At 42.0% G+C, this 120,421-nt stretch overlaps 2 protein-coding genes across 2 annotated transcripts; one reads left to right on the top strand and one right to left on the bottom strand.

Annotated features, from left to right (window-relative positions):
• Positions 1 to 3,224: 3,224 nt before the first annotated feature.
• LOC124134048 (dual serine/threonine and tyrosine protein kinase-like) lies at positions 3,225 to 50,658 on the top strand. Its single transcript, XM_046498671.2, has 13 exons — positions 3,225 to 3,519; positions 5,907 to 6,424; positions 21,510 to 22,191; positions 23,001 to 23,153; positions 32,998 to 33,083; positions 37,076 to 37,159; positions 38,956 to 39,053; positions 40,250 to 40,458; positions 40,880 to 41,036; positions 41,470 to 41,625; positions 42,691 to 42,781; positions 44,934 to 45,183; positions 45,885 to 50,658. The coding sequence occupies exons 1-13, from the start codon at positions 3,390 to 3,392 to the stop codon at positions 46,109 to 46,111; spliced, it is 2,841 nt and encodes a 946-aa protein (XP_046354627.2). The 5' UTR covers positions 3,225 to 3,389; the 3' UTR covers positions 46,112 to 50,658.
• A 6,507-nt stretch (positions 50,659 to 57,165) lies between these two features.
• On the bottom strand, positions 57,166 to 89,461 carry LOC124136929. The gene is made up of 18 exons (XM_048396733.1): positions 89,439 to 89,461; positions 88,360 to 88,364; positions 87,772 to 87,941; positions 87,160 to 87,263; positions 85,960 to 86,126; positions 84,681 to 84,918; positions 79,700 to 79,893; positions 78,766 to 79,005; positions 76,512 to 77,885; positions 73,228 to 76,229; positions 72,350 to 72,536; positions 71,114 to 71,446; positions 69,638 to 69,829; positions 68,418 to 68,523; positions 67,699 to 67,748; positions 66,764 to 66,843; positions 62,903 to 62,956; positions 57,166 to 57,895 (listed from the first exon to the last, which is right to left on the bottom strand). The coding sequence occupies exons 1-18, from the start codon at positions 89,459 to 89,461 to the stop codon at positions 57,848 to 57,850; spliced, it is 6,567 nt and encodes a 2,188-aa protein (XP_048252690.1). The 3' UTR covers positions 57,166 to 57,847.
• Between the last annotated feature and the right edge of the window lie 30,960 nt (positions 89,462 to 120,421).

Genomic DNA, 120,421 nt, shown 5'->3' with positions numbered 1-120,421 from the left:
ATGTCATGGCAGCTTCTGGCGATCAGGAAGGTGAGCTCTTGGTTTCTAAACATAGCACCTCTTTTCTGTTAAGTCATGTGAATAAAATTGATTGTGTGCGCTTTTCTCTAATGCCCATATATAAAGGTCATAACAATAAAACAAACGTTTCATCTTCCATACAATTATTACAGTTAAAACATGTTCTCATACGGTATATTTCCACACCGCCCGTTTCTATTCTAAGGGTGCTACTCCGCATTTCAATTTGGTGAGAGCGCTTCTGTGGGGTCGTGTAAGTGAGCTGTATAAAATGTCGATACCTTCGTTTGTTTGTCGTTTAACGCCGAACTCAGCAATATTCCAGCTGTATGGCGGCGGTCTGTAAATACTCGAGTCTGGACCAGTCAATTCAGTGATTGACATCATGGACATCGATCCACGCAACTGGGATACGGCTGACATGCATCAACCGAGTCAGCGAGCCTGACCACCCGATCCCGTTCGTCGCCTCGTACGACAAACAGTCGCCTTTTACGGCAAGCATGGGTTGCTGAAGACCTATTCTACCCCGGATCTTCACTGGTCCGATACGTTCATAGTTTGTTTCTTCACGCCCCTCGCTGTGATGCTGTCTTGTCGAGATCTTAACTCTATTCATTGATGCATTTCTCTACTATTGCCTTCTGGATACAGTTAATGAACAGTGTTTCTCAAGGCAAAGTACAGTTAGCGTGTGTTTTAGACTAAGCTGCCTTAAATTATGCCGGTTTCCTGCAATCCAATTTTTCTTCCTCTAACCAGAGACCATATAATAGACAGGACAGGCTGCGCAGTACAAGCCGTAGCACTGATGGTTTCGCGCATAGGCTAGAGGGCCATATAATAATATGGTCTCTGCACTCTAACGAGTTGGAGTTGGGCGATGCTCATTAATTAAGTAGGTCAGACTATAGACAGTGATACTGGTCACACTTCACTGACCTGTCTGATGATTGGCACGCTCAGCCATTGGGGCGCCAGACTATTGAGAGTGAACTAATAGTGATGGCTGAGATTTAACGAGCGCATCGGCTGGAACCGATTTCGTAGAACCGTGAATGAGGTGATACCAACATCTTACTTTGTAGCTATATAGCCCAAAGATTTCTCGTGAAAGGGTTTGGTGGAGTAAGAAATACTACATACTACACTGCATATAATTGAGTTAAATCTGATTTATATTTTGAACCACATTTTAATTTTTTGGATAATAAATACCATTTTCGAACTTTAAATCATCGACTTCCAATTGAAAAAGGCAGATGGCACAAAAGTCCATTAACAAATAGACTACATCCATTATGTGATACAAGAGATGTCTGGGATGAGTTTTATTCTCTATTAATCTGTCCATTTTTTAGATGCTCATGTGATGTCAGACAAGACAGCATCACAGCGAGGGGCGTGAAGAAACAAACTATGAACGTATCGGACCAGTGAAGATCCGGGGTAGAATAGGTCTTCAGCAACCAATACTTGCCGTAAAAGGCGACTATGCTTGTCGTAAAAGGCGACTAACGAGATCGATTGGTTAGGCTCGCTGACTTGGTTGATACATGTCATCGATCCCAATTGCGTGGATCGATGCGCATGATGTCAATCACTGGATTGTCTGACCCAGGCTCGATTATTTTACAGACCGCCGTCATATAGCTGGAATATTGCCGAGTTCGGCGTTAAACAACAAGCAAACAAACAAATCATAAAGTGGGGTGGGGGTGGAGGGGCTTGGGCTTTAGCACGCTATCACGCTGACAAAGTTCACTCTGGTTTCATCTTCAGGCGGATGGTTTAGTTCCGACTGATTGCAAAGAAAGTCACCGACAGTCGTACATTTCCCATTGCACGTCTTGACGACACATCTCCAATGTGTGCAGGTTTGCCTCTCGCGGTTTCTGTTGTAAATATATCCATCTAATATCAACTGCTCACTTCCACTCCGAGAGGTGAGGTACTCTACTTTCCTTAAACCAGCCATATCGACACTGATAATGATACGTACCCCAAGATATTTTTTATTTGTTTGATGAGTATAATCTTAACTCAACTCCTTCAACTGATCATACAGTAAGACAATTAAGCTACTCCATAGTTTACATAGGAAATCTCATGCCTATTGAACCTGTGCTGAGAGTAAGGTAATTTAGGTTAACTAAACGAAATTATAACATATATACTCCCTAAACTGTGAGTCCCCTATCCCTACCCAGTACTTTAATCTAATTATGACCGATCCATTACACCTGTAGGTATGTTCCCTCTTTGCCCAAATAAACATGTCTAACAATGGGACGTCTAACTAATGGGATTTAACCCAAATACCCTACCTAATAAACACTGACGATACCACCGCCCACGTTATATAACCAACCCATCCAGGGCATGTCCCACCTGAGATGGTTATATCCCATTAGTGTGTTAGGCATGGCTAAATAGCAAAGATAGCACAGTGTTCAACAGAAATGTGACGCAATAACCGTATCAGAACATGGTTGTTACATGCGTCAAGATTTGTTGTCATGAGCCCTGTATCACAAAGCGATCATAGCGCCAAGATGATCGTAACTCCCATACTTTAACATAGACTTACGACAGTCGTAGCACTACGATCGCTTTGTTAAACAGGGCCCAGCTTGTTTTTTTTTAATCTCTATTGTTAAAAATCAACCCTGTCTTCAATTTATATTCAAACATAGAAGTAAAGACAACGGGTGAGGTTTCTTTGGAAGAAGAAGAATTTATTTAGATGCTATTCCAATACAATTATAGTTATAGTGAATTGGGTGGACTAAGCTGCTATTATCGTTGATAAAAGTCAGAGAAATAACAATGTAAATATTGTTAGGTTCAGAGAAGTTTGTTAGATAAAGAGAATATATAATAACATTCAACTAACTTTTTCTTTATCTGTTTTCAATTTAAGTGGTTTGGCTTTAGAATTACATCAAATGTACTATTTCCAGTTTCAAAATGTAACAGAGATTCATGGTAAAAGATCACGTAATACCCAACTCACATTCATCATATAAATCAGGGACTATACGAAATACAGGAGTGGTGTAGAATCAACAAACGTGAGGCGTACAAAACCGTAGTAACTGAAGGCCGAATGTCGATCTTTTATTTTAAATAATGCGCGCGTATAGTTTTCCAAACAAGGGAAGTAACTCCAAACAAAGTGCTCGCTTCAAACACTTCTTCCGCAAACACAGGTCACGAGTGTTGCCACAAATAACCTGAGAGACACTTCCGACAGGGATTCAGACATTCAGTTTGTGCTGTCAATCGCTCTTGCACAAATACAGCCATGTAGTATTGTGGCCTTGTTCCAGTGGGCATTACCGGGTAATGTCAAATAAAACCAAGATATGAAAATGGCTGCCACTCTGCCGAATGAGCTCCACAAATTTTGTGGGCACGCTCAGCGACTTCGTCAGATTTTGGATGAAACAAAACGATGCTTCGAGGACATCAACCACAGTGGACAGTTCAACGGAAGTGAGTTATGACTACTGTAACACACTGTCATTTAATGACTTATTGACCGATTTTAGAGATTTTATCTGATATTGTCTGTAATAGTCTTTTAGATTATTAGATCTGATATTGTCTGTAATAGGCCTTACTTACTTCGTGACAACAGTTCCAAGTTGCACATTTTAGGCTTTAGTTTGTCGACATATTTTATATCAAAAACATTCTGTTAAAAAGGACATATCTTTGAAATCTATTGCCTGTACATTGCAGTATCTTTGTATGGAATACCTCATTTCGACATGTTTGAGGTTTCTAAGTGATTTTTTCGAATTTAGTATTTTCAACACAAGCTACTGTATATCGTTGACTTTCATTCACTGAAATGTTTTGAACGCTGCTTAGTTGTTGATGACTCCGATTCATTTAGTTTTACTGATAAACTTTTGGTGTAGGGACATTACTGTGAAACAATACATGTCTTATGGGTGATGAATATATGTAGGTCTACATTTGGGGTAGAATAGGTCTTCAGCAACCCATGCTTGCCGTAAAAGACGCTTGTCCTAAGAGGTGACTAACTGGATCGGGTGGTCAGGCTTGCTGACTTGGTTGATGCATGTTATCGTATACCAGTTGCATGGATCGATGCTCATGATGTCGATCACTCTATTTTCAAGTTCAGACTTGATGATTTACAGACTGCCTTCATATAGCTGGAATATTGCTGAGTGTGGCATTAAACAACAAACAAACAAACAAATACAAAAATGCTCTGCCACTGAGCATAGAGAGGGCATTGACTGTGATTCTATGGGACTAGAGCCTGTGATGTTTTGCCTGGTGGCAAACATAATATTGTAAGCAGTTAATTACATTAATACTGATAGGTCACAGCTGGTTCATAAGGCTTGTTATCATGATAATGTAGGGACATTGTAACGATTATTGAAACTTCGATTAAATCATCATTCATTATCATGGTTGTGTCCAAAATAGAATGCCATCAATAACATGAAGGGTTTGTAAGTGATGGATTGAAGGGGTAGGTATCCTGTTGCAAAATATGAATAAGAATTGGATTGATTCATTTTGATAGAACTTTATGCCTTTGACATTTTTTGCTGACATGTTTCAAGTTGAAAAAGAAAGTCAGTTATGGGAATAAATAATGGTATCACTTCTGTGATTTTTTGTGGTAGCCAAATGCTTTGATAATTTTGTGTGATTTAGGATAACCAAGTGAACAATGAACAAGCACTTTGGCAGGGTTAATCTTTTTGAAGCCTGCAATGTTAGCTGCCAGGGAAAAGCTCTTATGAGTACTCAAGTAGTTTTTCTATCTGTCTAGTTAACTTGGCTGAATCACTCACGCTTTATATGCCTATAGCTACCACTTTTTAAGTGAAACTGCTTTGATTTAATGTATTTGAATTTGGATTTATGCAACATGTGTTAATAAATGTGTTCAGTGCGATCATATAAAACTAAGCATTAATGCCTTTCACCTTTTTGGTCCTATTGTCAGTGATGTACAAGTTAACTCCACGTAGCCATAACATTAGTTATAACTAGATTAACATGAATTAGGAAAGTTTTAAGCCTGATTTGGGAATTTTAGTTGACATTTGCTGCAGACATGGGACTGAAAATATCAGCCTTTGAACGGGTCTAGATAAATCTCTACATGGCTGCCACCTCTTTGTATTTGGAAGACAGTATGTTAAATAATTGAAACTAATAGAATTCTGCCTAATATGAAGGAAGTGGAAGTTTGAGTTGTAACTTACCCGAAAACAACATGTTATCATTTCCTCATAGAATCTTGTATTGTTTCATGTTGACATTTCCGACATTGCTGCTAAGATACAATTACTTGATTTGCAAATGTTTCCCCATGTATCATATTGGTGGTTAAAATGAAAGTAATTATAAATTTAAAGTGAGTGAGTGAGGTGTTACGCCGCTTTTAGCAATATTCCAGCTATATCACGGCGGGGGACACCAGAAATGGGCTTCACACATTGTACCCATGTAGGGAATCGAACCCAGGTCTTCCGCGTGACGAATGAACGCTTTAACCACTAGGCTACCCGACCGACCCGATAAATTTTAAAAAGTATTGTGTTTGATAATTCGTCACTTAAAAAGTAAGTTTTACAAATTTTTTAGTTTAAATATCAAGGCCAAATGTTACCTCTTTTCCAACATATTGGTTGAAGTAACTTAAGACAACTGTGAGATACCTATAATGACATATTTCAATATTGTATCTATTAGGCAGCCAAAAGTCAACTCTATCTTCATCGTAAGAAAGATTGATCTCAACATTTAAATGTTATTTTGGAATTGCGAAATCATTATATGTTTATGTTTATGTAAATGTTTATTTTTGTCTCCATGTGTTTCAGCTCAGATCGTGACAGCCGAGCTTCTGAAGGAGGAAGAGTCGGAGGTGCTGTCGGTCATCGAGAAGCCGCAGACCATCATTGTGTTGGGCCAGACACCCTACGCCAAGTCACGCATTGTCAACGAGCTCTTCAACAAAGCTATATTCCCATCACTAGATGAAAGAGACAATGATTCAAAGTTTCGAATGGTTCGGTTTCGCCGTGGAGACACTCTTTCAGTCAGTCTCTCTCTGCCTGATGATTACGACTTGGTGGATAACTTAGAGGCTTACAATGGACCATGGAACACAATTCCAAAAAATGACCTTGAACTCTTGGATAATGGCGGCACCGATGTCGCCAACGGAACGGCAGTGTTGGAAGTGACTATTAACCACCCGTTGTTGAGGTTTGGTTCTCAGTTGGTTGTGGCGCCATCTAAATATGGGGATTCTGTGGAGGCAGTCCTACAGAAGTGCGTGGAGGATGCCACACCTCTTCTTGTGTACGGATTCGTCACAGAGCACCTGTTTGATAAGGTGAGATGTTTTGATTGCAGGTGTTTATTGAGCATGGTAATCATAATGGCACGATTATAATCCACACTATTCTGTATATATTAGTGACTGGTCATTTATGACATTTATTATAGGAGGTGGGAAGGTGTGGGGAAAAAAAGACACAGCGAAAGAGGGGGAGGTCGCCAAAATTTACGAATTGCTTATTTATTTTGGGGGGGGGGGGGGGGGGGGGGGGGGGGGGGCATTGAAAAATGTTACATGTATTGATGTATTGGGGGGGAAGGGTGGGGTTGCCAAAATATATTATAGTCCTAAGGCCAAGGTCACCGATCCCACCTCCCCTGTAATATGTGACCAGTCTATTACTTAAAACAAGTCGAAGGATACCCACAATTGGAAGGTTGTGTGTTGCAATACTCACCAGCCATGACAGATTCTTATGTGAAGAAATTGGGTATTCTGTAACTTCTTTTCAGTTGTATGCATTGGGATGATTTTTATTATGAATCCAGAGAACACGCTAAGGGAGAGTATTGTACACAAAGATAAGATGTATTTTCAGAAATTGAAAAGGGGAAGTTTCAATCTCAGTGAAATGGAAGAGTGCAAACTTTCTGAGTTACAGTTATCTAGTTCATGTTGAAACAACATTAGACCGCCTCTGTGGTCTAGTGGTAGAGCGTCCACCCGGAGAGCGGAAGGTCCTGTGTTCGATCCCCGACCGCGTCATACCAAAAGACGTTAAAAGATGGTACTTGTTGTTACCCTGTCTGGCGCTTGGCATTAGGGTCTAAAACAAGGACTGGTCGGCTCGGAGTCAGTATTCTGTGTCTGAGTGGGGTATACATGTTGAACTGCGGCATGGTATCTCAGGGAGCTAGCACTATAAATCGGCATCAGTCCGGTCTAGTACAAGCAGCCACACAAACACACGTACATGCACGTCGCTATATAAGTGCAATAATCTTGGACGCGACGTTAAACCCCATTTCACCTCACCTGAAACAACATTCGTAAGTTTGAAGATCAACAGTATTATTTTTGTGGCACACTTAAATACTAAGGAGCACCTTTAAACCATGTAAAATCTTATGAGTGCCCTAGTTCATACTTAGGAACACATATATTTCTATCTGTATTAATGCAGGTGTTCAGACTGCAAGTTTTGCCCCTAGCCCTCGACCTGAGTGAAATATGTGTCTGTCTACAGGTGGAGTAGGGTTTAACTTTGCTTTCAAGATTATTGCACTTATTTAGTGAGTGCATGCACATGTATGTGTGTTGCTATGTGGCAAGTGTGTGGTTTTATGTGGGCAAACTTGTACCGGTCCAGACTAATGCTGGTTTTATAGTGCTATCCCAAGATACCATGCAGCAGTTCAACGTGGATACCCACTTACCCACAGTATATCCAGACCGACCAGTCCTTGTTTTTACCCTTTTTTCTGAGTGTCTACCTTTTTAACATTTTTTAGTGTCATTCCAAAGTGAACCCTGTATACATCACATTGAATCAGAAATGATTGTGTATTATGAATTAAACTTGACACATTTGCAAGTTACTGTGTCTAGTCCTCAATTAACAGTTGCAGAAGTTACATGTACGCGAGGCCTACCTACCATCTCTTGTTGAGCTTATTCCATGTCTATTTATTCAAAACCTGTGAGTGGACATATATATCTGAAGATAATGTTTCCTGTCTGAGATAAAGAAACTCTCATAACATACTATAGATTTATGTTCTTGAAAGAATACAGTGGAGAAATTAGATTTGAAAAAAAATGGATAATTTTTCCTGAAATTCAATTTTTTTTCTCACCAAATCAACCATTTAATTCATATTCCTTGTGTATAATTATTTCCATGTCATTCGGTTAAAGAATGTCAACTTTTTTAGCTATTGGACTTATCATGCTGATATTGTTTCATATTTTGGATAAATGATACTCGTAGAGACAATTTTGTGTGAGTTGCAGAAATGTGTGGTCCATTGACATGCAGTTACACATACAAATGACCCTTGCTTAGGACATTGACTTGTACCCGTAATGGATGCCCTATCTCACTTACATGTTCTGTCCCCCACTGATTAGTTCAAGCAGGCCATTCGACACTACACTGGGTGGCCAGCTGGCAACATTCCCAGACATAACACAACCCCCACAAGGGCTAGTCAGTCAAAGATTAAAAAATAGACTGCTTTAGTCAAGTAATCTCAGGTCACTCGGTCATATTAATACAGACAGTATCATAAAAAAGCATGATTTTATTGTTTCTCTACATGATTTGCTGCAGTGCTCCCATTTTCCGGTAATTACCAGTTTTTTACCGGTTGGACCAGTAATCCATGTGACTGCCAGTCCCTGTGGATCGGCAGATAAGTACCTTATTAATCTTTGTTGTTGAGTCGACATTGGCGATATTCATATAAGTATATTTTTTGAACGAAGTCAATTTGACTGTCACCATCAGGGTTTCCCCTTGTCTATTTTTAGTGCAAGGGATTAACATTTTGCTTTGCTTCGAGGTTAGATATATTTGTGGGGACTTAGTCTTGAAATATTAAAAAAGAAGAAGAAAAAATGTGACTCACCTTTGTGACGTGTAGATCTAACTCAGTTACTTCAGAGATGACGTCATTGCATTGAACATGATGTTGAATGAATTAAAACAAGGTAATTTTCATGCGTTTTTTTATTTGTAGAAAGTTGGGAAAATTAGGGGGACTGGTAATTTTTAGAGTTGCCAGTCCTCCAGGTCTGGTAGTTTCAAAAGCCAGCGGGAACACTGTGTCAAAAAACGTTTCTCCACACCTGTGATTGGATTGCATAGTTTGTGCTCCACTACAATAGTGATGGGGTGAGTGGACACCAAGTCAAAAGAAAGTTTCAATCTCTGTTTATTTGTTCCAATGATAATACCACCAACTTCCTGTAGTTGATTAAGTAAGCAGTCGTAAACCTCTTCTTTGACCCATGTTTTAAACGTCTAAGACCTGCATCTCTTCAAACTTATCTCCCACATCAGTGTTCCCTATGGCTTCGAAACTGCCAGTCCCAGTGGGGCATCTCTAAATATCGGCAGTAGTAACAACAACCCCCCCCCCCCCCCACACACACACACACACACACTTTCATGGATAACAAATCCAATGACGTCATCTCTAAAAGTTTGGTTTGGTTTGTTTGTTGCTTAATGCTGCACACAGCTATACTCCAGCTATATGACGGCAGTCTTTAAATAATCGAGTCGGGACCAGACAATCCAGTGATTGACATCATGAGCATCGATCCATGCAATTGGGACACAATGACGTGTCAACCAAGTCAGTGAGCCTGACCACCCGATCCTGTTAGTCACCTCTTACGACAAGCATAGTCACCTTTTTTAGGCAGGAATGGGTTGCTGAAGACCTATTCTACCCCGGATCTTCACGGGTCCATCTCTAAAGTAACTTAGTTAGATCTACATGTCATTCATACAAAGTTCAGTCACAATTTTCTCTCTTTTTTTTGTAGTATTTCACTTTGGTTTGCTATAAATAGATCTGTAACCTCGAAGCAAAGTAAAATGTTATTTCCTTGCACTGAAAAATGACAAAAGGAACCATGCTGATGTAAGGACAAGCTAACATTGTTAGAAAAATGTACTTTTTTAATTGTCGCTGCCATTTTGTTCTACAACAAAGATGTGTAAAGGGGATGTGAAAGGTACTAGTACTTTATTTGCCGGACAGTTTAAATTAATCCAATCCAAGCCTAACTTTACCAGTAAAAAATTATTAATTTTTGGTAAATGAGAACGCTGATTTTGCAATGCTTTGTGTTGTAACCTAAACTGACATCTATCTCTGAAATGAACATATTTTACCGATAAAAACAGTTGTTATATTATAGTTATAAAAATATAATAAAAAGGAGCCCAGAGACTCTCTTCATTTTCAGACTGCATTTGTCTAGACTTGTCAAATATTATAGATGTTGCATGGGCTGTATTGAATATATTTCTTTCGGAGTCTGTATGACAGACTATTGGTGACCCTGAAGGCAGCAGTTACTGATGTAAATCTGTTGCTAATAGGTAGAAGATGGGGAACATGTACAGAGGATATTATCGACTAATTTGACCAATATCTGCATGTTGTAATATTTCCAATACAAATGGCTGATAATGGAGCAGCAGATGTTAACCGCATATGGTTCCTAGTTGGCTTAGTGATGATTTATAAGGATGCTCCGAAAGATACCTGATTTTTTACAACCTCTAAGATACATTTAATATAGATGAATTGAGTCGGGAAAGCTGACCGATATCTGTCCCTGATAAATTTTGCAATATGGTCACAGCATATCTCAATATTGCAATGCCACTTTTACTGGAAGTGGTCATGCGTTAAAGGATCATACACGATTAGGATTGTATGTATGATCTTGTAATTAGGTACCGGTCAGTATGGTCAATTGAAAAAGTTGCCTCTGGTAACCCATATATGTTAAATCCTGGAAGGAATTTAAGGTTTGCTGCAAAATTGCTGATGTTGCATTAATTTGATTAATTATTCAAGTGTTATGACCTTTCAATAATTCTCTCCGATGTTACCAATGTTAACTGTCTGTACGAGACATGAAACATTATCTGAAGATAATTATGGCTGTGACTTATAACGTCATTCAGAAGAAGGTTATCACATATATCAACCAGCCCACATAATCACAATGTCCAAGGGTCTGACAGCCCTGATAACAGTTGTTAACACTGCAGCCCAAGGTGTTGATATGATGACACATCTGTAAGCCAGGCATAATGACAATATGACATTGTAACTTGTTGTCACTAGGGCTGGAACCGGGTACTCTGTCCTGGTAGATCCTGAGTAGGACCTAGGAACCCACAGGACCACCCGGACACGTGCTTAGTCACGTGATATTTTCTTTTATGACAATAAAATTAAACCTCGTGGTTACAATTTGACATTGTAAAAGAACTAACTCAATTTCAAAATTGATAGAAAACAGGCTATCTGATTAAGTTGAAGGTTACTTGTGCTGTATCACATGACTTCCAATGACTCGGAAATAGCGTGCAGGTTTTTGCTTTGAGGCGGGGTACAAGGGATTTATTCTCCCTCTCAGAAATCCATGTGCAGGCTTGCTTGCTCGTGGAGAGGTATAAGAGATTTATTCCCTGCTGAGAAATTTATTACCCTTCAAGGCGGGTTACATTGTCTTTTATCGAGATCACATGGACCAATCAGATCTCATTATTCTGACACGGAGGTATGATGATACAAGTTGTCAATGTTTGCATTGCTCTCTGATTTTTCACGCATTCCTTTTGACTTTTATATGTCTGTACTGGTGAAGATAAACTTCAGTGATTGCATGGCCAGATTTTTTAAATGTATGAAAACAGTTTTGCCACAGCTCTCAATCGGACATTTTGTACCCATCTCTTGAGACGTAAAGCCGGTAACTGGGTAGTAAATATGGACCTTCCCTAGTTGTCACAGTATTACAGGCATAAAGCACTTGATGATAAGCCTCTATTAGAATGATAAACATCAGCTAAACGTCAAGGGGAGGGATTATGAGGTTGATGGGCCATTTGTTTGTTCAAGATGTGTTTCTGGGAGTAAGTACTATGACATACACCACAAGATAAGCGAAGGGGTTTGGAGCAAACCTCACAGAAGTTCAAGTTGGTGTTGTCTCTGGGGTATTTATAGGGTTTGGTTGGGCAGGGTTATAAAGATAGCATTGGCGTTATGGGAACTATTGCATTATATAAGATAGCTACGTGATAAATAACAGAAGACAGAAGCATGGTTTATTCGAGATAAAGCATTGTTCTGTCATGATGTCGTATCTGGAGATTCAAATATGCGCTCGCAACTTGGTGACGTCATGTGATGGATGACGTTATTTTTGAGAGGGAAGTGTCTCTAAAAGTTGGTCACCATAGATGTTGATGGGCTATAAAGATAAATGCAGTGGCCGAATGATCGCATCCAAAAGTGGGAGAGATAATAACAATCTGTATTAGGAGAAAAGGTGCAGATAATCAACGTGAGAATTGTGAGAATGTGCAGGAAATACCAAACTTAACCCACCTGTTCATAAAATGGACTTGTCCGACATTTCTGAGGTCAGATTCTATTCAGGGAGTCATCATTATTAAAATTTGGGTAAATATTTATAAAACTTGTACGTTTTATCAACACCCTTAAACATAATGTTGATATGTCATATAAGTAATAAACGACTCATGGTCACAACCCATGGTTTATTCTCTCCTCGTCGTTTATTTCCTAAATACAGTGAGCTGTATTGTGGCCTAAATTACCATGTTTTATAACTGTCAACTGTAAGGAAAATGTTTAATAGTTGAGTCAGCAAGATTTGTTGGTAGACTTGGACACATTTGTGTCTAATGTCAGGGTCTTGAAGGTAGAATAAATGATGTTTGTGTTCCAATTTCAGTTTATTTCAAAATAGGGTAGTTTCTGTTAGTATGCTCATCTTGTTTGGGGATCTTCAACAATGTTACCATATTCGCCATATTATGCACCCCTAACCATCTCTGCACCATGTACACATATCTGTAAGTGATCTTTTCAGGCGCGGCGTACATTTGAATGCCAGTCTGTAGTTTCTTGTGTATATTATAGGTTCATGTCTTTCCATAACCACAGCAATGTAGACATGGTAGAAGGGGTGTAAAGTTGCCTTGTTACTAAATATTAAAAATGTCTTAGTTCATCGCGGCTTGATCAACTTTGGCCCTACCACTGATCTCTGACAACAAATTGAACTTGTGCATGGTTTTAATAAGTATTGTTGTCAATTTTCTCTGAGAACCCAGGTCGACTATTACAGCAAATGTGGTATCAGTGTTTCATATGGACTCTTGTGTTCTCACAAATGTATATCTCAAGCGAACCTTTTTCCGAGGAAGCCTGATTTTATAAGACTGTGTAGGACAAGGGAAGGCTTACAGACAGGTGCACAGAGCATGAAGTAGAACCTTATATAAATGCAATTACTGTTGTTGTCAACACACTTTACCATGAAAAGAATACCTGTTTGGCTGCTGGAGAAATGAAGGTTTGCGTGAATGTAGGACACTCAATTTAATATGGCATAGAAAACTTGATGCCAGCCTTTGTCCTTGCCAAACTGCCCAATAGTCAAGGTACCATGAGGACTACTAGAAATATGACCTTTTAAGGGGTTTTGCTATATTATATCATTATAAGGACTCATAAGTGGACTAAAACTGTCAGTTTCTACTGCTACAAGGACGAAACACACATGCACAGACGCACGCAGGCACGCACGCACACACACACGCACTCACACACAGAGAAAACTTGTGGGTTATATTTTTGGAGATAATAATTTTGTGTCATGTTTTCAACTGATATACTTTTTGGCTAACAAATTCACTTCCCAAACTTTTTCCATTCTTTTTATTTATTTAAGGAGCAGGTTTTACCTTGACTAACAACACAAGGGGCCAAAGCGACCCCCAATAATTTATTTCAAGGGTCCTTGTAGGAGTTCTTGTAAAGTAATGAAATTGTGTTGTGCACTGTACCGTACTGTACTCTCAGATTTGATATTTACTTTAGTTACAGGACCTTATATCTATTGTCAAGTAAGTGAGTACAATGAATATCATTCTGCTATCCCTCGTGATGCAATATATTTTTGTCTGCATCATTCTATACGTTTATGAATACTGGATGCACAGTTCTGCATCATGTATTTTGCATTATATAGGAACATTGAGAAGTTGTTTTCAAATGAAGGGACATTATCATGCAGGCATATACTTTGAAGGCAGATTGTCTGCTCCACATGCTCTCGTTATGCTCACATATATAGTTCTTAGCATGCTCTGTTTCTTTTTTCGTTTGTTTTGGTTATAGAGAATCTCACCCGAGTGTCTTTTCATATCAAATATATCAACACTAGTTGATAAAAATGGAAAAACTGTGAGGCTTGCTATGGAGTTTTCCTCTTTTTATCAACTCGTGTTGATATATTTGATATGAAAAGACACTCGGGTGAGATTCAAATATATCAACACAAGTTGATAAAAGTGGAAATACTCCGAGTCTTGCTGACTAGTTTTTCCACTTTTATCAACTCGTGTTGATATATTTGATATCCAAAGACACTTGGGTGAGATTTTATTTATCATCCAACATCATTCTTCCAACTTTTTCAATTTGTAGACAGTAATGAGTCATGTCTTAAGTGTAAAAAGTACTGCTAACAGCTTGAGGAGCAGAGCCATTAGTGATGTCATTTGATTGTGACGTCATGGTAAGTGATGACCACACAATGGTCTGGTAAGCATTCTGATGCTTTTTCATTGCAGCTATATCGACTATATCGCCTGATCTCACCCAAGCGATATCTCTTGTGGGAGCCAGTTTTGGATGATAGTATTGGTTAGCACTCCACTGAGTAATCTTCCAGCTGTCAAGTGTCGGTAAACAAATGGCAAATTACCGTATATCGCTGTGTATAAGGCGAGTTTTTCGTACCCAAAATAAGGGGGCTAAGAAGGGGGGTCGTCTTATACACGGAGTCGAAGATCTCACCTTTGTTTCCACTGGCGATGTCAACCGGCGTCCAATAGCCAGCCAAGCATTTGACAATAAAACTTCGCATTTCGTCCTAAATAACTGTTCCAATAACTATTTCCATACATAAACATGATTTGTATCTCTTTTCCTTGAATAAAGTTTAATAATTTCTGCAAATAAAGTTGAAATGACCCTCGCCTCGATGCAGATTGTCAAACCACCTGACACGGTAAAACAATCAACATCCGCGAGTAGAGAGCCGGAAGTACTGGTAAGCATTTGCATATTGCACATGTGACCTAACATGTGATAACCGGTGAAGCTTAAATCAATTCCCGCTGTTTTAACAGTTGTATTAACAAGTGTTGGAGACGGTGTGTACAAGTGATTGTGGAATAAACACGCTGAATGTGAAGCAAACATAAGCCTAGTTAGTAACAACATAGTTAATTGGCGATTAAATTACTCACCATTGTCTCTTATATGTTATTACTTCATAAATGAATTTTATTTTACGGGCACCAATTTGGTGTCGTACCGTGTAAACACAAAATGGCGACGTGTGCTGGAGTTACACACGCGACCTATCGTTGTAGAAAAAAAACAACACAAGATAAACATATTTTTATTGCATATATAAGGTTTGTGTGCGCACTTGTGATGTGTGCGAAATACGCATCAGTCGGAAAGCGCACGTTAAATCTCCAAAGTAACTAACTAACTTGTGATGTCCGTGTGCGAAATACGCTACAGTCGGAAAGCGCACGTTAAATCTTCTATATCAGTCAGACTTGTGATGTGTTTCATTCCCGGTCGCCTTATACACGGAGTATAGGATTTTGGGTTGATTTTTAAGGCGTGTACAGGGGGGTCGTCTTATACGTGGGGTCGCCTTATACACAGCGATATACGGTATCGAATCTGGACAAGACAATACAGCTGACTGACATGAGCAAAGATCAACACATTTGATTCAATTGGGATGTGATGATTTGTAATAGACCAAGTCACTGAGCCTGACCACCTGATTAATTTAGTCACCTCGTATATATATATATATATATTCTATATTCTAACCCGGAGTCCCTACTTTTTGGCAGGTTCTTAACATGCTTAATATGTCAAGGAGACATTCTTGTCAGCAAATTTTCAGTTAGATATATTTCAATGTAACCATGTAAAGACACAGTGTCTGTACCAGCATTTTCATGTTCTGTTTATTGCTCTTATTCGCCTAATGTTATTCATTTACATGTTCTATGTGAGGTGAGAAAGTAGATCATTAGCTTGTCAGGGTCAAAAGTCAAAACCTGATTGCCACTGTCAGATTGAGTCATTTGTGTTATATAAAGATGATGACAGACCTTGACATTTCAACATATGGGGTGGTGGTGGGGGGGGGGGGGGGGGGGAGGTGGCTGGTTAAGGCTTGCCATTTCAACATGGGGGAGAGATGTTGAGGCTTGACATTTCAACATGGGGGACTTGTTGAAGCTTAATTGACATTTCAACATGGGGGAGAGATGTTGAGGCTTGACATTTCAACATGGGGGACTTGTTGAAGCTTAATTGACATTTCAACATGGGGGAGAGATGTTGAGGCTTGACATTTCAACATAAGGGGACTTGTTGAGGCTTGACATTTCAACATGGGGGACTTGTTGAGGCTTGACATTTCAACATGGGGGACTTGTTGAGGCTTGACATTTCAACATGGGGGAGAGATGTTGAGGCTTGACATTTCAACATAAGGGGACTTGTTGAAGCTTAATTGACATTTCAACATGGGGGACTTGTTGAGGCTTGACATTTCAACATGGGGGACTTGTTGAAGCTTAATTGACATTTCAACATGGGGAGATTGTTGAGGCTTGACATACATTTCAACATAGGGGGCCTGGTTGAGGCTTGACATTTCAACATGGGGGGATTGTTGAGGCTTGACATTTCAACATGGGGAGATTGTTGAGGCTTGACATTTCAACATGGGGGAGAGATGTTGAGGCTTGACATTTCAACATAAGGGGACTTGTTGAGGCTTGACATTTCAACATGGGGAGATTGTTGATGCTTGACATTTCAACATGGGGAGAATTGTTGAGGCTTGACACTTCAACATAGGGGACTTGTTGAGGCTTGACACTTCAACATTGGGGACTTGTTGAGGCTTGACATTTCAACATGGGGAGAATTGTTGAGGCTTGACACTTCAACATAGGGGACTTGTTGAGGCTTGACACTTCAACATGGGGAGAGGTGTGGAGGCTTGACACATGTGCTATGCTTATTGCTATGCTTATTTCGCATCACAATCTCTAACACACTGCCTCTTCAAGTATTGTTTGCACCTAAGTATCAATGATATCATAGGTATCGGTGAATCATTACAGCCATACTGAAAGTACACTGAAGGTGAACATGGTCGAGATCACCATTTTTGTGTATTTTAGAGAATAATTATCTCTTTGTGACATGATCCCCTAATAAATAACAAAAATCATGACATCGTTTGACTACAGATTTGAACAGGACATATTACCTGAAATGTTTAAATTGGCAAGTGTTTTATACAGTTTCCATGTGTTCAGTTAATGTATTGTTGATGGAATTTAACCACTGAAATATACTGACAGTAGCGAGTGCCTTCGCCTTGATGAACTGTACCTAGCTAAGTGTCATTCATTTCCCATTAGAGCGGAGACATACAGAACTTCTTTAGGGAAACTCCTAAATGTCTAAAAATATTGTCAAAGAGGGACGATATCATCATACCATTCAGGCTATGATTGATGCTAGTCTTTAGAGCCAGACAGATCATTTTAAGTCGGGTCACCGAAATGAAGCGTTCATTCGAAGTTACAACAGAGAATGCTCTAGGTCCACTTACCAAAAGAAATAACTAAGTTACACACTGCCGTGTAGACGAATCCTAGTCCTTCCAGTTCTAGCTTTACTGGGCGCAACTTCTATTTCAAATGAATGACATTGCCGTTGGTGGCATTTTATGACTTTTGTAAAAACATGGGATGTAACTCCCATGTGATGTTTTGGACAGATGATGTCATAACAAACCAACTCAGTGCGTTAGTTTAGTTTGCTTAAAATGATTAAAGTTTGGTGTTTAAATGGAATGTTTGTTATTATTACTGTATCTGTCAATATAAGGATTTATTTTGGATTTGTTGACGTTCTGATCAACTGATGAAGACTCTGCCACACATGAGCCAATTTACTATGAAGCACTTCTCCCATCATAGAATTTGCTGACATGAGGCACTGACTTCAGCAGCTGATGTGGGGCACGGGTGGCCCAGTCGTCTAAGGCGCAGCTGTGCAGAGTTGCATCCCTTGGGCGCGCCAGAAACCTATGATTGTGGGTCTCAATCCCGGTTCGCCCCGATTATGTTTCTAGGTTTGTCAGCACCATACCCGTGCTCGTGGGTTTCACCGAAGTGGTAAATGTCTCAGACATGCATCACTTTGGGCTTTCCTCCCACATTAAGCTGACAAGCCATGATATAACTGGAAAACTGTTAAAAGCGGTGTTAAACCCAACTCACTCACTCATCAGCTGATGAACGTCAACTTCAATCCTTAAATGAACAGCTACATGTACTTCCTATGCTTAGTTGGTAATTGTTCCAACTGACTGACTCATGACATGGAGGGCTTTGAGTCACCATGACCTACCAATGTTTGAGTCACCATGACCCACCAATGTTCGACATGCCAGAAGAAGGGTTAACAGAGTAAGACTGTTGTATGTTGACTCCTTTAGAGGAGGATCTCGTGTTGTAGTATAACAATCAATCTTACATAGTTTTCAAACACGTCAGAGGAAGTAACGCGAAACGGGACAGAATTATTATCATTGACTATCACATGAGTCATGTTACCTGATGATGCTTGACAGTACAGACATGCATCACATATTGATGCAATGGCAGTTTGCATAATGAAGGATTGTTCTCAATAGACGTTACTAGCTGGTTATATGTGGAAGTTGTTTGAACATGATTTCCATCACGTGTGAGCCTCGTAAAATAAAATAAGTTTAGTTTATATTATAGTGTCTTTTAAAATACAGGGTTCCATGGCATTCTGAGAATCAAGTTTTGTCAACTAGTTTAGACTTGCATGGGCTATTTTGGATATTATGTATTCCAGGTTTTGTGGGAGAGTGTATTTGAACCCTGCAGGGGTCGGGTGGGGGGATGGGTGTTTATTTATTGAAAATAACCAATAAGAAGATGTTACTCTTGGTCGTGTACAGACTACTTAATTTCACTGAATTAATGTTAGACATGTGCATCAACAGGGATAATTCTAGGGTCAGGCCTCGTGCTTTTATAAATTATAGCCCCTAAATTTGAAAAAAAGCCCACATTTTCAAATATGTTGGGGCATTTTAACATTGTTCTGTATGGGCGTACTTCTGGAATATTTAAAATTTTCACATAAAGGTCCCATGTCAGAAAATTCCTGGAGTGTACCCAGTATCAATGTTTCAAAACATAAGGCTGAGAAGTGGTATCGTAGTTTTTAGATTTTTATGTACAGATTACTTTCTAGTTTATTCCAGTATGTCATGATGAAGGAATGCTGGCAACTGTCAATAGGGAGATAGATGTTGAGATTGTTGTCATGGTGATGCTGATAGTCGCTGAATAAGGCCTGATGTCACATCCAGAGAATGTATATCTGGGGTCTGTTTGTGCAGATTATAACATTCAAGCGACATTAAAGGTGGAACTAGTGCATATCAATGTTTGATGTTATGGACCAGAGTTCTCATTGTGTGGTGTGATATTGTCCCTGATATTCCAATTGATGTGATTGTTTTGATTGCTTTGAGTTGGAATCTATTTATTGGATTGTACAAACCAGATCTTTGATCATTTCAGCTATGTCATTATGATCATGTATATTATTACAAAATATACAAAAATATTAATATTCACAGATATATGAAGACATATATAATGTCTCTGTGTGAATAAAAACTTCATTTCATGAGAACCTACTCATGTTATTGTAGTACTGTTTATACATGGTTATTAATGTATGGAACATTATCCATGGACTCGTCTGCCAAGGGGAGATCTTACATTGAGTGGACTATAATACCAGGTTTCAGAATTCTCAATCTCATTAAAATCAGATCTTAGTTCTCACTACCGCTAAATAAAGATCTGAGAACACCCCATTACGGGTCACGTCAGACCGACCTTGCGTGAACGTGAACTGACCAATGGAATGACTGATAAGAAGTCGACATGAGCCAATCAAAAGGAACTAATTCAAATTGGCGACCTCTCTTCGAAACATATTTTGACAAAATCTTGATTTAAAATTTGAAACCTGAACAAAAGAACATTCTGGAATGGCTAATAGATGGTCTAGATTGTATTCATTCAGTCGTTAAACCCATAACTATCTTTTGGAATACCCTGTGTTAAAGTTTTCGAGGTTGCACCCTTAGAAATCACATTCCGACTGTCACTTTCATGATCTGGTAAGCGACGCTCTGATTGGTCGGATGAAAGGTCATTCTGACGTGACCCCTAATGGGATGTCCTCAGATCTTTGTTTAGCGGTAGTGAGAACTCAGATCTGATTTTAATGAGACTGCAAAATTTCATTTCAATGCCAGTGGCATAGTTAAAATCATAATGGCTAAAGTAAAATACAGTGGAATCTGTCCAAATCAGACTCTGTCAAATTTGGATTTCATCGAAAACCGGACTTTTCTTTTAGTCTACTCAGTTCCTCAATAAATTATCATTACTCAAACTGACTTACAACTCCCTATTTCCGACTTTTTACACTTCGGACTAACATTATGGTCCCAACAGCAAATTTACTATTGAAAAGAAGCTGTCTAAATCAGACCAGACCGGACTGAATGTTCTCTCACTTTGAAGTAAGAGTGCACATGTAAAGAAAATACAAGCATGAGTGAGTGAGTTGGGTTTAAAGCTGCTTTTAACAGTATTCCAGTTATATCACGGCGTGTCAGCTTAATGTGGGCGGAAAGCCCAAAGTGATGCAGGTCTCAGACATTTACCACTTCGGTGAAACCCATGAGCATGGGTATGGTGCTGACAAACCTAGAAACATAATGGGGGCGAACCGGGGTTTGAACCGACAATCATAGGTTTCTGGCGTGCCCAAGGGACGCAACTCTGCACAGCGAATCGCGGCGCCTTAGACGACTGGGCAACACATGCCCCCCAAAAATACAAGAGGTATGAAGAGGTATACCTCGGGACACATGTAACCCTGTGGTTTTACACTTTTCTTTGCAGATTTGTGGCCCCATGATACCCGAACCCAATATTGTTAGGGCCAAATCATTGTTTATGTGTACATTTTGAAATGATAGGTTTTGTATGTAAACTTTTTCAGATGAACAGCATAGTCTATCTGCATATGCTTTTTGTCTCTTTCTGGTTATCAAGTTATGTATGATTATTTAAATGTTGAAATCTTTTCTGCTCTTTCAGGACATAAATGAGCTGAGTGAACTCGGTAAGGTCACAAATTTTCGTCCTGTGTTCTTTGTACGAGTTCCTCCCCCTGGGTTAAGGACAGTTGATACGGACCCACCAGATGGTGCCCCAGGATCACCGACCCATCAAATAAAACTGTCTTCCTCATGTGACCTTCCAACAAGTCCTACAGCATGGTCTGGAAACAAAGACTTGTTATCCCAGGGTTTCAAACATGTGTCGTTTGTGTCGTCAAATTTGGCATACCAGCAACTATGTAAGCTTGGCTACCTTAGTGATATAGTTGCAGGAAAGACGCCAGTTAGAAAATCCTTAACACGAGACTACTATGAAGGTGAAAGTGAATACATAGAACGATTTCAAGAGATTCACCAAAAGTTTGCACTATTTACAAGAAGGACGCTACAGAGCTATCTGATCAATGCATCTTCCGTGTTGAACCAGTCTCACACCAGGTGCCTCAACATGTTTATCATGTCTGCGTTTGACATGGCCCGCGACATGCTCATCACGCCCAAGAAGCTGGACTTTGCCAAGGAGAAGGAAGAGGAGCTGTACAAGTCCCTCCTCAAAATGGCTGTGTCAAAACTGGATGAGATCAAATCTCTGATATCGGAAACTATTTCAAACATGAAAGACCAGCTTGTTCAAGAAGCTGGGGAATATGACTTTCTAGGTGAGATTGATTGGTTTGATGACAGTGCAAGAAGGGGTTGGTTGGTTAGATGACAGTGCAAGAAGGGATTGATTGGTTAGATGACAGTGCAAGAAGGGGTTGGTTGGTTAGGTGACAGTGCACGAAGGGATTGATTGGTAAGATGACAGTGCAAGAAGGGTTTTGTTGGTTAGATGACAGTGCAGGAGGGGATTGGTTGGTTAGATGACTGCAAGAGGGGATTGATTGGTTAGATGACAGTGCACGAAGGGATTGCTTGTTAAGATGATAGTGCAAGAAGGGGTTTGTTGGTTAGATGACAGTGCAGGAGGGGATTGGTTGGTTAGATGTATGCAAGAGGGGATTGATTGGTCAGATGAAAATGCAAGAGAGGATTGGTTGGTTAGATGACAGTGCAAGAGGGGATTGATTGGTTAGATGACAGTGCAAGAGGGGATTGATTGGTTAGATGACACTGCAAGAGGGGATTGATTGGTTAGATGACAGTACAAGAGGGGGTTGGTTGGTTAGATGACAGTACAAGAGGGGGTTGGTTGGTTAGATGACAGTGCAAGAGGGGACTGGTTGGTTAGATGACAATGCAAGAGGCGTTTGTTTGGTTTGAGTGGGAACCAGTTGGCTGATGTCACTGCAAGAAAATTGATTGGTTGGCTTGTATAAGTGCTTTTGCTTTTTGAAACTGGCTTCTTATTTCAAATTAAATATTGGATTCTCCCTCTGCGTATATCAGATATAGATACACATGCACTTAAAATCTGTTTATTTTGAACTATCAAGAATCATGTGTAAACAAAAATTGTGTTTTGCAGGCGTTGACATCGATGACGATGGTCAGATTCAGACCAGCAAGAGCCTGAAGGTGTGTACAGGTCAGATCCAGGAACTGGTCCTCAGTCGACTGAATCATGCAGTGGCCGGCAAACTCATCAGCTCCATCGACATCCTCCGGGACTCCTACACAGGTGTGTGTTGAGATTTTGTTCTTATCGTACAATAAACTTCCCAGAGTATCTGTTTGGGACGTTGTGACACTTGATTGGGACATGGTGACATCTGATTGGTAGATTGTGACAGTTGTTTGGAACATTGCAACAGTTCATTGGGACATTGGGACAGTTGGTTAGGATATTGTGAGACTTGATAGGGACATTGGTACACCTGTTTGGGACATTGAGACACTGATTGGGACATAGTGACAATTGATTGGAACGTGTGGACAGTTGATTGGGACATAGTGACAATTGTTTGGAACATTGGGACAGTTGAATGGGACATAGTGACAGTTGATTGGGACAAAGTGACAGTTGACTGGGACATTGAAACAGTTGATTGGGACAAAGTGACAGTTGATTGGAACATTGGGAAAGTTGATTGGGACATTGAAACAGTTGATTGGGACATTGAAACAGTTGATTGGGACATTGAAACAGTTGATTGGAACATTGGGACAGTTGATTGGGACATAGTGACAATTGTTTGGAACATTGGGACAGTTGAATGGGACATAGTGACAGTTGATTGGAACATTGGGAAAGTTGATTGGGACATTGAAACAGTTGAATGGGACATAGTGACAGTTGATTGGAACATTGGGAAAGTTGATTGGGACATTGAAACAGTTGATTGGGACATAGTGAGTGACAGTTGATTGGGACATTAGGACAATTGATTAAGACATAGTGACAGTTGATTGGGACATTAGGACTGTTGGTTAGGACATTGGGATAAGTTGATTGGAAAATTGTGACACCTGATTGTTTGCATGCTCTGACACCTGATTTTGGCATTCTTCTAGTTGACTGAGACAGCAAACACCCGTGAAGATCCGGGGGAGAATAGGTCTTCAGCAATCCATGCTTGCCGTAAAAGGCGACCATGCTTGTCGTAAAAGGCGACTAACAGGATTGGGCGGTCAGGTATGCTGACTTGGTTGATGCATGTCATCGATTCCAGTTGCGTGGATCGATGCTCATGAGATTAATCACTGGATTGTCTGGTCCAGACTCGATTATTTACTGTCCGCCGTCATATAGCTGGAATATTGCTGAGTGCGGCTTTAAACAAGAAACCAACGAACCAACTGAGACAGCATATGTGGAGGAAGTTCTAACTCAGTGCTGGTTTCATATATATAGCACACATATTTAATCATATGAAACTGTTCCTGACACAGTTGAAATTGATGGGATATTCCAACAAGGATGCCCAGAATGGAAGGGGGCGTGACATGACACAGAATTTGTGAAATAGTTTATGTATAAGCTTTACAGCCTTATCTTTGAATGAGAGTAAGTCAAGGATAAGAATTAGCACTTGCCCACTCGCCCGAGCCATTTTCACTAACGTTAAGGGCATCCTAATGGCTGGTTACATTTTTAAGATTTTGGGGATGTTTCCATATGTTATTGCTATTCAGGCTAGTTGACTTTCTGGGTTAATTTCTATCCCTGGTTACACATGTATGTGTGGGAGTAATGGCTAAGCCTCGATCACTGCGGGGTGCCTGGCCTTGATTGTGTGAGTGCTCCACTTGAATGATCAGCAGTAAGCCGTAGGCCGCGTGACCAAAGTAGAAGTGACAGGTGTGAGTGAACTTGATATGTCAGTTTGACTGTACATTGAACCCTGACCTTGACCTCCAACTCAACCCACCCCAACTAGCCATACCTGGTTCTCCCCTTAGCACACACCAACCCTCACTACACATGACCTCTTACATAAGCCGCTGGATACTATCGATCGGTTGCCATACATTTGATACAGGATACTTACAAAATTGATGTCAGTACGTCATTTGTTCACTGTATTATTATATGACATGGAGGATGCAACAGATAAACTCTTAATTCAGAGATGTTTACAAAAAAGATTTGGTCAAATGCTTTGCATTATTTGGGTCAGTCTATGGACCAGTGAAGACCTGGGGTAGAATAGGTCTTCGGCAACCCATGCTTGCCATAAAAGGCGACTATGCTTGTCGTAAATCAGACAATCCAGTGATTGATATCATGAGCATCGATCCACGCAATTGGATCGATGACATGCATCAACCAAGTCAGCGAGCCTGACCACCCAATCCCGTTAGTCGCCTTTTATGACAAGCATAGTCGCCTTTTACGGCAAGCATGGGTTGCTGAAGACCTATTCTACCCCGGATCTTCACGGGTCTCATACAAAGAAGAAAGAAAGAGTCAGTCTATGTCTGGTTTTACCAAGACTCATCTTTGTGGTTGAGCATGCCTGTATATTATGGAATATTCATTAGTCATTCTTACATCTACAACATGTTGCATCTGTATTACTAGTTTTGGGGGAATCGGGATCCTTGTCAAATTGTAGTACATATGCATGATGGCTATTGTTTTCACATAAATGTACTGGTAAGCGAATATTAAGGTTGTAAACCAGATAAATGTTGTGCTGTCTTACGAAAACTATTTCACATTATTGTCAAAAAATAGAAGAAAAGAAATCCCATCAGTATAAATTCGTAGAAATCACATGAACCTGATAAAATGTTACATTCAATCTGGGCAGTTGCACTTGGGGAAATTTCTGCCATGGAAACACCAGAGTAAGCCCTGCTTACCCCTGTTAGTCCTGCACCATGGCTGTTGAATATATGTATTTTATGAAATCAAAACCAATCTAGATTTGAATAAAAGCAAGTCTAACAAGTTCCTCAGCATCAGAAAGAAAGATTTGTTTCCAATTTTAGAGGAGAGAAATGTATTGTGTAACTTAATATTTCATAGACCCTGTGTTAGTTTAATTACAGTACATGTGTTTAGCCTTGCTGGTTAGGTAACAGGGTCATTTGTAGGTGACAGGGGGTCGCTGTACCACCAACTCAGCTCAGTAGGATTGAAGATTTACACACCATGACAACATGCCTTGAGAGTTCAGACAGTTGCTGGCCTACATTTTTCAACAAGGATATTTCACCAGAACGGTGACGTTACTGTACTGGTCCTCCCTGTTGAGAACTTTTGAATTATTATTTCCACTGACATGACAACATAACAGTCGCTGGCCTCCATATTGCACCAGCATGGTGTCTTTACTGCACTGGTCCTTCCTGTTGGGGTCTAGCCCTGCTATCCAATTGTTCAATGAGAGGGCAGTAAAACCCTCAGACCCCCTTCAACTCCTTCACAGTGCGATGATCATTGTCATTGGAACAATAAAATCAATTGCTAATTCGACCATGAATTTTAAATTTACTTGATTCTGATTGGTCAATCAGAGGCTATTAAATGACAATCAACCCCTTCTGATTGAAACAGCAGGTTTGACGGCCGCATCACCGCGGAAGCTAATATTTATAGAATAGTACTATTTTAAGTCATTGTCGGTAGGCATATTTAAATTATTGTATCTACAATTACAGGTTACAAAATGCACAGATGCGGTTACTACAATAATCAAAGGATGTGTGGCAATACATTTTGTGCAAAAAACACGATAGCAATCTACAAAGGGAATGTATTTACGTTTTGGAGACAACAGAGAGCTTGGAATTTTGGCACTTTTCTATATACGACTGTGACGTCATATCTTTTGTGTCACTATGAGCGATATGACGTCATAATGGTAACGTGCAATGTAGAGCGAAAGCCTTGCAAAGCTTGCTTCGTTTTCTTTAGGGATGCCCACCTCATGCTAGTTCACCAAGTTGTCGTGCTTATATGCTTTCAATGCCTGTCATATGTTCGAGTGAAGTATTATGGTGTAAACAAACAGTTTGAGAAAATACTGCGCTATATTTAGTTATAATTCTGATCGATAACCAACTCAAAACACTGGACTCAACCCATGCTGCTTCACTCAGTATATTTGCTAACACCAAAGAGTTCGCATTTTATTTAGTCATGGTAGAATGGAGATAAACATATTGTGTTTTCAATGTAGAGCTAGGTTACCTGTAGATCTAACCGTGCTTTCAATTCCAAATTCAATTTAGGGCGGTTAAATCTACAGGTAACCTAGCTCTACATTGAAAACACAATATGTTTATCTCCTAATTAATATATATTTCCTTTTAATAGTTTATTACATAAGTATGGGGAATGCAGTGTATTACATTGTATATATACTCACTGCCAAAAGAAACATGGTTCACATTTCTTTTGGCGTTGAGTATATATCTATCCTCAATGCTCGACAGTATCATTACATATTAATTACATTTAGCCCAATGATGACAGATGAAGATCACTAACTGTGGTATCAGATCAAGATAACTTTTCACGGTATCAAGTTCTCCATATGGATTGTACATATTGACTGCTAGGAGCTACATTACACTTGTCATGTTTATAATTATAGCATCGAATTGAAGCCATATTGCAACTTCCACATGACTAAAATGCAATCAGAACTTCAGACCAGTGGGACAGCCTCATGTTTAAATAAAAGCGACAAAACCCTTTCTATATTCATAAGAAGTCTCTGCCAAAAGTAGAGTCGTTTTGTATGATTCTGACGATACCATGAGCATTTGTTTAGGAACCAATATCACATAGTAATGATACCAGGTGTTTGTGAAAAGGTGAGCGTATCCCCTGCCCCATCGGTGGCACCCATCACAAACACATGCAAAGACAAGTCAAATATTTACCCGCAAATAGAGAACTGCATCAGATATCATATTTGTCACTGATATGTGCCTTATGTGTACCATAAAACGACAATTTGCTCAACACAGCAAAGTCCTGTGTTCAATCCCCACATGGGTGTACTATATATAAAAACAAAACGCTAGCTGTTGCCTAGTCTACATATTACTTCCCCTCTATTGTCACTCTTAAGTCAAAGGCATTATGATGCCACAAATACACCTGTTGTGCGTCGCCTATGACTACAATTTATGTTAAAGTTTTTATAACTCTGAAGAGCCGATGAACAGCGAAATATCTTGTGTGCATAAAGGAGTTTTGACAAGCATGAATATCTGGACTCTGTTTTTGTATATCTAATGCTCATACATCTGAAGATGTCACTTGTTGTTGGTGCCCCTACACTATGACATGGTGCAGGAATATTGCTAAAGCTACATAAAACTCATTCACTTGCTCATTCCACGTTCCTATGCCAGGATCTACCGGTCATGGTTCAAAACCTGGCAAAACGAAATGGAGCGAGTAAGTTTCACATTGTTTACTTTGTCATCCCTTTACCCACGATTGTGGATTTCACTAAACATGACCCAGGTTACTGTTACTTGACCTCCCACATGAAGTAGATGTCATGATGGCTAGATACTGTGCACTGGGTTACACTCAACTCACACTCACTGAGGTCTAATAGGTCTTCAGCAACCCAAGCTTGCTGCAAAAGGCGACTATGCTTTTTGTAAGCATTTTCCCGAGGCAAGAGAGTAAACTGACTATACAAGTCTAGTTTCCACCCTTGCCGAACTAAGCTGGTATTATGGAGTTACATTTTGGCTGGACTAACAAGTCTATGCATAGTCCAATCAAAATCGCGCACCGAAATCGAAATCCGGTTTGTAAACTGTCGTGCAGATTTCGGTCGATTGCAGGATTTGCAAAGCATGTACACCGCCAACTCGTTGTCAGCAGATATTTTCCAAATCTTTTCATGTTTTTAATCAAGGTGCTCACATGATTTGATGCATTTCGCGATGTAAGACCAGTTTTTATCACGATATAGAACTTGATTATCAATCAAATCGTCCTGACTTGGCGCCACCATTTTGTGTAAAGCAAATGCAAGTGATACGAGAGGTGGAATCTGATTGGTCCATAGGAGAGGTTTAGAAGGGACATAACTGGTAATAGCCACTGGTGGCGCTACGATTGAGCCCAGGAATTCCAGCCTAGTTCGGGAAGGGTGGAAACTGGACTTTTTAAATCGGTTAACTCTCTTGCCTCGGGAAGATGGTTGTAAGAGGTGACTAACAGTATTGGGTGGTCAGGCTCACTGACTTGGTTGATGCATGTCATCGTATGCCAATTGCGTGGATCGATGCTCATGGTTTCAATCACTGGATTATCTGGGCCAGATTCAATTTCATTGTATTTACAGACCGTATATACTGTATTCGACGTAATAAGCTCCCAGGGCGCTCTCAAAATTTGAAATAGGGGCTCTTATTAGAATATTATTTTGGTGAAAAAAACAGAGTTAAAGGATAAATTTCGTGGTTTTACTGACAGCCTGAAATGTTTATATACGACAGATATATTTTTCCAGAATTTAATTGCCCATAATTAAGGGTGCATATAACACACGAGTGCGTATTATACGCTAATAAATAAGTCTTGTGTACATTGATGAATTGGAAGGGGTGCTAATTGGGATTGTTCACTAGCTAATATATTAGCATATATCACCGTGGGCGCTTATTAGAGCGGTGCGCTTATTACGTCAAATACGGTAGCTGGAATATTGCTGAGTGCAGCGTTAAACAAGAAACAAATATTTTGTTACTACCCCATGTCATGCTGTAATGAGTTTGCATTTCTTCAGTTGGATGTTTGTTCTCTGCTCAACACTCTGTTCCGGTAGGGACTGGCTGTGTCCGTCTCCAAAAATAGCATACCGTATTCAACGTATTATTATCATATAATTTTGGTGGAAAAAAAAACAGAGTTGAAAGATTGTAAATTTCGTGCTTTATGCTGACAGCCTGAAATGATACAAAAGATGCGTATTATACACGACAGATATATTTTCCAGAATTTAATTGCCCATAATTAAGGGTGCATATAACACACGAGTGCGTATATTACATGAATAAATAAGTCTTGTGTACATTGATCGGAAGGGATGCTAATTGGGATTGTTCACTAGCCAATATATTAGCAAATATCGCCGTGGGCGCTTATTATGTCGAATACGGTATTCAATTTGCATAAAACTGAATTATTTATCCTCTGCACATCCAAAAAGGATTCAAACATAATTTCTGACCATAATACATTAGGTAACAGTACAGTATCAGTGGAAAGTCCATGCGCATACATTTAGCATGGCTGAAGTGTATGCAGAACGAATCCCAAGTTCCAAATACACTTTTGAGATCCTTAGGGTATTACTGCTGTGTCTGCATACTAGAAACTAGTAATTTGACCTATTTCAAGATAATTTGTTGTAGCCCCAGCTGTCCTGAGGATAATACTCAGAATCTGGATGTGTATGTATCCTTCATTGAATCAATAAAGCTTTGGCATTGATATGAGTGGCACTGACACCTTGAGTCTCCAGTTACATGTTGCTGGAAGATTAAAGAATTAAGTAGCAATCCTATACCAGTCAATTTATCTAAAGTCCTAATTACCTGAGTCAGTTAAACCTCCAATATCTGTAATATCAAAGTAAATATTTGCCTGTAAACAGCCATACCAGTGATTCTGACCCCCCAAAATATATACTGGTCACTGACTTGGACCCAAGTAATGTAACAAGTCAATGGCAAAAGTCAGTACCGTATTGGATGTAATAAGCGCCCCACTCTAATAAGCACCCACGGCGATATTTGCTAAACAATTGGCCCGTGAACAATCCCAAATAGCACCCCTTTCGATTGATCAATGTATCACAATGATCACAATTGATCAGTGTAATACGTGTGTTGTATGCACCCTTAATTATGGGACATTAAACATTTCAGGCCGTCAACATAAACCACGAAATTTACAATCTTTCAACTCAGTTGTTTTTCACCGAAATAATATTCTAATAAGAGCCCCCTATTTCTAATTTTGAGAGCGCCCAGGGCGCTTATTATGTCGAATACGGTAAGTCAAATCAACAAAAATGGTGGATGAACCATAACAACTAGTCAAAGCAATAGCATTTGTGATCGAATGAAAATGTTTGATCTGGGCATGAGGGATAAGAAATGCACTTGATTAAGTCACTGTAGCTCCTGACAGTGTTTCCCTATGATACAGAAAGTATGATGCAAAGACACGCATTGCTCAGAATTTCAATTACAATTTTTAATGTCTGCGCATTGTTTTATTATATCGATACTGTAAGTAGGACTAATCCTTACGATTTAAGTTTTAATTACGAAGTTATGATAGTGTGACACCTTCTGGCATACGTGTGGCATTTCTATTGGTCAAAAGGCTGACTACTAGAACAAACTATCTGTCAAATTGTAATTTTATCGGTCAGTGGTCGGTGACCAATGTCCATCTGAAACTCTGCATACCAAACTGTGTGCTCTTGTATGTAACCCATGTATCTGTACTCTTGCTGGGAATAAAAACCATGTGGAAAAACATAGCGGATAGTTGCTGGGAAATGATTGTTAACTTCTAGGGAAAGATGATCCGGCATCGTGTGTGTGGAACCTAGAACTGGGATGTTTGACGGCAGTCAGTGCAACACCACTCTGTTTTTGTACTAAGTCAAGTCTTGTGGTGTGTGTATCTGTCTAGCATTGACTGTGTACCTAACTAACAGAGACAATGTCTTAGTGTCTCGCGCAGAACTAACTGCAACGTTTAGACCTAGACCAGATGAACATTTAGAAATAAAGTTATCGTATTAAAAACCTTTGTAAATTGCTGGGGCAATAGAAAATACAAACATGTTTGATGGTGGTTAAAATTGAAACAAGCGAGAATCGGTTATTCGATGGTGATGTATTCGATGGTGATGTATTCGATATGGGTACCACAGTTGTGTTTTAGACCTCAAATTTTCTGTTTTTGAGGTTTTCAGTCTTGAAAAGTTTTCATGACATTTGAAATTTTGAGTCAGTTCCATTTGAAGTGTATTCTTTTTTTTTGCCCTGGAGTTGATCTACTAAATAAGAAGCCAAATCCTTCTAGACAGGAATTTGTTTTTATCCCCCGCCCAACAAAGTTGGCGTGGGATATAGAAACGGGCTCCGTCCGTCTGTCCGTCCGTCACGTTTCGTTTCCGTAGCATAACTCAGAAACCGTTCAATATTTTTTCATGAAACTTTGCATGTCTGTCAGGTACATGCTGAACTGGTGCCTTTTGCTATTTAGAAATTTTAGAAATTTTTATTTTTTACGTTTCCATGGCAACGAGATGGACTTGGGTTCTGTGAGGGTAGGGTCGTTTCCGGAGCATAACTCAGAAACCTTTCAATATTTTTTCATGAAACTTTGCATGTCTGTCAGATACATGCTGAACTGGTGCCGTTTGCTATTTAGAAATTTTAGAAATTTACATTTTTTACGTTTCCATGGCAACAAGATGGACTTAGGTTCCAAACTCTTCTTTTTTTACAATTTCCATGACAATTTCCGATTGGTTAAAAAAGGTTAGGGTTTGTTTAGATTTAATTATGTCATAAATTCTGCAACAGGGGCGGGGGATATAGCCACGTCAGTGGCAAACTCTTGTTTTAATATGTTCTCAAGGCTCTGGGAAACAGACTAGACCTAGACAGACAAGGGGCTTTACATCATGGATCATAGTCCCACCCAGATGCTATTTTTGAATGAATGAGGCAGTTGATAAGAGAGGCAAATAAACCTATGTTTCTAACCAGAGTCTAAGCACCATCTTTTCACATGGTCAACTATTGTCTTCATGTCATTTCCTTGTGGTCAACTTCTCCTTGTTTTGTGTAAAGTGTAGATTGAATATGGTGACTACGGCTATAGTGAGATTCACATCAATGTTTGACCTGGCTGTCTGGGTATGACCTTGATGAGGTGGATTATTATGCATGCTGTCAACCAGTTGCTCATACTGCTCTTATCCAATGTGATTATTTACAGTTTTTGTGCCACAACCATAATTTCTGACTGCATAGTAAGACACTCATGATCCATGGACTCACATTTGCAGGGACACTGACCCGGTGTTTAGAGAGCTTGGAGTCCTTGGACAGGGAAAATCCTGAGGGAGCCAAAACAACAGATGCTCTCAAACAGGTACTTGTTCTTCCTTCTTTTATGTTATAGGGGTGTGTATTGATGCTCAAAACATTATCTGGATGACTGCAATCAATGTAAAGATCATGATGATTAGGATATATTACCAATGACAAATGTCTCTACAAGATACCTAAATACAGCAGCACCAGGGATTCAGCTAGGATTCAAAACTAAGTGCCCTTGGCAGGCAAATTGGGAAAAGTACTGTGATATTTTCAAAATTTTTGATTTTTTGAATATTCTTTTTTCATAAAATCTGAGGAATTGGGAAACTTGTAATTACCTTTGGAAATTTGTACTGTCATTGGGGCCGAATTGGGGCTGAATTTTAGCCTCTGAGCAGGTCTAGATAAATCTCTGAACGCATGCAGCTGTGTCCACCAGATATACTGTCAGTATTGTAAGTAGCTATGTCCACCAGATATACTGTCAGTATTGTAAGTAGCTATGTGCACCAGATACACTGTCAGTATTGTAAGTAGCTATGTCCACCAGATACACTGTCAGTATTGTAAGTAGCTATGTCCACCAGATATACTGTCAGTATTGTAAGTAGCTATGTGCACCAGATACACTGTCAGTATTGTAAGTAGCTATGTCCACCAGATATACTGTCAGTACTGTAAGTAGCCAGGTCCACCAGATATACTGTCAGTACTGTAAGTAGCTATGTCCACCAGATACACTGTCAGTATTGTAAGTAGCTATGTCCACCAGATACACTGTCAGTATTGTAAGTAGCTATGTCCACCAGATACACTGTCAGTATTGTAAGTAGCTATGTCCACCAGATATACTGTCAGTATTGTAAGTAGCTATGTCCACCAGATATACTGTCAGTATTGTAAGTAGCTATGTCCACCAGATATACTGTCAGTATTGTAAGTAGCTATGTCCACCAGATACACTGTCAGTATTGTAAGTAGCTATGTCCATCAGATATACTGTCAGTACTGTAAGTAGCCAGGTCCACCAGATATACTGTCAGTACTGTAAGTAGCTATGTCCACCAGATACACTGTCAGTATTGTAAGTAGCTATGTCCACCAGATACACTGTCAGTATTGTAAGTAGCTATGTCCACCAGATACACTGTCAGTATTGTAAGTAGCTATGTCCACCAGATATACTGTCAGTATTGTAAGTAGCTATGTCCACCAGATACACTGTCAGTATTGTAAGTAGCTATGTCCACCAGATATACTGTCAGTACTGTAAGTAGCCAGGTCAACCAGATATACTGTCAGTACTGTAAGTAGCTATGTCCACCAGATACACTGTCAGTATTGTAAGTAGCTATGTCCACCAGATACACTGTCAGTATTGTAAGTAGCTATGTCCACCAGATACACTGTCAGTATTGTAAGTAGCTATGTCCACCAGATACACTGTCAGTATTGTAAGTAGCTATGTCCACCAGATACACTGTCAGTATTGTAAGTAGCTATGTCCACCAGATATACTGTCAGTATTGTAAGTAGCTATGTCCACCAGATACACTGTCAGTATTGTAAGTAGCTATGTCCACCAGATATACTGTCAGTACTGTAAGTAGCCAGGTCAACCAGATATACTGTCAGTACTGTAAGTAGCTATGTCCACCAGATACACTGTCAGTATTGTAAGTAGATATGACCACCAGATATACTGTCAGTATTGTAAGTAGATATGACCACCAGATACACTGTCAGTATTGTAAGTAGCTATGTCCACCAGATACACTGTCAGTATTGTAAGTAGCTATGTCCACCAGATACACTGTCAGTATTGTAAGTAGCTATGTCCACCAGATATACTGTCAGTATTGTAAGTAACTATGTCCACCAGATATACTGTCAGTATTGTAAGTAGCTATGTCCACCAGATATACTGTCAGTATTGTAAGTAGCTATGTCCACCAGATATACTGTCAGTATTGTAAGCAGCTATGTCCACAGATATACTGTCAGTATTGTAAGTAGATATGACCACCAGATATACTGTCAGTATTGTAAGTAGATATGACCACCAGATATACTGTCAGTATTGTAAGTAGATATGACCACCAGATATACTGTCAGTATTGTAAGTAGATATGACCACCAGATATACTGTCAGTATTGTAAGTAGCTATGTCCACCAGATATACTGTCAGTATTGTAAGTAGCTATGTCCACCAGATACACTGTCAGTATTGTAAGTAGATATGACCACCAGATATACTGTCAGTATTGTAAGTAGATATGACCACCAGATATACTGTCAGTATTGTAAGTAGATATGACCACCAGATATACTGTCAGTATTGTAAGTAGATATGACCACCAGATATACTGTCAGTATTGTAAGTAGATATGACCACCAGATATACTGTCAGTATTGTAAGTAGATATGACCACCAGATATACTGTCAGTATTGCAAGAAGGGCTATGTCCAACAGATATACTGTCAGTACTGTAAGGACTGTGCTCCACCAGAAACACTGTTGCCTCACACAACAGGGCAGATTTAAGGAACTTGAATTTACTTGCACCAGATGCATGTTGATAGAAAACCTAGTTGCACTAGACAAAACCAGGGTGCACCCTGGTCCCATGAATTTATCAAAGTTAAAACACAAATGCATAAATTAGTCTAAATAAATAAAATCTCAGATCTCTGGTGCCTTTGTCACAATTTTACATGAATTAATGATGCATCATACAAAACATTACAAGAACATGTGCACATAAGTTTGAATGATGTCAAGCACAAGCTTGACAAATTACACATACAGGTACCATAAGCATTAGTGATGGTACATAAACCTTAGAGGTACTAAGTGTGTTTGCTGGAGTGTGGGAAAGGAAGGGTTAGTCAGACACATTTCTTTTTTTACAATCATGTAGACATAAATATTAGTTTGCACTGGTTCAACCATGTAGATTATAATGACAGGTTGCATGTTAATTCAGTATTTATGGCTGCTGCATATTACACATGAAATCGATATATTGTCGACCGCCTCCGTGGTCTAGTGGTAGAAAGTCTGCCTGGAGAGCGGAAGGTCCGGGGTTCGAACCCTGGCTGTGTCATACCAAAAGACGTAAAGAAGGTACTAGTTGTTACCCTGTCTGGCACTCGGCATTAAGGGGCTGAAACAAGGACAGGTCAGCTCAGAGTCAGTATACTGTGTCTGAGTGGGGTGTTCATGTTCAAGGGGTGGTGTATTGCTAAAAGCGGCGTAAAATCATACTCACTCACTATTCATGTTCAACTGCGGCATGGTATTTCAGTGGGCTAGCACTATCAATCGGCAACAGTCCGGACTAGTACAAGCAGCCACACACACACACATGTGCATGCACATCGCTATATAAGTGCAATAACCTTGGACGCGACGTTAAACCCCATTTCACACCGCTTGTATTGTCTGAAGTCAGTGCAAGTCCCCAGTGGTACAAAGGCTACCGGAGTTCAAACCTGCCACCACTTCTGTTGAATCTGAGTTGAATTCTAGATTTACCCTGTTTATGAGCTTTAACTTATTGGCATAATACCTGAAGCTGCATTGTGCCTGGGCAAGAGAAAGCAACCCCACCCCTAGTACCTTTGGACCCCAACTCATTAACTGGCTTTGAATTGATGGATTATGTCAAGATGGATTATAACCAGATGGATTATGTCAAGATGGATTATAACCAGATTGATTATGTCAAGATGGATTATGTCAAGATGGATTATAACCAGGTGGATTATGTCAAGATAGATTATGTCAAGATGGATTATAACCAGATTGATTATGTCAAGATGGATTATAACCAGGTGGATTATGTCAAGATAGATTATGTCAAGAAGGATTATGTCAAGATGGAGTATGCCAAGAAGGATTATGCCAAGATGGATTATGTCAAGATGGATTATGCCAAGATGGATTATGCCAAGATGGATTATAACCAGATGGATTATGTAAAGGTGGATTATAACCAGATGGATTATGTAAAGGTGGATTATGTTGTTCTGTTGTCAGATTCTGAATGCAGCGTATCAGGTGGAGATTACCGTGAGGTCCAGTTCATCCCTCATCAAGGTGTTGCTGGAGAGGATGAAGCAGGTAGGGGAAAGAGTTTGTCTACATCATGTCCTGCGTCCCTGGGGATTCAGGATAAGAATATGTCCCCAGCAGCCTGTGCTTGTAGTGATCGGAGGTCAGGCTCGGTGACTTTCCCCTTCGTGTCATCGTACCGTGAGCACTGGCTCGAGTGAATGTGATCATGATAATAGAAAATCATGTGGGAGGCATAGTTTCTTGACCTTAAACATTTTAGAAACAATATCTTGGGAATGTTTTCTGCTAGGTTGGTCCCTGTGTTAAGTCGTCAATTTAACAATGACCAGTTAGGTACCAATAGAGGTGCGCGGTATTACCGGTATAATACGATATGAAATTTTAATGAATTTGCATCACAGTACATTTGGAAAATAGGGGGCACGGGTGGCCCAGTCGTCTAAGGTGCCGCAATTCGCTGTGCAGAGTTGCGTCCCTAGGGCACGCCAGAAACCTTTGATTGTGGTTTTGAATCCCGTTTCGCCCCGATTATGTTTCTAGGTTTGTTAAGCACCATACCCGTGCTTGTGGGTTTCACCAAAGTGGTAAACGTCTGAGACCTGCATCACTTTAGGCTTTCCTCCCACATTAAGCTGACACGCCGTGATATAACTGGAATACTGTTAAAAGCGGCGTTAAACACAACTCAACTCAACTCATTTGGAAAATACTGATGTATTGCATTTTTCCAAATCATGCATACCTTCATCTTGCTTGAAAAAAATTCTTACGATACCAATCGACTCGAAATTGTGAAATTACAAAATTAGCACATGTTTCCTGTGTTCGAAAAAAGCAGAACTATTTGCGACTAGTTTTCTGTATATAATGTGTCTATTACACATCTGCTGTGACATTAGCAACATCCAACAAAATGCAAATTTGTCAAAAATATGCAGGAGAAGTTTTTATATTCAGGTTCCTAACTAATTACAGATGAAAGAACACATGCAATATGTTGTGGTATGCATTGCAATACAGGAAGCGTTGTTGCAGTAAATTGCAATACGAAAGTCAGAACAATACCCATCATGAGGTACAAACCATTTTATATTCTATTTGGGGCCTAGGTTGTTTTTAAAAAATACTGTACAGAATTAATATTGCTACAGGTTTTACAACAATAATATCAATGTTTGCTGGACGTTTTGTTTTTACTGGAAAAGAATGAGGACAGGATCTTTTCGCGAACACCTGGTGTCATTGATTTTAAGGGATCCATTCGTATAGTTTTCACATCAATTTTGCCTTTTATGCTCAATGGAAAATGTTTCGGCTGATAATCAAGAAAATTTATTACCGTATTCGACGTAATAAGCGCCCCGCTCTAATAAGCGCCCATGGCGACATTTGCTAATATATTGGCCAGTGAACAATCCCAATTAACACCATCAATGTACACAAGACTTACTTATTTGCGTATAATACGCACTCGTGTGCTATATGCACCCTTAATTATGGCCACTTAAATTCTGGAAAAATATATCTGTCGTATATAAACATTTCAGGCTGTCAGCATAAACCACAAAATTTATCTTTCAATTCCGTTTTTTTATCCACCAAAATAATTTTCTGATAAGAGCCCCCTATTTCTAATTTTTGAGAGCGCCCTGGGCGGTTATTACGTTGAAAACGGTATTGTATCAGGCAAGAGTACAAACTGAAAAAAGGGGATCAGTCTTCAGTGAAAAGGAATTGCCATACTATACATGGTTCGTACACTAAACCAGTCTTTTATATCTGAGAGTTGCAATAGGATGTTCAAAACATGTTGGTGATTGTACTGTTTTGCTTGTCCACAGATGGTTCAGTCAATGCCGTGGAAGACACCGCCCAAGATAGATGTGGATTGGAAGGAGAAGGTAGCCGCAGACATGCTTGGGAGTCTCAGTGAGGCCAGGTGAGAGTTGATTGTGACAGGTGTGGGTTGATTGTGTGATAGGTGTGGGTTGATTGTGTGATAGGTGTCAGTTGAGGGTTGATTGTGACAGGTGAGGGTTGATTGTGTGACAGGTGTGGGTTGATTGTGACAGGTGAGGATTGATTGTGTCACAGGTATGGGTTGATTGTGTGATAGGTGTCAGGTGAGGGTTGATTGTGTGATAGGTGTGGGTTGATTGTGTGATAGGTGAGAGTTGAATGTGTGATAGGTGTGGGTTGATTGTGTGACAGGTGTGGGTTGATTGTGTGATAGGTGTCAGGTGAGGGTTGATTGTGTGACAGGTGAGGGTTGATTGTGTGATAGGTGAGAGTTGAATGTGTGATAGGTGTGGGTTGATTGTGACAGGTGAGGGTTGATTGTGTGACAGGTGTGGGTTGATTGTGTGACAGGTGTGGGTTGATTGTGTGATAGGTGTCAGGTGAGGGTTGATTGTGTGACAGGTGAGGGTTGATTGTGTGATAGGTGAGAGTTGAATGTGTGATAGGTGTGGGTTGATTGTGACAGGTGAGGGTTGATTGTGTGACAGGTGTGGGTTGATTGTGTGACAGGTGTGGGTTGATTGTGTGATAGGTGTCAGGTGAGGGTTGATTGTGTGATAGGTGTGGGTTGATTGTGTGATAGGTGAGAGTTGAATGTGTGATAGGTGAGGGTTGATTGTGTGACAGGTGTGGGTTGATTGTGTGATAGGTGAGGGTTGATTGTGTGACAGGTAAGGGTTGATTGTGTGACAGGTGAGGGTTGATTGTGTGACAGGTGACAGATGAGTGTGATAGGTGTGAGTTGATTGTGTTACAGGTGAGGGTTGATTGTGTGACAGGTGAGAGTTGATTGTGTGATAGGCAAGGGTTGATTGTGTAACAGGTGACGGTTGATTGTGTGACTGTGAGAGTTGATTGTGTGACTGTGAGAGTTGATTTTGTGTTAGGTGAGAGTTGGTTGTGTGACAGGTGAGGGTTCATTGTGTGACACGTGGAGTGTTTAATCTCAGTGAGGCACAGGACTGGTTTAGTGGGCACCATTTATGGGTACAATAAGTGAAATTGACTGTTTGCCTCTATTTCCTGGACATGCTGGAGCATTGTCTTAAGTGCAGAGTTTACCCTCCTGTTCTCTCTCATTCTATATGTTTCTCAAGATGATTAAATGTATTTCAGGTTAGCCAAGAGTATTTCCTCCCAGATTAAGGACCGCTTGAACAAATCGCATGAGGCGTTTCTGTCAGCTTTGAAACAACTGGAGACGAAGCACACCGGCCGTCTGGACAAGATAGAGGAGCAGAGGTTGAAGCTGAGGAAGGTTCACGCTCCCAAGGTGGCCAAACTTGCACTGGAGAGCACCTCACTCAAGGATGTTGTGCTCTATGGTGAGTCAGGGATGTTGTGTTGTGTGAAGGATGTTGTGCTGTATGGTGAGTCAGGGATGTTGTGTTGTATGGTGAGTCAAGGATGTTCTGCTGTATGGTGAGTCAGGGATGTTGTGTTGTATGGTGAGTCAGGGGTGGTGTGCTTTAGGGTGAGTCAAGGATGTTGTGCTGTATGGTGAGACAGGGGTGTTGTGTTGTATGGTGAGTAAGGGATGTTGTGTTGAATGGTTAATCAGGGATGTACTATATGGTGGGTCAAGGATGTTGATGTAAGATGGTGAGCTGCTTCTGGTAGAAACTGATAATTAGGATAAAATAATTAGGATACATCTTTATTTGTCAGTTATTGTCATGTTTCCATAATTCCTGTAAGGCTTTTCAGTCAACACGTGAAAGTCATCCTTGTGTTCTTTACGTGCAGGTATGCCTCAGATGGGACGAGAGGTTGGGCGTGGCCAATATGGCGTCGTGTACGCGTGTGACTCGTGGTCAGGACACTCCCCTTGTGCCATCAAGTCAGTTGTCCCCCCTGATGACAAGCACTGGAATGATCTTGCCTTGGAATTCTTCTACACAAAGTAAGAACGTCTGTATAAACATAGGTAATACTAAAATAAATGAGTGAGTTGTACGCCAATTTTTTCATTATTCCAGTTGTATCACAGAGTGTCAACTTCATGTGGGAGGAAAGCCTGAAGTGATGCAGGTCTCGGACGTTCACCACTTCAGTGAGCACGGGTATGGTGCTGACAGACCTAGAAACATAATCAGGATGAACCAGAATTTTAACCCACGTTCATAGCTTTCTGGTGTGTCCAAGTGATTTGCAGTGCCTTAGACAACTGGGCTACCAAGGTACCCAAAATCAAATAATGAATATCAGTTGTCATCGCATATGTGATCACTCACTGTCATACATGAACCCTCCATTTGGACTGTTTTTATGCAAACATGAAGCTTTTGTAGTCAGTTACTGCACAGATAATGTCAAAAGTCTGGTTTTGTTTTCAGAAATATTCCAGAACATGACCGGATTGTGTCCCTGCATGGCTCCGTGATTGACTACATGTATGGTGGAGGAATGTCGCCTGCTGTGCTGCTTGTCATGGACAGACTCCAGCGGGATCTCTACACCGCCATCAAGCAAGGCCTGGACTGGATCAGCAGGTGTGTGAAGTGTGTAATAGGGTCAATCTCATTAAAATCAGATCTTTGTACTCGCTACCGCTAAACAAAGATCTGAGGACCTCCCATTACGGGTCACGTCAGAACGACCTTTCATCCGACCAATCAGAGCGTCGCTTACCAGATCATGAAAGTGACAGCCGGAATCTGTTTTCTAATCATGCAAACACGAAATATTTAACACGGGGTATTCCGAACGACAGTTACAGGTTTTATGATTATATCCATAAAATCTAGGCCATCTATAAGCCATTCCAGAGTGTTCTTCTTATCAGTTTTAATTTTTTAAATCGAGAATACGTCAAAATATGTTTCGAGGCATAGTCGCCAGTTTAAAACTAGTGTTGTTAAGCTCGAGAAAGCTGCCTTCTTATTGGCTAATGTAGATTTCTTGTCAGTCATTTCTTTGTCGGTCAAAATTGCGAAAGGTCATTCTGACGTGACCCGTAATGGGATGTCCTCACATCTTTGTTTAGCGGTAGCGAGAAATAAGATCTGATTTTAATGAGATTGGTAATAGGGGTCATTGAGATCTCTACACCGCCATCAAGCAGGGGTTGGACTGGGTCAGCAGGTGTGTGTAGTGTGTAACAGGGGTCATTGAGATCTCTACACCGCCATCAAGCAGGGGTTGGACTGGATCAGCAGGTGTGTGTAGTGTGTAATAGGGGCCACTGAGATCTCTACACCGCCATCAAACAGGGGTTGGACTGGATCAGCAGGTGTGTGTAGTGTGTAATAGGGGTCATTGAGATCTCTACACCGCCATCAAACAGGGGTTGGACTGGATCAGCAGGTGTGTGTAGTGTGTAATAGGGGTCATTGAGATCTCTACACCGCCATCAAGCAGGGGTTGGCCTTGATCAGCAGGTGTGTGTAGTGTGTAAGACTAGTAATGGAATGTCCTCAGATCTTTGTTTAGCGATAGCAAGAACTAAGATCTGATTTTTGTGAGATTGGTGTTGTGTGAGATACATGTGTATTGTGGAACTGTGTGGAAGATATTGGGTTACTCTGTTAAAGTCACAGGATGTTTTTTTCCCCCAGATTACAGATAGCCATTGATGTCGTGGAGGGAATCCGCTTCCTTCATAACCAGGGCCTGGTTCATAGGGATATCAAACTCAAGAATGTGCTCGTGAGTATACAGGAAGCTTTAGCTTGGTCCTTGTGCCTCATGTATACATGACTACTATATCCATATCTTTATGTGACTGCACCCTGGTGAAATTCGGGGTCAGAATACATTGTGCTTGTCGTAAGAGCTGACTACAATGGGGATTGGATGGTCAGACTCTGATTGTCCAGGTGCCTGGACTGATGATTGGATGGTCAGACTCTGATTGTCCAGGTGGCTGGACTGTTGATTGGATGGTCAGACTCTGATTGTCCAGGTGGCTGGACTGTTGATTGGATGGTCAGACTCTGATTGTCCAGGTGCCTGGACTGATGATTGGATGGTCAGACTCTGATTGTCCAGGTTGCTGGACTGATGATTGGATGGTCAGACTCTGATTGTCCAGGTGGCTGGACTGTTGATTGGATGGTCAGACTCTGATTGTCCAGGTGGCTGGACTGTTGATTGGATGGTCAGACTCTGATTGTCCAGGTGGCTGGACTGATGATTGGATGGTCAGACTCTGATTGTCCAGGTGCCTGGACTGTTGATTGGATGGCCGGACTCTGATTGTCCAGGTGGCTGGACTGTTGTTTGGATGGCCAGACTCTGATTGTCCAGGTGCCTGGACTGTTGATTGGATGGCCGGACTCTGATTGTCCAGGTGGCTGGACTGTTGATTGAATGGGAATAAGGTGGGAATATTACAAACTGCAGCATTAGATAACCTTCAGTTACACTCTCACTCGTGTCAAGTGTATACATCAAATGTTTGATCAAAAGTATGATGTAGAAGAGTATGTGTAGTCCTGTGAACTTGCCACAAATTCCCGTGCAGCATTGCATCCCTTCAGATCACCTTAATTTGTGTTTAAATCCCATATAATTACTGGTTATGATCATTGTCAGCTTGTTTCATAAGGCAAAGTAGATAAGTATGGTTAACAACTGCGTTATCATACTGTAACAGTAACGTTTTGGTTAAATCCTTACACCGTTGTCAAGCAAGGATCTACTCTGAAACGTTGCTATTACAGTATAATAAAGAAGTTGTTATCTATAAAATGTTTGTCTACTTTGTCATCCATCAACTTCTAAGGACCGCCTCCGTGGTCTTGTGGTAGAGCGTCCGCCCGGAGAGCGGAAGGTCCAGGGTTCGATCCCGGGCCGCGTCATACAAAAAGACGTTAAAAGATTGTACTTGTTGTTACCCTGTCTGGCGCTCGGCATTAAGGGGCTAAAACAAGGACTGGTCGGCTGGGAGTCAGTATACTGTGTCTGAGTGAGGTATTCATGTTAAACTGCGGCATGGTATCTCAGTGAGCTAGCACTATAAATCGGCATCAGTCCGGACTAGTACAAGCAGCCACACACACACATACACGTGCATGCACGTCGCTATATAAGTGCAATAATCTTGGACATGACGTTAAACCCAATTTCACCTCACCTCAACTTCTAAGAAATGCCTATCAAACAATTAATGTTTCACAGGGTTTTACATGGGTACAATGTGTGAAGCCCATTTCTAGTGTTCCCCGCCGTGATATTGCTGGAATATTGCTAAAAGTGGCGTAAAACCATACTCACTCAATCAATCACTTTTGGTTTTCCTTCAACATTAAGATGATTAAGCTGGCACACTGTGATATTAATTTAATGCTGTTCAAAGTGGTTTTCAAATGAAAGACCAGAACTTCTGCTTAGATATAAGACTGAAGGCATATTTATTGTTGTACATTTCTGACTACTTGGAATAATTGTTAATTTATTTTGATACTATTTTACCATGCTTGTTAAACTTTTGTTCATTTTATTATGTCTACCAGTATTCTAGCATAGTATCTGTGTCAGCCATTGACATCGTAAACTGTCATTCCACAGTTACAGTACATTAGTATAGGTAGTCAATACACCACTGACCAACTTGAATTTATACACTTATCATACCCGTGAAGATCCGGGGTTCAAATTGATCTTCAGCAACCCTGCTTTGTCACAAGACGCAACTAACAGGATTTGGGGGTCAGACTCATTGACCCGTGTCCCATTTGCGTAGATTGATGCTATGATGGTAATCACTGGATTGTCTGGTGCAGACTCGATTATTTACTTCTGAGTGCGACATTAAACAACAAACATACAAACAAATCATTGACCTTTACCTCCCCAGCTTGACCGTGACAACCGGGGGAAGATCACGGATCTTGGGTTCTGTAAACCAGAAGCCATGATGAGCGGCAGTATTGTCGGCACACCTATACACATGGCGCCGGAACTATTCACTGGCCGCTATGACAACAGCGTAGATGTGTATGCCTTCGGTATCCTGTTCTGGTACATCTGTGCAGGTCACGTGAGACTACCCTCAGCCTTTGAGCAATGTGCAAATAAAGACCATCTCTGGCAGTCCGTCAAGAAAGGTATGCAAGTTATAAGGGCAATGTCAAAGCACTTAGTGCATACAGCGCCATATAAATGGATTATTATTATTATCATCATCATCATCATCATCATCATTATTATTATTATAAGTTATAATTACATGTGAGTCACTGATAATCATAAAGAAATTCTGTGAAGAAATTTTCTGATGTAAAATACAACTGGTAGGTATGGGATCCCTGTTAAACTGCTGCATGGTATCTCAACATGCACAATGGACTATTACTATAAAACTGGCATTGGTCTTGACGAGTACAAGCAGCCACACACACGTGCATACATGTCACTCTATTTTGCTGGAATACTGCTAAAAGCAATGTAAAACCATGTATGTATAATAATCTTCAGTGAGACTATAAACCCCATTTCACCTTACCTCTTCCTGGTTTCCCTTCCTTGATGCTCTGGGGCTGTTGGGTAGCCTAGTGGTTTAAGCGTTCGCTCGTCATGCCGAAGACCAGGGTTCGATTCCCGACATGGGTACAATGTGTGAAGCCCATTTATGGTGTCCCCGCCGTGATATTGCTGGAATATTGCTAAAAGCGGCGTAAAACCATACTCAATCACAATCCTTGATGCTCTGAATATTAAAAACCTTCATGCTCATTTGCTTTGATTTGCAAGGTTATCTCCCTTAGATTAAGATGCCTTTGATCATGTGATGTGATCTGTATTATAGGCCTGCGTCCCGAGAAGCTGGCAACGTTTGATGAGGAGTGTGCCAACCTGATGCAGCATTGCTGGGAGAGGGACTCCTCCAAGAGGCCGTACCTGGGAGACGTCGAGACGCAGCTACTCAGTATTTTTGAGAGATTCTACAAAAAGAAGTCCCCTGTGAACACTAAACAGGACAAAGCACACAAGTCTTCACGGAACATTGCACGGCATACACGGGAGAACAAATAACTGGTTCAATACTCATACTAGACTCAAGCTTTGACAGAGCTGCTTTGTTTTCGTCAGATCTCCACAAGTTTCTGTGATTCCAGATTCTAGATGGACGTTAGCCTTATATATTCAGACAAGCTACTGATAAATGCTCCTCTACACTTGCACTCCATATGCATCCTGCACAGTCTGTTGATGTAACCCGTGCATACATAAGTCAATCTTTGAGGCCATTGGCCATGTTTGCAGGATGAAATATTTGTGTTACTATTCCAAATGCCGACTGCTCAGTCAATGTAGGGGCTTGTTTGCCAGCACTGTGATAGTTGACTAGTAGTCTCCCTTCAAGAATCCTTGCAAATAATGTGAGTGTGTCATTGACGTTATGTAGACACACACCTTCAGTTGCATGTGAGGCCTTGTGTGGACGTCCACCTCCTGGTGTCACCACCTCATGTGTCATGACCTTATGTGGACGTCCACCTCATGTGTCGTGACCTCTTGTGGACACCGCCTCATGTGTCGTGACCTGTGTGGACACCACCTAATGTGTCATAACCTTGTATGGACAGCCACTTCTTTGTGTCTTGACCATGTTGATATTTAGCCTAGTCTGTACATATTCCCATTTGTCATCACGCTAATTGTTTCCTTGTTATAGAAAGCATTGTTACGCTGTCTTGCTAAGTGCTGTTAGCTTGTTTTTGTTTGAGTTTGTTACCATGATTACATATCATCCTGATCTAAGTGACTTAGTCTGTGGCCATAGCCATAGAAAGTTTTGGTTAATTAATCATTTCCTTAATATCTGCTTATTTGGATCCAGTGAAATGTGTTCATGTTTACTGATTATCATACAGTGTTCTATTGATTGCATAATTCCTTATTGTAAGATTCTTATATTGCACATGATGTGGTCACTGTACATTGAACATATACTCTAGTCTGCGGCTTGTGTGTAATATTTTTGAAATATATAACCATTCATTTCATTAACCGTTGAGAAAACCACGCCCTCATCCATATATAGTTTATCATCTGATATAATCATCCTTGTAGACGCACAGTCTAATCGCATGATGTACGTGATCCTCAAGTGCAGAATAACGCTCCAAAGCTTGCAGGATTCAGCACCGTATCTGTGCACATGGGTTTCACCATACTCGTAGACATGTTTGACCTGGGTCATTTGTGGGTTTTCCAGGGGATCTGTCGTCTAAGGTGCCACAATTTGCTGTGCAGAGTTGTGTCCCTTTCACATCAAGTACCCACAAAAGTCACAAAATGAGTGTGTGTAGGGTGTGGGTTGGGGATTGGGTGTGAGGGGGACAGGTGGCCAGTCAGGCATTGCAAATCACGAGAAACCTTTGATTGTGGGTTTGAATCCTGGTTTCTTTTGTTTAGGTTTCTAGGTTTCTCAGCACCATATCTGTGAGTTTCATGAAAGTTGTAAAGATCTTAAGACCCGCATCACCTTGGGCTTTCTGCCGTGAAATAACTGATATAGTGCGACATTAAACCAAACTCACTCACTCATGTTAGAATGGCTCGGACGAGCTGGTAGCATGACCTCATTCCCCGACACTGTGGATTGTTGGTAGTATTACTGCACGTACACCTGGTACTTAACTTGCTTCCAAGCTGCCTTGCCAGTCTCAATATTTCTGACTGCGGCGTAAGCAGCGTTCACTCACTTACTCACTCCATACTTGATTCAAGGTCAGAGAAGGACCCAATGTTAGAGTAGGACCCAAGGTTGGAGTGGGACCCATTCTAGTTCTACGAGCAGACTGAAATGAAGTTTTGGTTGTGACAGTGTGACACCTGGCTACTGTTCCACAAAGTGTTGCTAGCGCTACGCCTGTCATAAGTCTATGATAAACTATAGGAGTTATGATCTTAGCGCTAAGATCGCTTTTTTAGAACATGGCACTGGTTGATAAAGCGTCATTACCCAGATGGGATGGATTGTATTCTGATTCCACAAGCACAGTCTGCTTACCCAGACACAGGGTTTTACATTTAGCCGTGGTATAATACGAAACATTGACTGGAGTAAAATAACATTCATTCATTCATTCATTCATTCATTCATTCATTCATTCATTCATTCATTCATTCATTCATTCATCATGCTCATCTGGTCATTAGGTTTATGAAGCTTATAGATCTCATTCAGTAGTGAACATGTTAGTCAGCTTGGCACATTATGATCCTTGAGCAATACACACCTGTGTCACAAATACTATTCCCCCTTATTTAACCATTGGATAGCAAACCATATGACATCGGTGTAGCAATAGTGTAGGTAATGTATTTGAGTCCTGATGAAAGGAAGGTTGATGGAGCAAGTAATCCGATATCATGAAGTATTCAGTCCAGGGTGTGGTCGTAACGTTACTGCCCAGCTGAAATGAAGAACTAATTTAGAGGCTCTGACATTCCGCTTATGTTGTATTTAAATTCTTATGAAGGCAACTAATGGCCTAAATGTCCTACAATATTTAATGCAAGGAACAGTATTACAAGATATTCTGTCTATCTTAATGGAAACATTGAAAGCTTGTGTACATGAAATAGTTTAACAGTGATGTTTGGACATTGTTAATGATTTCAACCTTTCTCCATTGGGACTTAAATGTCTTGACAATGATACTTTGTTCTCAGCTGTAGTTTATCTATTTGGTAAATGACATATATTTGGGTATACACATATTTAAGTTGTGTTTAAGTGAGGTATGTGTTTATTGTCCTGTTTACTGTACTTAAAGTTGTATTTTTACAAAGCTGTAGAATGTGGGCTCATTTGAGACCAATAGAGTTTTAAATACAATAGTTGAATCTGTACACTGTTGTTATGTAACAATATTGTCTCGGATGACAGCTTGAACAAATATTGATTGATTTAGACTACAAGTATATTTGATTTTTACACAGTCTGTCCTTTGGGACAGTGCAACCCAAATCCAGATGAGCTTAAACTTGACTTGATTCCTAGACATCCATCAATTTTCAGCGGTAGAAACTAACAGTTTTAGTTCACTAGTCCTTATAATGATAACATGAAGCAAAACCCTTAAAAATGGAAAATTTCTACTAGTCCTTGTGATACCTTAACTATTGGTCAGTTTGGCAAGGACTACAGGACTAGTGCCAATTTCTAACACTGATTCTCTTCCATATGTGTATCGCTTCTATATGCCCTTCAAAGACTGGATTCCAAGGGTTTATATCTATGTCGTGCTATGAAAGTATCCTGTGTATATACAAGATGTAAAGATAATAGTGTATTACATGATGCACAAATGTGCATCCAGTGTTAGAAATGTATAGAATGGCGCAGAAAAAATTATATTGCATCCCGAGGGAAACACGATATTTATTGTACCTATATCTTGACGAGAAATATAAAGGTCCCAGCTGTAATTAAAGTAGATATCAAATCTTTCAGTGAAGAACACTTCACCATTTTCTTACTATGCTTGTCGTAAGAGGCGACTTAGGGGATCAGGTGGTCAGCCTCACTGACTTGGTTGATGCATGTCATCGTATCCCAATTGTGTAAATCGATGCTCATGATGTCAATCACTGGATTGTTTGCTCCAGACTCGATTATTTACAGACCGCCGTCATATACTAGTAGCTGGAATATTGCTGAGTGCAGCGTTAAACAACAAACAAACTTAACAGGACCCTCCTATGTTCTGTGAGGACCCTTTAAGATAATTATTGGTTTGTGAGTTGTTGACCAAATTCGTAGTCACAAATGTACAGAGAAGCAATACAAGCTGGCTCTGTGTTCATGAGGGCATCCTTGACCCTTGCAATAGAGAGGCACGTGACACAACACTGTGCTACCTGTCTTCAGTACAGGTACATGCACTAAGCGACCCCAATCCTACGACTATTATAAGTCCAATTGTTTAACATAGACTTACATTAGTTGTAGTGCTACAATCAATGTTTAACATATAGGCCCAGATCTAGACTTGTAGCTCTGCATGAGATGGAGACACAACAGCTATGTATTTTGGATAATCTTTAGCAGTTCAACTGATTAATGTTACTACTATGTGAACCACTTGTTATATTCAACTAGAACTGTGACAATACAACATTTATTGTTGGGCGCTGTCAGATCTTGTCCTTGAAGAAAGGCCTATTCTAAATAAATGGAGTCAAATCCATTTATAACATTGTCGTATGAAGGTAACTGGATGTGAAATGACCCTGGAATGTGAAACAACCTTAGGGATACAAAACTACCACCTTACAAAATGATGCTTGTAATGGGTATGGAACTATAGGGATACGAAATGACCTGTGACCTTCATCCTGATGTTGTCACCATCTCCAGATCCATACCTGGCTTGGAAACATTGGACACCTATGCTAAATTGCTATGTCAGCAAATTGCTGTATTGTCGCTTGCATGAGGGAGCAACCATTTGATATTCTGGAGCGGGAGGGGGTGCATGGGTGGCCCATTCGTCTAAGGCACCGTGATTCGCAGTGCAGAGTTGCATCCTTTGGGAACGCCAGAAACCTATGATTGTGGGTTTGAATCCCGGTTTGCCCCGATTATGTTTCTAGGTTTGTCAGCACCATACCTGTGCTCGTGGGTTTCACCAAAGTGGTAAATGTCTGAGATCTGCATCCTTCGGGCTTTCCTCCCACATTAAGCTGACACGCCGCGATATAACTGGAATACTATTTAAAGCGGCGTTAAACCCAACTCACTCACTCACTCACTGGCATGGGAGGCAGGGATGGGATTCTGTATTGAGACCAGATGCAAAAGCTGCAGCTGCAAAACCTGATATTTTTAAAAATTAAAACTATGAGCCAAAATATTGTTTTTTCTAAAAGACACATTGCAAAAATATTAGTTTTGTGGCAGACAATTTCTTTCTTTTTTCAAGAATATGCTGCATAATTAATAATATTTTTCGATAAATTCCCAGGACCCTCCTATCCCCCACCCCCCAGCCCCGAAAATCAAATGGTCTGCCCCCAAAATCATTGGGCTGTCTAATACTTTCTCATTGAGAAAGATGACTTTCCAGGCTCTTTTCCCCAGAAGTTCACTGAGGGTAGATGTTCATACTATTTGTGAGGTTGTATTTATTCTGTCAGTGATAGAGATTCAGGCATTAAGGTTCGTTTCTTTCTGTGATATGATTGCTAAGACAATACTGTCACTATCGCTTAATGTTCAGTAAGTTGTGTCTTCTATCTTTACCAAAGAGGTCAAGTATATCACCATTTAAGGTCAAGGTCCTTTCACACAGATACCGTAGTGCTATGACTACCATGGTCTTATTGTAAGAGTTGGATATATCAAGGCCATGATGTGTGACCTGGTTGATAGAGCACCATTGTAACGGTAATTTTATTTAACACAACTTACTGAATGCGTGCACTGTTCAAGATATGTAAGAAAATACATAATAGTTAGAATAATTATCTTTTCTTGTCAAGTAACATTTTATCTCTTGTGATCTGATACAATTGACCTTTTGTCTGCATCTCAGATGAAAGTATCAGCTTTGTCAGGTCTTTGAGAATAACACGTTATTTGATAAGATTACCAGGAACATAGATTTTGTATTTATGCAATATGCAGACACAGTTGAAGATGAAGAAATATGTTTTGTTATCAATAACAATAATTATGGGGGATGTTCATAAGCTGGATATGCCGACAAATTTCGAGGTTGATCAAAATTAATAATGTGATGATGTGATCAAATACAACAGTCTTGAATGGCTTAATGTAATTTTGATCAATTCTTAAACAGTGTTGAGATGCGTGATGGGTTGAACTCTTTGTGGTTTAACATATGCAGTCCGTGGACACAATGAGGTGCTTTCAGGGCATGCAGGGTATATTTAAATACCGTCAAATACAAAGTTTGTATATTCATTCTCATTAAAATCAGATCTTAGTTCTCGCTACTGCTTAGCAAAGACCTGACGACATCCCCTTACGGATCATGTCAGACCAACCTTTTGTGAACTCTGACAAGAAATCGTCATTAGCCAATCAGAAGGCAGCTTTCTCGTGCTCTAGTTTCAAACTGGCAACTACACTTCAAAACTCTCACTTCTGGAATGGTTTAGGTAGTATGGATTAAGTCATAAAGCCCAACATTCGGAATACCCAGTGTTAATTGTTTGAGGTTGCATGATCAGAAAAAAAAATTTCGACTGTCTCTTTCATGATCTGGTAAGCTACGCTCTAATTGGTCGGATGGAAGGTCATTCTGACTTGATCCGTTGTGGGACGTCCTCAGATTTTAGTTTGGCAGTAGCGAGAACTAAGATCTGATTTTATTGAGATTGTATGTATATTATGTTGTCAAATAAAACATGTTTGGACGCCATGTGTGTGTATGTGTGTTTTCTTCACCGTAAGATTGGTAAGCAACTTTCTAAGAAAAGATGCTTAGAAGGCTGGGAGGTCAAGCCTTGATCAGATTCTATTGAAGATGTCATGTACAAGAATGACTGATCCAACATCAATTTGGACCCCCTGGGATCTGGGTCAGAGAATAGTTCCTCAGCGTTCCTCATTTTGACACGGATATACACGAATCATTCATCCAAGGACACACATCTGTTTGAACACTTCATCCAATGGTGTACACGAAACACATGAACACTTCATCCAATGGCGTACACCACACACATGTGAACACTACATCCAATGGTGTACACCACACACATGAACACTTCATCCAATGGTGTACACCACACATGAACACTTCATCCAATGGCGTACACCACACACATGTGAACACTACATCCAATGGTGTACACGAAACACATGAACACTTCATCCAATGGTGTACACCACACACATGTGAACACTACATCCAATGGTGTACACCACACACATGAACACTTCATCCAATGGTGTACACCACACATGTGAACACTTCATCCAATGGTGTACACCACACACATGAACACTTCATCCAATGGTGTACACGAAACACATGAACACTTCATCCAATGGCGTACACCACACACATGTGAACACTACATCCAATGGTGTACACCACACACATGAACACTTCATCCAATGGCGTACACCACACACATGTGAACACTACATCCAATGGTGTACACCACACACATGAACACTTCATCCAATGGTGTACACCACACACATGTGAACACTTCATCCAATGGCGTACACCACACACATGTGAACACTACATCCAATGGTGTACACCACACACATGAACACTTCATCCAATGGTGTACACCACACACATGTGAACACTTCATCCAATGGCGTACACCACACACATGTGAACACTACATCCAATGGTGTACACCACACACATGAACACTTCATCCAATGGCGTACACCACACACATGTGAACACTACATCCAATGGTGTACACCACACACATGAACACTTCATCCAATGGCGTACACCACACACATGTGAACACTACATCCAATGGTGTACACCACACACATGAACACTTCATCCAATGGTGTACACCACACACATGAACACTTCATCCAATGGTGTACACGAAACACATGAACACTTCATCCAATGGTGTACACCACACACGTGAACACTTCATCCAATGGTGTACACCACACACATGAACACTTCATCCAATGGCGTACACCACACACATGAACACTTCATCCAATGGCGTACACCACACACATGAACACTTCATCCAATGGCGTACACCACACACATGAACACTTCATCCAATGGCGTACACCACACACATGAACACTTCATCCAATGGTGTACACCACACACATGAACACCTCAACCAATGGCGTACACCACACACATGAACACTTCATCCAATGGTGTACACCACACACATGAACACTTCATCCAATGGCGTACACCACACACATGAACACTTCATCCAATGGCGTACACCACACACATGAACACTTCATCCAATGGCGTACACCACACACATGAACACTTCATCCAATGGCATACACCACACACATGAACACTTCATCCAATGGCGTACACCACACACATGAACACTTCATCCAATGGCGTACACCACACACATGAACACTTCATCCAATGGCGTACACCACACACATGAACACTTCATCCAATGGCGTACACCACACACATGAACACCTCAACCAATGGCGTACACCACACACATGAACACTTCATCCAATGGCGTACACCACACACATGAACACCTCAACCAATGGCGTACACCACACACATGAACACTTCATCCAATGGCGTACACCACACACATGAACACTTCATCCAATGGCGTACACCACACACATGAACACTTCATCCAATGGCGTACACCACACACATGAACACTTCATCCAATGGCGTACACCACACACATGAACACTTCATCCAATGGCGTACACCACACACATGAACACTTCATCCAATGGCGTACACCAGACACATGAACACCTCAACCAATGGCGTACACCACACACATGAACACTTCATCCAATGGCGTACACCAGACACATGAACACTTCATCCAATGGCGTACACCACACACATGAACACCTCAACCAATGGCGTACACCACACACATGAACACTTCATCCAATGGCGTACACCACACACATGAACACCTCAACCAATGGCGTACACCACACATGAACACTTCAACCAATGGCCTACCTCACTTTGTACACCCCAAACACGAACACATACGATCCACCAAACACATTACGCTACTTTGGACAACACACACTACACTCGCAAAAATCCATCCTGTAGGATATACGATGGTGAATTAACCAGGATTCTGAACGTATCTTTATTTCAAAAACTTCACACAGATCGAATAATGTGTATAATTGTAGTAACGAAACACATAAACAAGAAACAGACTTTACTTTCACCAAGGCATATAAATGATGTCAAAAACATGCTCTTTATGATTACGAAACTGTGAACGTGGACAACTTCAGCCAGTGCGGTAACTTTATCACATCACGCTGACTTACAAAATAACACAGGTGTCCGTGATGGATTAACAGCATACAAGTGAGTGAGTTTCTTTTCACGCCCCTCTGAACAGAATTCATTTATATCACGGCGTGTCAGCTTGATGTGGGAGGAAAGCCCGAAGTGATGCAGGCCTCAGACGTTTACCACTTTGGAGAATCCCACGTGCATGGGTATGGTGCTGACACACCTGGAAACAATCGAGGCTAACCGGGATTCGAACCCATGATCATCGGTTTCTGGCGGGCCTGGGGGACGCAACGCAGCGAATTGCGACGCCTTAGCTAGACGACCAGGTCCCCTTGCTTTCGTTCTATGGAGAGGGAAAGAGCAGACCAGATGAGTTGGTACAATGACCCGTTTTGAGCGATTTTGCACTGTTGAAACCAATATACACCAGCACAACATAGTATGTTGAACAAAGAACCTTGTACAAATGCGAAGTTTTTGGAAAATATTCAAGAAATCCCTTTGTATAGAATGTAAAACACAACAGTTGCGATAAAGCAATAACCGTGATCTCAAAATCAAAACAGGTTATAAATACCTAAGCAATAAACATCGTGACAAAACCGATAATATCAAAGGTATTGATAAACTCTAACCTGTGAATCAAAACTATTTATAAAAGACGTTCTTGCACTTTAAGTGACTGCAATAAAACCTTTCAAACGTACAAACTAAACATCTGATTTAAATAACCATGTATCAAATATCAATATCTATAAAATACTTTATTACAATAACTAGAAACTGGTAACAGCAGACTGCCAACAAAGTATATGATATATATTTTATAACATAAACAACAGGCAAAGCCATTAAAAAACAAATCGCAAGATGGACGTCACATTATTGATAATATACACCCACTGCCACTCATTCATAACAACAATTGTTTTACGAACAACATCGCCAATAACGTTGAACTAAAGCAGGTTGCTTGTATTTGTCAGTAGCAAAAACAAAACATACACAACTCCAACCAATTATTGTGCAAATGAATATTTATGAAAAAGCACACGTTATTAGGAATATACAAATCCCTTCTTAGCACTATTTGAAAATATGTTTTGAACGTGCAGCTTATTAATTTCCTTGACATGTATCATATGTTTATCCACGTTTGTTTGTTGTTTTACGCCATAGACAACATTATTTCAGCTCCACCAAGACGGCCTTTAAATTATCGAGTTTGGGCCCGACAAACCTGTGGGAGATCCACGACATGCAATCAAGTACGTCATCGTGTCTGACCACCAGGGCCCACTTGCACAAAGCGATCTTAGCGCTAAGATGATCGTAACTCCCATACTTTAACATAGGCTTACAATAGTCTTAGCGCTAAGATCGCTTTGTGCAAGTGGACCCTGATCCCTTTGGTCGCCTCAGATAAACAATAGCGTGCTAGGGGCCAATTCCCTATGGGGGTGGAGGTTTTTGTTTGTTTGTTTGTTTGTTGTTTAATGTAACACTCGGCAATATTCCAGCTATATGATCGAGTAAATAATCGAGTCTGGACCAGACAATCCAGTGACTGACATCATGAGCATCGATTGACACAATTAAGATACGATGCATCAACCAAGACAGCGAGCCTCACTACCCGATCCCGTTAGTCGCCTCTTATAACAATCATATGGGGTGGAGGTATGTGAGTGACTGGGTTAGAAAATTTTCCCAGAACATCATTGGCTTAACATATTGTACCCGTATGACAAATCAAACCGGGAGTTCCCGTGTGACGAGCGGACGCATTAACTACTAGGCTACCCAACCGCCCCTGAAGGTGTATCAGGTAGGTGAAAGTATCCATACCCAAATGGCCGTGAATAAAGATGAAATAACAAACTAATACAGTATTCGACGTAATAAGCGCCCAGGGCGCTCTCGAAATTAGAAATAGGGGGCTCTTATTGGAATATTATTTTGGTGAAAAAAGTTCGTAAATTTCATGGTTTATGCTGACAGCCTGAAATGTTTATATACGACATAAATTTTTTTCCAGGATTTAATTGCCCACAATTAAGGGTGCATATAACACACGAATGCGTATTATATACGAATAAATAAGTCTTGTGTGCATTGATCAATCGGAAGGGGTACTAAGTGAGATTGCTCACTGGCCAATATATTAGCAAATATCGCCGTGTGCGCTTATTACGACAAATACGGTATCTTCAGTAGATGAACGAATATTACAGTATATTTGTTATGTTAAATAGGGTAAAGTAGACTTTAATATAACTCGTGTGAATATTCGAGAAGTGAATGTGAACAGGAAACGTGGTTGAGACCGTCGGATACCTTCGAGATATTGCATTACCACATTGGTTTATTTGTGGCTTATGCAATCGGAGATACGTTCGAGTTCGTGTTTGTTCCTTGGTGAGACTGTTATTATGATATTGAACGTGCAGTGTACACAATGAGGTAGAACGACACATTAAACGTCACAAGTAACACATCCTTTCGTATTAAAACACCACACGTGAATCTAAACACGATTTGACAAATGCAAGGATTCGATGCAGTCCAATGTCACGAGAAAGTGCAACAGTTCCTAGAGGTTACAGTCATAGTCTTCATGTCCTGTTCGGTACGTTCATTTTGGCAAGGCGCGTTTTGCACGAACACAATGTGTTCAAGAAGTGAAGCATACGTCGTAAGGACGAGCGATGCCTGTCGCCCTAAAGAATCCAGTGTAAAAAAAGTGTCCACCTCATCATCATCATTATCATCATCATCATCATCATCGCTCCCCGCGTCTGTTCCCCTTGAGACCAGTGTAAGCAGGACCCTGCAGATTGAAAACAAAGGTTAGACATATGTTTATCATGTAATGGATAGTGCAATTGATGTAACAAACACAATGCGGTAAACTTGGTGTTAAGATTCGATTAATATGCAAATGAGGTCAACTATTTTTTTATTCTACTCCATATATCGATGCGTTGTATATTTGCTAAAAAATATTACCTACGTTCCCACAAAGTTCAGAGAGAGGTTTTCCCTTCGTGCGAGCGCTTATGCAAACATCCGTGTAAGCGAGCATACATCCGGACCGGACCGCGCACACGGGCATGCATGTCGCTGTATTAGTGCAATAATCATGAACGCGTCATTAAACTCCATTACTCCTCGCCGCACTGCTAAAGTGACTTCAATGCATCTTCCCGAGGCAAGGGCGTTAACTGACATATAAAATGTCCAGTTTTCACCCTTGCCGAACTAGGCTGCTTTTCCCGAGTTACATTTTGGCTGGACTAACGAGTCTATGCATAGTCCAATCAAAATCGCATAACAAACTAGACATCCGGTTCGTAGACAATATGGATTTCAGTCGACTGCATGATTTGCACAGCATGTGTACCGCCAAATGGGCGTCAACAGATATTTTCCAAAGTGATTCCATGATTTTTATCAAGGTGCTCAAGTGACTTGATGCACTTCGCAAGGTAAGACCCGTTGTATTACAATATAGATCTTGATTATCGATAATATCGTCTTCACTGGGCGTCGCCATTTTGTTTGAAGCAATTGCAAGTTCCATGAGAGGTGGAATCTGATTGGTCAATAGGAGGGACGTAGAAGGGATATAACTCGTAACAGCCACTCGTGGTGGCGCTACGGTCGAGCCTGGGAATTCATGCCTAGTTCGGCAAAGGTGAAAACCGGACTTTAATAGTCAGTTGACGCTCTTGCCTCGGGAAGATGCTTGAATGAAAAAATGTCTTAAACTTCAATTATCTAAAAAATGACATTATGTGATAAAGATATATTATCCAGGAGTGTTTGTTTCCGCACGACAAATGTCATATCTAGGGAATTAAAAATACAATATGTATTCCTAATATATGATTTTTACTACGCGAATAGTTTTGGGAACAACATTACTCAGCTAATAATCTCAGCGTCTTAACGACAATATTGTTATGGTTTTAACACTACAATTATCCTTAATCTACGTTATAAACACCGAAGTCAAGATTATCATTTCAAATTGAAAACAATATTATTCAAAATCCTGATGCTGATATTGGTAAAAATACTTTCTTAAACGAAATCGTTTGTTTCCTATGTGTTACGTACACATTTCCGTATTATGTTTATCGTTTGTTTTCAAACTTGAAACAAGAAGAGGTCCATATATTTTATACTTCAGTGTGAAAGACTGAATTTTCTGAATTTGATAAAAGTTATAGTTTCATTGCAGTGAACATACCACTTGCTATTTCACTGCAGTGAACATAACACTATTGTCACCTCCCCGCAAATTGTCTCCCTTTATCGAAAGCATTGACTTCCTTTTACGTAAGTTCCACATTGACAAGGCAAAATAATGACAGATGGTCATTGATGGAGTTGATGGGGTTTATTGTGATTTGACAACCTCTGATTGACCAATCACAGTCGAGTAATTTCAAAATTCATGGTAGAAAGTACATTTACACTCAAGACATGTTATTTAAGAAATAAACGACGAGTGGCGGTTGTCTATCGTACAATAAACAAACTGCAAGCGATTTCGTGGCATTTGATTGGCTAACCAAGCAATTTGCTTTGCTTTCATGTTTAAATAAACCGAAAAAGGTTAGGCCACACCCAGTAACAAACTACTGTTTCCTGATTGGCTGATAATAGAATGGGCGGGGCCTGCGTTGCATTTTTGCGCTGAACCACGAGATCAAGCTGTTGTCTACAGTTTGTTTGTGTTAATCATTAAATAAGCAGTCTGTGAAGTTATTATTGCTGACGTATTTATTCATAAGAATTGACATTAAAATGTATTTGTGTTTATGGAGTGCTATGCGGATTTACACAGTTTGCACACCGGTTTTACGTTTATACCTCCATAAACACAAATGCATATTACCTTGTTTCACTGTCTTCATATAGAGGCAAATTAACAAAATACATTCACAGAGAATGAAAAGCAAGATAATGAAACAGATGGAGTGAATGATTGACGTGGTTGACAAACATGACGTACCACTACCTACATAAACACAAAAGAGATATGTAGAGTGAGTGAGTGAGTTGGGTTTGACGCCGCTTTTAACAGTATTCAAGTTATATCACGGCGTGTCAGCTTAATGTGGGAGGAAAGCCTGAAGTGATGCAGGTCTCTGACGTTTACCACTTCGGTGAAACCCACGAGCACGGGTATGGTGCTGATAAACCTAGGAACATAATCGGGGCGAACCGGGATTCGAACCCACAATCATAGGTTTCTGGCGTGCCCAAGGAAGGCAACTCTGCACAGCGAATGTCGGCGCTTTTGACGACTGGGTCACCCTTGCCCCCGTGATAGACAGAAGGGCCTGCCTGACATGAGGTCAACCAGGTGAAACAGTTCTGTACACTGGTCAACCAGAGCAAGGTTTGCATAATTTAGCAAAGAAACCAACATTTTTAAGATTCAGTTGATTATTTTTGGATTTCTTCACAATATATATTACATTCCATAGATAATATAAAATACGAATCTGATCTCAAAATTGTACCTCTATTTTCTCAAAACGCCGTGATTGGAACAAAATATAATACGTCAACGCCTGAGAATAACCTGTCTCAATTATCTGCCGAAACAGATTTTATTGGGCGTGAAAGGCAAATAGCCGTGAATCACTAAAAATCAGCAAATGACACCAGGTGTTTGTGAAGCATCAACGTCAGATTAACAACCAAAAATAGAAACTCACCTCACCTCGCTTTTTTATTAAAAAATGGCTGAGATGCTGCCGATGTGACGTTTTAAATTTTAACGCACTAATCTTTTTTCTCATGTTTCTGATTTTTTTCCCGTGTTTCTGGTACCTGGATCCAACCTGACCGTCTAATCACATCTACACCGCATCTGATTATGTTATTTTACAAATAAGGGAAGGTTGGAACAAATATACGTATTATTAAAAGCGGTTATTAGAGGAAATACGACACCATGCATTAGTGAGACTCGAAGCATTTGGTGTTGGCGTGTCTTCACATGAAAATGATGTCACAAATGACAAAAGTGTCTAAACCCACCACCTTAGAAGTACAACATATGTTATCCCAAAACCAATTAAACCATTTGAAAAAGAAATTACGGAACTTACTCTGGTTATGCCTTGAAATAAAAAAACAAACTTTTAAACGAGTAGTCGTTTTACAAGATATGGGTCGTGTCATCTGAGTACCTGATTGCCTCTCGGCTTTGCATCCCTCGAGTATCAGTAACGGTGACCTTTTCTCTGAATTAGAATAAACCATTGAACCATTAGCTGCCATCATATATACCGTTATCCAATGCAGGCTCAATTCATCAAATATTCTTGACTGAAGTTCACGATCTACCGAAGAATACACGAAAAGTTAGGAGATGTGATGGATAATGAAATCTCATTAAAATCAGGTCTTAGTTCTCTCCACCGCTACACAAAGATTTGAGGTCACGCCAGAACGACCTTTCGCAAACCTTGAAGGATCAATGAAATGACTAGCAAGAAGTTAACATCAGCCAATCAGAAAGCAGCTTTACGGCACTAGCTTCAAACTGGCGACTTACACTCCAGACTACGCTTTGAAAAGTATTTGAAAACAGAACAAACGAAAATTCTGCAATGTCTAATAGATGGCGGAGATTGTATGGCAGTACTTCCTATGGGCTATGGAACATCTCTCCCGTTTCAAAGTTTATCCAGACACCATATGGTATTTGGTTTATCCTACTGAAGCGAGCGAAAGATGATGAAGTTAGGGAAGCACATATACAGTCAGTAACATTCGTTCGGAATTGCGATGTTGCATGAAAAGAAAACACATTCCGACTTTCATTTTCCTGATCTAGTAAAAGAAAACATATTCCGACTGTCATTTTCCTGATCTAGTAAGCGATGCTCTGATTGGTCGGAGGAAAGGTCGCTCTGACGTGACCCGTCATGGGATTTCCTCAGATTTTTGATCGGCGGTAGTGAGAACGAAGATCGGGTTTTTATAAGATTGTGAATAGTGATGGAATGATGAGGACAGAATGATGTAGACGTTTATAAAAAAAGGCGTTCTATCAAAACTCAGGGGGGTGATGACAGAATACAGAATGTGTTTTGACAAGAAGTTTACAATAGTGCTAAAAGGAACTGAATTTGAATTATATGAATATTATACCACATTATCCATCAAGTCCTAAGGAATAAGTAAATTCTTTATATTTTGGTGTAGTTCTCAAACGAGTGTCCTTTGGACAGAACCAAACGCCATGCGTGACTACATGTAGATGTTCTTGATCTGGGCCCACTTGCACAAAGCGATCTTAGCGCTAAGATGATCGTAACCCCCATACTTTAACATAGGCTTACAATAGTCTTAGCGCTAAGATAGCTTTGTGCAAGTGGGCCCAGTTTTTCTGTTGTACTAATGCAAGCAACCGTTTCAACTCTTCCAAATCGACATTTTGATAATGACCTTTAGGGCTTCCTCTACTAAATGACAATGGACAAGCTTTGTTCAGTCATAACAGTGTAGCCGAGTAGAACGACATAAGAAGTTTCATGCCTCATATCAATATACTTGAGAATAATTTTGGGATTATTTGACAATATGAATAAAATATGTGTTAATTTAAATAATTATTTACATATACTTAATGTCCATAGGTTATGAACTGAACAAATACCGAAGTCCATTCTGTGACATATTGACAGCTGACATATATGATTTATACTGTCATTTATTAAAACAGGTTGTGACCTTACATATTATTTCATATTGGACAGAGACAACAGTTTGTAATAGCACATGGGCTTTTGAGACGGCCCCTGCTTACCATGCTGGAGATACTCTCCTGCGCATGTCCATCCTGCCCTTCGTCCACGGACTGCTGAGAAGATGAAATATGCAAGTATAAGAAAGAGTATAGACAGTGCATAACAGTCAGTTACTGCTAGGACCAGCAACTCCCGTCTCTGATGGATGTCACCGTCAGTTGCATAAACACATCTTGCTTCCAATGGGTGAACTAACTGTACATTCAACACTACCAGAGGATCTGACCAATGCCATCTGTGTCAAGCCGTCCATCTTTCTCCCGACGTGGATGTTAACATTGCTGTGGTTACTGACGTGTGTGTGTATCAGGGATGACAGTCATCTGTACCACGATTATGGAAACAATGTTAAACTTGTACGTTGATCTTAAGTTAAACTGATTACAAGTATTAACAAAACTGGATATTTCTTTAAAATACAAGGTGTTTCCATTTTGTGTTTTACTGTCTTACAGACTGTGTAATGCCGACAGATATAAAGCGTACTGACGAATAATAATTTGCTGCATAGATGTTGTTTATTTATATGGTTATAACGAACTAAGTTTAGTGTTAGTGTGTTAGTGTGTGTGTCAGTGTATGTGTGTGTTAGTGTGTGTGTAGATATTTGAAAATCTTTGCAATTTTTTTTAATCAAGGTGCGCAAGTGATTTGATGTACTTCGTGGGGTAAGACCCATTTCATTAAATAAAGATCTTGATTATCGATCAGATCGTCTTGCCTGAGCACCGCCATTTTGTTTGAAGCAAATGCAAGTGATATGAGAGATCTTATTGGTCAACAGGAGGGGCATAGAAGGGACATAACTCGTAATAGCCACTAGTGGCGCTACGATCGAGCCTAGTTAAGCAAGGGTGGAAACTGGACTTTTATAGTCAGTCAACGCCCTTGCCTTGGGAAGATGGATTATGTATGCTTTTTGTAAATATGTGTGATATAATATTACCATGTGATCATGTCTGACATGTATCTGAGTACACACATTATGTGTGATTATATGTGTAACATGTGTGACGCAGGTTTAACATGTGTGATTTATACGTCTCCCATCTACAATGTTTAACAAATAACGTCATTTTATAGTGTTAGGCTCATTCTATTTAAAACTGTAAATCTGTTCGGATGTAAACTAATTTCCAACAGATTCAAAAGGTACACCTCTACCGAGATACCATGTACATACAGTACACTGAAGGAGGTCCAATTCCGTCTTCATGCTCAATATATAACCTGTCTCCCTTTTTTAACATTTTCTAAATACTTTAGGGCCTCAGTGACCATTTCTAACATGTTCCATATCTCGGAAGTTGAACACTCACTAGAGAAGTTATGCCCCCATGGTGTCGCATGCCTCCAGAGCGAACATCAACGTGCTGTGTCGAAGAAACAGTTAGTTTAGAGCATAATTCAATATTACTCGTATAGCACAGATGAAGGTGAACTTATTTTCAGTAATTCTTACCGAGCATTAATTCACCCTGCGCTACACCGCACGTGCGCAGCCTACCCGTGGAACCAGGCTGATATACAAGATCTAATTCTTATAGGAAATGTGTTACACACTTTCATTTGGTACGTGTATACACTAACGTACACAAGACAATAGATCCCTAAAGTGAGAGCTTTTACGAATATATGAATGATAAAACAACATGTTATAGTTTTTTAAACAGCAAAATCGGCTTGAATAGAAGTATCACCAGAGTAATCAGAAAGTTGCATTGTATAATAGCAACACATTGACATCCGAGGACAAATAACTGACACGCTCGCCGATACGTGAGAGATTGGACAGTATTGTCATAGGACTGAGGCTGACACAGCTGACATACATGTTTAATTGACCTGACACAAAGGACATAAATGTGTCATTGACCTGTCGCCGAGGCCATAAACGTTTTATTGACCTGACACAGCAGGCATGAATGTTTCATTGACCTGACACAGTGAACATAAATGTGTCATTGACCTGATACAGTGGGCATGAATGTTTCATTGACCTGACACAGTGAACATAAATGTGTCATTGACCTGATACAGTGGGCATGAATGTTTCATTGACCTGACACAGTGAACATAAATGTGTCATTGACCTGATACAGTGGGCATGAATATTTCATTGACCTGACACAGTGAACGTAAATGTGTCATTGACCTGATACAGTGGGCATGAATATTTCATTGACCTGACACAGTGAACATAAATGTGTCATTGACCTGATACAGGCGGCATCATGTTTAACTGACCTGACACAGCAGACACATGTTTCACTGACCTGACACAGCGGACAAGAATGTTTTATTGGCCTGTCACAGAGAACGTTAAATTTATATTGACCTGTCACGGAGGACGTTAAATTTATATTGACCTTAGACAGAGGACATTACATTTTATGGACCCGACACTGCGGACATTCAAATTGTTATTGACCTGATATCTGATCAATTAGCATGATTAGAGGACAAAACTATTTTACTTAAACTACGTAAGACAGAATATCAACCACTGCAAACAAACTGAGACGGATGATGGTGCTATGATGTGATTCACATAAAACATAAAAGTTTAAATCATAATAAATGTTAACAGACATGTTGAAGAAAATCATACTCTTTAATCTTACATAGTCAAATGCTAATTGCAAATGATCAGTGGTGAAGGAAGATCTGGTTTAAAGAAGAAATTGACTTGAATATAAACTGAGGTTCGATTTTATGATATAGATTTACAGACATGTACCATATTTAAATCATCAATTCAGCCTTTACTCCTTAACATTTATATTTGGTTGTACTTTGTTTTGTTTGTTTGTATGTTTCTTGTTTTACGATGCACTCAGCAATATTCCAGCTATATGACAGCGGTCTGTAAATAATCTTGTCTGGACCAGACAATCCAGTCATTGACAACATGAGCATCGATCCACGCAATTGGGATATGATGAAATGCATCAACCAGTTCAGCGAGCCTGCCCACCCGATCCCATTAGTCGCCTCTTACGACAAGCATAGTTGACTTTTACGGCAAGCATGGGCGCTGAAGACCTATTCTATCCCGGATCTTCATGGGTTTGTGCGTTAACATTGTCGATGTGTTCTCAAGTATTTTTGTCGGGGTCACTTGCAATAAATATACACATATTACCGACAAAGCCGTATTATGCCTCAATTTATATATCTGAAGCATCCGTGCAGTCTTTACCCCTTACCATTTATATTTGGTTGTACAAAATGGTAGATTGGAAGCATCAACCTGTGTCTGAAACACCACCTAACACGTATGCTACTTTCATATTTAGGTGTAAGCTACCAAGTAAATGTCTTGTAGTAACTGTCCAGAGTAGATTGCAGAGCGTCCGCCCAGAGAGCGGAAGGTCCGGGGTTCGATCTCAGGCCGCGTCATACCAAAAGATGGTACTTGTTGTTACCCTGTCTGGCGATCGGCATTAAGGGGCTAAAGCAAGGACTGGTAGGTTCGGTGTCAGAATTGTGTTTGAGTGGGGTATTCATGTTAAACTGCGGAATGGTATCTCATTGGAACTCGTCCTACTAGTACATACAGCCACACACAGACAGGCACACATGCATGCACGTCGCTATATAAGTGCAATAATCCTGGACGCGACGTTAAACCCCATTTCACCTCACCTCACCTCACCGGTGCGGTTGTGTAGGCCGGTGGTTAAAGCGCTCGCTCGTCACGCCAAAGACCCGGGTTCGTTTCCCCACATGGGTATAATGTGTTAAGCTCATTTCTGTGCCCCCCGCCGTTATATTGCTGGAATATTGCAAAAGCGGCGTAAAACCACACTCGATCACTCACCTCCCAAGAGTTGATTCTGAACGTGAATATTACGTACCTCTATGCCGGAGTTATCTGCCCTGTTCGTGACGTCAGGTGGCGGGGCAATGTTTATTACACGGGATCTGTTAACTGAAACTACAGAACGCGCAATATTTAACTAATATTTGTAATACATAAATATCATACATAATAACAGTAATCCAGTTTCAAGAGGAAGCATTTCGGTTCGTGATATAAATTATTTAAAGATTTGATAAATCGTGTATTTCCAAATAATTTCATAATATTATGTATAAGAGAACGTTTGTGGTACATTAGACATCGAACTGCAGTGCTATTCGTTCACATAGCCTCTGTAAGGAACAGAATAGGTCCCTAGTACCCTAGGTGGTGGTGAGAGCCGGCTAACGATATGCCCTTTTGATATGCCGGATGTGCGTATTCCGGATGCCGCAGTGATGCCATGAAATGTCTATCTGGTACACGAATGCCTATATTTTATGTTGATTATGTTTCGCCTTGCAAAGAGTCACAAATCAATAAGATGTTTAGCTCTTATTTTATAAGCAAACATGGCCATGCATTCTACATGAAATCCCAATATAATTTACTAGTACCAGTTGTGTACACGGATGTGGCTCAAGAGTTATTAAATATGATGCCAAGACAAATTATGTGACATGCTGGATGCCTAGAGAGGGGTTTAATTCCAACCAATGAGGACAGGATGGCTTCGAACTGGTTGATTGTGTGCTATGACGTGTATCGTTGTTTGTTCATGCTGTCCTCGACTCGTTTGTCTGCCTCGATTATTTACAGTCAGTTGTGATATTGCTGACATAGTACTGACTACAGCGAAAACCAAACTCCTTCACCTCCATTGTATTCACCTTCACGGTACATTGTTAGTGGTGTGTTTACGAAATGTTTTTTTAAATACGTGACTTAGACTTAAAGTTGAAAATATGATTTAAAGAGTGAATATCCCACCGTCGTCATCTGTCTTGTCCATGTCGGGCCTGACCACAGAGGAGCATAAGCTGAAACATATGACGTTTCCGATCAAACACCACAAGAAGTCTACAAAAGTGGCAGATGTGGTACTACAAAAAAAGCATGATTAACGCTATAACTTATGGCTTGTCAAAGTTTGTCAATAATTCATACCATGCCTTCCTATCGCTTAAGTTTATAACGTAGTACAACCTATTTCTAAATAGAATCTTAAAGATTTTAATTATGTTCTGTCCTACTGAAATGACTTGTGGAATACATGAACATTCAATGAAATCAAAATGTCAGTTGGCATATGTTTTATCAACTAAAGGTGAAGTGAGGTGAAATGGGGTTTAACGTCGTGCCCAAGATTATTGCACTTATATATAGCGACGTGCATGTACATGTGTGCGTGTGGCTGTTTGTACTAGGCCGGACTGATAACGATTTATAGTGCTAGCCCACTGAGATACCATGCCACAGTTTAACATGAATACCCCGAAACGACCAGTCCTTGTTTTAGCCCCTTAATGCTGAGCGTCAGACAGGGTAACAACAAGTACCATCTTTTAACGTCTTTTGGAATGACGCGGCTGGGGATCGAACCCCGGACCTTCCGCTCTCCAGGCGTCGCTCTACCATTATAACTATAGCATATTACTAACATATTAAGAATGTTATTAAAGTCGTGGTAATTTGGGGAGTCCTCGTACCCGTATTTCTTGGTCACGTAGAAAATGATCATGAAGAGAAGGATGATGCCGAAGACGCCGCTGAGCATCTTGAACACCCACGGCCCGCTAGACTTGGTCCTGGCGTCTGTTGGAGAAAACAGCAGTCGGTAGATGTTGTACATCATTTATTTCTTCTCCTTGACAAAGTGATGACCTGTTGTCGTTATCAAAGCTTGTTCTCCCAGCGTTAAACATAGCTGCCCATTTAACAGTGAAATAGCCTGGGCTCTTATCCCCATATACTTGTGACATACGATCAAAAGTCAATCTGACGTCCTGTTACCCATAAGTCTGTTATTGTTTGCATTGTCTGGTCCAGTTCTATTATTTACAGATCGCCGTCATATAGCTGGAATATTTCTGAGTGCGGCGTTAAATAACAAACAAACAATCAAAGCAATATAAGTAACAGTATTGACATAAACACATCCCGGAATGGGGAATGAGTTTGGCAAGTTAGTTTGCTAATTATTTCTATTCTAAAATGGATAAACTGGAAAAAAGGGCATTTGTCATACGGAAGTTCATGCTTAATGATAAACTACGGGTAAAAGAGACATATCTTTGAAAATTGAATTTGAGAATTGGCATTAAAGTTTCAGTATTTTATTACTATTTTAATGTTTATTGACACTATTTCCATTTGTGGTACATGGTGTGCACTGAAATCACTTCTGTCAAAGATAACATACTTTCTTATTTATTTGTTTGTTTTGTTTATCAGTCTGCGTGGATGAGGGAGAGTCGGCATTTGTCACCTCTTACGACAATCATTAGAGTGTTGGGAACCAGTTCTGTCCAGGGTCATCACGGCGTATCTAAACAACCAACTCATAAATAATGTCTGGGGTCACAGCTTCAGGTAACCAACTCATTGACTATAGCCTTGCCAGTGCTTGGAGTCCTTGCCAAGAATCTTAACGGGATCTACAAGCCGCTCTGGTGATGAAGGCCGGCGTATAAGGCCGTATAAGTAAAACATCGTACCATTGGGTTTCTTAAAAGCAGCCCATGAACCACGATATTATCATCCTCTATCGACCAAGAACATACCATCAAAATCAACTTTGATATCAGCATTAAAAACGCCCGTTCAGTAAAGCTTTTTATAAAGCTATCTGACAATCACGATATAAGTATATTACACAGCGTATGTTTTGAATCAGTTCAAACATTAATGTCTTAAGCAGCCAACTCACCAATAGCGGCTCGGACCTGGTCAAAACTGTATTTCTGCGTGTGTATGATGACCTGTGTGGAGCTGGTCAACTCCGGGGTCCCTCCGTCCGACGCACTGACCGTCAACACCTTGTAGGGCAGCGTCTTGTCCGGCGTCCCCCTCACCGTGATGATCCCCGTGTTTTCATGTATGTTGAACGTTGATGAATCACCTGTCAAGCAGTAGAGAATGAGTTGGTACGTTTGATTTCAGGCATCTTTGAACATTATTGTTGTTAAAGTGAGCGTGTATGGTATCACACCTGTAGTAGCGATATTAAAATAAATATTATGACGGGGTACACTAGAAATGGGCTGGGAAATGTTGGGAATCAAACCCGAACTTTCGGCGTGACGAGCGAACGCTTTAACCTCTATGCTTCTCCACAGTCCTATTCTGATTTGTTGAAGTAAGGCCTGAAGTAAAGGTGCGATTAGATGTTTACGACAATGATGAAACCAAGTTGGGGTATGGTGCTGACAAACCAAGAATTATAATCAGGGCAAATCTGGGAATCATGACAGTCGGATACTGGCACGACCAAGGGACACAACTCTAAAAACGATTTGCTCCATAGACAACTGGGCCACCAGTGGACGTTGAACAAAAAAGCGAAGTGTAAAATTAATATCATCAGGCTACGCCCATGTCTACCTCTGCCTACGAGGGTAATATGTCTATCTGACAGTATAAGTTTTTCTATCTCCTGGATTGAATCTTCATTGAAGGAAGTTGAGGGACGTCCAGACCTGGTGTCGTTATCAAAGCATGTTCTCCCAGCCTTAAACATAGCTGCCCATTTAACAGTGAAATAGCCTGGGCTCTTATCCCCATATACTTGTGACATACGGTCATGAATTTCTTGGGGAGTACCTTTCTCAGACGTCATTCTTTCTCTTTCTGTGTCCATTTGGACCCTATCGAGGTCAACTGCCTGTCACTAATATATACTACTCAATAGAAGGTAAAGATCAGCAGATTCTTTCAAGTTACTATTGTTAATCTGTGATGGAATGAGAGATTAACTATAGTAATCGAAAAGAATTGGGTGATCCTTAACTTCTTTTGAGTAGTATACAAACGGCCTCAACAGACCAAATACACTTGCAATGAACTACTCAAACAATGTACTAGTGGTTCATTTTGTTATGGGGGCGGTCGGGTAGCCTAGTGGTTAAAGCGTTCGCTCGTCACGCCAAAGACCCGGGTTCGATTCCCGACATGGGTACAATGTGTGAAGCCCATTTCTGGTGTCCCCCGCCGTGATATTGCTGGAATATTGCTAAAAGCGGCGTAAAACCATACTCACTCACTCACTTTGTTATGGCCCATAGTTCAAAGTTAGTCAGGCTTAGAACATTTTGACCAGCCCTCCTACAACACTTCTGTCTTGTACAGGATTACTGAGTCAGATAACAACGTTACAAAATCGGCGTCCTGGGTAATATCCACCAACCTTTGACGATCTTGAACTTGAAAGTCGCCTTCCTGTCGTGGTCCATAACAGCCAATTGGAGCTTCCAGTTGGAGAGTTCCGTCCACTCGGAGGGTAGAATGGCTTCATACAACTGCTTGACGAATTCTGGAGGGTTGTCATTGACGTCCACAAGGCTGATCCGCATCCTACCCTGTGTGGAGAAAGGGTTCTCACCGTTGTCAGAGGCAGTGATGACAAGGTCGTAGTGGGTGACGCCGCCAGTGCGGGGATCGCGATCGAGTTTCACAGCATTCGTCAGGGTTCCGGTATCTGGTTCGATGGCGAAGGCCTCGATGGCGGACTTTCCGTTGGCTGTGAAATTATGGTAATTTCTGTCTTACATAGAAATATTACAAACAATATTCCAGCTGTTTAACGGTTGCCTGTACACAATCGAAATGAAACAATGATTGATATCATGAGGAACTATCCACACACCTTCAGGGAACAAACAACCACGACACCCTGAACACCAGATCCATTACGATCAGTTTCGAGGGAGCCAATTCTAGCCAGGACAAATTCAAATGGTCCCGTTCCGAATAATTGCAACGGGAACAACTTTTATTTCAGTAATGGCTAATCTCAGATATCATGGTTTGGGAGGTCGGTTGTTCTGAACGTTAACACACTGATCTGTTTTTACATGTCACTTTGATGCAACTCAACTCGCCAACAATAATGTATTATTATTCAGGGAATTCATTTCTTGTCTTTAAAAAAAAAAAAAGTTTTGATAGTTTGAGATAAATAAGCAGAATTGTATGCTCATTAAAGATTTCAGAAAAAAATTCAATAACATATGATACACCAATGACGTTTTTGTGAGTTTAAAACAGCTAAATAATTTTTACTGTCATCTTTTTGTTAAGTGAGTGAGTGAGTGAGTTTAGTTTTACGCCGCATTTTGCGATATTCCAGCAATATCACAGCGGGGAACCCCAGAAATGGGCTTCACACATTGTACCCATGTCGGGAATCGAACCTGGGTCTTCAGCGTGACGAGCGAACGCTTTAATCACAAGGCTACCCTACCGCCCCTTTTTTGGTAAGACTGGCTTAGTGCGTGCCAATGACACATTGAGATATGGGAAGATCCATCAGCTACCATTAGTAAGGAGTTCATATGAAGATGAGTGAAGCGTCCGGCTGTCTTTAAAAAGCCAGAAACTAAACAACAATGGGCCACTTATGTACACATCACTGACCACCTACCTGCTGTGATCTTCGTCAGGGTGTAGGTGATCCTGCCGTCCTCCCCACCGTCCCTGTCTGTGGCCCCGAGGGTGATCAGTTTCGTCCCAACCGTAACGTTCTCCCTGACGAGGAGAGACGGGAACCAACCTGAATCATTAACTGGGTGGTCCGTCCACTCGGGGGTAAACTCATTGACAGGTAGCACCTGCAGAAAAGATGATGAAGATATAGCACATCTGATTCTTCTCAACTTGTTACAACTCCCTAGGTCTATGGTGAGGTGAGGTGAAATGGGGTTTATCGTCGCATCCAAGATTATTACACTTATATAGCGACGTGCATGCACGTGTGTGTGTGTGTGTGTGTGTGTGTGCGTGTGTGTGTGTGTGTGTGTGTGTGTGTGTGTGTGTGTGTGTGTGTGTGTGTGTGTGTGTGTGTGTGCGTGCGTGCGTGCGTGCGTGTGTGTGTGTGTGTGTGTGTGTGTGTGTGGCTGCTTGTACTAGTCCGGACTGATACCGATTTATAGTGCTAGCTCACTGAAATACCATGCCGCAGTTTAACGTGAATACCCCACTCAGACACGGTATACTGACTCCGAGCCGACCAGTCCTTGTTTTAGCCCCTTAATGCCGAGCGCCAGACAGGGTAACAACAAGTACCATCTTTTAACGTCTTTTGGTATGACGCGGTCTTGGATCGAACCCACGGAGGCTGTCTCCCTAGGTCTATGGACCACCCATACCAATAATGAATAAACATAAATAAGATTGTTTGTGGGTCTTTTCTAAAATATGGTGTCATTATTCGTGAAATTATTATAATCAGTCAGAGAACGTGAAGTTACAGGAAATACAATTAGCTTAATGAAGAATGTATGCAAATGGACATATTCTCACCTGAACCAGCACCATGGTGGTCCCTGTCTGCGGAGACCCATACTCCGGTCTGTCTATGGCCAACACGGTTAAAGTGTAGGTGTGGTCACCCTCTCCCATAGTGTCGAAGTCAACTGTCTTACTATTGGCCCAGATTGACAAACCTCGGGCCTCAAACATGGGCTTTGCCATTTTAGCCGTGTCACGCTTGGGCAGGCGTCTGGGGCTCAATGTTGGGTTGGACTGACGGCCTTGTTTCCACCAACTGGGAGAGAGAACCCGCTTTTTCACTTTCTCGTTTCTCTCAGATATGAATTCAGAATCGTCAGTATCTCCTGGTCTTTTCCCAAGTTTCAAGTGTCTTGCTTGGTTATTGCTTTCTGGTGCGAAAGATTTCAACTGCATCAGATGCCTTAGGTAAGATGTTTCATGGTTAGGTGCCAGGTCACTTTTGATCTTTTTACCATCCATACCAACTGAGCTGTGCTGCATATGCCCTGGTTCAACCCTTGGGTTTTGCACCGTAACAGCCACACGTAACAGATTTTTAAGACTGGGTCTGTTTGAAGATGTCCCCTGGCTCTTCCTTGCATCAGCCTGTGAAGTGCGTGGTCTACCATGGGAGGAAAGCGTGTCTTTGTTCCTGTTGAAAATCCTTTGATCAAGTTTATCAAGGAATCGACTTTTCTTGTAGGCCGAGACTGGAGGAAAGTGGGGGGATGAACTAATCATGCTGTCCTCTCTGACTAAATCTACAAGTTCTTGTGGAAAAGAATGTTCATGACGTATCCTTGAGGACATCCTTGGGCTACCCTTCAGACTGTTGCTCTTGACATTTTGCCTTTTTACAAAATATGAATCCGACTGATGACCTACTCTGTTTCTCTTTCCGATTCTATTCTGATATTTGTAATCACTATTCACAGAAGGTTCACTTTGCTGTAACTGAATGCCCAGGGCATCTGCCTCCCTCTCTAGACTTTTAGCTATAGCGTCCTTCGGAACTAGAACAAAATCATTCATCGGGACTTTATCCGTGTTTGCTTCAGGCTCAATGTGCAGTTTAGCCAATGATGACAAAGGTGGACCAACATAGTGATTAGAGTCCACAGCATTAGATAGTTCCTCTAACCCATTTTGTTGATCATCATTGTTGCTTGGAATTTCTATATCTGCATGATTGATAATTTCATTATACCCATTTGCTTTGGAATTCCCCTTCTCAGAATGTCTGTAATCTTGCGTCTTTTGCTGAGGACTATAAGGAACACCATTTGTTAAATATTTAGATTGATCAACACTGTTGTATGACATAGCACCTTTATCAGTCGGTCTATGTTCTGAGGGAGTTTGTTCTCCATCTTTCGTATAATCTGTTTCATAGATATTACTCCCTGTGTCCATTGGATCCAGATAGTCATAATCTAGATTCTGTAGGTTGGGTTCGAGGCCAAGTTCTTCATACACTTTGGCTCTGGCTGCAGATATTCCTTCTCTTCCAATATCAACATCGTTATTTAAAATTTCCGGTGACTGTCCAGACACACCAGTAAGATAATTGTCTGGAACTGAATCTTGATATTCAGTCTCCTCACTACCAGTGTCTCCATCAATCCCAAGTGCATTTGTATTTTCAAAATAATCTAACTGCTGAACACCAGTTCTAATATTGTTCATGTCGGTATAAGACGAAGGCATCTGACCAGGGGACAGAGGTTGGTGTCTGCCATCATCCCTACTTGGCTGGACCTGGTGGTGATGAGAAGGTTTCAGCGGTTTATTTGGCTTATTATTGGGCAGGCGTTCATCTTGTATTTGATATTTCCAAGGTTCAAATCCATGCCTTTCAAATGGAAATGCGTCGTTTATGTCATGTCTCAATCTGTCATTGTGATTTGTTGAAGAAGAAGTCTGTTCCCAGGGTTCCAGATAGTATGGAAATTTCGATGTTTGTCTGGCAAATGGTGCTTCCCTTGGTCTATTAGGCCTAATGTGTCGCCACGAGGATGGGCTGTTTGGATATCTCTGCTTGAGGCGTCTATCATCATAGTTCTGTCTATCGTCATGAAAATGTCTGAAGAGAGATGGTATGTATTGTTGCTCAGGAAAAAGCTTTTGTCCCATTTTCTGTGTCAGATAATTCTCCTGGTCTCCCTTAGATTGAGTCACTTGTGTAGGATCGGAAATGTACACCTCATCCATGGGAATTTGATTCGTCAATTTCTCACGACTATTTCCACGTGATCGCTCATGGTGGACAAGAACGTCCCTGAGCAGGTGTCTGAATGATTCCCTGCCGGAAACATCTGATTGCACGTTATTGTCACTGGAAATTGTCTTTAGAAACTTTCGAATAGCCTTTTCCCATCTGTCATTCTTTCTTCTTCTATTTCTTCTTCGTGCGTTGGACAGTAGCCTACCTATTACTTTCAGTGCAGCTTTAGCTTTACGTAATTTTCTGGTTTTCTTTAGATACCTTCTGAATTTTCCTCCAAATATATTTTTCAGTGACGATCGTTTCTTTCTTTTACTGCTCATTGTATTACCAATACTGTTATTCTGATTAGTAGTCAGGTGATTGGGATCAGTTTTGTTGGTGTTAACATCATTGTTGTTAATATCAGACTCAGAACCCTCTGTTGTACCTTTATCATTAGTTGCTTCAGTGACACCATCGACTCCTTGACTATCTTCTGTTGTGTGTTTAACAAATTTGTTATACAATGTATCATAGTCAAAATCTGTGTTGGAAGAAGCGTTGGTTGAACTATTACCCCTTGAACTGTATTCGTCTATGGAACTCTCTTTATCCGAACTAGTGCTGGTTTCATATGATGTTCCATTTACTAATGAATCATCGCTGTCATCAGTATCACCTAAAGCATCACCGTCACCGTCTGCGTCATTGTCCCTACCATCACCATCTTCCTTCACTGTTTTGTCCTCAACAGTCGTGTTGTTTTCAGTTCCAATACCGCTATTACCTGGGAATTCTGTTGTCGCTGATAGTGTATCCTCAAAACCTAGATCATCATCATCACCATCATCATCATCTTCGTTGTCATCATCATCACCGTAATCGTCGTCACCATCAATCAAAAAGTCATCATCTGCTGTTGTAATAACTGTGCTTGTTGTGTAAGGTAGTGTTGATGTTTCAGTTTCAGAATCATCATAAAGAAATCCGAGGGCATTTGTTCTTATGTCATTATCGAGGACATTTGTAGAGGTTGTGGTTAGCGGGTCATCGTAAAGGAAGCCACCAGAATTTATTCCGGTTTCCTCTGAAAAAGCACTAGTCTTACTTTCAGAATGTACCAACTGTTCACTCGAATCACTGAAGTCACCATGTGGCATATGTGGACTCTCCAAATCTTCTAAAGTAGCTTTTGTTGTCATTATGAGAGAGGGGGTTGTATCTGAAGCATGGACTGTTGTCTCGTCACCATATTCTGAAATGGATGATCTCATTTGATTTCTAATCTTTTCTTGATCAGCTTTAGTTATGATATTCATTGGTTCTTCATCACCGATGGCATTGTTTATAGATTTGCTTGGATTGAGGGGCTTCAGGACATCTTCCAGATGTTTGGGTTCATCATCACGTCTAGGACCTAGGTAGGGTTCATCATGCTTCAACAAGTCAGCCCAATTATCTGGAACGGGTGCTTTAACTGGGGCCCTGTGACTCTCACTATCACCCACCCAACTAGAACCTCTGATCTCATCTTCATGCCACCTCCTTCTCCTCCTATAACCATCGTTTGGGGGCCTTCGATAAGGCTGATATCTGTTTGGATGATTATCATAGTCATAGTAGTAATCATTGGATCTCCTGTCTTCATATCTATATCTTTGAGGACGCCCTGCGTACTTTCTCCTGTTTCGTAAATCAGCTTCTCCGTGGTGATGATCATCATCTCGATCTCTGCTTTGTTGCACATGGTCATAATCTGGTTTCCGTCTTTCATCCCTATGTCTTTCGTACGTCTCAGTGACTCTCTCATGACTGGATTTGTCTTTATGTCTTTCATTCCATTCATGTGGATCATATCTTGGCCTGTCCTTTCTCCCTACCGAATCATCCTTATAAGTTTTTTCACCGTTTCTTCTTGGCTGGTAATCATTGTCAAATGGCTGTGCATTCTTTTTGTTAAATGAATCATCATATGTTTTATCACCAAAGTAGTGTGGGGTCATTATGGACTCTTGAAAATTGGTCGATCGGACATTTCTCCCAACTACATCCTTCCCACCAGTATTCTGAGATGCACTGTTTTGAAACTGATCCTGCTTTTTCGTACCTCGTCTACTATCACTACCGTGTGGAAACCAAGGTCTAGTCAGTTCTTTACTTAAGCCATCTTCCATTTCACGTCCCCGAGAAGTTGTCTCCCTTTCTGCCTTACCATCTGTCATGACGGGTACGGTTGGTAACCTGTACTCTGGATGGCCACTGCTGGCATCAGATATAGGAGGGGACTCGCTCGTACTGTTTCCTTTCCCTGGACTGCTGCTCCGGTCTCCAAGGCTATTTGGGGTCGTGGAGCTCGGCGTCTTGCTTGTCTTCCCTGCCTTAATGGGAGCCTTCTGTGTCTCAACTGAGCTGACCACCAGGGAGAAGATGGAATTGGCAGCGTCATCGATGTCCACGCATGACAGGTTGGCTATCACCATATCTGAAGACATAGTAAAGGTAGATCAACAGAATAGCCGAGGTTATGCAGAACATCAGGCTGACAACTATGTCAACTTATCTGAACAACCAACATATATCAAAGTTATGGTGATCAGATACTTCTTGAAGAAGATGTGTGATATCCCTCAGGGCAAGGATGTGATAGTAATACATGTTGTATACCATTCAAGTGAGGAAGTAATTATGAACAGTATTATATCACAGTCTGTAAGTTTGATGTGGGAGGGCATCTGGCTGTTTATGGTTTTTTTTAGAGCACAGCAGCAAGGGCATGATACTGGTAACCTTGAACCATAATCAGGACGAAACTGGAATTGGAACCACCACCACAGGGACGCCTAAGGGACGCAAGTCTGCACAGCGATTTGCGGCGCCAGAGATGACTTGGTCACCCGTGCTCAAACTATCCTTTTAAACATTTTGGTCACAATACTAGATTTGTGAGATAACAGAGACACGTAGAAAGCAGAACATTGGTTGGAGCGCCAGTAAGTTGGTTTCATAGCCATTATGGACAGTATTTTACTTATATCTCTGCGTGTTACCTTCAAGTATGGGGAACGCGTAACGTAGTGGAGGCCATGATATTGTGCTGTCAGATTAATGATGATAATAGAGGCGAATATGAGATATACGGATACTGATACAGCTAAGGGAGACAATCCCACAATAAAATTGTCGCGCCTGAGATTAGGCAGCCATTAAGGTCCCTTTATGTTGGTTGGATTAGGAGATGTACATAAATAAGGAGATGATTAATTGGACTAAATGGAAACGTCTACGTTTCCAGACATGGTGATTTACATCATCAATATTTAGCCAATGTTCCTTGACAGTAGGGTTCGAAGGTATGAGCGTACCTTTAAACATGTTTTCTTTGACGGTGACCCGGTAAATGGTCTTGCCGAACATGGGAGGATTGTCATTGATGTCGATAACCGACACGTGCAACTTCTTCTCTTGCAGGTGAATCTGGTCATCCACTGTCAAATACAGCTGGTCAAGCACGTGCCGGCCGTTACGTTTGTCTCGGTCCAGGCGTTTGCGCATGCGTACATCTCCTGTCTTGGTATTAATGTTGAAGTACTGGCTGTCACGGCCTAAAATGGTATTAGTTAAGGATATATTTGTAGCTGACTGTTTCTATGTTTGATGGATGAGTTTATATATGAAGAGTATTTCAAAATCCACGTGGTCTGGACTAAGTCACGGTGCTACATGGTTGATAGAAACTCAGGTAATTATGCGAAAACTATTTAAAAAAAGTTTAACCACAACTGCATTCTTCTTTTAAATGGCAAACTGTTATTCTAGTTATAGTTCATCAGGTACGAAAGCCTATTGGGGTCAAAATTGAAATATGGACAAGACACGAAAAGAAATTCGTTATAACGGAAAAAAGTTTCGTTATTACAGAAAGAATTTCGTTATAGCGGAAAAAAGATTCGTTTTTACGAAAGTAAATTCGTAATAATGGAAAAAAGATTCGTTATTACGGATATAGATTCGTTATAGTTAGGTGTGCCAAGTTAGGTGAGGAAATATTACACAGTTTTCAAGATCTGCTCCGGAAAGGAGCACTACCGCCATTTTCAGTCTAAAGTCGTTGTTATGGAAACTCTAAGAATATTTTCTTCAAAAATTCCAAACTACCAAAAGGCACCAGTTCGTCGCCACGAGACCTATCTATGTGCCAAGTTTGGTTAAGATATCTCTCATGGCTTTTTAGTTACGTTCCGGAAACGAAACTTCATTGCGGGGGATAATAATCAATCCATGACATATGTTACATACCTCGGAGTGAGTACTTGAGCTTGGCGCCCCTGTCTCTGTCGACGACCGTGGCTAGATGTCCTATTGGCGTCCCGACCGGCAGTTCCTCCAAGATGGTGGTCAAGACGGGTGGGCCGATGACGGGCACCTCGTCTACCAGGTCCACCACGCTCACCATCATCGACTGCCGCACTTCGTGTTTCCCGTCACTCGCACTGATGGCCAATCAGACGGTTAGCGTACCTACTCTTCACTGGCTTGATAATGTACTTCTCATTTTTAGTGTTTTCTTGATATGGATTCAGTTGAATTCTCTATTCAGTACTATACCATCTTCCCGAGGCAAAAAGAGTTAATTGACTATATAAGTTCAGTTTCCACCCTTGTCGAACAGGGCTGGAATTCCTGGGCTCGATCGTAGCGCCACCAGTGGTTATTACCAGTTATGTCCCTTCTAAGCCTCTCCTATGGACCAATCAGATTCCATCTCTCGTATCACTTGCATTTTTTTCAAACAAAATGGCGGCGCCCAGTCAAGACAATCTGATTGAGAATCAAGATCTATATTGTGATAAAACGGGTCTTACATCGCGAAGTGCATCAAATCACATGAGCACCTTGATCAAAAACATGAAAAGACTTGGAAAATATCTGTTGACAACGAGTTGGCGGTGCACGTGCTTTGCAAATCCTGCAATCGACCGAAATCTGCACCACAGTTTACTGACCTGATTTCGATTTCGTTGTGCGATTTTGATTGGACTATGCATAGACTCGTTAGTCCAGCCAAAATGTAACTCCATAATACCAGCCTTGTTCGGCAAGGGTGGAAACTGAACTTATATAGTCAATTAACTCGCTTGCCTCGGGAAGATGGTACTATACAGGCCACAGGCCCTTTGTACAAAATGTATGACATATTTATGGCAACAGTCACAATGATAAAACACGTGTTCTTTCTTCTTTACTGTGATACAGATATTAAACGATATTAATAATGAGCTTTGTGTTAGTTGTAGATAAAAGAATATTAAACTTATGGACATTTGGGTGTAAATAATATTTGAAGGAATATTGAGATGGCGTAGGTGAGTATATGCAGGGCACACTAGCAGGAAATGAAACTCGTCTTCTATTAGACCAAATTGACATAGTTTTCAAAAGCTTTCTTTACAATGGGATGTAAAGTTTCTTCTTGTTTCTATTTCCAGCCAGTGTGCACTGCATCTAAACCTTGACATACATGGCCGGAATTTACTCACGGTTACACAACGTTAATTTATTACATTACATTACAGTCTATTACATAAACTTCTGTGCCATATTTGTTGACAATTGTCTTTCAAACGTTGCAATAACATCGAAGTAAATACCTGTACATTACCGGGTTATTGTTTACTTGTATCCAAGTTGAGTTAACAATTAACACGCGAATAACCTCGTCTTTGTGAGGGAATTGGGCTTTAAGGGAACTCGACTAAGTTAATAGTTCTGGATGAAATATTACAGAACAGAACTTCATTCACTCAAGGTACGATTTCGACTATATGATCAGGTGTAAGGAACATAGCATAACAAGGAATTCATAGAGGTCTATCGTATTTTGGCATGGGGGCAAAATATACGTGAGTTGTTCTGTTTAAATGTATCCCCGTGTTATGGGGCTTTGGACGCTTAAGAGATATTCATACGTTTCTCTCTATTCAAATGAACAACTGTAAATCATCTCATTCATTCTCAAAAGACAACCATCTCTTAAAAACAAGCTATCCCCTGAGTATTTACAATCCCCCCCCCCCCCCCCCCGTCACAGCGCGAGTAGTCGCGATAAACATGGCCGTCCGGATACCTATGATCCGACGATACAAAGAATGTGTCGCGACAGAATTGAGACAGTTTCCTCAAAGCAGATATGATTTTACATTGATATTATTTTTTCAAAATTATTAATAATATTACCTTCTGACTTCTTCTCATTTAATGGAGTAAATATCAACATATAGGTGATCGAGGATCGCACGTACAATACCCGAACTAAATGTTACATTGTATTAGATTTCAGTCCTGAAATGCTATTTTCCTAAAGAATATCATAAAAAGGCATTTTACCCTAAAGATTTCAAAATATTGAAATTGATGCTATTGTTGAATCATATGATCACGTGTTAAATAATAAAAAATATTATGGTCAGTTTTGTCCAAGGGTGGTGGGGTAGCCTAGTGGTTAAAGGGTTCGCTAGCCGATTCCCATATGGGTAATATGTGTGAAGCTCGTTTCTGGTGTTCCCCGCCGTGATATTGCTGGAATATTGCTTACTTAAGGCGTAAAACCATACTCACTCATTCAGATGCACGCGAAACATGATATCCAAGAGTGTAAAACTATTCTTTTTTAAATAACCTCTTCTCGGGGCGACAATTTTATAGCCACAACAGTCAGTTTGTGCACTGCAATTTGTGTTAACCAAAAATCAAACAAAAGTTAACATAAAACTGCTATAAATTCAATCGCGTTGATACTGATTCGATGTGAGATAACATTAGCCATCCCGGTTAGACCTGGGTTACCACAGATCGGGTTACATAATTGTGTCAGTATAGCTCACACTACAATCAGAGTTGAAACACAATCCGTTTTGATTTTTCATATGAAATGAACATTTTCGAGACATTGTGCTCAATGCATCACCTCTGTATTTTCATGGTACCATTCGCTGTTCAGGGTAATGGAAACGGTCCCATTGGAGATTAAAGCTGTATTTTGATTTCTTACTTCCTGACTATGAATATGCGGTGGTTAAAGAGTTAATGCCTTTGTCGACCCGATGGCCTTTTTATATATATTAATACGATAATGTCATTTTTTTCTACAATATTTAGAAATACATTAATTCATGGGACCCCTATAATCCTTTCAATTAATATATGATCTGGATCTTGATCAATTTAGTTAAAGACAAAAAGAGGTGTGGTGAGGTGAAATGGGGTTTAACGTCGCATCCAAGATTATTGCACTTATATAGCGAAGTGCATGCACGTGTGTGTGTGTGTGTGTGTGTGTGTGTGTGTGTGTGTGTGTGTGTGTGTGTGTGTGTGTGTGTGGCTGCTTGCACTAGTCCGGACAGATGCCGATTTATAGTGCTAGCCCACTGAGATACCATGCCGCATTTTTTCATGAATACCCTACTCAGACACAGACTCCGAGCCGACCAGTCCTTGTTTTAGCCCTTAATGCCGCGCGCCAGACAGGGTAACAACAAGTACCATCTTTTAACGTCTTTTGGTATGACGCGGCGGTAAGTCAAAAAGAATAAAGATTTTGAAACCGAAGTGTAAATTATTAGCATTTTCTTGTTTATTACCTACAGTGTGCCCAATATATCTAGGTGTGCAATTTGTCCATTCGGTGGAAATGTACGATGCATTCAAAAATAAAAAATGAGTTAAATCTTAAACATTTACAGAATTTCTCCTAATGTCAAAAGCAAAAGTAGTTATCTCAAATATGATGATCATACACAGCGTAATATCTCTCAGTGAATGTTATGAAACTTTAATGACTGTTTTTTTAATATTACCGCACGTCATCTTCATATCAGATGCATGAAGCATTCTCTCCGACCTTGTGATTGTTCTGCTGTTGTGAAAGAGGAGTGGGTGTTTCTAATAATGTCATCCACACTATTGTGAAATAGCGTGGGCCTAGATTAACTGAACATTTGACATCACCCCCAAAAGGCCTGTGTCTCAGAAACTGAAATATGGTGTATGTGATTCCACTAAGTTCAATCGTACACACGGCTAATGAAACTGACAGATTTCCAAAGTAGACACAATTTATGGATAACAGATCCTTATACCGTTGTCTTGCTTGACGTTTTAACCACTAGGCTACTCGACCGCCCCCTTCTAAGTAATGTGAGTGGGTGAGTTGGGTTTAACGCCGCTTTTAACAGTATTCCAGTTATATCACGGCGTGTCAGCTTAATGTGGGAGGAAAGCCTGAAGTGATGCAGGTCTCAGGCGTTTACCACTTCGGTGAAACCCTCGAGGATGGGTATGGTGCTGGCAAACCTAGAAACATAATCGGGGCGAACCGGGATTCGAACCCACAATCATAGGTTTCTGGCGTGCTCAAGGGACGCAACTCTGCCCAGCGAATGTCGGCGCCTAAGACGACTGGGCCACCCGTGCCCCCTCTAAGTAATGCCTATCAAACAAGACAAATTTACAACTGTTTTGCCATTTCTGCAAATATCAGTTAAAAAATTGGCTTTCAGTTCGTACATGGTATGTTCAATATGATGTTATATTTTGTTATAACTCGTTGGATTTTGGCTTTCAATTGCCGCTGTGGTTACCAAGGTAACTATGTTGAAAGTGCATGGTTTACTTTCTTTTCAAGCCAAGAAGTCCGAAATAACGAAGTTAATAACGATATATGTGTTTACTGAGAGGAAGCAGGTTACAAAGGACAGTGGTGGATTCAGGGTGGGTGGCTGTGAGAGCATGGGAGTGGCCAGACACTCCCATTATTACATCTGATGACATTATGTTTGCACATTGCCTACCATGATAACATGTTGATTTGGTTGTTTAATCACAATTGATAGTTACCAATGGCCCAAGTGGACCCCCTCCATCCCTTTTTTAAAAAAATCCCGGATCCACCCCTGCAAAGTCAACCTTTAAGCCATATTGACTCAGAGTGAGTGGGTGAGTTTGTTTCAATGCGTATTTGAACACAGTTCTATTTCAGTTGTATCAGGGCGTGTCAGTTTGAGGTGGGAGGAGAGCCCGAAGTGAAGCAGGTCTCGGGCGTTTATCACCTTGGTGAAACTCACGAGCACGGGTATGGTGCTGACAAACGAGAAGCATAATTAGGGTGAACTGGGATTCGAACCCACGATTATAGATTCCTAACGTGACTAAGGGACGCAACTCTGAACAGACGACTGACCACCCGTGTTCCCGATAGTGTTTGGATCAGCAGAACACATACCTTATGGTAACGACATAGTTCTGCTTGCTTTCATAGTCCAGCCTCGTCAAGATCTTCAGATTGGTCCTAGTGACACCGAACACATCGGAGTATTGCCCAATGACGTGGTATGAGATGTCATCTTCGTCGGGATCCCTCGCCTTCAGCTCGTAGATGACGCCATGTGCGGGCGTGTCCTCTCTGACGTTGATCACGGTGCTCCCGTCCCTGTTTGGATGCACAAACTCGGGCCTGCTGTCTGTCAAACGGAGACTAACGTCAAGACACTACAACACAGCATGAGTGTGCGAGTTGGGTTGAACACCGTTTTGGTATCTCAATTTCACTAGCATACATTTGGAAGGCTGACCTTGACAGTCGTCCCTTGCTTTGCGAGTCGATGGCAACGAGATTTCACTGAGGGTATATATTCCTGGGCCACTAGCAGTACAGTTAGTTATTTTGGTATGGATTTATTGTGTTTAGAAGGGGAAAGAAAAGTCAGTTTTATGTTTGCTTATGATATTTAGGATCGATACAGTGACAACCAATTACTACTGCCTGTGAAGCTAGTTCTAATACACACACTGAAACTATACTACCCCAAACCTACGAAGCAAGCCTACACAACTTCTAGATTCTAGATTTCTGCAGTTTCAGGGCTTAAAAAAATAACTTTCTCGGGTCTCTTCTATTTTATATATCAGCAGATCGCAATCTTTAAAATATATATATTTCATTTCAAAGACGTAATTTTAGCCTAGCAATTTGCCAGATGTTATACTTACTGTATAATGTTGATCGGGTATTGTTAAACTAAATTCACAAATGCTTATTACATGTTGTATATAAGTGGTTATTGAATCCATCAACATGATTAAAAAGATCGTTTAAAAATAAATTGGAATTAATTTTTTTGTTTTGTTTTGTTTTACATTGTCTGATTGCACCCTATTATTGGGTTGGTAGATCCGAAAAATCCGAATCCAAAACAAAGTTGTTGGTTGGTTGGTTTATTGTTTAACACCGCACTCAGCAATATTCCAGCTATATGACGGCAGTCTGTAAATAATCGAGTCTGGACCAGACAATCCAGTGATTGATATCACGAGCATCGATCCACGCAATTGGGATCAATGACATGCATCAACCAAGTCAGTGATCCTGACCACCCGATCCCGTTAGTCGCCTTTCACGACAAGCATAGTCGCCTTTTACGGCAAGCATGGGTTACTGAAGACCTATTCTTTCCCGGAATCTTCACGGGGCCCAAAACAAAGAGTAACGCGACCTGACGTACCTCTGAGGACCCTCCACTCCCCCTCATTCCCCATGGCTGTGTACACAACCACGTAGTGGATCTCCACCGCATCCTCCACCTCCAGACTCAGGAACTCACGCACCCCGATGACGCTCCCGCTCCCCACGTGCAGCGTTCCCTCATCCTCCCAGGAGAACCAGAATGTCCTGTATGACGTCACAGAGATGTACAGCCGATCGAGTTTACCTTTGTTTTGAATTATCTCAGGCTCTCACAACAAGAGATCCCTAGCGAATTCACATGATCGAATATAATTATTATTTGACAGATGACGTCACATTAACAATTATGACGTCATGATATTCGTTAATACCAGCCTTATATGGGTCTTTACATGACGGCCAATAAGATATCTGGATTATTTAACTAGAAATGATAATACTTAATATTCTTATTATCAATTGAATTCTCACGTAGAATCGATGGCCTTATCGTACCAATCGTGTGTTTGCTGTGTTAAATAATTAAAAATTTCAAATTGTTTGTAGACAAGTACTTTCAAGAATGGCGATTTCAAATAATGAAATGTAAAAGTTGGGTCACCATGCTCTTGTGGGTGTAAAACGTAGTTGAAAATTTAGACTTTTTTTTAAACAAATGGAATTTTCCACTTTTTCTCCCAGAAGACGTTAAATGATTGAAAGGCACTATTAAACTATGAACTGAACACATATTTACAATACTAATCTGTTAATTAATATGCATTCAATATATTTCATAGTGATAATTAAATTGACAAAAAACAATGTCACAGCCGATTCGGGCTGGAGTGGGTGAAGGTTCTTTTACCTCGCTGCAATATGCTGTATTTTTTTCTCATGAAAAACCACAATGCTTTTGCTTGTTTGTTTGTTTGTTTTTTAACGTCGCACTCAGCTATATTCTGGCTATATGACGACGGTCTGTAAATAATCGTGTCTGGATCAGACAATTCAGTGATTGACACCTTGAGCATCGATCCATGCATCTTGGACACGATCAACCAAGTCAGAGAGCCTGATCACCCAATCCCGTTAGTCGCCTCTAACGACAAGCATAGTCCCCTTTTACGGCAAGCATTGGTTGCTGAAGACCTATCCCACCCCGGATGTTCACGGGTTCCACAATGGTTATTAGGTGGACGAAATCAGATAACCCCTTAAAAAGACACCCGAAGCACGTTCAATTGGAACGTCTTACCGAAAGTCCTTGCAGTCCAAGGGGCTACCGCGCACAGACTCCTTTTTCTTCTTCCCCGAAAACCTCACCATGGACATCGAGTTGTCCCGAGACCCCAAGTACACCTGTAGGTGGACAGCTTATGGTTAGCGTGAGTTAGTATTGTTTTACGCCGCTTATATTCCAGCAATATAACGGCGGGAGACACCAGAAATACACACATTTTACACATGTGGGGAATCGAATTCGGGCATTGGTGTGACCAGCGAACAATGTAACCACTAGACTACCCAACCGTTCCCTTATGCTCGGAATCTGTTTCAAACAATGTACACATGCAATTTGGTCACCAATAGTAAATGTTGTCAATACAAACTGTTGAAGGTTATTATCAGTTTTTAGAATGTAAAACATGTAAACAACAGCCACAGGAATATATGTACAGTAAACTACGGTTATAACGAACACGCTTATAACGAACTGACGGATATAACGAACTTCCTTTTATGGTCCCGACTATTTGCTGTAGTTATGCTGTACATATGCTTATAACGAACTACGGTTATAACGAACTAAAAGTAGTAGTCCCTTTGAGTTCGTTATAACCGTAGTTTACTGTACAGTCATTCTCACCTCAAAGAATCCCCCCGTCAGATGCTGCGTTTGTGCGAACTGTACCACTGCTTCCGCGCACGCCTTGATATCCATAATAAGAGACTTCTCGCCAGCTACATGAACACCTTTGTCGTTGAGGAACACTGATTTAGTTTGATCACCAGACGTCTTGACAAGCATCACCTTGCCTGGAACATAGAGTGGGAGGGTTAATGTATGACAAGCATCACCTTGTCTGGAGCATAGAGTAGGAGGGTTAATGTATGACAAGCATCACCTTGTCTGGAGCATAGAGTGGGAGGGTTAATGTATGGCAAGCATCACCTTGTCTGGAACATAGAGTGGGAGGGTTAATGTATGACAAGCATCGCCTTGTCTTGAACATATAGATGGAGGGTTAATGTATGACAAGCATCACCTTGCCTGGAACATAGAGTGGGAGGGTTAATGTATGACAAGCATCACCTTGCCTGGAACATATAGATGGAGGGTTAATGTATGACAAGCATCACCTTGCCTGGAACATAGAGTGGGAGGGTTAATGTATGACAAGCATCGCCTTGTCTTGAACATATAGATGGAGGGTTAATGTATGACAAGCATCACCTTGCCTGGAACATAGAGTGGGAGGGTTAATGTATGACAAGCATCACCTTGCCTGGAACATATAGATGGAGGGTTAATGTATGACAAGCATCACCTTGCCTGGAACATATAGTGGGAGGGTTAATGTAGGACAAGCATCACCTTGCCTGGAACATAAAGTGGGAGGGTTAATGTATGACAAGCATCACCTTGCCTGGAACATAAAGTGGTAGGGTTAATGTATGACAAGCATCACCTTGCCTGGAACATAAAGTGGGAGGGTTAATGTATGACAAGCATCACCTTGCCTGGAACATAAAGTGGGAGGGTTAATGTATGACAAGCATCACCTTGCCTGGAACCTAAAGTGGGAGGGTTAATGTATGACAAGCATCACCTTGCCTGGAATATATAGTGGGAGGGTTAATGTATGACAAGCATCACGTTGCCTGGAACATAAAGTGGGAGGGTTAATGTATGACAAGCATCTCCTTGCCTGGAACATAAAGTGGGAGGGTTAATGTATGACAAGCATCTCCTTGCCTGGAACATAGAGTGGGAGGGTTAATGTAAGACAAGCATCACCTTGTCTGGAACGTAAAGTGGGAGGGTTAATGTATGACAAGCATCACCTTGTCTGGAACATATAGTGGGAGGGTTAATGTATAGTAACACTGACACAAATATCTGGCGTCTACTGACAACACCTGTCTGACTCACCTGACCGACACTGACTGGCACATAGTAACACTGACACCAATATCTGGCGTCTACTGACAACACCTGTCTGACTCACCTGACCGACACTGACTGGCACATAGTAACACTGACACCAATATCTGGCGTCTACTGACAACACCTGTCTGACTCACCTGACCGACACTGACAGCCACATAGTAATACTGACACCAATATCTGGCGTCTACTGACAACACCTGTCTGACTCACCTGACCGACACTGACTGGCACATAGTAACACTGACACCAACATCTGGCGTCTACTGACAACACCTGTCTGACTCACCTGACCGACACTGACTGGCACATAGTAACACTCACACCAATATCTGGCGTCTACTGACAACACCTGTCTGACTCACCTGACCGACACTGACAGCCACATAGTAATACTGACACCAATATCTGGCGTCTACTGACAACACCTGTCTGACTCACCTGACCGACACTGACTGGCACATAGTAACACTGACACCAACATCTGGCGTCTACTGACAACACCTGTCTGACTCACCTGACACTGACAGCCACATAGTAACACTGACACCAATATCTGGCGTCTACTGACAACACCTGTCTGACTCACCTGACCGACACTGACTGGCACATAGTAACACTCACACCAACATCTGGCGTCTACTGACAACACCTGTCTGACTCACCTGACACTGACAGCCACATAGTAACACTGACACCAATATCTGGCGTCTACTGACAACACCTGTCTGACTCACCTGACACTGACAGCCACATAGTAACACTGACACCAATATCTGGCGTCTACTGACAACACCTCTCTGACTCAACTGACCGACACTAACTGGCACATAGTAACACTGACACCAATATCTGGCCTCTACTGACAACACCTGTCTGACTCACCTAACACTGACAGCCACAAAGTAACACTGACACCAACATCTGACGTCTACTGACAACACCTGTCTGACTCACCTGACACTGACTGGCACATAGTAACACTGACACAAATATCTGGCGTCTACTGACAACACCTGTCTGACTCACCTGACCGACACTGACTGGCACATAGTAACACTGACACCAACATCTGGCGTCTACTGACAACACCTGTCTGACTCAACTGACCGACACTAACTGGCACATAGTAACACTGACACCAATATCTGGCCTCTACTGACAACACCTGTCTGACTCACCTAACACTGACAGCCACAAAGTAACACTGACACCAACATCTGACGTCTACTGACAACACCTGTCTGACTCACCTGACACTGACTGGCACATAGTAACACTGACACAAATATCTGGCGTCTACTGACAACACCTGTCTGACTCACCTGACCGACACTGACTGGCACATAGTAACACTGACACCAACATCTGGCGTCTACTGACAACACCTGTCTGACTCACCTGACCGACACTGACTGGCACATAGTAACACTGACACCAATATCTGGCGTCTACTGACAACACCTGTCTGACTCACCTGACCGACACTGACTGGCAAATAGTAACACTGACACCAATATCTGGCGTCTACTGACAACACCTGTCTGACTCACCTGACCGACACTGACTGGCACATAGTAACACTGACACAAATATCTGGCGTCTACTGACAACACCTGTCTGACTCACCTGACCGACACTGACAGCCACATAGTAACACTGACACAAATATCTGGCGTCTACTGACAACACCTGTCTGACTCACCTGACCGACACTGACAGCCACATGGTAACACTGACACCAACATCTGGCGTCTACTGACAACACCTGTCTGACTCACCTGACACTGACGGCCACATAGTAACACTGACACCAATATCTGGCGTCTACTGACAACACCTTTCTGGCTCACCTGACACTGACTGGCACATAGTAACACTGACACCAATATCTGGCGTCTACTGACAACACCTGTCAGACTCACCTGACACTGACAGCCACATAGTAACACTGACACCAATATCTGGCGTCTACTGACAACACCTTTCTGGCTCACCTGACACTGACTGGCACATAGTAACACTGACACCAATATCTGGCGTCTACTGATAACACCTGTCAGACTCACCTGACACTGACTGGCACATAGTAACACTGACACCAATATCTGGCGTCTACTGACAACACCTGTCAGACTCACCTGACACTGACAGCCACATAGTAACACTGACACCAATATCTGGCGTCTACTGACAACACCTGTCTGACTCACCTGACCGACACTGACTGGCACATAGTAACACTGACACCAATATCTGGCGTCTACTGACAACACCTGTCTGACTCACCTGACCGACACTGACTGGCACATAGTAACACTGACACCAATATCTGGCGTCTACTGACAACACCTGTCTGACTCACCTGACCGACACTGACAGCCACATGGTAACACTGACACCAACATCTGGCGTCTACTGACAACACCTGTCTGACTCACCTGACACTGACTGGCACATAGTAACACTGACACCAACATCTGGCGTCTACTGACAACACCTGTCTGACTCACCTGACACTGACAGCCACATAGTAACACTGACACCAATATCTGGCGTCTACTGACAACACCTCTCTGACTCACCTGACCGACACTGACTGGCACATAGTAACACTGATACCAACATCTAGGGTCTACTGACAACACCTGTCTGACTCACCTGACACTGACAGCCACATAGTAACACTGACACCAATATCTGGCTTCTACTGACAACACCTGTCTGACTCACCTGACACTGACTGGCACATAGTAACACTGACACCAATATCTAGCGTCTACTGACAACACCTGTCTGACTCACCTGACCGACACTGACAGCCACATAGTAACACTGACACCAATATCTGGCGTCTACTGACAACACCTGTCTGACTCACCTGACCGACACTGACTGGCACATAGTAACACTGACACCAATATCTGGCGTCTACTGACAACACCTGTCTGACTCACCTGACCGACACTGACAGCCACATAGTAACACTGACACAAATATCTGGCGTCTACTGACAACACCTGTCTGACTCACCTGACCGACACTGACAGCCACATGGTAACACTGACACCAACATCTGGCGTCTACTGACAACACCTGTCTGACTCACCTGACCGACACTGACAGCCACATGAAAACACTGACACCAACATCTGGCGTCTACTGACAACACCTGTCTGACTCACCTGACCGACACTGACAGCCACATAGTAACACTGACACCAATATCTGGCGTCTACTGACAACACCTGTCTGACTCACCTGACCGACACTGACTGGCACATAGTAACACTGACACCAACATCTGGCGTCTACTGACAACACCTGTCTGACTCACCTGACACTGACTGGCACATAGTAACACTGACACCAATATCTGGCGTCTACTGACAACACCTGTCTGACTCACCTGACCGACACTGACTGGCACATAGTAACACTGACACCAACATCTGGCGTCTACTGACAACACCTGTCTGACTCACCTGACCGACACTGACTGGCACATAGTAACACTGACACCAATATCTGGCGTCTACTGACAACACCTGTCTGACTCACCTGACCGACACTGACAGCCACATAGTAACACTGACACCAACATCTGGCGTCTACTGACAACACCTGTCTGACTCACCTGACCGACACTGACTGGCACATAGTAACACTGACACCAATATCTGGCGTCTACTGACAACACCTGTCTGACTCACCTGACCGACACTGACAGCCACATAGTAACGCTGACACAAATATCTGGCGTCTACTGACAACACCTGTCTGACTCACCTGACCGACACTGACAGCCACATGGTAACACTGACACCAACATCTGGCGTCTACTGACAACACCTGTCTGACTCACCTGACCGACACTGACAGCCACATAGTAACGCTGACACAAATATCTGGCGTCTACTGACAACACCTGTCTGACTCACCTGACCGACACTGACAGCCACATGGTAACACTGACACCAACATCTGGCGTCTACTGACAACACCTGTCTGACTCACCTGACACTGACTGGCACATAGTAACACTGACACCAATATCTGACGTCTACTGACAACACCTTTCTGGCTCACCTGACACTGACTGGCACATAGTAACACTGACACCAATATCTGGCGTCTACTGACAACACCTGTCAGACTCACCTGACACTGACAGCCACATAGTAACACTGACACCAATATCTGGCGTCTACTGACAACACCTTTCTGGCTCACCTGACACTGACTGGCACATAGTAACACTGACACCAATATCTGGCGTCTACTGACAACACCTGTCAGACTCACCTGACACTGACTGGCACATAGTAACACTGACACCAATATCTGGCGTCTACTGACAACACCTGTCAGACTCACCTGACACTGACAGCCACATAGTAACACTGACACCAATATCTGGCGTCTACTGACAACACCTGTCTGACTCACCTGACCGACACTGACTGGCACATAGTAACACTGACACCAATATCTGGCGTCTACTGACAACACCTGTCTGACTCACCTGACCGACACTGACTGGCACATAGTAACACTGACACCAATATCTGGCGTCTACTGACAACACCTGTCTGACTCACCTGACCGACACTGACAGCCACATGGTAACACTGACACCAACATCTGGCGTCTACTGACAACACCTGTCTGACTCACCTGACACTGACTGGCACATAGTAACACTGACACCAACATCTGGCGTCTACTGACAACACCTGTCTGACTCACCTGACCGACACTGACTGGCACATAGTAACACTGACACCAACATCTGGCGTCTACTGACAACACCTGTCTGACTCACCTGACACTGACTGGCACATAGTAACACTGACACCAATATCTGGCGTCTACTGACAACACCTGTCTGACTCACCTGACCGACACTGACTGGCACATAGTAACACTGACACCAACATCTGGCGTCTACTGACAACACCTTTCTGGCTCACCTGACACTGACTGGCAGATAGTAACACTGACACCAATATCTGGCGTCTACTGACAACACCTGTCAGACTCACCTGACACTGACAGCCACATAGTAACACTGACACCAATATCTGGCGTCTACTGACAACACCTTTCTGGCTCACCTGACACTGACTGGCACATAGTAACACTGACACCAATATCTGGCGTCTACTGATAACACTTGTCAGACTCACCTGACACTGACTGGCACATAGTAACACTGACACCAATATCTGGCGTCTACTGACAACACCTGTCAGACTCACCTGACACTGACAGCCACATAGTAACACTGACACCAATATCTGGCGTCTACTGACAACACCTGTCTGACTCACCTGACCGACACTGACTGGCACATAGTAACACTGACACCAATATCTGGCGTCTACTGACAACACCTGTCTGACTCACCTGACCGACACTGACAGCCACATAGTAACACTGACACCAACATCTGGCGTCTACTGACAACACCTGTCTGACTACCCTGACACTGACTGGCACATAGTAACACTGACACCAACATGTGGCGTCTACTGACAACACCTGTCTGACTCACCTGACACTGACTGGCACATAGTAACACTGACACCAATATCTGGCGTCTACTGACAACACCTGTCTGACTCACCTGACCGACACTGACTGGCACATAGTAACACTGACACCAACATCTGGCGTCTACTGACAACACCTGTCTGACTCACCTGACCGACACTGACTGGCACATAGTAACACTGACACCAATATCTGGCGTCTACTGACAACACCTGTCTGACTCACCTGACCGACACTGACTGGCACATAGTAACACTGATACCAACATCTAGGGTCTACTGACAACACCTGTCTGACTCACCTGACCGACATTGACTGGCACATAGTAACACTGACACAAATATCTGGCGTCTACTGACAACACCTGTCTGACTCACCTGACACTGACTGGCACATAGTAACACTGACACCAATATCTGGCGTCTACTGACAACACCTGTCTGACTCACCTGACCGACACTGACTGGCACATAGTAACACTGACACCAATATCTGGCGTCTACTGACAACACCTGTCTGACTCACCTGACCGACACTGACTGGCACATAGTAACACTGACACCAATATCTGGCGTCTACTGACAACACCTGTCTGACTCACCTGACCGACACTGACAGCCACATGGTAACACTGACACCAACATCTGGCGTCTACTGACAACACCTGTCTGACTCACCTGACACTGACTGGCACATAGTAACACTGACACCAACATCTGGCGTCTACTGACAACACCTGTCTGACTCACCTGACCGACACTGACTGGCACATAGTAACACTGACACCAACATCTGGCGTCTACTGACAACACCTGTCTGACTCACCTGACACTGACTGGCACATAGTAACACTGACACCAATATCTGGCGTCTACTGACAACACCTGTCTGACTCACCTGACCGACACTGACTGGCACATAGTAACACTGACACCAACATCTGGCGTCTACTGACAACACCTTTCTGGCTCACCTGACACTGACTGGCAGATAGTAACACTGACACCAATATCTGGCGTCTACTGACAACACCTGTCAGACTCACCTGACCGACATTGACTGGCACATAGTAACACTGACACAAATATCTGGCGTCTACTGACAACACCTGTCTGACTCACCTGACACTGACTGGCACATAGTAACACTGACACCAATATCTGGCGTCTACTGACAACACCTGTCTGACTCACCTGACCGACACTGACTGGCACATAGTAACACTGACACCAATATCTGGCGTCTACTGACAACACCTGTCTGACTCACCTGACCGACACTGACTGGCACATAGTAACACTGACACCAATATCTGGCGTCTACTGACAACACCTGTCTGACTCACCTGACCGACACTGACAGCCACATGGTAACACTGACACCAACATCTGGCGTCTACTGACAACACCTGTCTGACTCACCTGACACTGACTGGCACATAGTAACACTGACACCAACATCTGGCGTCTACTGACAACACCTGTCTGACTCACCTGACCGACACTGACTGGCACATAGTAACACTGACACCAACATCTGGCGTCTACTGACAACACCTGTCTGACTCACCTGACACTGACTGGCACATAGTAACACTGACACCAATATCTGGCGTCTACTGACAACACCTGTCTGACTCACCTGACCGACACTGACTGGCACATAGTAACACTGACACCAACATCTGGCGTCTACTGACAACACCTTTCTGGCTCACCTGACACTGACTGGCAGATAGTAACACTGACACCAATATCTGGCGTCTACTGACAACACCTGTCAGACTCACCTGACACTGACAGCCACATAGTAACACTGACACCAATATCTGGCGTCTACTGACAACACCTTTCTGGCTCACCTGACACTGACTGGCACATAGTAACACTGACACCAATATCTGGCGTCTACTGATAACACTTGTCAGACTCACCTGACACTGACTGGCACATAGTAACACTGACACCAATATCTGGCGTCTACTGACAACACCTGTCAGACTCACCTGACACTGACAGCCACATAGTAACACTGACACCAATATCTGGCGTCTACTGACAACACCTGTCTGACTCACCTGACCGACACTGACTGGCACATAGTAACACTGACACCAATATCTGGCGTCTACTGACAACACCTGTCTGACTCACCTGACCGACACTGACAGCCACATAGTAACACTGACACCAACATCTGGCGTCTACTGACAACACCTGTCTGACTACCCTGACACTGACTGGCACATAGTAACACTGACACCAACATGTGGCGTCTACTGACAACACCTGTCTGACTCACCTGACACTGACTGGCACATAGTAACACTGACACCAATATCTGGCGTCTACTGACAACACCTGTCTGACTCACCTGACCGACACTGACTGGCACATAGTAACACTGACACCAACATCTGGCGTCTACTGACAACACCTGTCTGACTCACCTGACCGACACTGACTGGCACATAGTAACACTGACACCAATATCTGGCGTCTACTGACAACACCTGTCTGACTCACCTGACCGACACTGACTGGCACATAGTAACACTGATACCAACATCTAGGGTCTACTGACAACACCTGTCTGACTCACCTGACCGACATTGACTGGCACATAGTAACACTGACACAAATATCTGGCGTCTACTGACAACACCTGTCTGACTCACCTGACACTGACTGGCACATAGTAACACTGACACCAATATCTGGCGTCTACTGACAACACCTGTCTGACTCACCTGACCGACACTGACAGCCACATAGTAACACTGACACCAATATCTGGCGTCTACTGACAACACCTGTCTGACTCACCTGACCGACACTGACAGCCACATGGTAACACTGACACCAACATCTGGCGTCTACTGACAACACCTGTCTGACTCACCTGACACTGACTGGCACATAGTAACACTGACACAAATATCTGGCGTCTACTGACAACACCTGTCTGACTCACCTGACCGACACTGACAGCCACATAGTAACACTGACACAAATATCTGGCGTCTACTGACAACACCTGTCTGACTCACGTGACCGACACTGACAGCCACATGGTAACACTGACACCAATATCTGGCGTCTACTGACAACACCTGTCAGACTCACCTGACACTGACAGCCACATAGTAACACTGACACCAATATCTGGCGTCTACTGACAACACCTGTCTGACTCACCTGACCGACACTGACTGGCACATAGTAACACTGACACCAATATCTGGCGTCTACTGACAACACCTGTCTGACTCACCTGACCGACACTGACTGGCACATAGTAACACTGACACCAATATCTGGCGTCTACTGACAACACCTGTCTGACTCACCTGACCGACACTGACAGCCACATGGTAACACTGACACCAACATCTGGCGTCTACTGACAACACCTGTCTGACTCACCTGACACTGACTGGCACATAGTAACACTGACACCAACATCTGGCGTCTACTGACAACACCTGTCTGACTCACCTGACCGACACTGACTGGCACATAGTAACACTGACACCAACATCTGGCGTCTACTGACAACACCTGTCTGACTCACCTGACACTGACTGGCACATAGTAACACTGACACCAATATCTGGCGTCTACTGACAACACCTGTCTGACTCACCTGACCGACACTGACTGGCACATAGTAACACTGACACCAACATCTGGCGTCTACTGACAACACCTTTCTGGCTCACCTGACACTGACTGGCACATAGTAACACTGACACCAATATCTGGCGTCTACTGACAACACCTGTCAGACTCACCTGACACTGACAGCCACATAGTAACACTGACACCAATATCTGGCGTCTACTGACAACACCTTTCTGGCTCACCTGACACTGACTGGCACATAGTAACACTGACACCAATATCTGGCGTCTACTGATAACACCTGTCAGACTCACCTGACACTGACTGGCACATAGTAACACTGACACCAATATCTGGCGTCTACTGACAACACCTGTCAGACTCACCTGACACTGACAGCCACATAGTAACACTGACACCAATATCTGGCGTCTACTGACAACACCTGTCTGACTCACCTGACCGACACTGACTGGCACATAATAATACTGACACCAATATCTGGCGTCTACTGACAACACCTGTCTGACTCACCTGACCGACACTGACTGGCACATAGTAACACTGACACCAATATCTGGCGTCTACTGACAACACCTGTCTGACTCACCTGACCGACACTGACAGCCACATAGTAACACTGACACCAACATCTGGCGTCTACTGACAACACCTGTCTGACTACCCTGACACTGACTGGCACATAGTAACACTGACACCAACATGTGGCGTCTACTGACAACACCTGTCTGACTCACCTGACACTGACTGGCACATAGTAACACTGACACCAATATCTGGCGTCTACTGACAACACCTGTCTGACTCACCTGACCGACACTGACTGGCACATAGTAACACTGACACCAACATCTGGCGTCTACTGACAACACCTGTCTGACTCACCTGACCGACACTGACTGGCACATAGTAACACTGACACCAATATCTGGCGTCTACTGACAACACCTGTCTGACTCACCTAACCGACACTGACTGGCACATAGTAACGCTGATACCAACATCTAGGGTCTACTGACAACACCTGTCTGACTCACCTGACCGACACTGACTGGCACATAGTAACACTGACACATATATCTGGCGTCTACTGACAACACCTGTCTGACTCACCTGACACTGACTGGCACATAGTAACACTGACACCAATATCTGGCGTCTACTGACAACACCTGTCTGACTCACCTGACACTGACAGCCACATAGTAACACTGACACCAATATCTGGCGTCTACTGACAACACCTTTCTGGCTCACCTGACACTGACAGCCACATAGTAACACTGACACCAATATCTGGCGTCTACTGACAACACCTGTCAGACTCACCTGACACTGACAGCCACATAGTAACACTGACACCAATATCTGGCGTCTACTGACAACACCTTTCTGGCTCACCTGACACTGACTGGCACATAGTAACACTGACACAAATATCTGGCGTCTACTGACAACACCTGTCTGACTCACCTGACACTGACTGGCACATAGTAACACTGACACCAATATCTGGCGTCTACTGACAACACCTGTCTGACTCACCTGACCGACACTGACAGCCACATGGTAACACTGACACAAATATCTGGCGTCTACTCACAACACCTGTCTGACTCACCTGACCGACACTGACAGCCACATGGTAACACTGACACCAACATCTGGCGTCTACTGACAACACCTGTCTGACTCACCTGACACTGACTGGCACATAGTAACACTGACACAAATATCTGGCGTCTACTGACAACACCTGTCTGACTCACCTGACCGACACTGACAGCCACATAGTAACACTGACACAAATATCTGGCGTCTACTGACAACACCTGTCTGACTCACCTGACCGACACTGACAGCCACATGGTAACACTGACACCAACATCTGGCGTCTACTGACAACACCTGTCTGACTCACCTGACCGACACTGACTGGCACATAGTAACACTGACACAAATATCTGGCGTCTACTGACAACACCTGTCTGACTCACCTGACCGACACTGACTGGCACATAGTAACACTGATACCAACATCTAGGGTCTACTGACAACACCTGTCTGACTCACCTGACCGACACTGACTGGCACATAGTAACACTGACACAAATATCTGGCGTCTACTGACAACACCTGTCTGACTCACCTGACACTGACTGGCACATAGTAACACTGACACCAATATCTGGCGTCTACTGACAACACCTGTCTGACTCACCTGACCGACACTGACAGCCACATAGTAACACTGACACAAATATCTGGCGTCTACTGACAACACCTGTCTGACTCACCTGACCGACACTGACAGCCACATGGTAACACTGACACCAACATCTGGCGTCTACTGACAACACCTGTCTGACTCACCTGACACTGACTGGCACATATTAACACTGACACCAATATCTGGCGTCTACTGACAACACCTGTCTGACTCACCTGACCGACACTGACAGCCACATAGTAACACTGACACAAATATCTGGCGTCTACTGACAACACCTGTCTGACTCACCTGACCGACACTGACAGCCACATGGTAACACTGACACCAACATCTGGCGTCTACTGACAACACCTGTCTGACTCACCTGACACTGACTGGCACATAGTAACACTGACACCAATATCTGGCGTCTACTGACAACACCTGTCTGACTCACCTGACACTGACAGCCACATAGTAACACTGACACCAATATCTGGCGTCTACTGACAACACCTTTCTGGCTCACCTGACACTGACAGCCACATAGTAACACTGACACCAATATCTGGCGTCTACTGACAACACCTGTCAGACTCACCTGACACTGACAGCCACATAGTAACACTGACACCAATATCTGGCGTCTACTGACAACACCTTTCTGGCTCACCTGACACTGACTGGCACATAGTAACACTGACAGAAATATCTGGCGTCTACTGACAACACCTGTCTGACTCACCTGACACTGACTGGCACATAGTAACACTGACACCAATATCTGGCGTCTACTGACAACACCTGTCTGACTCACCTGACCGACACTGACAGCCACATAGTAACACTGACACAAATATCTGGCGTCTACTGACAACACCTGTCTGACTCACCTGACCGACACTGACAGCCACATGGTAACACTGACACCAACATCTGGCGTCTACTGACAACACCTGTCTGACTCACCTGACACTGACTGGCACATAGTAACACTGACACAAATATCTGGCGTCTACTGACAACACCTGTCTGACTCACCTGACCGACACTGACAGCCACATAGTAACACTGACACAAATATCTGGCGTCTACTGACAACACCTGTCTGACTCACCTGACCGACACTGACAGCCACATGGTAACACTGACACCAACATCTGGCGTCTACTGACAACACCTGTCTGACTCACCTGACACTGACTGGCACATAGTAACACTGACACCAATATCTGGCGTCTACTGACAACACCTGTCTGACTCACCTGACACTGACAGCCACATAGTAACACTGACACCAATATCTGGCGTCTACTGACAACACCTTTCTGGCTCACCTGACACTGACTGGCACATAGTAACACTGACACCAATATCTGGCGTCTACTGACAACACCTGTCAGACTCACCTGACACTGACAGCCACATAGTAACACTGACACCAATATCTGGCGTCTACTGACAACACCTTTCTGGCTCACCTGACACTGACTGGCACATAGTAACACTGACACCAATATCTGGCGTCTACTGATAACACCTGTCAGACTCACCTGACACTGACTGGCACATAGTAACACTGACACCAATATCTGGCGTCTACTGACAACACCTGTCAGACTCACTTGACACAAACAGCCACATAGTAACACTGACACCAATATCTGGCGTCTACTGACAACACCTGTCTGACTCACCTGACCGACACTGACTGGCACATAGTAACACTGACACCAATATCTGGCGTCTTCTGACAACACCTGTCTGACTCACCTGACCGACACTGACTGGCACATAGTAACACTGACACCAATATCTGGCGTCTACTGACAACACCTGTCTGACTCACCTGACCGACACTGACAGCCACATGGTAACACTGACACCAACATCTGGCGTCTACTGACAACACCTGTCTGACTTACCTGACACTGACTGGCACATAGTAACACTGACACCAACATCTGGCGTCTACTGACAACACCTGTCTGACTCACCTGACACTGACTGGCACATAGTAACACTGACACCAATATCTGGCGTCTACTGACAACACCTGTCAGACTCACCTGACACTGACTGGTACATAGTAACACTGACACCAACATCTGGCGTCTACTGACAACACCTGTCTGACTCACCTGACACTGACAGCCACATAGTAACACTGACACCAATATCTGGCGTCTACTGACAACACCTGTCTGACTCACCTGACCGACACTGACTGGCACATAGTAACACTGATACCAACATCTAGGGTCTACTGACAACACCTGTCTGACTCACCTGACACTGACAGCCACATAGTAACACTGACACCAATATCTGGCGTCTACTGACAACACCTGTCTGACTCACCTGACCGACACTGACTGGCACATAGTAACACTGACACCAACATCTGGGGTCTACTGACAACACCTGTCTGACTCACCTGACCGACACTGACAGCCACATGGTAACACTGACACCAACATCTGGCGTCTACTGACAACACCTTTCTGGCTCACCTGACACTGACTGGCACATAGTAACACTGACACCAACATCTGGCGTCTACTGACAACACCTGTCTGACTCACCTGACCGACACTGACAGCAACATAGTAACACTGACACCAATATCTGGCGTCTACTGACAACACCTGTCTGACTCACCTGACACTGACTGGCACATAGTAACACTGACACCAACATCTGGCGTCTACTGACAACACCTGTCTGACTCACCTGACCGACACTGACAGCCACATAGTAACACTGACACCAATATCTGGCGTCTACTGACAACACCTGTCTGACTCACCTGACACTGACAGCCACATAGTAACACTGACACCAATATCTGGCGTCTACTGACAACACCTGTCTGACTCCTCTGACCGACACTGACTGGCACATAGTAACACTGACACCAACATCTGGCGTCTACTGACAACACCTGTCTGACTCACCTGACCGACACTGACTGGCACATAGTAACACTGACACCAATATCTGGCGTCTACTGACAACACCTGTCTGACTCACCTGACCGACACTGACTGGCACATAGTAACACTGACACCAATATCTGGCGTCTACTGACAACACCTGTCTGACTCACCTGACCGACACTGACTGGCACATAGTAACACTGACACCAATATCTGGCGTCTACTGACAACACCTGTCTGACTCACCTGACCGACACTGACTGGCACATAGTAACACTGATACCAACATCTAGGGTCTACTGCAACACCTGTCTGACTCACCTGACCGACACTGACAGCCACATAGTAACACTGACACCAATATCTGGCGTCTACTGACAACACCTGTCTGACTCACCTGACCGACACTGACTGGCACATAGTAACACTGATACCAACATCTAGGGTCTACTGACAACACCTGTCTGACTCACCTGACACTGACAGCCACATAGTAACACTGACACCAATATCTGGCGTCTACTGACAACACCTGTCTGACTCACCTGACACTGACTGGCACATAGAAACACTGACACCAACATCTGGCGTCTACTGACAACACCTGTCTGACTCACCTGACACTGACTGGCACATAGTAACACTGACACCAATATCTGGCGTCTACTGACAACACCTGTCTGACTCACCTGACCGACACTGACTGGCACATAGTAACACTGACACCAACATCTGGCGTCTACTGACAACACCTGTCTGACTCACCTGACCGACACTGACTGGCACATAGTAACACTGACACCAATATCTGGCGTCTACTGACAACACCTGTCTGACTCACCTGACCGACACTGACTGGCACATAGTAACACTGACACCAACATCTGGCGTCTACTGACAACACCTGTCTGACTCACCTGACCGACACTGACTGGCACATAGTAACACTGACACCAATATCTGGCGTCTACTGACAACACCTGTCTGACTCACCTGACCGACACTGACTGGCACATAGTATTACTGACACCAATATCTGGCGTCTACTGACAACACCTGTCTGACTCACCTGACCGACACTGACTGGCACATAGTAACACTGACACAAATATCTGGCGTCTACTGACAACACCTGTCTGACTCACCTGACCGACACTGACTGGCACATAGTAACACTGATACCAACATCTAGGGTCTACTGCAACACCTGTCTGACTCACCTGACCGACACTGACAGCCACATAGTAACACTGACACCAATATCTGGCGTCTACTGACAACACCTGTCTGACTCACCTGACCGACACTGACTGGCACATAGTAACACTGACACAAATATCTGGCGTCTACTGACAACACCTGTCTGACTCACCTGACACTGACTGGCACATAGTAACACTGACACCAATATCTGGCGTCTACTGACAACACCTGTCTGACTCACCTGACCGACACTGACTGGCACATAGTAACACTGACACAAATATCTGGCGTCTACTGACAACACCTGTCTGACTCACCTGACCGACACTGACTGGCACATAGTAACACTGACACCAACATCTGGCGTCTACTGACAACACCTGTCTGACTCACCTGACCGACACTGACTGGCACATAGTAACACTGACACCAACATCTGGCGTCTACTGACAACACCTGTCTGACTCACCTGACCGACACTGACTGGCACATAGTAACACTGACACCAATATCTGGCGACTACTGACAACACCTGTCTGACTCACCTGACACTGACAGCCACATAGTAACACTGACACCAATATCTGGCGTCTACTGACAACACCTGTCTGACTCACCTGACCGACACTTACTGGCACATAGTAACACTGACACCAACATCTAGGGTCTACTGACAACACCTGTCTGACTCACCTGACCGACACTGACAGCCACATGGTAACACTGACACCAACATCTGGCGTCTACTGACAACACCTGTCTGACTCACCTGACCGACACTGACTGGCACATAGTAACACTGACACCAACATCTAGGGTCTACTGACAACACCTGTCTGACTCACCTGACCGACACTGACAGCCACATGGTAACACTGACACCAACATCTGGCGTCTACTGACAACACCTGTCTGACTCACCTGACCGACACTGACTGGCACATAGTAACACTGACACCAACATCTAGGGTCTACTGACAACACCTGTCTGACTCACCTGACCGACACTGACAGCCACATGGTAACACTGACACCAACATCTGGCGTCTACTGACAACACCTGTCTGACTCACCTGACCGACACTGACAGGCACATAGTAACACTGACACCAGAATCCAGACGTCCAGGGACAACATTGCTGCAGTGGGGATTCTGAAATGTGTGCAAAAGGTAAAATGTTATTTCTTAAATCACACATTAAATTTCAAAATATAAAATAGTCCAAACCCAAAATTAAACGAAGTTGGCTGTAACGAAACCCCCTGCCGTGGTAAAACAAGAATACCACTAAACGGCGTTAAATCATACTCACTTACTATAATATCTCGTTTAGAGACCACACACAAATGCATTCTCTGTAACTACACAGTCTTTAATGATGAATTTAAACCATCCCGTCTACCCCATACCGCCTCCGTGGTCTGGTGGTAGAGCGTCCGCCCGGAGAGCCGAAGGTCGGGGGTTGGATCCCCGGCCGCGTCATACCAAAATGTTGTTTCCCTGCCTGACAATCAGCATTAAGGGGCTAAAACAAGTACTGGTTGACTGCATTAAGAGGCTTAAACAAGGACTAGTTGACTGAGTGGGGTATTCATGTTAAACTGTGGCATGGTATCTCAGTGGGCTAGCACTATAAAATCGGCATCAGTCCGGACTAGTACAAGCAGCCACACACACACACACACACACGTGCATGCACGTCGCTATAAAAGTTCAATAATCTTGAACGCGACGTTAAACCCCTTTTCACCTCACCTAAAACCAACCCCTGTGGTTAGGATAGACTCCCAACAACCTATTCTGGTCATTAGAGGTATTTTTATGAATCGGATGGCCAGCGTTGGTTGGTTGGTATACTACTCAAATTGTGATAGGGATAATCAGATGAATCAATCTATTTAAATTTACACTTGACAGTAATCAGTTTTGTATGTTATGGAAGGATAAAAATTAACCCTGTCAAAAGTGGAGTAGTTTATATCACTCGTTTAACTGCTGTCCTGACTTTATTAGTTACATAGGTTATCGCTGGCACTATGCGCCACATGTGCTGAACGAATTTTCCTTTCAGTCAAAGTCACGGTATAAAAGTGTGACGATAATTAGCCCGATACAGCCGTTCCTCTGACAAACGTGTGACAAGTGTTCGTCTACACATTCAGAAGCTGAACTTTGGAAAATGACGAGTTCATTCCAAATAGAGGGTTACCTAGCAACTGCTTATTGGTTGCTAGGCGACAAGGGAAATGAAATTAAGAAAACTATTAATAATAAATTTATAAAGACAACACGCAGTCGTGAATTGACCTTTACCATTCGTCTGAGAACCATGGGTGATACAATACGCCTGCCGCAATGTCAACATCAAGCAAGCAGTTATGGAAATAATCCCACACATATCTGTATTGTCATCGAAGAATGTCAATTCTATAGTAACACACCTTACAGACTCCCATTCATTTGTGAAAAGGTAGATAATAACAAAAATATTTATAATCATCCTTAATATATATACTTCTCTGTTGTTCACGCTTCACTCCGCTGAATGGAACACTTGGTCATGTATATATTCACCACACCGGCCGGTGTGTTGATATCACAAATTAAATAGGCGGATATTTTTCTGTTTCTTCCGTCATTAACATTAACTGAAGTGTATTAGTGCCAGAAATCATCAACTACGTAGACAATGCTTACATCTTTCATCTCCGCATGTGATATTGTAATCGTAGGTATTGTGACTCACACAGTGACATTGTCTTGTGAAGTTGCGACCCTAGTTGGATACTAGTCCATGCAAATATATATTTTTTTAAATAAAGCTGATAAGTAATTAAATGTTATGGAGCTTGTTGGTAGTTTATTTTCATTTGGCCTTTTCCGTATTTTAACAACATACTGAGATCATTTAAAATCGTAAACCTTTCAGCGCTAAAATAAAAACACAAACTGCAGTATTGTACCATCAGTGCTTTATAGGATGATGACGCGCATTAGTTTGATACAGTGTTTATAGTTTGAATGCTTCCCACCCCTTCATATTCACGTTTTACCTCTCAAACCTAATTTCCGTAACGGGAAAATCATTTCAATCAACATATTCACAACACGACAGACTGCGTCTCTAGATGTATGACACAGAATGCTGGTTGACGTGACGGTGTGTCACAGTCGCACTAGAAACTACGATTATACCTACATGTATAACGTGTCATCATCATCATCATCATCATCATCATCATCATCATCATTTTATTTCTAAAAATAGTACCACCCACGGAGGCACAGGAGAAAAAGTTTCCTTACATGATATTAATTAATATTTAACAAGATGTCGGTTATACTGTACAAATATTTGGCAATAAACATTTTGCTTGAAGATTTGTACGAACATTTAAACAGAAACACTTACATAAACAATCACACAAAAACACAGTTACACTCAAAGGTACTTATCTATTATATATATATGAATTTTGCAAGGCTCTTGATTTCTTTTACATTTCTGGTACTCAACATTTTTTTGTATTTTATTATATTCGGAAATTGCGTATATTTATTTGAGATAAGTTTCGATCTAGATTCACGTAATGCTTCAATTGAAACAGGTAGTGGAATTCGACGGCTATACCTGGCGACATACACAGTTTACATGTCCTAAATTCTCTATCTATACCAAGGCAACGGCCAACTTCGACAGGTAGATTATGGTTACAGGGTCTATGTTTTAGAATAAGATAATAAATTTGTTTAGATAGGAGAAGAAAGTTTTCAAAAGACGGGATATCTTTTAAATATTTATAATAATACCCTTTTGAACTTCTCTCGACGTCAGATCTCCAATTTTGATAAAACTGATCGTTTAAAGGTTTTTCTAACTGAGAAGTTAGCCACTGGCTGGAAGAGCTTTGTGGGTCATGAAATACAAAGGACAGACCACACTTATTATCTATAGTCTAAATAGGAATATGTGTTTAAGGCGTTCCTCATATGTAATCTAAGGACTAGACTGACTTACATGCAGCTTCTACCGCTGTTAGTGTTTGAGGAAGAAGACAGTGACGCATTTGTAGACGTGAACCATCTTAGCAAAACCATCGCGCTGTTAGTGTTTGAGGAAGAAGACAGTGACGCATTTGTAGACGTGAACCATCTTAGCAAAACCATCGCGCTGTTAGTGTTTGAGGAAGAAGACAGTGACGCATTTGTAGACGTGAACCATCTTAGCAAAACCATCGCGCTGTTAGTGTTTGAGGAAGAAGACAGTGACGCATTTGTAGACGTGAACCATCTTAGCAAAACCATCGAACACAAGTGTGGCACTCACAGACAAAGAATAAGTGACTCGCATGGATGAATTTCTTACCAAATAACTAAGACACATCACGGTATTAGCCACTAATCCACTACCCCAGTCCCTCCGACTCAACAAGATTGTGTTTTAACTCCGTTGTTGTTTATATTTTTCATAAATGAACTTACTAGAAAGCTGCAAACAAGTTGCCAACATGCGATATTTGTAACAGAAGAAATAATGGACATTATGCTCCTTCTCTTTGCTGATGATGTTGTCATTTTTCCCTATTCTGTAAACGGCCTGCAAAAACAGTTAAATGTATCAAGTTCAAAATGGAGTCTTGACGTAAATCTGAATAAAACCAATTCTGTAGTTTTTAATAAAGGTGGTATTGTTGCAAAACATGAAAAGTGGTTTCTTGGTTCGTCTGCCTTGAGTGTAGTCACTTACTATAAATATTTAGGTCTTATGTTCTCCTCTAGATTGTCATGGTCTATGGCCTGTGAGCAATTAGCTGTTCAGGCGTCGAAAGCCATTATGCCTATGAATTAAAGTTGTGTGTCTTTTTTCACAGCATGTACCATTTTTGAAGGCAGAATTATGCCTATACTTTTGTATGCTTCTGAAATATGGCCTGCTAATTATTACGCTGCAACTGAAAAAGTTCACACTTCATATTTCAAATGTTTTCTAGGTGTTGGTAAGTTTGCCTCAAACAAGGCAATACTTGAAACAGGCCGTAGTAATATTTTTGATGCAAGCCAATTAAGGGTAATTAAGTATTGGATCAAATTACTTAGAATGATGCCTGATAGATACCCATATCAGCTTTACAAAATGTTAACGGTACTTGATGATAATGGTAAAAATAATTGGGTTTCAGATGTAAGAAATCTATTATTTGTTAGTGGCTTTTGAAATGTATGGATTTCCCAATATGTGGGAGGTCCGCAGTTATTTTATATTCATTTAAGCAAAGACTAAAGGATAAATTCTGTCAACAGTGGCACCAAGGTATTTCTGAATCACTTTATCTTAGCAATTACAGCAAAGTAAAATCATTGTTACAAACTGAAAGATATTTAACTTGTTTAAATGATAAACGTTCAATCAGAGCTTATTGTAAACTTAGAATTTCATTGCACAATTTTCATGTAAATGTATGTCGCAGGCCCAAAGACGGTGATATTGTGAACTCTATTTGTACAAACTGTTCATTCGGAGAAGTAGAGGATGAATATCACGTCTTACTTATATGTGAAACGGGGCGGTCGGGTAGCCTAGTGGTTAAAGCGTTGGCTCGTCACGCCAAAGACCTGGGTTCGATTCCCGACATGGGTACAATGTGTGAAGCCCATTTCTGGTGTCCCCCGCCGTGATATTGCTGGAATATTGCTAAAAGCGGCGTAAAACCATACTCACTCACTCACTATATGTGAAACGTATTTCCATTTAAGCTATAAATTTCTCCACATGTTGCAAGGTATGTTTAAAGACCGTCAGTTAATGATAAATCTGCTAAACTCTGCTGTTTCTGTATTCTTAAAACATGTCTTTATAATGAGGAATGTGTAACTTGATTTAAAATCTAATCATGTACATCACGTGACAAATGTTAATATCCAATCTGCATTGTACTATGGGCCTTGATGCCTAAATTACTGAATAAACTGTCTGTCTGTCTGTCTGGTATTAGCCACTCATCCACTACCACCCGTAACTCTGACTCAACACTGGACCACACGTGCCTCTTACTCAACATTGGACCACACGTGCCTCTTACTCAACACTGGACCACACGTGCTTCTTACTCAACACTGGACCACACGTGCCTCTTACTCAACATTGGACCACACGTTCCTCTTACTCAACACTGGACCACACGTGCCTCTTACTCAACACTGGACCACACGTGCTTCTTACTCAACACTGGACCACACGTGCTTCTTACTCAACACTGGACCACACGTTCCTCTTACTCAACACTGGACCACACGTGCCTCTTACTCAACATTGGACCATACGTGCCTCTTACCCAACACTGGACCACAAGTGCCTCTTACTCACCACTGGACCACAAGTGCCTCTTACTCAACACTGGACCACACGTGCCTCTTACTCAGCACTGGACACAGGTGCCTCTTACTCAACACTGGACACACGTGCCTCTTACCCAACACCGGACTCCGCGTGCCTTTTTCTCACCACTGGACTACACGTGCCTCTTACTCAACACTGGACACACGTGCTTCTTACTCAACACCGGACTCCGCGTGCCTTTTTCTCACCACTGGACTACACGTGCCTCTTACTCAACACTGGACCACACGTGCCTCTTACTCAACACTGGACCAAAAGTGCCTCGTACTCAACACTGGACACACGTGCCTCTTACTCACCACTGGACCACAAGTGCCCCTTACTTAACACTGGACACACGTGCTCCTTACTCAACACAGGACTCAGCGTGCCTTTTACTCACCACTGGACTACAAGTGCCTCTTACTCAACACTGGACCACACGTGCCTCTTTTTCAACATTGGACCACACGTGCCTCTTACTCAACACTGGACCACACGTGCCTCTTACTCAACATTCGACCACACGTGCCTCTTACTAAACATTGGAACACACGTGCTCCTTACTCAACACTGGACCACAAGTGCCTCTTACTCAACACTGGACGACAAGTGCCTCGTACTCAACACTGGACCACACGTGCCTCGTACTCAACACTGGACACAGGTGCCTCTTACTCAATACAGGACAAAACGTGCCTCTTACTCAACACTGGACCACAAGTGCCTCGTACTCAACACTGGACACACGTGATCCTTACTCAACACTGGACACAGGTGCCTCTTACTCAACACTGGACACAGGTGCCTCTTACTCACCACTGGACACACGTGATCCTTACTCAACACTGGACACAGGTGCCTCGTACTCAACACTGGACACATGTGCCTCTTACTCAACACTGGACACAGGTGCCTCTTACTCAACACTGGACACAGGTGCCTCTTACTCAACACTGGACACAGGTGCCTCTTACTCACCACTGGACACACGTGATCCTTACTCAACACTGGACACAGGTGCCTCTTACTCAACACTGGACCACAAGTGCCTCGTACTCAACACTGGACACACGTGATCCTTACTCAACACTGGACCACACGTGCCTCGTACTCAACACTGGACACAGGTGCCTCTTACTCAATACAGGACAAAACGTGCCTCTTACTCACCACTGGACCACAAGTGCCTCGTACTCAACACTGGACACACGTGCCTCGTACTCAACACTGGACACAGGTGCCTCTTACTCAACACTGGACACACGTGATCCTTACTCAACACTGGACACAGGTGCCTCTTACTAAACACTGGACACAGGTGCCTCTTACTCAACACTGGACACACGTGATCCTTACTCAACACTGGACACACGTGCCTCTTACTCAACACTGGACACAGGTGCCTCTTACTCAACACTGGACACACGTGATCCTTACTCAACACTGGACACAGGTGCCTCTTACTCAACACTGGACACAGGTGCCTCGTACTCAACACTGGACACAGGTGCCTCTTACTCAACACTGTACTGCACGTGCCTCTTACCCAACACTTGACACAGGTGCCTCTTACTCAACACTGGACACAGGTGCCTCTTACTCATCACTGTACTGCACGTGCCTCTTACCCAACACTGGACACAGGTGCCTCTTACTCAACACTGGACACAGGTGCCTCTTACTCAACACTGGACACAGGTGCCTCTTACTCACCACTGTACTGCACGTGCCTCTTACCCAACACTGGACACAGGTGCCTCGTACTCAACACTGGACACAGGTGCCTCTTACTCAACACTGGACACAGGTGCCTCTTACTCAACACTGGACACAGGTGCCTCTTACTCACCACTGTACTGCACGTGCCTCTTACCCAACACTGGACACAGCTACCTCTTACTCAATACAGGACAAAACGTGCCTCTTACTCAACACTGGACCACACGTCCCTCTCACTCAAAACCGGACACACGTGATCCTTACTCAACACGGGACCATCCGTATCTCCGACTCAATAGATACACGTTAGTTGTTTCACGTTGGGATGTCTCAGGCTCCTGCCACTACATCTTGCAAAATAAAAACGCGATCGTCAACACAATATCATTGGATACTATTCAATTGTCAACACCGATGTGTATACAATATATACTGGCAGTAACTACAAGTCTGCAACATTGTGCCGCATTTCAACTTAAAGTCTATTGGTTTTCATCCTTTGATAATAGGTCTCCCTTAAGAAGTCTACAACAAAGAAAATGCATAATACAATATACCGTAGGTTATTCTTACTTACCAGACAATTCATAAGAAAGCAACTTTTAGTTCCGTTACGAATGATACATCGATCTCATCTTACAACACAGTTAACACTGTGCAAGATTTGATGCCACCAAAGAATTTCCAAGATGGCTACAGCAAGCAGCAATGCTTCTTCATCTGGGTAGATGGGAGAGTCTATCACTGACAAAGAGGGGTGCGATATTGAACAATACTACAGAATCCTGTACGGAACAAGGGGAAATCCGATATACCCACATATGAGCGTTCGCGCTACCTCGTTTTAAAAATTAATATTTCAAAGCCATCCCGAAAGATGATACTTTCTTCTATCTTTGAGACAAGGCGTCGTTGCCTAGCAACTTTTTTGAAACAGTTGTATTTAAACTCAGTCATGGTGGTTTCGTGTCCCAGGAACATCTCATCTTTATCGATATTTCCTGACCTCTTGGCACTGCTAATCGTGTGTGGCAGGTTTTCAGAGACGAACATTATCAGTCAAGGATATTTCTACATCATGCGTCCAACATTCCTGGACCATATGGAAATAATGAATCATATATAAGCTGTCTGTATGTTATATACTAGTAATTTGTGTTGAGTGAAAAGGTGGATAGGAGGGACATCTGTCAGCTGTCGGATGGGAGTGCTGTAGTGCTCCACGTCGTCCGGCTATGTTGTACACTATAGCAGACAATATTTCGAGGACAGTAGGGGTCTCGGCGCCCCGAGTACGCCACACTTGTTGAAAATGACCAACCAAAATGATGACCGCTCGGATGAAGTATGGATGTCAGGGTCGGATTTGGAACTGCCCAAGGACAAAAAAAACCGTTTGCAGGATTTCAGAACCACGCCCAACTTGGTTCCTTCTGCTTAGACTGAAGAACCAGGTGGACGAAGACGTCCCGACGCTGCAACGGATCAAGCTGAATTAACTTCTACTGATGTGCAAATGCTAATGATCACTATACACTGAGAATGCATGTCTGCGCTAACAGTTTAAAGGTGTTATATATTTTTTTATTCGTGAGAATGTACAGCTGCAAAACTGGATATTGTTTTACTATCAGATGAAATATGTTTTATCTATCCAATACATTGAACAAGTTAATGCTTCTGGCAGCAAATTTCTTTTTTTCAAAGAACAATATGAAGCTTAATAATTTTCTTCAAGAGTTGTCGGGAACAATACATTTTTCGATAAAATCCCATGGACTATAGCTGAGTGCGGCGTTACAAAACATATATATTTTTCAAACCATAATACATTCAGGGACACTAAGCTGCAGAATGAGCCTCAGAAGAAGCATTGTCGTCTTTCGTATTCACTAAATGTGCGATTAATATCTTATTCCCGGTTAAAAATAAAGTACAGTGTTTATTAATATTGGTGAAAATAAATATGTAATGGAAGTTAATACTGCAATGTGTTCAGCAAAGTAATGCTTGCTCAGGGACAATAGAGAAGATGGAATGTGAGTGTGTTAGTCATAATAAGGATTGACTGTATGTATTGCTATAGACCTTGGACCCGTGAAGATCCGGGTTAGATTAGGTCTTCAGCAACCCATGCTTGTCGTAAAAGGCGACCATGCTTGTCGTAAGAGGCGACTAACGGGATCGGGTGGTCAGGCTTGCTGACTTGGTTGATGCATGTCATCGTATCCCAATTACGTGGATCGATGCTCATGATATCAGTCACTGGATCGTCTGTTTCAGATTCGATTATTTACAAACCGCGGTCATATAACTGGAATATTGCTAAATGCGGCGTTAAACAACAAACAAAAGATATAGACCATGACTAGTTTTCTACTACACTTCTGATACACTTAATCGATTATTCCAGGCCACCATGTTATAGCTGAGTGCAGACTGTATGTAAGTAATCGAGCCTGGACCAGACAAACAGGTGATTGTCAGCATGCGCAAGGGTCCACGCTATCTGTGCACGATGACACATAATCAGCCACAGAATCAGCTTCCATAATGAATCAATGACGATTTTGTGATTTTTTTTGCGCTTCAAGAAACAAAAGTGTCTTCCTAAAAACCACATATCGATCCCTGAATTGCCTCGCCCAGACTCGATTACTTACAGGCCGACGTCATATAGCTGGAATATTGCTGAGTGTGGCATTTAACAATAAACAAACTTCTGGACCACCCTTGCAGTGGAGGACTGGGTCCCGTTCCACAAAGCCATCTCAGCGCTAAGGTGATCGTAACTCCCATACCTTAAGACTGGCTTATTATAGCCGTGGCGCTAAGATCGCTTTGTGGAACAGGGCCCTGCTTGGCAATATAATAAAGAAAATACCAGCCCTGTGTCGAGTTAACGTATACCTACAAACAGAATCTGACTATCAAAGCAATATACATCGTATACACTCTTTGATGTCCAACATTAATCACACTTAAACTTATGTCTTACTGTAGATTTAGAACTCATCGAAAACATCGTACAACAAACAGCCCCATAAATCGATACTGCCATTTTAGAACCTGTCATCAACTGCTTTATTCTAGAGAGCAACACATCAATGACAATGTAACCTCAGTACCGACGCCCACAGTGTTAATGTCCTCCTTCTCGTCTGCGATGTCTGGGTCGACGTCAAGGACGGAGCTGAAGGGCGTCACAGCTACAGACGTGGAGTATGATGTGCTCTTCACAAGTCAGATTTGGGGGAGAAAGGAACGCTTGCATGGTTTCAGAACCAGACCAAATTTGACCTCCCCTGCTTAGACTGGAGAACCACGTTGCGGTGGGCGCAAGACGTTCCTGACGCTGCATCTGATCAAGCTGAATGAACTAACTTAATTGTACTAATGTACACATGCTAATGATCAATATACTGTGAGAATGTATGTCTGCGTTAAAACCAAGTGTTATTGTGATAGTGTAATATTGATTGGGCTTGAGTATATAGGTGGTATATACTTTTATTTAATCAAGAAGAATGTAGGGCTCGTACACTTAATATGAAAAAAAACCCAACACTTTGCTTGCTGAGTAATGATATTTACGTCAGTAGATGTCAGAGGCATTAAAAGAGGTTATACTGTGTAGGATGTACACAGAATTGGCTGCGTTGTTTTATCTGGTATAGGGATTTGTATGTACCCCTGTTTACAAACTAGGCATAGTCTATGATATCCAGGAATATTACAATATCTAAAAGATCCTATCTAAAGGCGACGAGAACGACAACTAAATTGTCATAATATAATACGAAATGTTGAAATTGGAATCTTCTTTAAATACAATTCTGTTCCGAATCACACTCCGGCGCAGTGAGGACTTTACACCACTGCAGCAAGCTAATTTGCATATCACATGATCGGACTTTTCTCTTGTTTGTAAACAAACTCGTATATTCAGATTGACATATGGAAACCTCAAAGAAGTGTGTATCATGGATTGTTTTGCACAATAATGCTACTAAAACGGCGACAGTGAGAAATCACATCTCGCTGGCCTGTGGCATATATAGGTGCTAGGTTGACCGCAAGGAACTTTGGGTAGGAGAGTGGTTCCGAATACATTTTTTAAACAGTACCATTTCTTATGAGACATTGAAGAGAAATGATTGCCAATCTCGCTCGAATTAACGTTTCAAAATTCTCCAAAACATTCTTTATGGTGTACAAATTGTGATTCCCACAGAAATTCAAAGCTGAATTAAAAATTTGGATTTTATCGAAAATAAAATGTCCCCGAATATTCTTTCAAAACATATTTATGCTTTAGACTTTTGAAAAAAAGGAAGAAATTGCAAGCCACAAAAATTACCGTGTTCCAAGCCGCCCATCCAATAATCCGCAGAGGATCGAGTTAATATTAAATGTCTGCTGATCTTTGCTCCTGGTTTTTAAGTCTACAACTCGACTTGATCGCCCACGAAACAGTTATATATTGCTGACTGTAGTTCTTTAACAACATTCACTCACTTTCATATATTCTTATTAATCAGGTCATACCTATTTTTTTATGTCTTTGTTCCGCTCTGAACAATAAGTATAATAAATCCTGGGCTATTATACAAAAGTAATTACCTTTGGCACACACATATTTATATAGATTTGTCAATATTCCATTAGTAAATGATACCTTCGCAATGTACTTGGGACCGTCAGTAGGCCAGGGTATTGTCAGTATCAGACCTGCGAAACACTTGCCCACTTCATGCAAATATTACAGAACGCTTGGCAGAAAGGAGACATTCAACTAAAAAGTGTTTCTTGGAGACTAAGTAAGTAAAGGCTACAATGTATTCAATTCGTTTTACCGACATCTCAACTGAGAATGAAATTTTGAATTTGAATTTGAGTCTTTACTGATGATAAGTGTCGTTTTAGAGACAGACAACCCCTTGACCATTGAACAGTGTATTGCTAATGAATCTATTGAGTTTTGACGAATCAGCCCTTGATCACAGAACAGTGTATTGTCAAGCTATCGAGGTTTGACGAACTACCCCTTGACCACTGAACAGTGTACTGCCAAGCGATCGAGTTTGAACGAATCACCCCTTGACCACTGAACAGTGTATTGCCAAGCTATCGGGTTTGAACGAATCACCCCTTGACTACTGAACAGTGTATTGCCAAGCTATCGAGGTTTGAACGAATCACCCCTTGACTACTGAACAGAGTATTGCCAAGCTATCGAGGTTTGACGAATCACCCCTTGACCACTGAACAGTGTATTGTCAAGCGATCGAGTTTGAACGAATCACCCCTTGACCACTGAACAGATTATTGCCAAGCTATTGGGTTTGAACGAATCACCCCTTGACTACTGAACAGTGTATTGTCAAGCTATCGAGGTTTGAACGAATCACCCCTTGACCACTGAACAGTGTATTGCCAAACGATCGAGTTTGAACGAATCACCCCTTGACCATTGAACAGTGTATTGCCAAGCTATTGGGTTTGAACGAATCACCCTTTGACTACTGAACAGTGTATTGTCAAGCTATCGAGGTTTGACGAATCACCCCTTGACTACTGAACAGTGTATTGTCAAGCTATCGAGGTTTGAACGAATCACCCCTTGACCACTGAACAGTGTATTGCCAAGCTATCGGGTTTGGACGAATCACCCCTTGACAACTGAACAGTGTATTGAGCATCTATCGGGTAGGATGAATCACCCTTTGACTACTGAACAGTGTATTGCCAATCTGTCGGGTTTGGACGAATCACCCGTTGACCACTGAACAGTGTATTGACAATCTATCGGGTTTGGACGAATCACCCGTTGACCACTGAACAGTGTATTGCCATTCTATCGAGTTTGGATGAATCACCCCTTGACCATTGAATAGATGAACATTGGATTGTCTTAATCACTATCTATTCCAATGAATGTTTTGAAAATGATTAAGTTGTCCATACATTAGATATTATGGCCCGTTCCCCACACCATACCATCGCCAATACCGCTGTCAACGCGCTTGATGTTGCACATACTGCACGTGAAGCACAATACCCACGGAAAATCTAAAAACACATAATGGTCTTGAACATTGCAGGCACACAATTCTCACCACAGGCTGCAAGCTCATTACAAAGCAATATCATGGCACGTGGTAGATTGTCTGAAGCATTAAAATGGCAGATTAATGAAAAAAATATATGCAGGAATGTCTTGTAGGGAAACTGGACGTCCCATACTGCAATTACATGATTAGTGCAGAAATACCGAACAACAAAAAAGGTAAGGATAGGCCACGCCCTAGTCAGCCTCGTAAGGCATCCAGGAGAGAAAATGCAGTATTATTAAGGCTCACTAGACGGCGTCCATTTGACAACAGTACAGTATTAAAGGCACAGCTATTTCAACCAGAACCGTCTGCAAACAGGTGGATACATAGTCAGAAGACCAATCAAACGTCCCTTGTTTACTCATGCCCATAAAGCGGCTTGTGTGGTATGGTCTAATCAAGTCTGAACTTGCATACTGCATCATGGCGGCGAGTCCATCTTTCTGATGAAAGTCCGTTTCTTTTACACATGGTAGGCGGACGTACACGGTGTCTGGAGGCAGGCTAATACAGCAATTGCTGCACACAACATTCTAGAGACTAATCCTAATGGTGGGGGAATTGGTAATTGTATGGGATGTGTTCCATTCAATTGTAAACTTGACTTGATCACTGCAGGTTTATCTGACCAGACCTCGATATCAGCCCGAATCTTGCAGAGGGCAGTTATCACCCATTTTGACAAGCACACGTTGGCTTTTAATGGTTTGATGTTTAACGCCGCACTCAGCAATATTTCAGCTATATGAGCGGTCTGTAAATAATCGAGTCTGGACCAGACAATCCAATGATTGACATCATGAACATCGATCCGTGCAAATGGAATACAATGACCTGCATAAACTAAGTAAGCAAGCCTTGCTACTTTTGCCACCAGTGTATGTCGGTGTCCACTGTATACAGCTTTGGCTGCTCTCTGCACATCATTTGTTTCAACTGTACAATTTGATATATTCTTGACAAACACGGTCAACAGTTCTATGAATATTTTATATAAACCAACAATACATCAAGGATGATCACAAATGATGATAGTCAAAAGTTACCAAATGACTGTGTTTTCATTCAAAATGTAACAACCATTATTTGTATGCAGGAAACATATTGTGAAAAATCATCCTGAGGCAACGCCCATGGCGTCCTGATGATACAACTACATACAAATTTTGGTTTATATTTATATTAAATACAAACATGATGTTTAACATGTTTTGTTCTGTAACATTTTGTTTGTTTATTTGTTTGTTGTTTGACGATGCACTCAGCAATATTCCAGCTATTTGACGGCGGTCTGTAAATAAGCGAATCAGGACCAGACAATTCAGTGATTGATGTCATAAGCATCGATCCACACAAGTGGGATACGATGACAGGCATCAACCAAGTCTGCGAGCCTGACCACCCCATCCGTTAGTCGCCTCTTATGACAAGCATTGTCACCTTCTATGAAGATATGGATCTCTATGAATACAGTCTGGTGGTAGTTAAATGAATTACTTTCATTAGTTGGTAAACAATATCTGTCCCAATATTTTATCTGGGTGGTGGATTATTTTGTTTCTAAATTAAACTCTTAAAC

This window comes from Haliotis rufescens, unplaced genomic scaffold, assembly GCF_023055435.1.
Source record: "Haliotis rufescens isolate VD_foot unplaced genomic scaffold, xgHalRufe1.0.p SCAF_16, whole genome shotgun sequence".
In the NCBI taxonomy this organism is placed as follows: Eukaryota; Metazoa; Mollusca; class Gastropoda; order Lepetellida; family Haliotidae; genus Haliotis; species Haliotis rufescens.
The sequence above is the reverse complement of the archived record's forward strand: the minus strand, read 5'-3'. Positions and strand labels throughout refer to the sequence as shown.

Coding starts and splice junctions, on each gene's coding strand:
- LOC124134048 (XM_046498671.2), top strand. CDS start 3,390: ATGAAAATGGCTGCCACTCTGCCGAATGAGCTCCACAAATTTTGTGGG. Junction 41,626..42,690: donor GGCCTGGACTGGATCAGCAG/GTGTGTGAAGTG, acceptor TTTTTCCCCCAG/ATTACAGATAGCCATTGATG. Junction 42,782..44,933: donor TCAAACTCAAGAATGTGCTC/GTGAGTATACAG, acceptor TTACCTCCCCAG/CTTGACCGTGACAACCGGGG.
- LOC124136929 (XM_048396733.1), bottom strand. CDS start 89,461: ATGTGGCTGTCAGTGTCGGTCAG. Junction 84,919..85,959: donor GGAGTGGAGGGTCCTCAGAG/GTACGTCAGGTC, acceptor TCCGTTTGACAG/ACAGCAGGCCCGAGTTTGTG. Junction 79,894..84,680: donor AACTATGTCGTTACCATAAG/GTATGTGTTCTG, acceptor ATTGGCCATCAG/TGCGAGTGACGGGAAACACG.